General features: G+C 37.0%; 3 protein-coding genes across 4 annotated transcripts; 2 read left to right on the top strand and 1 right to left on the bottom strand.

The window, feature by feature from the left end:
- The first annotated feature begins 3,617 nt into the window (after positions 1-3,617).
- Positions 3,618-47,149, top strand: LOC121427422 (urease subunit alpha-like). Of its 2 annotated transcripts, XM_041623810.1 has the most exons (22): positions 3,619-3,735; positions 4,848-5,006; positions 6,574-6,640; positions 7,186-7,382; positions 10,459-10,671; positions 14,298-14,377; positions 15,906-16,011; positions 21,545-21,631; positions 22,023-22,130; positions 22,406-22,531; positions 24,536-24,752; positions 27,083-27,187; positions 29,457-29,532; positions 31,783-31,930; positions 33,708-33,886; positions 35,798-35,912; positions 37,374-37,463; positions 38,007-38,105; positions 41,855-41,954; positions 42,729-42,897; positions 44,696-44,754; positions 46,953-47,149. In XM_041623810.1, exons 2-22 carry the CDS (start codon positions 4,881-4,883, stop codon positions 47,066-47,068), a joined length of 2,583 nt encoding a protein of 860 aa, XP_041479744.1. In that variant the 5' UTR covers positions 3,619-3,735; positions 4,848-4,880; the 3' UTR covers positions 47,069-47,149. The 2 variants fall into 2 exon arrangements, with proteins under 2 accessions (XP_041479746.1, XP_041479744.1); XM_041623812.1 differs by lacking the exons at positions 41,855-41,954; positions 44,696-44,754; positions 46,953-47,149 and having other exon boundaries at positions 3,618-3,735; positions 42,729-42,867.
- A 15,301-nt stretch (positions 47,150-62,450) lies between these two features.
- LOC121428047 lies at positions 62,451-66,024 on the top strand. Its single transcript, XM_041624620.1, has 2 exons — positions 62,451-63,130; positions 65,805-66,024. The coding sequence occupies exons 1-2, from the start codon at positions 62,693-62,695 to the stop codon at positions 66,006-66,008; spliced, it is 642 nt and encodes a 213-aa protein (XP_041480554.1). The 5' UTR covers positions 62,451-62,692; the 3' UTR covers positions 66,009-66,024.
- A 7,182-nt stretch (positions 66,025-73,206) lies between these two features.
- LOC121427881 lies at positions 73,207-123,621 on the bottom strand. Its single transcript, XM_041624454.1, has 6 exons — positions 123,430-123,621; positions 111,124-111,274; positions 96,244-96,813; positions 95,457-95,595; positions 86,709-86,799; positions 73,207-74,706 (listed from the first exon to the last, which is right to left on the bottom strand). Exons 2-6 carry the CDS (start codon positions 111,191-111,193, stop codon positions 74,647-74,649), a joined length of 930 nt encoding a protein of 309 aa, XP_041480388.1. The 5' UTR covers positions 111,194-111,274; positions 123,430-123,621; the 3' UTR covers positions 73,207-74,646.
- Between the last annotated feature and the right edge of the window lie 20,558 nt (positions 123,622-144,179).

Raw genomic sequence — 144,179 nt, 5'->3', positions numbered from 1 at the left:
TGATTTAAAGGACAAGTCATGCACCCCAACAAAAAGCTGCTTTGAACATGTTGAATAGTAATGAGAAAATCAGACAAGCATAACAGCTGAAAATTTCATCAAAATCCAATCTAAAACTAAAAGAAGAAAGTAATGACATTTTAAAATTTTGCTTAATTTAAAAAAAAACAGTTGTGGTTATATGCAAATCCTTGTCGGTATGCAAATGAGGGGACCGATGACATCACTCACTCACTATTTATTTTGTATTTTATTATGTGAAATATGAAATATTTTTATGAAAAAAAAAAAATCACCCCCCCCTGAACATGTGGGATTACATTGTTTTAACATTTTGTAGTTCAAACAAGAGGGTCCTATTTTTTAAATTCGTAAAAATTGAAATGTTGTATAATTCAAACAGTAAAAATACAAAAGAAATAGTGAGTGACATCATCGACTCTCTGATTTTCATATCACTGAATTGTCCATATAACTAAGGGCCTTTTCATAAAGCTGTTCATAAGTTAAGGGCGATTTTAAAGGACAAATCCACCCCAACAAAAACTTGATTTGAATACAAAGAGAAAAATTCAACAATCATAACACTAAAAATTTCATCAAAATCGGATATAAAATAAGAAAGTTATGACATTTTAAAGTTTCGCTTATTTTTAACAAAATAGTTATATGAACGAGCCAGTTACATCCAAATGAGAGAGTCGATGATGTCACTCACTCACTATTTCTTTTGTTTTTTATTGTTTGAAATATGAAATATTTTGATTTTCTCGTCATTGTCATGTGAAATGAAGTTTCATTCCTCCCTGAACACATGGAATTCCATTATTCTAACATTTTGTGCTTCAGGCAAGGAGGTCCTAATCATCAAATTCGTAAAAATTGAAATATTGTGAAAAAGTTTAAGTAGGCATATGAGCTAGCGCTCTGCGCTAGCATTTTTGATTGGTAGGTCCAGTATACCTGTATATTAATTCTATTACACACTACTTAAAATCCCCTTTTTATGGGATTTCATAAAACATGTAAAAACTTAGAGTCGGCTTGCGATTTGCGTTTGCATGAATTGTTAAAAATATTATCCGTGCATCCTATTCATAATACAATGTGCTTTAAAATGTCCAGTTTTCAGGCCGCAATATCAACAAGTTTCACGCTCTTATATTAGATACGGAATAAAATAACACTTTTATGAATTCCAAATATCTAAATTGTCTGTTTTTCAGAATAGAATATCGACAAGTTTCTATGATTTTGATGTGATGAACAGTGTATATTTCAGGGGCCGTGGAATGGTTTTCAAAGTGGGGGGCTGATGACGAAAAAAAAATCACAATCATATGGTCATTTTTACAATTATGTACACGGCTTTGGAACTGGGTCCCCCCCCCCCTTGCTTCCGCGGCCTCTGTATTTCATGTGCAATGGCGATGTCTGAATCTCATCTCAAGAAATATGTATACAATTTATCTTTATTTGATATTAGCCATAAAACAAAACATCAACACATTCACAATAGGCTTAATGAAGACAGAAAACATTTAAGTCGAAAGAATAGAATTACATGTATAAAGAAAATGTGAAGCTAAATGTTAATGGCAGGGCAAACAAGACTTAATTTATTAAGATGTGAGAAGGAAGGAAAAGAAGAGAAAGAGACAAGGGGACAGGGAAAGAAATAAAAGAAAACAGACGAAAGAAAGGGAGGGGAAGAAATTAAGAGAGGAGAACAAGTCATCGCTTACATAGTTTCTTATCTTAGAAAACGGTTCTGTACATTAATCAATCGGTTCCATTATAATGTAGAAATGATAATACATCATTTAAAAACAGGATATTGAAGGAAGGGAAGAAGAATGAGAGAGCAAGTGAAAAAAAAACCGAAAATAAAAATAAGAAAGAATGAAAGAGTAAAAGAGAGAGAAAGAGAAAAAATGGAAAGAGAAAGGAAGGAAAGAGTGAATGAAAGAAAGAAAGAAGGAAAAAGAAAAAAAGTAAGGGGGTCACAGGAAAAGAAGAAGAGAAAAAAAAGAAAGAAAACAGAAGAGAAGAAAGAAAGAGGAAAAGAAAAAATCAGAAAGAATCAAAGGGAAAAAAGGAAAACGAAAAAGAAGAAAGGAAAAGAAAGAAAGGGCAATGTTTATTTTTATGTTACATGATGGGGGTGATCTTCTACATATTCATATTCTGTATACACGTTCCTCTCTGCATGGACTGTAATAGAAGATATTTTCAAGGAGATATCACCTCTAACTCCTTGATATTTCAAAGGATAACACATATGTATCTACCCATGTATGTATAGCCATGGACCTATATACATGTAGCAAGCCCAGAATGTGAAAGAGAATGGCCCTATTTGTATACATTCCACAAGATAAGAAATGGTCATAACAGCTGGATCCTAATCCCTCTCTTGCCCCTACTTCCACAAATCTGCTGTCAATCATGGTATCTAGTGGCAACGGAGGGTTTCAGCAAGCTCCACCTCACATCCACGTTTCGTGGATGTGGCTCAAAGAAGTTGTAGACCCACTTCTGCAGCCTCTGTAGACCTAGTCTGCTATGCAGACTCGTTGAATCAGCTAAGGTACACACACTGCAGATGTGGGTCTACATTTGTAGACTACATTCTACCCGGAGATAACGCCGGACATCTTGAAGAGTATCGATTGAATTTTTTGATTGAGCGATTTTCCTAGCTGATCCAAACAGTATCTTCTATGGATGACAATGCGCGGGGGCGGCCCCATCGAGCGAACATTGTCCAAGATTTCTGGATGACCACAATGTTCAGCTCTTGGATCCATGGCCCACTTGTTCACCAGACATGAACCCGATTGAACACTCGGTGGGATCAGCTAGGAAAATTGGTCAATAAAAGAATTCAACCAAAGATGTCCGGCGTTATCTCCGGGAAGAATGGGACAACATCACCGCAGAGCACCGCAGAGCAAGTCGCCGACCTGTGATAGGCATGCGACGTCGATGTGCTGCACTCATTCAGAGCCAGTGTGGACAAACGAGATATTGAATTTTCTTTTGCTTATGCCAAGATACTGAAATTTGATTGTTTCATCGATAAACTTTGCTTTAAAATTCTAGTGGAATAGTGATGCATCTAAGGTGTATAACTTTCTCTTCTCTTTTAGAGTGGTATTTGACTTTAAGTTTGCTTTTATCGTTTGATGGATATATATGCCACATAAACTTTCACAACTGAAAGAATGACTGAACGTTTTCTTGCAATTTTCTTTTACTGACATTGGTATTGTTTAATGCCTGTAACCAGCCATGCACTGACTGATGCATTTCTTGCAATTTTCTTTTACTGACATTAATTGCTATTGTGTAAAGCATTTAATCACCCATGCATGACTGTTCACATGAAAATTTCATGTCATACTGGAAGAGGAATATTGTCTGGTCATGTTGACATACAATAATTTGCCTTTAATCAAATATTTATATGGAATATTTTAACTTTTATAAGTGTTCAAGAACTTTTTTGCTGAGTGTATATGGTTTAACACAAAGGTTTAACAGTATAGTACATGTGGTTGTGCTTTTACAGACATCATGCATATGCATAGCGCATGTAGCTAGCTTTGTCGGATAAGCCACGCCCACAAAATCTGTTTACAGAACTCCATTTTGAAGACATACTCTATTCCTGGACCTGGACCACTTCGCTGTCTTTTAAGGTTTTATATTACTGGTCTCGAGAATTTTTAGGTGAGTTAGTACTAAGTGAGTAATGAAGGCCTGTCGATGGACTAGCTAAGCTAGATATACCGTACCTCAAGCGATGTTCGTGCAGGCTCCACTCCACTTTACTGCTACTAGTGCTAGTGCTACGCCTACGGTACCGCTACGGCGCTGGGCGCTACCTTGCGACCCCGCGCTCCGGCGACCACTGGGCACAGACACAGTGTTCAGGCTGACGCAGTAAGGCGCTACCCTACGCTCCACCTACCAATATTATATACCCAGTTGTTGTGTGTCCGGACAGGTTGTGTCAATGTGTGTCCGGACGATTAATTTTAGAGAGTCATTTGGAAAAAATTAAAAGCGAAGTTTCATCAGTTTTTAGTACAAAATGGAAAGAAATATTATGGAGAACAAAATGGAAGATAGATACAACTACTATTGAATTCATATTTTTAGTGTAGGCCTAGATCTAAATTCTAATCCAAAGACAAAAAGAAGGCTTCAAAAATATAAAGTGTCAGGACACCCGACCCCCCATCCTACATGTAAAACCAAAAGCTTCTGTCTCTGTTATGTTGGTTGTTCCGCTGAACTAATTGGCTCCACTCACCATTCTCACCACATAATAAGTTAAAATAAAAAAAAAAACATGGAAGTGAAGTTGCTTGACAGCCGAGCGAAGTAAGTCACTGTTTTCCCCTCTTATTTCTAAAGTTTATTTTTCAATGTTTTGGTGCATTTCAGCCAAAACGGAATAATCTGTATTTTGTTACAGTTCTTTTTATATAATTTTATGAAATAAAGACAAAAATCGATGAGCTCCATCGACTGATCAAGGGGATTTTGCATTGTTAATCCCCTAAATGGTGGCTGCATGATAGTGAGCCGGCCAACTTGACCGAAAGTCTGCGAAAACGAGGGTCTGCAAGACTGAGGGTTCGAGAGATCGAGGGTTCGCAAGACCGAGGGCCTGCGTAACCGAAGGCCTGAGAGACCAAGTTTTTTCCCTTCATCGGTTGCTGCGGTCGAGTGGTTTAAGACGTCTCGTTCATGTCGTTGTATGCATAAATAGCTCGATAGCCGTAATTTCTGAAAGGCTAACTCATTGATTTTTTTCTCCGCATTTCTATCCTTAGATTGACATCGAGTGGGCTTTGGTATAATCCAGGATGCGGCTGAGTCCAAGAGAGCAGGAGAGTCTCTTGGTTCATCAAGCAGGCGCCCTCGCTCAGAAAAGACTTGCACGAGGCGTGAAGCTCAATCACCCAGAAGCTATAGCTCTCATTGCATCTCAGGTAGGAACTAAATTCATAATTTCTTATTAAAGGAAACCGTAACCTAAGAAGAGAAGCAATCTTATTGGAAAGAGTAAAATGGGAGGAGCCATCTAAAACTTGTTTTAGATTTTAGATTTTTAAAATCAGTTATAGAATAAGCGAGTTTGGAAGTTTGAAAAATATTTTTGAACTTTCTATGGGGATCCTCAAATTGGCAAATATGCTTCAAAATGGCTGATTTTTGGTACAACTCTCTATTTGCTTTGTACACAAATTTTCAGATTTTCCTCGTCTTTCACATTGCATTTTGCCTCCTTCGGAGCACAACATATGTCATGGGAATGGCGTACCTAGGATTTTCCATGGGGGGGGGTTAAAACCGTCCGCCAAAAAATTTGACAAGTAAAAAAAAGGTCTTCAATCACAAATAAAGGATATTGTACCAGAAAAAAAAAGTGACAAGCAAAAAAAAAGGTCTTCAAGCTCGTCAGGGGGCAAAAAATGTATTTCAATCATGTCGTGGGGGGGGGGCAGGGATACGTCCTTTGCATGGGTTGTGACTCGTCAGGGTGGCAGACTGCCCCCCCCCTTAGGTACGCTAGTAGTTGACACCACATATCCCGGTCAGAAGGAGATAATGTGAAATATGTAAAATAAATGGGAAAATTTGTGTACAAAACAAATGGAGAGTTTTCTAATAAATAAGCCATTTTGAAGCTGGTTTGCCAATTTGAGGATCCCCATAGAAAGTACAACAAGACTTTTTTAAACGTCAACCTGCCTATTTATTAACCGATTTTGATGAAATATGTTTTAAATTGTTCCTCTCATTTTATTCTTTCCAATGAGATTGCTTCTCTTAAGTTTTGGGTTTATTGAAGTCAAGAATGAAAAAAATTAGACCCCGTTCTATTCTTTGTTGAACTGGTTTCCCATGAACCTGTTTTGGAAACCAGTTTAGAAGGTGGCTTTGCTAGTGTTCTCGTCATGAACTGGTTTCCAGGTCCACCTCATTTCAAGTGCTCTTGTTGCTATGAGAACACTCAGTGGGGTCACATGTTTTGGGCAAGATTTGAAACCAGAGTTTAGGCATAATCACAATCCTATACATCATATGTTCTAAGTAGCGCTCCAACCACACACTATTCTATCATACTTCCAGGCAAATAAAAGAAAAAAACGACATACTGTAGCAAGGTGGATTTCCAAGCTGTTTGGGAATACCATTTCAGATCTATTGCACTTCAAGCGTTCCCATTACACTTTAAACTGGTTTCCACTAAACTGGTTATAAGAAATAGATTAGAACAGGGTCTGATTGTCTGTTTAAATGTTTAAACATCAATGGTTAGAAAATCATTCTCCACTGGAAATTAATGAAATAAATTACACAAGCACATCAAAATATAAGTACATTTTATTCAACAATGATATTACTAGAATTGGCAGTCTCTAAACTCAGTTTTTGTTATTAATATATAGGAATGCCTTGAGCACCTAACATGGTGGCTATGTGCAATATTACTACCCTATTATTAATACATATACATGCATGTCAGATTACATTTCTTTCTCATACATGTAGATGCAGGAGTATGTAAGAGATGGAAACCCAGTTTCTGAATTGATGAACATTGGAAGACAGTTATTAGGTAGGTGAATTCTGTGAATTTGCTACTTGAGATGGTTTTAAACTTATCATATTGTATGTTAGATCTTATGTAAATTAATGAATTCAATCATTGTATTATAGCCCTTAAAATGAGAAAATCACTTTGAGAGTTCAGTGTAATAGCTTTAGGATCTACTCTATCGAACCAGACACTGAACTAACCCCATTTGTTGATGTTTTATTCAATAGGGAGAGGAATAGGCCTATCTTTAAATTGTTTTTATTCTCCAGCCCCATGTTTTTGTAGCAATAGTTCTTCACTCAACATATACAAAATGCTTGAAAATTATCAAAAGCTCATTTGCTCAAACTACTTAAAATTCTAGAACCAGTTACTTGAATTGATAGTTTCATTACATTGAGATGTGGAAATGTGAATGATTTTTGTTTTCAATGTGTGCCTCAGGCGTTGCCTTGAGTTTCTGATATGATCCCTTTGTGATGATCCTTAATGTACAGGTTTTCATCAGGTGTTGCCTGTAGTATCTGAGATGATAGCTTAGTAATGATCGTTATCCTATATAGGTCTGCGTCAGGTTTTGCCTGGAGTTTCTGAGATGATCCCTGAAGTTCAGATCGAAGCCACCTTCCCTGACGGCACCAAGCTGGTAACCATCCACCAACCTATCGCCAGAGAGAATGGGGACCTGAAACTCGCCCTCTACGGTAGTTTCTTGCCAGTTCCCGAACTGTCCGTCTTTGATCAGCCTCAACTCTCACAGGTAAACTTACCAGAGCCCGATTTCATAAAAATTCATGTTCAAGTGTTCTCAGGTGTCAAATGAATAGGTAAATGTACAATATAACAAAAAAAAAGAATAAAAAAGATAAAGAGGGATTGAGGCAAAATGGCAATAAATCTGTATACAAATCGGCATCTTGATTACACATGATGATGTAGAAAATTTAAGAAATAGGGCACCAAAAGAGAAGCGGAGCTTGTAAAAAAACATTAGTACTGTACCTTTGTGATCGAATACAATTTGTGAATTAAAAGTTGTATAATGACCAATTTACAATGCCTTAGAAAAGAAAACTGTTACCATAGCAAGTTTGCCACAACAGTATGAAGCTACCAAAATCATTCAATATAAACAGCTGCTAGTAAAGTTGATATAAAAATTGTGAATTGTTATAACAATAATAATATTCAGCTTATTTATAGCGCATAACACATACACGTAGCAACACATGTCCCTATGCACTTGGATGAAATTAAGGAAAGAAATTAGAAAGTACCAGTAAGTAAAGAGTGTTGGGCACTGAATTCATTACAAGTTAAACAGATACTTTTTTAGGGAAGTCTTAAACTTATCTAAATCATGTATATTTCTCATATAATTAGGAAGTGAATTCCGTAAGACGGAAGAGGCATGTGCAAATGAGCACTCACCATAATGTTTTGGTAACAATGGGAGGAATAGCAAACAGAAGCTTTGTGCTTGATCTTAGAGTACTAGTAGTCTGATGTAAAGTTAATAGTTTGGGTAAATATGATGGAGCTATCTCATGGAAGCATTCATATGCTTTCTTTTTGAAACATGACCCTGTTTTCAGGGTCATGACTTGATATTGCACATTATCAATGTCATACTGAAAGGCATCCAGCTTCTGCAACCAGCTAAACTCCCCTTTTTGTCTCGCCCACCAGAGGTGAAGGCAAGACTTAGGGATCCAAATGTCGTCCGTCCGTCACAAATCTAATGACACATAACTCCCCATCCGTTTGTAGCTTTTCGACCAAACTTGGATGGTAGATGGACTTGGGGGACCTGCATGGTATGCTGTAGTCTGAGGTCACATCGTAAGGTCAAAGGTCATTTTCAGGTCAACGTTAAAGTTTACATGCAAGACTCTCTTATGACACCTAACTCCGCAACCGTAAGTCACCTTTCAACCAAATCTGGATGGTAGATGAAACTTGGGGGACCTGCATGTTATGCTGCAGTCGGAGGTCACATGGTAGTGTCAAAGATCATTTTCAGGTCAACGTTAAAAGTTTACATGCCAGACTCTTTTACATCATGACACCAGGTAAGGTGACATAACCGACCGAAGTCACTTTTCAACCATACCTGGATGGTAGATGGACTTGGGGGACTTGCATGTTATGCTATAGTTGGAGGTCACAGGGTAAGGTAAAAGGTCATTTTCAGGTCAACATTAAAGTTTACATGCAAGACTCTTATTGTCGTAGTTCGGAATACATGTAGGTCACTCCAAGGAGTACAAGGGGCACAACGGATTCATGTTCACTTGTCTTTTATTTGTCTAGCACAAAGACAAAAATAAAAAAACCCTGCAAGATATAAAGCAAGGCCATCGTAAGTATACAATCAAATAATGGCATTAATACATAATGATTCATCTTATTCTTAATTACTAAGTATATTATGAAGACACCAGATGATGCCAATTACACTATGACAAAGTTAAGTGTCTATCTTTTTAGCAAATATCCTACAAAATAAGCATACTGTTGAAGTGTATATTATGGATAATGCTATAAAAACAGCATTACAAAAATAGAAATGCATTTCTGAATTCAAAATTATATTAAATGCGTCAAATTATAATTCAAGTTATGGATGCTTAATTCCTTGCAGTTAGCCTGCCTAACCATCCTTATCCTCGAATGTTTGTAACACTAACCAAACCTGAAGAATGGCAGACAAAGAGACCATTGTCATTATCCTCTCAATCAAAAATGACATACAAATCCCCTCAAATTGTAAAGCCTCACTAACTACACTCTTCAATGACATCTCAAAATACCTCAATCAAAAGGACAGCATCCATAAGTCAAATCGGTTTCCGCACAAGAATTCATTTAAAGTTTTTGAAATGTACTCTATATTTATCTCAATTCTGATTTCAATTTAAATCAATAAAATCAATACAGTACAAACATAATATTGTACACCATGCACATAATTAGAATGTAGATCTTAGACCACGCCCAAATATAATGCAACAGCTTACCCAGGATCAACACCCACTCGTCACGTGATCGTAAACCAACACTCCAACACACTGGCTGGATTCAATTCCAGTGTAGAAATTACTTGTACTGCTGTTAAACAAAGAACAAATCCAAAATTACTAACTTGTCTTACATACTTATTTTACTTTTTTTTCATGCTAGCATTCCATTAAAATAATTTTCTCTGTATCAAGATAAAGACTTCTATCAGTTTCAACTTGATAAAATCCAACAGTTAACATTAGAGACTGAAAATAAGACAACTAACCATTCCAGTTATTTATCGATAATTGAAATTACTATAACAATTGTCCTATAATTATATCAATCCTCATGACAAGTGTTATTACATCCCAGTCATTTCACAATGAAGTTTTGCTACAATTCTGTTGCGTGCCCTCGCAAATCATGATATTTATGGTGATTTTCATAAGTGGGCGAGACACAAAATTGCTTTTGCCTTGTTGATTAATTCCATTGTTTGGAGCAATGACCCCTCACCCCCAATAGGGTTTACAGTGTATATCTCATCGCAGCACTCGCATATCCTTTGGCAAGTCTTTTGTATACATTTGCCACCATCCATCCAAGTGTAGTGAATATGTAAGCAATGGAAAGGCTTTTATACATGTAGGTTTATTGCCTGGTCAGGGGGAGACATGCTAAATCTGGAGTAATAGTATGCAGCTCTTTCAAAAACTGAAATAAGTGCTTTATAAATGTTGCAAAGAGTTATTATTATTATTATTAACAACCATGCTTGTCTGCCCTGCCCTATGACAATTTTAAATGATGATCCCCCAATTATCCTGTAGAATGGTCCAGCCGATGCACCCCTAGACATCCACCCTGGGGAATACTTTGGAGCATCGGACGAACCTATCGCCCTCAACACCGATAGACCAACCAAGAAACTGAAAGTCACCTCCACCTGCGATCGACCCATTCAGATTGGCAGCCATTATCATTTCATCGAAGCAAACAAGTATTTGACCTTCGACCGTTGGGCTTCCCTGGGTATGCGATTGGTAAGTGCATGTATTACAGTTTTTATATAACAGGTTCAGGGACGTAGCCAGGAGTGAGTGCGTGCGGAAGTCACGTTTATGCTTCAATTCTAGGTAACATCGCATTCGTGCATATTTGCGTGCAGCACTCTGCATTTTGGGTGCATTGTTTTACCCATAGCTTGTTAAATTTGAGATGCAATCTAAAATATATGATGTTCCAAAGCAAAGGCTAATAGCAAGGACAGTAATATGCTTTATTTAGGCACACATACTAGATACTCCTGTAATGTCCTGATAGTAAGCAAATGTGGACTCTCCATCTATGTGATCCTCAAATACCTGGAGGGATTGGAACAACAATTTTTACTATGAATTCATACTGGTGACCCATATTATAAAACAAAAAATGCACACTTCTTAAAAGACAAGTCCACCTCAACAAAAATAATAAAAAAACAAGAGAAATAGTGAGTGACATCATCAACTCTCTCATTTGGATGTAACTGGCTCATTCATATAACTATTTTGTTAAAAATAAGCAAAACTTTGAAATGTCATAACTTTCTCATTTTACATCCGATTTTGATGAATTTTTTTTAGCTAGCATTGTGCTTGTCTGATTTTTCTCTATTGATTCAAATGAACATTTTTTCTTAGATGGACTTGACCTTTATTTTGTAATAGAGACAATGCAGGCATCTTGCATGTAGATGCCTTGTTTCTGAAATGCAGGTTAAGTGTGTCATCAAGTCACTTCCTTCGAAATCTTGTAGCTTGGATCCCCTCCCAACTTAGCTAGTGAAGTCATGCCTCAACGAACTCCTGCCTGTTATCACGAACCTTTCCTAATCATCTGGTGTTGTTCCTGAGTCTTTTAAAACAGCCTGTGTTTTGCCACTTTTGAAAAAACCCAGCGTGGAAACTAATGATCTTAAGAACCACAGACCTATTGCTAATTTGCCATTTCTTAGTAAAGTTCTTGAAAGAATTGTTGCTGCTCAGCTCCGAACTCACCTCAATGAAAAGGGGCTGTTTCCACCAAATCAGTCAGCTTTTCGCCATTTTCATTCTGAAACGGCCCTGTTAAAGGTTCAGAATGATCTTCTGCTTGCTGTGGATAAAGGACAAGAGGCTGTTCTTATCCTTTTGGATTACTCAGCTGCGTTTGACACGCTGGACCATGGTGTTCTTCTTCAACGTTTGGAACATGATTACGGCTTCAGCGGAACTGTTCTTCTTTGGTTGGAATCCTACCTGCCGGACGAAGCCATAAGGTTGTCGTGAATGGTTCATTTTCTAAACCCTTTTCTCTGCCCTATGGTGTCCCGCAAGGCTCCGTTATCGGACCTCTCTTGTATATCCTGTATACTGGTCCTTTAGGAAGGATTATCAACTCTCATACAGGTATCCAGTATACTACCTATGCTGATGATACTCAGATACGTATGTCTCACCATGAAGCCAGCTGATCGAGGAGTTGCTGTTCAAAGACTGTCTGCCTGCATTGCTGATATCAAGCGTTGGTCATCCGACAACAAGGTTCAGCTCAATGAACTAAAAACTGAGATGCTGCATGTTTTCTCTAGGTTTTGGAGCTCAGGTCATTTGCCTTGTTTAGATTTTCTCGCTGGAAATATTAGTGGTTCAGATACTGTAAGGGACCTTGGATTTATTTTTGATAACAACCTGACCCTTTAAAATTATATCAGAAATGTTTGCCGTTGTGCATCATGGGGGGTTTGTAAGATAGGGAAGTTAAGGAAGTATCTCGATAAATCATCTACTGAACGTATAGTACATGCCTTTGTATCATCCCATTTAGATTACCGGTATTGTAATGCTTTACTTGCTGGTTTACCTCAATCTAGTATAGCCCCCCTTCAAAGAATTCAAAATACTGCAGCTAGATTGCTAACCCTCACAAAGAAATTTGAACATATCACCCCTATTTTCTACTCCCTCCATTGGCTTCAGGTTCATAATAGAATTATTTTCAAGCTCCTCGTCTATAAAATCATTCGTGGTCTCGCCCCATCCTACCTTCAAATCTTATCTCTCTCTGTCCCTCACCCTCTGCAACTCAACGTCTCCAATCGTCTACTGCTTACCTTTGACTATCTCTAGGACCCCGTTTGGCGATCGTGCTTTTTCTGCTCTTGCCCCTAAACTCTGGAACAATCTCCCCATCTCAATCCGTAATGCATCCACTGTCGAATCTTTCAAAACACTCCTCAAATCTTACCTCATCAAGCAGTCCTCTTAATTCCATATCCTGTTCTCTCTCACTGTATTTTGCTACTTCTTTCTTCTCTTTCCAATGCGCTTAGAAACTGTTGTATTAAGCGCTATATAAATGTTAATTATTATTATTATTAGATATTCACAATATTTTGCAAAAGCACTTGGTGTATCAAGCGCATCATGATAGGCACATTCACCCTTAAATGCTGTTAATAAAATTTTCCTCTGAAACAGTTTTCCTCTTGGACAAAGTATAATACCTTTGGAAAATATTACTCCTTCGGGGGAAATAGAATATTATATTCAACATCTGAGTAGGCAATATCCGTATAATATTCAGTCGGTCTTCCTGTATGATGGTCTAATACCACTTGGGAAAAACCCATTTGGTCTAAACCATGTATCAATTTGATTCAATTGTCATTCAGTCTTCACTTCTTTGCTCTGATACCAAACTAGTCTAATCATAGTCAAATGCCTAGAATTTCCATTCAGACTACTAACTATTCGTGTTTTGTCATATAAATTGATTCATAAACAGTTTATCTAACCATACAGATAAAGGTTTTAGACCAAGTAGATATTAGACGAAATGGGTGTAGCCAAACTGGACATTAAACAAACTGATGATTGAACCGAATGTGAATTAGACCAATGGTAGAGTTTTTAAAAATGATTAAGGCCACTGCACACCCTATGACCTGACTGGTCTATGACTGGCTTGCAAGTGAGTAAGGGGAGAAGAATTGCAAGGTACATGTACATGTAGTCATTTAAGCTTTGACACCGCACACCTTGCGATTTGACTACCATGCTATCTGCGACTTTTGCCATAGCAACTGAGAAAATGATGCTTACTACAGCGTATGCGTGTTGTATATCATATACTTGTCATGCAACTCTGCTGTTTGATTGGCTGGAAGTTGGATTGAGCTTGCGATCCAGTCATACGGATTCGACATGTCAAATCCTTACGATTTTCCTTGCTACTTGTCTCTGACCGGTCTGCGACGCTCAAGCTGACAAGAGCTGTGACGTCACATCTCCCCTCACTTAGTCGCAAGCCAGTCAAAGACCAGTCGGGTGGTAAGGTGTGCAGTGGCCTTTAGGATGATACCATATGGGGCTTGTTTCATAAAGGGCCTTGTTGTGGTAACTTTCCATTGCAGTAACTACCGTTGGATCATGGCTCAGGAGCCAATCAGAATCAAGCTTTACATGGTACATTACCATTACATAATGATTGTGAAACAGCTCCTGAACATTCACCACACATACATTTAAATTACTGTATGTCTGCTTATGACATTCCCCTTTTGTAATATAACTTGATGTTTATTGTACATATATTTGTAAAATTGTATGATGTTTTCCCTTTACATCTCCTCTTTTGTCTTTTTTAGAATATTCCGTCAGGTACAGCAGTACGCTTCAGCCCCGGAGAGACGCGAGAGGTCAATCTTGTTAATATTGCTGGAAAGAGGTTAGTCTAGACATTGATGTACCTTGTGCATAGAGATTGACAAATAGAGAAAAGGGAATGATAGCAGGAAGGAATGCCTGCAAACAAAATGGCATCGGTTTTTGTAGATAATGAATTGAAATAAATCTTGTGGAGGGCACTGAGATCAAAGGTCAATGAACTTTGGCCATAATGGGGTTAGCTGTTGAATTACCATCATAACTTTAAAAGTTTATGGATGTGACTTGTGAGACTTGGACATAAGAGTAATCAAGTATCACTGAACATCCTGTGCGAGTTTTAGGTCACATGATCAAGGTCAAAGGTCATGTAAGGTCAATGAACTTTGGCCATATTGGGGGTATTTGTTGAATTACCATCATATCTCTGTAAGTGTATAGGTCAAGTTCATAAAACGTGGAAGTAAGAGTAACCAAGTGTCACTGAACATCTTGTGCGAGTTATAGTAGTTTTCAAAGTCCGCACTGCTGCTATATTGAATCGCGTGATGCAGGTGAGACCGCCAGAGGCATTCCACTTGTTTGTATAAGTTTTGCCCTTAACTCAATTTATATAACTAGTAGAATGCTAATTTTTGGTGAACATATAGATTGTTACATTTATAACAAAAATCTGCAAAAAAATTGCCGAAAAAGAGTTTCCTATATATCTAATTGTTTTTTAAAGTCTTATGTATTTCTTTGTTTTTTCAAACCTTTGTTTTTTATTAATTTTTTCAATAAACTTTGTCAGGGGCCCTTTTGCAATCATAAATAACAAAATAAATCCATCTAAACCAACAAAGTAAAAATGATCATACATTTATGATGTTGGGTTGAAAAACACAATTTGAATTGACTTACACGTAATCACATTTTTAAGCAATTTTGGACCAACATGCGCTTACAAAATATTGCGAAATTTCGGAACCGCGTACCCGGGTGTCACAAATTTGGTCTCGAATTCGTCGAATTTAATAAGGGTTAAATGTCCAATAACATGCTGTATTAAAGGCATCAGCACATTAGTCAAATCTTGCTAAGAGGATGCGATCTATTGCATGTTTATCAATAAGATTGCACGTTATACGCGTCTGCACAAATGCTACTTTAAGGCACACTTAACTCTCTGTGAATCACCGACCTGGTGGGTGTTTCATAAAGCTGTTCGTAAGTTAAGATCGACTTTACGAACGACTGGTGATCCTTTCTTAGGCGCGTAACCATTGCCATGAATATACCATTTACCACAATAAAGGATCACCAGTCGTTCTTAAAGTCGCTCTTAACTTACGAACAGCTTTATGAAACGGCGCCCAGGTGGGTGTTTCATAAAGCTGTTCGTAAGTTAAGATCGACTTTACGAACGACTGGTGATCCTTTCTTGTGGTAAATGGTATATTCATGGCAATGGTTTAGCGCATAAGAAGGGATTACCAGTCGTTCTTAAAGTTGCTCTTAACTTACGATTAGCTTTATGAAACTGCCGCCAGAAGTCTTTGATCAATCGTATCATGCTATTCTTTATGCTACCATAATTGTGTTTGTAGAGTGATCCGAGGTGGCAATGGATTGGTAGACGGACCTGTCTCAGGAGCCTCAGAGACCGTGCTGAGAGATAAGATCGTCCAGCAATCCTTTGGGAACCAGTCACAAGTAAGATGTAATAGGTGAAACTGTAGGTGTTTCAGGTCTGTGTCAAGTTGATCCATCACCCAAATTGTCAGAAAAACTCCCCAAAATACGCGTACATGTATGCAATGCACCTGTATTGCATACTGTATTGACTTCACTGGTTGCTAGCAGTTGAGTGAATAGCATTCAAGACTGTGTTGCTTGCGAGTATACCTCGCTGCTAACCCATGGAGCTTCGGCCTGTGCCGGATTACCGACGGGCCGGAGCTCCGTGGGTTACTGCGCTGCAAGTGCATACGTGTGCAAACGTAAGATCCAGCTCAACGATCGTCGGATTAATGGCCAAAGGATATAGTTTTCCGTGAAATTTTGAAGCCAAAATTACAAATTTAGTGTGTGGAAACTGGATACCGTCGCCAATGCGTCGTTTGGATTGTGAATGTGAGTTGTGACTGTGATTCCGATCGTTATACAGACAGTGCATGAGTGCAGTGGGCAGTGACTGAGTACCGGTACCGAGCCCAGTCGCGGCCCGCCCGCTTCCCGGGTCGGAGCTCCCTGGGTTAGTGAGTACCGTACCGGTGCATTTGCAATTGCATAATAAGTTCATGTGTAAGTTACCGGTACATATGCATTTAGAGTCAAAATTATTTAGAAATACAAGGAGTATTCTGAGAAATATCCAGTTATTATTGTAATGGAAATACATGTTTTTGAAGTAAAAAAATATGGTACAATTTCATGAAATGAATCCTGTTGATTTTCCTGTTTCATATTTCATTACTTTGGGACAAAATTAAGATATTTTTCTTCTTTGTGGACAGGTAAAAGGCACTTCAAAAGTGAAGGAAAGCCCCCCATTTCATGTTCTAAAATTCCAAAAATTTCTTACCGTGGCAGGGGGGTACCCCCACACCTTTCCCGCGCAAAATGTCACACGCTCGCCTCGTTACTCTGCGTGAAAAATGGATTCCTCTTTTTTTTCTTCTAAAGTTGGCAAGTATGCTTACGATTGGTCTGTGACCTTATTTCAGAATAAAATGTAGTAGAATGTGATGCTAATATCGAGACTTGGAATATCTTACTGTGCAATGTTCGAAATCATCGGACGAATACGTATGTTCTAATCTCTGACTATGCTGTCATCCTTAGAATAAAAGCAAGTTTAAGATCTAGTCGTAATGACGTCATAGTAGTGGTACGATTGGCTATGATTTGAAACTAATTTGGTCATCACTCCAAAATAAAGGCTTGCAATCTTTCAAAATGGTTATATTAGTATTCTTTCAATTAAAGTAGAAATATATTGAAAATCGTAAAAATGGAGAATTATATATCACAATAAAGGAGAAAATAAGGAGAACACGATGGTGTACATCATTTACCATGGAGACCGATGAAACTCAGTTAATTGATAGTTTAAAGTTCTCTCTCTGAATGCTTCAAACACGCAGAATTACGTCCGCGAAATTGGGGATTTTTTATGACGTCACTGTCTGTACGAGAGGCGTGATTGGCTCTCCCACGTGAAGCTCCACTTGCATGCAAAACCTGTTGCAAGGGTACATTTTCTCCATATTGTCACTGAATACTTCGATCCCGAAATGAAAGAAAACCCAGAATTTTATCTAGATTTGGATTTTCAAATTGATGATTTTGAGATGAAGAGAATGATGATGAAGTGAACAACACAGTGACGTAGTTGGAGGTAAATTGGGGGAATTACGCCGATGATGAAAATTCAACTTGCAACACGATCACAAGTGAAGTCATGGATACATGCCGATTCGCTACCAATTCATGCTGCTGGAAGTGCTAGCTACACCGCGCAGGCCAAATTGAATTCATGCTGAACATGAATAACCACATCCAGACAGAGTCTATCATAAGAAGGAAAATAATGATATAACTGTACTTACAAACAAGTGAATAATCCGAACCTGAAGGCAAATCAACTCAACGAATAGTAGCAGACGATATGGCATATGCACTGACGATAAACTTCATGTGGCTGGGATAGATTGTCACTCGTTCTGTTAGATGTAACATTTATCTCATTAATTTGACAAAATTACGAAACTCGGGGAATTATTTATCTATATAAAAATATAGTAACATCTCTTATCATTTTTTGAATTACGATAAAACCTGTTTTGAAGGAAAACGTTGAGGTAAATTAAAATTAGATGTAAAAGATCATCCCATCATGCGTAGCATTATGTGATCGTAAACAAACCATCACAACAACACATGCCGTATTGTTTGCTCGCCTTGGCTGAGACTGAGAGAATAGATCTATGCACGTGTTGCACAGCTCTCAGTCAGCTAGCAAGGAATACGTGCATGTTTGAGATGGTTTGTTTGCAATGACATACAAGCTACGCATGTTGGGGGATGATCTTTTACATGTAATTTTAGTTTACCTCAACGTTTTCCTTCAAAACAGGTTTTATCGTAATACAAAAAATAATAAGAGATGTACTATATTTTTATATATATAAATAATTCCCCGAGTTTCATAATTTTGTCAAATTAATGAGTTACAAATTACATCTAACAGAACGAGTGACAATCTATCCCAGCCACATGAAGTTCATCGTCGGTGCATATCGTCTGCTGCTATTCGTTGAGTTGCCTTCAGGTTCGGATTATTCACTTGTTTGTATAAGTACAGTTATATCATTATTTTCCTTCTTATGATAGACTCTGTCTGGATGTGGTTACTCATTTTCATGGATTTAATTTGGTGTAGCTAGCACTTGTAGCAGCAGCTGCATGAGTTGGTAGCGAATCGGCATGTACATGACTTGTGATCGTCAGGCAAGTTGAATTTTCATCATCATCATCGGCATAGTTCCCCCAATTTACCTCCAACTACGTCACTGTGTTGTTCACTTCATCATCATTCTCTTCATCTTTAAAATCATCAATTTGAAAATCCAAATCTAGATAAAATTCTGGGTTTTCTTTCATTTCGTGATAGAAGTATTCAGTGACAGTGTGGAGAAAACGTACCCACGCAACAGGTTTTGCATGCAAGTAGAGCTTCACGTGGGAGAGCCAATCACGCCTCTCGTACAGACAGTGACGTCATCAAATTCCAGTCAATTCAGAGACCGATGCGAGGCATATTTCGGAGGGGCATTTTAGCGTTTTTTAATCGGCGATTTTCACATTTTTGTATTATTTTCGGTATTTTTGAATGACCCACTGATGATCCCTTTCCATTGATATATAATGAGACCACATTCATAATCTATATATTTCTCCTTTAAGTTCAACCTCAAATAAAATGATACGTTCCATTCACATTTTTCAGAAAATGAGCAAAATGTGATTTGTTACAAAACCGGATAGCGAACAGTTGAAGGTGTGCGATGGCCTTAATTGTCATTGCGTCTACTCACCATTTCATCTAATAACCAATTGGTCCAATAGCCATTTCGTCTATATTCCATTTGGTATAGTTGGAATCCCGGGGGGCCACTTACATTGACGAGTGGATACCATGCGCGACCAAAAAAACACGTAAAAAGGATGTCTTTTTCACGATAGGGCACGTTACGTACGTAACGTGATAAGGGTGTCAAAAACACAAAAATAATGAAAAAAAGGGTATCTATTTCGTTAGGAAAATTACGTGTTTAGGGTTGAATTTGCGGGGATGATAAAACAAAATTAAAGTGTTTTGTAAAGGATGTCCTTTTTGCCCCAACACTTCGTGTTTAGAGTCCGTTTTGCGCGAGGTGTAGATGTGGGGTCGTACTAAACCAAATAAGTTAAAGCCGACGACCGAAGGAACCGGAACAATAAAACATTCCTGTACTTGTTTAGGGGTTCATTTCAGGGAATATTTGCCAAGAGTATCGCTTTGTCTTCAATACTTGTTAAGGGTAGGGTTTCACACACCAATACTTGTTAAGGGGTGCATTTTCAGAATATGGAAATTAAGTGTTTAGGGTGCTTTTCGAGACCCCATGGTCGCGCATGGTATCCACTCGTGAATGGAAGTGCCCCCCCACCCCCCGAGTAGGAATAAGTGTTAATTGGGTGAAATGAATGAAAATAAAATGGATATCAGACCAACTGGTTATAAGACGAAATGGTCATCAACAAACTGATGATTGTACATACATGTAGTGATGATTGGACCAAATGGTTGTTAGACGAAGTTTTGATGAATGGAATGGCATTAGACTTAATGAAGTCACATGTAGACCATGTGGGTAGGGGACGAGTTGGCAGTAGATGTATTGGCAGTTTACCTGTGGAATGTGCTTTCATGAAGCGTTCAGTCATACTTCAATTAGTCCCCATTCCCCAATAAATGATCCTTCTTTGCCTCTGAACAGGTAACGAAAAGGCATTGTTTATTACTTAGTCGTTCAGGCATCCCACTCAGCTTTTTTTCTTGTGTAATCCTCCAATTCCATCATTCACATCGCAACTAGAAATGGGGGAATGTATGTTGCTTTAATAGTTGAATTAATGACAGAAGATGTGGCACAAAGTTTTGATAAGGAGTTCACCTGAATTTATTTTAGATGGAAACATATAGAGTGATGAGTATTCATAGATACAGAAAAATGATGAGGGGCATGGTAGTGGTTTTTTTTACCTGATTGCTTTGAGAGGATGAATGCTTGTAAGAAAGCAACCGGAGGATCGAGAGCTTAGGTCCTCTCCCAGGGACCTGGTAATGAGGATTTGAATGCCTTACCAACGGGCACTAGCGCACCAATTGGGAATCAAACCCAGGTCACCGGAATATGAAACCCCAGCTCTACTGTCTGAGCTATCGCACCACCTGTCGGCAGCTAAAGGCCACCGCACACCTTACGACTGTTCGTGATCCGATTTTGGAACAAATCACATTTTCCTAATTTTCTGAAAATGTGAATGGAACATATCATTTTATCTGATTTTAAATTTGATTGAAATAATACCCATTTTATAAGATTGTAAGCCTTTATTTAGGAGTAAAGGCGAAATTAGTTTCAAATCATGGCCAATCGTACGACTGCTATGACGTCATTACGACTAGATATTCAATTTGCTTTTATTTTAAGAAGGATGATAGCATAGTCACAGATTAGAACATGGGATTCGTACAATTATTTTGAACATTACACAGTAAAAAGATATTCCAAGTCTCAATATTACCATCAAATTCTACTACGTTTTATTCCAAAATTGAGTCACTGAACAATCGCAAGGTGTGCGGTCGCCTTAATACATTAGAACATTTTCACCCTCATGACAGATTGAGCATATTTGAAGGATAAATAATGGAACTTTTAACAATTGAATGCAACATATATGTAGACTGTGGAAAACTTCATTTCAGGTTTACATTGAAGTTGTACATTATTATAAAAACATTTGGTAGTTATCATTTTCAGGTGTAATGGATTGTTAAAAGCTTTGCTTCTCCTGTCGTGACAGCAGAATCCAGTTAAGGTGAATGATTTCTGAGCCTTTCATTCATGGTGGGGTGTACAATTTTTCTTACGAAGCAATAACTGTAATTTCTGTGTACATGGTATGCTTACAGGCGGTTGCAGAGACTGTCTCAAACTTCAGATGCTTGATGCCAAGGATGAACTACATTCATACGTATGGACCAACAGTTGGAGACAAGGTTAGTCTTGCTCAAACTTCTCCCAGTACAAAATCCTATCTGATACGTATATATATATATATATATTTATCCTTCTAGTTAATGATCTTTGAAATCGAGTATGGAAAGCCAAAATGGTCAAAATTTTGTTTACACTGTTTGTTTCGTATGTTTTCTGTATTCTTTTTTCATGCTTGAATGGTGATGACAACTACCATTCCCAGACAGTTATGAATGAATTGGGCATTAGATGTCCAGACGAATTGACACTCAACCGGCAGAGATCTGTGCCACATTTCATTATCCATAGTTACTGCATCCTTAGACAGGAGTTTAAACTAAAGCCAAGTTTAGAAAACTGTGTTTTATAGTGCTACTAAATACATTTCTGTAATTATTCTGATTTATGCAGGTGAGGCTCGGAGATACATCGCTTGTGATTGAAGTGGAACAAGATTTGATTTCTGTGATTAACGGCCAGTTGAAGTATGGAGATGAATGCAAGTTTGGTGGTGGCAAGGTGAGATATCAAATGAATTTGAAGTGAAATGCATATTCATGATCACAAAGAAAACTATTTGTCTGAACTGGGCCTTTTTCATGAAGACTTTCAACTGCGGTAACTGTTGTTATGGTAACTATAATGTAAACCTCAATTATGATTGGTTCCTACTCCTGGTTACCATGGTAGTTGCCATAATTGCCATATTGATTAAAAAAAGCCTTGCCTGTTTTGCTCGTTTAATTCAAGTTGTAATATGTCATGCATATTCCTCCTTGGTTTATTTGTTTAAGGTCTTGCGTGAAGGAATGGGTCAAGCCGCTCATCTTGCATCCAAGGAAACCTTAGATACAGTCATCACAAACGCCCTCATTGTTGATGCAGTGACAGGTATCGTCAAGGCAGACGTTGGCATTAAGGTAGGATGGATTGCTTGGAGATATCTTTGCTTGGCAAGTTTATTGCATACCTGTCATGTTAAAGACTATGTACCCAGATTAAGCTCATCTGGGGGGTGTTTCACAAAGATTTAAGTATGACTTAGGTCGCACTTAAATATCGACGCGTACATGATATGCAATGCGCAATCTTATTGATCAATACGCAGTAGTGCGCGTCCTCTTGGCATGATCTGACCAATGCTGTCATGCCTTTTATACTGCGCGCAACTAGACATTTAAGTGCGACTCTAAGTCATACTTAAATCTTTGTGAAACACCCCCCTGGTCCGAAGGGCCAGATGAGCTTATGCCCTGGTGTGGTGTCCGTGGTCCGTTTTTTGTCATCTGTCCACAATTTAACAATGCTTCGTCTTTGTCCTTTCAAGTCTGATTTCAATTGTGTTTGCTTTAGATGATATCTCTACATTGTAGGTGGGGGATTCAAAACTTCTACACAGAATTTTGAAACTCATTGAATATGCTAATTTTTGCGCATTTTTCAAAATTCACCAAAAATGTTTCTCCTTTATTTGTTGACCGATTTGATAAGTTTGCTTCCTTCTGGTAGAGCTACATGAGGATCACCAAACTTCCACACAGAATATTGACATTTTGACTAGAAATTTACTTATGCAAAACTTATATCACAAAAAAATGATTTTTCTCCTTCATTTGTTGATCAATTTCAATTTTGTTTGCTTTGTATGACAGCTCTAAGTGGGGATACAAAATTGCTACACAGAATTTGAAACTCTTTAAATATGCTAATTATGCATATTTTTCAAAACTCACAAAAAATGCTTATTTGTTGATTGATTTTGATTTTTTTTTATCTGAGTGCTACATGAGGTTCACCAAGTTTCTTAACAGAATATTAAAATTTTGACTAGAAAATTATTCATGCTAATTTATACAAAATTCATTCATAAATCACAAAAAATGATTTTTATCTGTCATTTCTTCATCAATTTCAATTCTGTTTCCTCAATTTATGTCACCAATAAAATTCACTATAGTGTCAACTGAGCTGAAATAAAAAAAAATTAAATTTTGTTGCAAGATGCCGGATGAGTTCCCAATCATTGATGTGCTAGTTATGAAAGTCTGTCTTTACTGCACGTAATTTAAGAAACTCTGAATTGTTCATATTTTTCCGCCTTTGTCTACCCATTTATCTCTTTTTTCCACCTTTGTTTACCCTTTTGTTCCACGATTGGTTTTGGGGGTTGGCAGATTTATATGATATTGCACATTAATAGCTGAATAACCCCCTCCCCTATCTCTGCCCTTACCCTCCCAGCCTGTACAAAATAACCAGGGGCCGATTGTATGAAAAGTTCTTTCCAGGACCGTCATTCTTGTCACCCAACTCTTATGATGCGCTGTATGTGGGATATTTCTGAAATATCTGATAAGCAATTAAAATTTGTTAGCAGCTTGAAAATCTATTTTCATACAATTTCATGAGATATCACATAATTTTATAAACAATGATTTTGTTTACTTTAACGGACAGATACAATATGTTTGCAGGTAATTTATTGAAAATGCACTTCCAATGGCGCATCATAATAAATGGTCGACACAAAAAATGGTTCTTGCAAAGACCCTTTTGTGCAATCGGCCCCCGGGCTATATACATGTAGAAGTATTGAATAGAAATGCATGCACTCGTTCAGAAATCAGTGTAAGATAAGGAATGTTCAACTCTTTGCACCCTGAATTAACTTTTGGGGAATAATAATGAAGATTTTTTCCATGTTATTTTCTTTGAATCAAGATTTCCATTTTAACTTTTGATACTGATGATTATTATATGTATGTTTTCCAAGAATCTAAACCATTTATTATCTTCTCTAATATGTAGTTATGGGAGCAAAGTAATTATTACGATTGTTAAATTTAGTTGTATGAATGTGCAAAAAATGAACGAAAATTGCAACATCAGCGTGCAAAGGGTTAATTGTTTCCTGTTTATTGCAGGATGGGATGATAGTTGGGATCGGGAAGGCAGGAAACCCTGATGTGATGGATGGAGTGACTGAAGGAATGGCAGTTGGCGTGGAAACGGAAGCCATTGCTGGAGAAGGAAAGATCCTGACAGCTGGAGGGTTGGACGCTCATATTCATTTCGTCTGCCCTCAACTGGCCAGGGAAGCTATCGCTTCTGGGTTGACCACCATGTTCGGAGGTGGGACAGGTAAGGGAGGAAGATGAGAAGGAAGGAGAGGAGGAAGGAGAGGAGAAGGGAAAGAGGGAGGGGAAGGGGAGGAGGGGGTTGGAGAGGAAAGGGGAAGTAAGAAAGAGAGGAACAGATGGAGATGGAGGAGGGAGAGGATGAGAAGGAAGAGGAGAGGGATAAAAAGATGAAAGAGGAAGAAGAAGAGGAGAAGGAGGGAGGGAGGGGAGAAAGAAGAGGAAAAGTGGAGGAGGGAGAGAAAGATAGGGGAACAAGAAGAGAATGAGGAGGATTAGGGTGATGAGGTTGGGCAAATGAGAGGGAGGATGATGAGGAAGAGGGAGTGGTTAATGAGGAGGAAAACAAAGAGAAGATTAAGGATGAAATATGAATTATTATAGAAGATTAGGACAAAGAAGGAGGAAAATACATGTAAAGTGAAGATTAATCATAAAGTATGAACTATTATAGAAGGTGAGAAGGACAAATAAGGAGGAAAATAAAGCGAAGATTGAGGATGAAATATGAATTATTATAGAAGGTGAGAAGGACAAAGAAGGAGGGAAATAAAGTGAAGATTGAGGATGAAATATGAATTATTATAGAAGGTGAGAAGGACAAAGAAGGAGGAAAATAAAGTGAAGATTGAGGATGAAATATGAATTATTATGGAAGGTGAGAAGGACAAAGAAGGAGGGAAATAAAGTGAAGATTAAGGATGAAATATGAATTATTATAGAAGGTGAGAAGGACAAAGAAGGAGGGAAATAAAGTGAAGATTAAGGATGAAATATGAATTATTATGGAAGGTGAGAAGGACAAAGAAGGAGGAAAATAAAGAGAAGATTGAGGATGAAATATGAATTATTATGGAAGGTGAGAAGGACAAATAAGGAGGAAAATAAAGTGAAGATTGAGGATGAAATATGAATTATTATAGAAGGTGAGAAGGACAAAGAAGGAGGAAAATAAAGGGAAGAGGAAGGATAAAATATAAATTATTATAGAAGGTGAGAAGGTGGAAAATAAAGTGAAGATTAAGGATAAAACGTGACTTATTATAGAAGGTGAGAAGGACAAAGAAGGAGGGAAATAAAGTGAAGATTAAGGATAAAGTATGAATTATTATAGAAGGTGAGAAGGACAAAGAAGGAGGGAAATAAAGGGAAGATTAAGGATGAAATATGAATTATTATAGAAGGTGAGAAGGACAAAGAAGGAGGGAAATAAAGGGAAGATTAAGGATGAAATATGAATTAAATATAGAAGGTGAGAAGGACAAAGAAGGAGGAAAATAAAGTGAAGATTAAGGATAAAATATGAATTATTATAGAAGGTGAGAAGGACAAAGCAGGAGGAAAATAAAGGGAAGATTAAGGATGAAATATGAATTATTATAGAAGGTGAGAAGGACAAAGAAGGAGGGAAATAAAGGGAAGATTAAGGATGAAATATGAATTATTATAGAAGGTGAGAAGGACAAAGAAGGAGGGAAATAAAGGGAAGATTAAGGATGAAATATGAATTATTATGGAAGGTGAGAAGGACAAAGAAGGAGGGAAATAAAGGGAAGATTAAGGATGAAATATGAATTAAATATAGAAGGTGAGAAGGACAAAGAAGGAGGAAAATAAAGTGAAGATTAAGGATAAAATATGAATTATTATAGAAGGTGAGAAGGACAAAGCAGGAGGAAAATAAAGGGAAGATTAAGGATGAAATATGAATTATTATAGAAGGTGAGAAGGACAAAGCAGGAGGAAAATAAAGGGAAGATTAAGGATGAAATATGAATTATTATAGAAGGTGAGAAGGACAAAGAAGGAGGGAAATAAAGGGAAGATTAAGGATGAAATATGAATTATTATAGAAGGTGAGAAGGACAAAGAAGGAGGGAAATAAAGGGAAGATTAAGGATGAAATATGAATTAAATATAGAAGGTGAGAAGGACAAAGAAGGAGGAAAATAAAGTGAAGATTAAGGATAAAATATGAATTATTATAGAAGGTGAGCAGGACAAATAAGGAGGAAAATAAAGTGAAGATTAAGGATGAAATATGAATTATTATAGAAGGTGAGAAGGACAAAGAAGGAGGAAAATAAAGAGAAGAGGAAGGACAAAAAGATGAAGTATTATAGGAGGACAGATGGAAATTTGGTCACAAGTGGTTGGGGGGAATATTTTGATAAAATACAGTTATATCTCATTCATTAGCAGGTGTACATGCATGTACTCGGTATGATTCGATAGAAGTAGGAAAGGTTTGTAGTCGAGAATCATGTTAAGTTCCTTCTTTACTGCCATTCGAAGTATTTATGTACAAGTGTGTGATTATTTTGTTTGTTTCAGGACCAGCCACCGGTACCTGTGCCACCACCTGCACCCCTGGACCAAATCACATCAAAAATATGATCCAGAGCACCGATGCTTTCCCTCTCAATTTTGGCTTCACCGGTATGATGATTTGAATTCTCTTCCAAGTATAGAATGATAGCGCCCATCTCATAGACACATGGCTCTACGCAAAAAAAATTTTCTGGGGGGGGCAGCACGCATGAACTTTATAAAAAAAATCGAAAGCAAGAAAGCGAAGCTACCAAGCGTGTCATAAGGGTGCTTTTGCTTTTTTTTAAAGTAATATCAAATGATTTCTTGCATACTCTTGGTGAATTTCATAAATATTTTCTGTTAAAAATGTAAGTGTTCTAATTTTCTGGGGGGGAGGGGGGGACTGCTCCCCTGCTGCATACGGCCATGCACATACAAGGAAGATACATGTACATGTATTTCTGGGTTCTTACAGGTGCTTGAAAACTTGGGAAGTCCTGGAACTTCAGAGTTTGTATATTCATTTTCTAGGTCTGAAAGTCTCTTGAACTCCCCCAAAAGTCTGGAATGTCAAACTTTGCTCCCAAAGGTGTACCCCTGATTTGAACCAAAATCATGTTGGGGGGGGGGTGTCATGATAATTTCTTGTTTTTATAAGGAGCCCTGGAAGAGACCTGGGCCTAGTCTTACAAAGAGTCTGACAATAATAATAATAAAAATAATATGAATAATTATAATAATAATAATAATAAAAATATAATAATAATTAACATTTATATAGCGCTTAATACAACAGTTTCTAAGCGCATTGGAAAGAGAAAAAAAGAAGTAGCAAAATACAGTGAGAGAGAACAGGATATGGAATTAAGAGGACTGCTTAATGAGGTAAGATTTGAGGAGTGTTTTGAAAGATTCAACAGTGGATGCATTACGGATGGAGATGGGGAGATTGTTCCAGAAATTAGGGGCAAGAGCAGAAAAAGCACGATCTCCATAACGGGAAAAGTGCGGGGTCCTAGAGATAGTCGAAGGTGAGCAGTAGAAGAAGATCAAAGACGTTGAGTTGCAGAGGATGAGGGACAGAGAGAGATAAGATTTTGAAGGTAGGATGGGGCGAGACCATGGATGATTTTATAGACAAGGAGAAGGAGCTTGAAAATAATTCTATTATGAACTTGAAGCCAATGGAGGGAGTAGAGAATAGGGGTAATATGTTCAAATTTCTTTGTGAGGGTTACCAATCTAGCTGCAGTATTTTGAATTCTTTGAAGGGGGGGGGGCTTTACTAGACTGAGGTAAACCAGCAAGTAAAGCATTACAAAGTTTCACGATTTATTGGATCAATCGTACCTCTATGGAAATCCATCAGTGTTATATTTTTTCTACATAAAATGTTCAAAATGTCCTTTCTAAGCAAAGGCAAACACACCAGTTGTCTAGAAAACAATTTATGTAATTTACATGTATGTAGAAAACATTTTGAACATTCATGCATTTTAGATGTTGACGTTGCTGGCTGTCCATAGTTGTGATTGATCAGATCAGTCGCAACTCTTTGTAAGACAGGCCCCTGGAATTCTATTTTGCTCAATTAATTTTGGTGTAGTGGATGGGTTTCCACACTACAGAGTGAATCACGATATAAAGGGTTACAGACTCCTTTGGATCTTAACAAGAAGCTGCTATAAACTTGTCAGTTTCGATTTGCTACATGTGTGGCTGCCTCCGATTTCATTTTGGCAGCTTCCCGCCCCCTACGTTCTGCGCTTATTAGCGTTCAGTCTTTTTACCACTGATTCTTTCAATAATAAAAGATAATTCCTTATTTGATCATTATTGCGATTGATAATCGAACGAATTGTATCATAAATTCTTGTGTGTAATAGTATTCTATATTTTCCAACACTTTCTGTGGTCTAATGTGCCCTTTAAATAGTTCTGAAACATATTTTCTTTATTATAGTTTATGATATCAATGCACGCTAAGTGTCATGATGACCCAAAATAACTATGTTCTTGAATTTGTCATTTAGCTGTTATTTGACGGAGAAGGAAACCTTCTTTCACGACTCTCCTTTGGAATTTGTTTTACATGTAGCTTAACTACCGAAAGTTATTTACATGTATGTTCAGCCAACGAGATTCACGGCACTGTTTGGAATGAATAAACTTCAGTTTCGAATTTTAATCATTTACAGATTGCCAATTGCACCTTTGCTGGAATACATGTATTTCATACTATGTTTTGAATACATGTATGTATAAAAATTACTGTACTTTAGAAATACGAGACACTTTTCCCCAAAAGTCATGTTTCAAAATACTCTTATTCAATTCTTATGTTATCCATAAATATTTTGGGAAAGGGTGTTTCTTTTATCATCACTGTCTACAGGGAAAGGGAATACCTCCAATTCTGATCAAGAAACTTGCAGAGAGCTTGAAGAACAGATCGAAGCAGGAGCTATCGGGTAAGTGCCAGAAAAAATATGGGGGCGGGTGACTAAGGCTTGCAACACTGTCAACACACATGGGAAATACAGAAAAGGGCACAAAAAATTATCCATGGCGAGTGAGAGGGTCTTTGAGGCCATTCATACATGTAGGCTTGGTCCCGTTTTACTGCATAAAAACTTGTTTTAATAACAAATGCATAACTTCTATAAGAATGATTTCAGTAACTTTGCTATTATAAAACTTCCTATGATACAGGTGCCTGATGGCCTTGGATTAACCCTTATTTAACTGACAAAGTTCGCCGCTCGCTGACTTTCAACTTCCAAGTCTTGCACGCGTTTTGTGACTGGGTACAAGGTTTCAAAATTACGCAATATTTTGTATTAGCATGTCATTCCCAAAATTGTTAGAAACCGTGATTAAGTGTACAAAGTAAATGCAAATTGTGTTTTTCTACAAAAATCATAAATGTATGATCATTTTTACTTTTGTCGGTTAAGATGGATTTATTTTATATTATTTATGATTGCAAAAGATCCCTGACAAAGTTCATCGAAAAAAAACAATAAAAAACAAAGGTTTGAAAAGACAAAGAATAAAAAACAAAGGTTTGAAGAGACAAAGAAATACATTAGAATTAAAAAGTGATTAATTAGTTTCTATAGTTTTAGTATTGTCTAAGCACGCTATTAAGTCACACTCTCATTGATTCACGTGTGCACTCTCGTTCTTGCCCCCCCCCCATCTCTCTCTTTCTGACCCTTTCTCTCCACATAATCTGTGTGTGTGTTTGCCTCCCTCTCTGTCTGTCTCTCCCCCACTTATCTTTGCCCCCCCCTCTCTCTCTCGCTCCCCTTTCAGTACTTTATTCCTTCTCTCTCCCCTCTGTTCTTCGTCATGTCTTTGTTTTCTTCTTAGTTTTTAGTATCGTCCCATATTTCTGTCATCTTTTTATCATTTCTTGCTATTACTCACCATCTTATTATTTCCATTATTTTATAAAAACCTAATGTATTTACACCTGCGAATTAGTCCCATTTTTCAAATGTTTAATGTACTTTTGTAGGGGAATCACGCTCTCCAAGCAATGCTTTTTAGTGGATCCCCTCATTTCCATATCAGATTCTGTTAAAACTATTTTACATGTACAAATATTTTGGAACTTGTAATTGATTTGTAATCATTGTTATCATATTTCATTTTCATTTGTTTATATTTATAATGTATGTTTGATTTGTATTTGCTTCTCTTTTTGTAATACGTTTCTACTTCTATCCCCCTGCTCTCTCACTTATCTTTTTTTTGTATTCAAGAAATACATATATCTTCATGTAAATTGATTTTCATAATGCAATTCAAATTTTATTTTCTGTAATTGTTATTTTTTTGTACTTTGTATTGATATTGTAAATTGACCATTTCAGCCCTGCTATTGGTCAATATATGTGGATATACCAATTAATAAAATAAACAAATAATGTTGATAATCAAAATGGAAAATAAAACTTGAACTTGAACTTGAAAATATATATGTTGGTTTGAAATATCCCAGTTAAGATAGCGTTAATATTAGCACCTCTTAGATAGAAGTATATTTATCCGTCAATCAATTTCTGTGACTAGCCCTCTATGGGCTGTGCTAGTCTGTAGGCAAAAGCCCTTTGGTTTTCGCAAATTACAGAGCCTAAAGTAGTGATACTAGATTCACTATGTAAAGTGGCTGGCTGACACAGTCAAATCCGAGTCTGTGCTTGCAAAGTAGGGCTGTGGCGTTACTGCACGTTATTACACTAGGGGCGCGCAACACAAAGCTTAGCAATGATCCTAGAACATTTTTCTGCGATTGATTTCTTGACTGCAGTGTACAATCAATCGTTAAAATTGAACGTACAATTAATCGCGAACCTTTGTGTTACGGTACCCAGATTTTCTTTGACTTTAGACAAAAAGCATCAAAGTCTTAAAAAGTCCTTTTCAACAGCTCCTAAGGCACCTTGACTTACCACCAGCCATATTTTTCACGCCTTAATCGAAGAAGCAAATTTTCATCACTCATCCTTGTGTTTATTACAGAAAAATTAAAGGAGAAAGGGATAGCTAAGGCTAAGGAATCATGCTCTTTGAGCACTGATATTTTCGTGCTTCATTCCCCTTTGTTGTCTGTGAGAATTAGAGATGAATCAATGCTTCCAGGATTTCTGTGTGAAAGTCACAGCCCTGACTTTTGGTAAGCATTTATGCTATATTTCTTCCTTGTTTTACAGGATGAAGTTGCATGAGGATTGGGGATCGACGCCTGAAGCAATCCGTACTTGCCTGCGTGTTGCCGAGAGACACGACGTGCAGGTTATGATTCACACGGACACACTGAATGAATCTTGCTGCGTGGAAGACACCATAGCTGCATTTCAGGTAGGTTTACATTGACATACTGAATGAATCTTGCTCTGTGGAAGATACCATAGCTGCATTTCAGGTAGGTTCACATTGACATACTGAATGAATCTTGCTCTGTGGAAGATACCATAGCTGCATTTCAGGTAGGTTCACATGGACATACTGAATGAATCTTGCTCTGTGGAAGATACCATAGCTGCATTTCAGGTAGGTTCACATTGACACACTGAATGAATCTTGCTCTGTGTAAGATTCCATAGCTGCATTTCAGGTATGTTCACATTGACATACCTAATGAATCTTGCTCTGTGGAAGATACCATACCTGCATTTCAGGTAGGTTCACATTGACACACTGAATGAATCTTGCTCTGTGGAAGATACAATACATGCATTTCAGCTACATGTATGTTCACATTGACACACTGAATGAATCTTGCTCTGTGGAAGATACCATACCTGCATTTCAGGGATGTCCACCACAGGTGGACTAGGTGTTGTGGCGTTGTGGCATGCGCCTGTAATTCAAGCTGTGGGGAAGTTACAAATTGATGCAGAGGTTCGAGGTTCGAGCCCTGATCACGTCTTTCGGATGGTGACGTTAAAGGTCGGTCCCAGACGTAAATAATCATACCTGATTGATACACTTCTGTCAAAAACTCAAAATACACACACCACAAGGAAAAAAAATGATTCTTCAGAATTGCAATGTTGATTGGTGGTGATTTTTTACCTGATTGCTATTAAAGAAAGCATGAATGCTTGTAAGCAAGCAACCAGAGGACCGATGGCTTAAGGTCCTCTCCGAAGGACCAGGTACTGAGGATTAATGCCTTACCAAAGGGCACCAGCGCACCAAATGGGAATCGAATTCGGGTCACCGGAATACGAATCCCCCGCTCTACCGACTAAGCTATCGCGCCTCCCGCTAATGTCATCCCATTGAGATCATACAACAGGCTTGTGCAATCATTTTTGGAATTCATATAAAGCACAAGTTTTGATCAAGTCATTCTTTGTAACAATACATGTATTGTGATATTGTGAACAATACTGTAGAATGTTGACATAATTTGAGCATTCCTCATTTTTGCTTTGAATGATTGTCATGTTTAAAGCCTTTTTGTTTGTAGATAAAATTAAGGTATACTTATTGTTTGTTTCGGATTGCAAAATAAACGTAATGTGAACCTTTTTGTAAAAATTGTATGGTGACATAGACATGTAATATAATAGTAGCAAAGGCGGCGGAATGTCAGGGTCATGCAATGAAAGTGGAGGGGCACCTACATGTATTGTTTGGCAGACAAAAGTTGCCCCTCCACTTTCTTTGTCCAAGCCTGACTTTCCGCAGCCTCCGAACAGAAGATTAATAAAGGGATGCTTCCATAACTGGAATATTCCATTATGGTTTATTGGCTCAGTTGGTATTATACAACCTCCTAGAATGTTCTGTAATCTGATTAGTCCAAAGCGTATCACATGATATTCAGCGAATTGCACTATTGCATCCAAATCGCACTATCCTGCACTCTGACGTCATACCAATATTTGTATACTATTCCCTTTTGTGTTCAGCATTTCAAGGGATATATGTAATATTAATAAACAGTTCTTGTATAACGCATATCACATGAATAACGTCTCTATGCGCTTCACAGCAGCTGGCAGGCCCATGGTCAAGGGTGAAAAAATGAATTTTTTGTAGTATTTCTATTTCATAATTCCATGGATTTTTTATTTTCACATGGTAGTGAATCTTGCCAATATCACTCTCCCCATCCCCCATGCAGGGTCGGACCATTCACACATACCATTCAGAGGGTGCTGGAGGAGGCCACGCCCCTGATATCATGAAGGTGGTGGGCGTGTCCAACGTGCTGCCGTCATCCACCAATCCGACCCGTCCGTTCACGGTGAACACCATCGACGAGCATCTCGACATGCTGATGGTCTGCCACCATCTGGACAAGTAAGTTCAGTTAACACTTTCTAGAGGAATGTTGCATTTAACGGTATTGTTTAACTTTGTGAGCAGCCAATTTAAAAAATTCTCAAACCAAGATGAAACATGTGTACAAGTGCATGTATTAGATCTAATAAACCCTGAAAACAACCATTATTGAGAATGAAAAGCTAAAACTACAAGGAAAACCCCCATTTTGTAAATAGGTGTCTTATAGACGCCTAAACAGTACACATAAGTGTATGGGATGATATTAAGATGGTGTTTCCGGTCACTTTATATTTCAATTTTTGAAGAACTAAATAATCATTTTTGAACGAAATTTTTTCTGGGCTTCATTTTTGTAACATATCACAGACACAGGTGACAAGTGGTACCTTCTAGCTCAGATTTTTTGAAAGTCAAACCAATGTTTACCCATCACTTTAAGTCAATTTTGTTGGTGGTTTTCACAAGTGAATTTGCTCTGCACCAATCAGATACAAGGATTTAACCAGCTGATAACAAACAGTTAAAATTTCTGACTATTTGTTTCATGAAATTTTGCGGGATATAGAAATAATGACTTTTATGAGAATGTTGTTGTTTTTTAGCTCATCCGGCCCGAGGGGCCAAATGAACTTATGCCGTGGCATGACGTTTGTCGTGTGTCATCTGTCCACAATTTCAAAATGCTTCTTCTTCGCCATTTCAAGTCCGATTTCAGGTCTGTTCACTTGGTTGGGGATTCAAAACTTCTACACTGAATTTTGAAATTCATTAAATATGCTAATTTATGCACATTTTTCAAAATTCACAAAAATGTTTCTTCTTTATTTGTTGACCGATTCTGAATTTATTGCTTCCATCTGGTAGAGCTTCATGAGGTTCACCAAACTTCTACACAGAATTTTTGAAATTTTGACCAGAACAATTTTTTTGCTAATTTATGCCAAATTAATTTATGTATATTTTTCAAAATTCACATAAAATGCTTTTTCTTTATTTGTTGACAGATTTTGATTTTTTTTCTTCCATCTGGTAGACCTTCATGAGGTTCACCAAACTTCTACACAGAATTTTGAAATTCTCAGAAAATTATTTATGCTAATTTATGTGAAATTTATTCATAAATCAGAGAAAATGCCTTTTTTTCTTTATTTGTGGACAGCTTTTGATTTTTATATCTTCCATCTGGTAGAGCTGCATGAGGTTCACCAAACTTGTACACAAAATTCAGAAATTTTGTCTAGAAAATTATTTGTGCTTATTTAGGCAAAATTTATTCATGAATCACAAAAAAATGTTTTCTGTTCTTCATTTGTTGAGCAATTCCAATTTTTGTTTGCTTTCTATGAAAGCTCGAGGTGGTGATATAAAATTTCAACACAGAATTTTGAAACTCATTAAATATACTAATTTGTTAATAATAGCCAATTTTTATAAAGCGCTTTTTTCTCAGAATGGCCCAAAGTGTGTTACAGCATATTACCCAGGTCATTGGATTTATTTCTATCAAGCATGAAAAGTGCACAATATCCACTCCTGGGGAGCATTCCTTGCATTCATGCTATGGCACATTATGCATTTTTTCCCTTCATTTTATGTTTGGTGTTATACTCGTGTAAAAACTGACCTAACACCAACGCCAAAAGGTCAACACTGAACTTGAAATCACCCATTCAGTCGAACACCTGCGCTTGTCAGCCAATTAAACCATGGATTAATGTCAGGGAGGGAGGGGGGTAACATGTAAAGATATCATTTTATATTTATATTCAATTGTACCTTTTTTGTACATGGTTTTCTTATTGTATTTTTTGTATCTTATATGGGCCAGATATGACAACTTGTCAGACAAGATATATTGATGAAATCACCCCCCCCCATGGGTAGGTAGATATTGCAGTGTTTGTTTATCTCTTATGTTCTTCACAGAAACTTGAAGGAGGATGTTGCCTTTGCTGAATCTCGTATCCGAGCCGAAACTATTGCTGCTGAAGATATCCTCCACGATCTGGGAGCTATTAGCATGGTGTCCTCCGATTCTCAGGTAAAAATATGGTCTGATCTAGTATTTTCTCAAATTAAGGTTTTGGCCATACGTGTTCACAGGCATGTTACATGTACGTGTAGGTCAAATCATGAAGAGAAATTAGCATCGTGGATAAATGATTCACAACAATTGAAAGAAAAATAGATAAAATTATTGAATCTTGGGTATTTATTTTGTGGTCATCAACTCATCTTCCAATAATCAGACCTGCCAATCAGTACGTTTTAGGCGTACTTAGTACGTTTTTAGCAACCAAAATATGGCGTTAGTTTTTCTTTAAAAAATATGTTTTTTGTTAAATTTTTTTATTTTTTTTTCTTACAAAATATCTCTTTGTCTCTATTTCATAAAATGTACACAAATATGATTAGTAGATCAATGTAATTTCAGGTAACTTGTTTTTTTCAATCATTTTTCTAAAACCAGGGTGAAGATATACACATGTTTCAATGTGTTTTTTTTTTCATCTGCAAGAGCAGTGCGCATTTTAGCTTGGATGCAGCTTGAGCGCCGCGATGAGCAAGTGCGCCAAGAATTTTACTATGAAATACACTTTTTTGGGGAAAAATACAGTTTTTTTATCACAGATTACAGTTTTTCGTTCCCAAAGGTTGACAGGCCTGAATAATGAGCATGTTTTTATGACATTAAATGCATTGATTTGACTTTGAAAGTAATCTTAGCTACAAGGTCCCACTTGTCACCTTTGCTTGTGATATGCTACAAAAATAAAACCAAGAAAAAATAATATCAGTTTAAATTACCGTTTAGTTCTTGAAAAAAGTGAACTATAAAGTGACTGGAAACACAATTTTCATTTCATCCCATACACCAACATGTGTTATGTAAATCTACCTAGGAGATTTGATAAATGATGATTTTTCAGTCAACGATATCTTGAACACACCTTCGTGAATTTGATTTTCTTTCCTGCCTGGGCGTTTTTTCATCCATACAAATAGTACTAAATACAAGATGAATGAAAAATTCAGATTTTTTTTCAAATACCCGTACGACCTTTGTAGTATTGGACTATGTCTTTAAAGGTAAATGCTAGTTTTGGTAACGATATAAAAATGAGTTCGTACAAAATCCAATGAAATGACCACCAATGTATAAATAAAGAATATGTGCCGAAGGATTCTGGAAGAAATTGTGTTATTGCTGAGAAATTAGCAAATAAGCACAGGATTCGGGTCAAGCGTCGGACATTCAAAGCAATAATAATACACTGTCCCACGTGCGCTTATCTGTGTTGGTGATCTTCAGTGTGAATATTTTTCAGCGAAGATTTCAAGATTTCACAAAGTTCAGTTTATATGACTGTACCAGATCTAGATCATCGATTATATACTGACAATTAAGCCTGGTTTTATAGACTTTCTCATGAAATCAGTCTTTACTGCAACTACTGGCATTTCTCTTTACATGTAAGTTCTCTATTTTTTGTAATTTCAGGCAATGGGTCGTGTTGGCGAGGTGATTACCCGGACTTGGCAGACAGCAGACAAGATGAAGATATTCAGAGGGAGACTTGGAGGTGAAACGGTAAGATAGAATGATGATTTTTTTGAAAATGTTTACATAATTTCAATTTGTAAAAGTTCTTTCATGAGTTATTGTTAGCTGTTCTAAGAAGATTTATTGAGGATTCAACCGGTGTAGGAGGTACATATATTTCCACCGATAAGAGCATTAATACATTTTTAGAAATTGAACAAAACAATGGAGGTTGCTACCGTAGCAACTCAGAAAGCACAGCTTGCGATGAGTGCACCGCACCGTGACATAGACAATAAATACATAATACTTAAAAAAAAATCTTATCTAAACAGAGTACAATACAAAACAATTCAGGGGAAAACAAAGGGGGGGGACAAAAAAGGGTAACTTTATATGAAATATGAGTATACATGTATCAATTGAAACAGTAAATAAATAATCAAACTAATCATCAAGATAATTGCTGAGTGGCTTAAGTAACTATACACTACTTTCCAGTATATTTTATAAAGTAACACCAACTTTCTCATAGAGTGCAGTCACTGTGTCGCTTCTTATACTATATTTCTTGTTCTGTTTTTTTGCCAGGGAGATAATGATAATTTGAGGGTCAAGCGTTACATTGCCAAGTACACGGTCAATCCAGCCATAGCCCATGGAATGGGACACCTCATTGGTTCTGTCCAGGTAATATAATATGTCATTACATGTAACTCTTAAGCCTGCTTTGTTCGACTATAGCAACAGACAGCTGGCTGTGAACCTTGACTCAAGTCGCATTTCATGTACAATACACACAGAGCGTGTACTACACACATATACAGAATTGTGGTGTGTGCATTGCATTCTTCATTGTACACTAAAACCTTTTCTCTACAAAATCTTTACTATCAAAGGTAATTGTGAATTGAATTAGCATAGTCCTTGCAAAACTCTGGTTAAAGAGAAATTCCAGTAGTTGCAGTAAACACTGATTTCATGAGAAAGTCTGTAAAACAATTCATTAATTGTCAGTATATCATCGAGGATCTAGATCTGGTACAGTTACATTAACTGAACTTTGTGAATCTTGAAATCTACACTGAAAAATGTTCACACCGAAGATCCCCAACACAGATAAGCGCAGGTGGGACAATGCAGGCCTGCCAACTTCTCCGGGTTTTCCGGAGTTTCTCCGTTTTTCAGAATTTATAGCGGCCCAAAAGCGGAGAACTCCGTTTTCTTTGTATTTCAGATGATTATCTTTTTTCTTTGGGAAATGACGCACTTTCCGTCTGCATCTGCCTACGGCTCTCTTTCTCTCTCTCTGAGTCCTCTCAATGTTACATTTACGTACGTACGCACGGTAGTATATACCGTGCGTAACGTTAATTAAACGCATGCACTACGCGCGCGTACGTGGAGTTCAGAGTTCAATGGATAAGAACGCGTGATGGGCCTGTGCTCCGTGTGTGCATATACGAAGCGCAACAAGCCACGGCCAGCGCGCAATTTATCCGACAGCGATCGTGTGTATTGACATTGGACAGTTCGCCCGCGATCGCGAGGATTCATAGCGCGTGTAGTGCGAATGTAACTCTATGCATTTGTACGGTACGATGCAGCGCAGCGCTTGCGTGCCTCCGCTACTATACTACTACCGTTCTGGAATACCGTGTGGGAAATGGATTGTTTCGCCAGCTGAGGGTTTAGAAACGGTAACATTTTAAACTAATATCTTCTCATGATATTTTTATATGTGCTTTGTGCTTAGTGAGCTAAATGCTTTGGATTTTACAAGTCTGCCGTTTCAGGGCCGATTCTTGCAAACTTTTAGACCCCTGCTGTATTTTTTTTTAGTCTGTGAACTGTCATGACTGTGTGAATGATCCATGATGCCAAAAGCAAAAGGGCACACTCAAAAGTTTCGCGACGTTTACAAAGATATGGACAAACTTGAACAAGAATTTAATCTTTATCAAATAGATCAAGATGTTGATGAAATTGTTGCAAGTTCAAATACAGACAGAATCGATGAGAAATGGCACAAGATAGGAGCTATTAAGGATATCACAAGGCACACAGAGAAGTACTCCCTCCTATGCAAAACAATGAAAGCAGTTCTGCTAATTTTTCATAGCAACAGTGACTGTGAAAGAGTATTTTCCATCGTGGTAAAGAACAAAACTAAGCAGAGAGCAAGCCTGAGCACAAGAACATTAAGTTCTCTGATGGTACATGAATTGGCTATGGAGAGTAGAAAGAAACTATGCCATACTTACTCAAGAGAGGTAATACATGGTGCCAAAAAAGCCACTTATGAAAGGCTCCAGAGAAAGGACAAGGCATAAAAAGCTCAAGAAGGGCTCCAGAAGGCTTGTTTTTAAGGTGAAATTTCCTAAATGTCCTCCAGCTTCAAGGGGGCTCCGCCCCCTTGCACCCCCGCCGGGGCCTTGCCCCTGGACCCAACAAGGGGCCCTAAGGCGGGCCCCTTGACCCCCGCCGTTGGGAGTTCGGCTTTCCGCGCGATTCGTGGACTCCTTTTTTCCATTTTCAAATGTTGGCAGGTCTGGACAATGTATAATTATTGCTTAGACTCCTGTGCTTATTTGCTGATTTCTCAGCAATAAGACAATTTCTTCCAGAATCCTTTGGCACATGCGTTTTATTTATACAAACAGACACTTTGGTGGTCATTTCATTGGATTCTGTACGAACTCATTTTGATGTCTTTACCAAAACTGGCATTTACCTTTAAGGTAATGTGGTACAGGATGGAGTACGTCCATGGCAGGCAAAGAGTTGATGACTTTTAAGTCCTCTGTCAACAAACTGCCTTAATCAACTCTTTCTGCAGGGAGTGACTTTAATTTCTACAAAGTTCAATTCTCACAAGGTTTGATATTACAACATGTAGTGAGATAATAAAATTTGGACAGATAGGTTTATCTTATTGTACCTTTTTTTAATAATCTAAGGAATCTGGGATTTAATTCAGGGGGCATCACATTTGGGGAATGCTATGGAAAAGGCGCTTCTCTTGTTAAAGGTCAAGTCCATCTCAGAAAAATGTTGATTTGAATCATTAGAGGAAAATCAGACAAGCACAAAGCTGAAAATTTCATCAAAATTGGATGTAAAATAAAAAAGTTATGACATTTCAAAGTTTCGCTTATTGTTAACAAAATAGTTATATCAACGAGCCAGTTACATCCAAATGAAAGAGTCAATGATGTCACTCACTCACTATTTCTTTTGTTTTTTATTGTTTGAATTATACAATATTTCAATTTTTACAAACTTGATGATTAGGACCTCCTTGCCTGAAGACAAAATGTTGAAATAATGAAATTCCACATGTTCAGGGAGGAATTAAACTTCATTTGACATGACAATGACGAGAAAATCAAAATATTTCATATTTGATATAATAAAATACAAAAGAAATAGTGAGTGAGTGATGTCATCAGTTCCCTGATTTGCATATTGACCGAGATGTGCATGTAACTGTTTTGTGAATTGAAGTGAAACTTTAAAATGTCGTAACTTTCTTATTTTACATCCGATTCCGATGAAATTTTCCGTGTTATGCTTGTTGGATTTTTCTCTTTATTCAAATCAAGTTTTTGTTGGGGTGGACTTGTCCTTGAAGTAGTTTGACTAGTGCATTCTGTTGCTCTTCAATATTACTACTACTCTTGCAATTAAGTGATGCCAGCATAACTGATTAGGTAATAGGCTGCCATTCTGGAAATCGGATACTTGGTTTTCAAACAATTTGTCATCATTCATTTATGAGCTGTAGGTTGCTCCTGAATTTGGGAGACAGTCTACCAATATGATGATATCAAAGATACAGATATTTTGCCAGTGTTCAACAAGAATTTGCTGTTAAATAGCGGTGGATGTGGGTTGCGTTTTTGGCTAACGTTGGATACAATTTGTCGATCTGAATATGGGGTTTTAATCTGTAGCATTTTCTGCACAAGTGGGACAAAATAGAGTAGATCAATGATCAATTGATGCACAAGAGATTACTGACTGATGAAAGTTCAAGTTTAGGTGAGGTACATGTAGAAAACAAGAATAATACCAGATGGGACTGGGCTGAAATTTTCTCCTATATAGATCAGGAACTTGCTGATAAAAAATATCTTTTCTGTCACCATTGACAATCCAGGCAATGATCAGAAGTGTTGAACAAGCTTACATTTATTGCGTTGTCATCATCAAAAGTTTGTTGTGAGTTCAATGCAATGCCAAAAAAGATGATAAATCAGAGCAAAAGAGCAGTATGAACAGTAATCAAGAACTTAATCAAGTAAAAAATAGAGAAATCAAGAAAAAATGAAGTGAAACTGACCCATATTTTCTCAGATATCCTTGAAAATTGTGGTAGGTCTTGCCAAACACTTTACTGTACTTCAGCCTCCTATTCTATCTTTCGCTTTGCAAAGGTTGGTAAAATGGCAGACCTGGTGCTGTGGAATCCAGCATTCTTTGGAGCTAAACCTGATCTCATCATCAAAGGAGGTCAAATTGCCTGGGCACAGATGGGTAAGTCCATCCAAGAATGAGCTTTTTTGATAAGAATAAGGAGAGGGAATATGAATAGGATGGGAATAGGAGTATGAATGGGAACAGAAATAGGTAGAAGAATGGGAATACTAAACAGGAATAGGAATGTGAATATGAAAAGGAATAAGAATTAAAATGTGATCGTGATAGGATGCAGAATGTTAGTCAGCATCATCAATCATCGTCATTATCATCATCACCACCATAATCATCACCATCATCATCACCACCACCATCATCATCATCATCATCACCACTATAATCATCATCATCATCATCATCATCATCATCATCACCACCATAATCATCATCATCACCATCTTCATCATCATCACCATCATCATCATCATCATCATCACCATCATCATCATCATCATCATCACCATCATCACCACGATGATCATCATCATCATCACCATCATTATCATCATCATCACCACCATATTCATCATCATCATTGTCGTCTTCACTACTATCATCATCATCACCAACACCACCATTATCGTTATGAATGTTGTTATTATTTTTATGTCATAGGATGTGCAGGTCATTTTAGCTTGTCAAGCATTGTTTACCTCAATGGCATCTCCCTGGAATAGTCCCTAGGGAGTGGAGGATGTGCATGCATTGTGTGTGGAAATGACTGATTGAATCCAATGTCTGGGGCTAAAATGAATCTGTAAGCGGTTAGATTCATGTAATGTATGTCATAAGCGCATTGTAGATAACCAGATTATTATTTTTATTATTCAGGTATGCCTAATGCCTCAATTCCTACCCCCGAACCTGTGAAAACAAGAAAGATGTTTGGTGCCTATGGGAAGTCAATTGGCGAGACGTCGGTGATCTTTGTGTCAAAGGCAGCGGGTGCGGAGATTCAACAGAAATACGGTCTAAACAAGAAAGCCGTACCCGTCACAAGGTTGGTTTTTCTTTTTGTAATATACAGGGTGTTTCTTAAAAAGATAACCAAAATTAATAGGTCAGGAATATGGATGATAAGTGGTATAATCTTGTGATTTCTATGCTATAATACAAAGTAATTTCTCAGCTTTAATTTGCTACTTTGCTCACATTGCCCTTGTCACAGATCACAGACGTAGTGTCCTCCAAAGGGAAGGGTACAAAACTTATTCCAAGTTTTGGGTTAGTAAATTACAAGCAATCTTTTCTGTAAGTTTTTAGTTTCATTGTTTATGTGTTTTTTGAACACTAAGCTTAAAAAGAAATGCTATTCTGAGTGCAATATATGGCTGAAAGAGACAAGTATCTCTTGTAAACCCATGTAGGAAAGCCAAAGACCATGCAATATGGCATGATATTGCTCAGCAAGTTTTTGTACATAAACCTATTGGGAATTCAGCAAATTATGGCGCATCATGCAATGCGCTCTGAAATTACACAGGCAAATCATGAGGAACAAAATGCATGTATTCAATGCTCTGTTTAAATATTGTATATAGATAATGATGCAGTATATCACATCAAAAGTAATGATTATAGATTTTCCTTTTTGGCAAATATTTTTATCCAAATTTGCTGGAATTGAGTTACACTCCAAATATCAGCTTCTGAAATCTGCAACACCTCTTGTACCTTGTAAGTTTGATTTTGCTTACTACTGTTGGGAGCAAATTCACATCTGAACACCATTATTACTTTAATTTATACATTTTTGTCTCGCCTGCATAGCAGAGTGAGACTATAGGCGCCGCTTTTCCAATGGCGGCGCCGTCAACATAAAATTTTAACCTGAGGTTAAGTTTTTGAAAAGACATAACTTAGAAAGTATATGGACCTAGTTCATGAAACTTGATCATAAGGGTAATCAAGTTTTACTGAACATCATGCCTTGGTTTTGTTTACATGACCGAGGTCAAAGGTCATTTAGAGTCAATGATCTTAGACTATGTTAGGGGAATCAATAGTGAAATCTTAACCTACATTGTAAGGTGAAGGATTTGAAATGTTCTCACAACTAACAAAGTATATGTACCCAACTCATTAAACTTACACATTAGAGTAATGAAGTATTACTGAAAACAATGCTGGTAGTTTCAAGTCACACGACCAAGGTCAAAGGTCATTTAGGGTCAATGAACTTTAGGCATGTTAGGGTTATTTATTGAATTTCTTTGTAACTTTGAATATTTATGGAGCTATCTCATAAAACTTTGACATATAAGTAGTCAAGTATCACTGAACATCCTGTGGGAGTTCCAGGTCACATGACCAAAGTCAAAGGTCATTTATGGTCAATGAATTTTGGCCATGTTGGGGGTATTTGTTGAATTACCATGGTAACTTTAAAAATTGATGGATCTAGTTCATAAAACTTGTACATAAGAGTAATCAAGTATCGCTGATAATCATGTGCTAGTTTTAGGTCACATCACCAAGGTTAAAGGTCATTTAGGGTCAATGAATTTGAGCCATGTTGTAGGTATTGTTGAGTTGCCATCATAACTTTGAAAGTTTATGGATATATTTAATAATGAAATGTAGACATAGGGGTAATCCAGTATCATAGCTAATCTTGCACAAGTTGTAGGACATTTGATCAAGGTCAAATGCCATTTAATGTAGGGTCAATGCACGTAGTAGCATATTATATGAATGGTGTTTTTTGTGAATAATTATTTCATAGTCATTATTAAAGTCAGCATTGCTGCTATATTGAATCGCTCCACTTGTTACTTCTTTTTACTAATTTCTTTTAGCTGTCGCTCCGTCAAGAAAGAGGACATGATCTTGAATGACTTCTTACCAGATATCAAAAGTAAGTATTACAGACTTCTTGCTAAAATTATAATATAATGATATATTGCATTCATGAGGAGCGAATATCTAGTTGTATTCAATGGCACAATATTTATTACCCCGGCTCTAGCTCCAACTGCTAATTGCACTTGGTGCATTCGAGGAATTAATCCTGCCGGGTACCCATTCACCTCACCTGGGTTGAGTGAAGCACAGTGTGGACAAATTTGTTGCTGAAGGAAACCATGCCTTGGCTGTGATTTGAATTCGTATCCCTCTCATTGACAGACGAGAATCACAACTACTAGACCACGATGCCCCACATAATGCCATTAATTGATCAAATTCTTAGCCAGCAGTTGAAAGGACTACATGCAGTTCAAAAATACATTCTTTAGAATGTACGAGATAAATGATCAAAATAATACATCACATTATCACGATAGCATGAAATGGAATTCCGAAATGTTGCAGTAATGTTTACACAATAATTGTAAGAACTTCAAAGTTCATAATTATAACCAATGATCCTACTTGAATATAGTTCCTGTGCTCCATGCCGTTTCATAAAGCTGTTCATAAGTTTAGAGTTCTTCTTAGTTCTTTATGAATGACTGGTAAGACGATTTATGAGCGCTAAACCAGCGTTAATTTATTATACATGTACCATCTTCACAAGAAAGGATCACCAGTTGTTCTTAAAGTCGCTCTTAACTTACAAACAACTTTATGAAACAATGCCCAAGTATATTGGAACCCAATTTGTGGAATTTTCTCCTGAGCAGGCATGATACATGTAGCTCAGTCTGGAGAGTGGTGGTCATGCAATCCCCAGACCAGGATTTGATTCACAGTCACTTGCTATTGCCCTCTGATAATGCCAATAGCTTCATTACCAGGGGGGGGGTGTTTCACAAAGATTTAAGTATGACTTAAGTCGCACTTAAATACCAACTCGTACATGATATGCAACGCGCGATCTTATTGATAGATACGCATTTCTGCGCGTCCTCATGACACGATCTGACCAATGTAGTCAAGCCTTTCATCTAAGTCATACCTAAAACTATGTGAAACACCCCCTGGTCCCTTGGAGAGGACAACAAACTATAGGGGAAGGCGGGGTAAGTTGTGACAGTTTTTGCTTTTTGCATGTTAGAATTGATATGATAAATAATCTTGTCGAAATAAGTACCTTGCCTTGAAATTTAATTCTTCTGAAATATTTTCCACCTATATATAACTTTCTATCCCCACACTGAAAGTCATCGTGACCTTTGAAAAAAACGATGTCAAATGGCTCAACTTGCCCCATATATGGGGTAAGTTTGAGCCACCTTCTGGGGTAAGTTGAGCCACAAAAACTATGTACAAAATGTATGAGGGGAGAACCAGCATGTCAATTTTTTGTTTAAAGTCTTTTCACTTGCTAATTCTCTATAAATACTAACATCATTTAAAAGGAAAAGAGCAGTCATGTAAATTTGCTCCTTTCAGCCAGCATTTCAATCGATTTTTATGGTTTGTTTGTTTTTAAGATACATTACCATAGGAATTACCATGGCTCAACTTGCCCCATGCTGTTTGGCTCAACTTACCCCAGTCCGAACTTAGTGCGATAATTTTGTATCCACACATTTATTATGCATCCATCATATAAAAGACTGACAAGAATGAAGATCCATACCTGGACTAATAATGTTGTTATCATGTCTTTATTATATTTAAAGACGTATGTGTTTATGAAGCACTTATCTATTTCACACTCTTTTATACTTTTTTGGCTGAAATTCATATTTTTCCCTCTAAAAAACTACTTTTTGTTTCAAAGTTGAAAACAATATGGTGGGGTTAGGGGTAATGCTATGGGTCATCAATACATGACACCACCACAATGTCTGACTCATTCATTATTGGCCTGGGGCTGGTGGCTCAACTTGCCCCTATGCTCAACTTACCCCGCCTTCCCCTATGTCCTCAGGTTGCTTACTAGGATGCACTCCCGCCTCTGATGCAAAACCACCACAATTTGTCAAAACTAATGCTTGCTTCAAAAATGCAAAGTGCCTTTACGACTGGATTCCTGCTTAAACACACAGCATAGACTTTTGTCAAGGCACAGTACCTACCTTGTAAAAGGGACTTTCTGATAAAACATCCGACATATCTTTTCATGAAGATCTCCCTTAACGTCCACCATTTGTTGTCATTTCACAGTTGATGCAGAGTCGTACAAGGTGACAGTTAAAGATGAAGGGAAGGATAAAGAAGAACACTTGACCTGTCCTCCGGCCAAAAGGATCGCTCTCGCTCAGCGTTACTTCCTCTTCTAAGTTCCATGAGCTCCAGACGGTTTAAAATCACTCAATTTCTATATTTTTGTCTCACCTGCGAAGCAAAGTGAGACTAAAGGGCCACTTTTCCGGCGGCGGCGGCGTCAACATCAAATCTTAACCTGAGGTTAAGTTTTTGAAATGACATCATAACTTAAAAAGTATATGGACCTAGTTAATAAAACTTGGCCATAAGGTTAATCAAGTATTACTGAACATCCTATTAGAGTTTCATGTCACATGACCAAGGTCAAAGGTCATTTAGGGTCAATGAACTTAGACCATGTTGGAGGAATCAACATCGAAATCTTAACCTGAGGTTAAGTTTTTGAAATGTCATCATAACTTAGAAAATATATGGACCTAGTTCATGAAACTTGGACATAAGGTTAATCAAGTATCACTGAACATCCTGCATGAGTTTCACGTCACATGACCAAGGTCAAAGGTAATAGGGTCAATGAACTTTGGCCGAATTGGGGATATCTGTTGAATTCCCATCATAACTTTAAAAGTTTATGGATCTGATTCATGAAACTTGGACATAATAGTAATCAAGCATCACTGAACATTTTGTGCAAGTTTCAGGTCTCATGATTAAGGTCAAAGGTCATTTAGGGTCAATGAACTTTGGCCGAATCGGGGTATCTGTTGAATTACCATCATAACTTTGAAAGTTTATTGGTCTAGTTCATTAAACTTGGACATTAGAGTAATCAAGTATCACTGAACATCCTGTGCGCGTTTCAGGTCACATGTCCAAGGTCAAAGGTCAATGAACTTTGGCCAAATTGGGTGTATCTGTTGAATTACCATCATAACTTTGAAAGTTTATGGATCTGATTCATGAAACTTGTACATAAGATTATTCAAGTATCACTGAACATCCTGTTCCAGTTTCAGGTCACATGATCAAGGTCAGAGGTCATGTAAGGTCAATGAACTTTGGCCATGTTGGTTTTTTTGTTGAATAACCATCATATCTCTGTAAGTTTATTGGTCTAGTTCATAAAAAGGGGACATAAGAGTAACCATGTATCACTGAACATCTTGTGCGAGTTAGAGTAGTATTCAAAGTCAGCACTGCTGCTATATTGAACCGCGTGATGCAGGTGAGATGGCCAGAGGCATTCCACTTGATACATATATACATGTATATGTAATGTACAAAGTGAGGCTTCATTCATTATCTGATCTCCTTTTCTTAAGTTGCTATGGTAGCAGCTCTTTCTGGAATGTCAACTTTCAATGGAAGAGCCAATCAGGAAACAGAATTTTCATTGTTGTCATGGTAGCTGAAATTCCAGCAGGATATCGTATCAACTTTTTATGAAATGGGTCTTTTTGTCTCACCTGCGTAGCAGAGTGAGACTATAGGCACCGCTTTTCCGGTGGCGGCGGCGGCGTCAACATCAAATCTTAACCTGAGGTTAAGTTTTTGAAATGACATCATAACTTAGAAAGTATATGGACCTAGTTCATGAAACTTGGCCATAAGGTTAATCAAGTATCACTGAACATCCTGCATGAGTTTCACGTCACATGACCAAGGTCAAAGGTCATTTAGGGTCAATGAACTTTGGCCGAATTGGGGGTATCTGTTGAATTCCCATCATAACTTTGAAAGTTTATGGATCTGATTCATGAAACTTAGACATAATAGTAATCAAGCATCACTGAACATTTTGTGCAAGTTTCAGGTCTCATGATTAAGGTCAAAGGTCATTTAGGGTCAATGAACTTTGGCCGAATCGGGGGTATCTGTTGAATTACCATCATAACTTTGAAAGTTTATTGGTCTAGTTCATTAAACTTGGACATTAGAGTAATCAAGTATCACTGAACATCCTGTGCACATTTCAGGTCACATGACCAAGGTCAAAGGTCAATGAACTTTGGCCGAATTAGGTGTATCTGTTGAATTACCATCATAACTTTGAAAGTTTATGGATCTGATTCATGAAACTTGTATAAGAGTAATCAAGTATCACTGAACATCCTGTGCGAGTTTCAGGTCACAGGATCAAGGTCAAAGGTCATGTAAGGTCAATGAACTTTGGCCATGTTGGGGTTTTCTGTTGAATAACCATCATATCTCTGTAAGTTTATTGGTCTAGTTCATAAAAAGTGGACATAAGAGTAACCATGTATCACTGAACATCTTGTGCGAGTTAGAGTAGTTTTCAAAGTCAGCACTGCTGCTATATTGAACTGCGCGATGCAGGTGAGACGGCCAGAGGCATTCCACTTGTTTATGGAAATGAAATCCTTTCTTTTTTTTTGTTATGATAAATATTTTCTTCAATATCTGAACTTTATCAGTGGCCAAGTCCACCCTAACATCAAGATTACTTGAATGAAATAGAATTAGAAATTAAGTGATTAATCGGAATCTTTTATGGTGAGAGAATTGACAAAGTTTTTTTTTAATATTTTTCCAGCAAATGTGTAGTTAGTTTGCATTAAAAAAATGCATGTATAAGTATTGACAGATGAAATATGGTGGCTTGGCATTCTTGACTATAAATTCATAATTGTTGAAAATTACTATTTTTCTTGATGAGATAATTTTACATAGTTTGGATGTAAAGCTTTTGATGCTTTTTCAACTCGGATGTTTGTTCATGTCAAATTATGGTAGGTATTTGTAAAAAGGAAATATCGAATTGAATCGATTTGCATTTTACTGCTTTTTCTTATTGTTGCTGCTTATCAGAAATGCTGCGAGGAATTTTCATCTTGTCTACGCTTCCGCTGCAAGTCATCAACTCTAATCTGGGCTTTGTCTTACACATAGTTATGATTAATCTGGTCAACCTCAAATATATGGAAATCCATCTATGTCATATTTCTTCCTAACAGAAATTTGCACAATGTCTTTTGCAAACAACGAGAAACACACTGAATTGTCAAGAAAACAATGAACGTATGAATATGCAGCGTGTAAAAAAATATTTTTAACAAACATGCATTTTAGATGTTGACTTTGCTGGCCATCCATAGTTGTGGTTGATCGCATCAATCGCTACTCTTTGTATTGTAAGATGGGGTCTAGAATGCAAAATCATGCTGAGCATGCTGAAATATCAAAGAAATATTTGTGTAATCGTTATTTCATTTACATGTACTAGATTTGTTTTTGTTGTTGAAAAATCATTGATTATGAATTTCAAAAATTATTATATATCAAAGCTGCATTCTCATTTCCAATCAGTTCTCCATTTCTTTAGTTTGCCTAACTTAAACAGTCTGAAATCGTGTATGTATATCATTTTCTTAATTATATTAGAAACTATGTATTATTATTATGCTGCACTTTTTTGTAGAGGACATAGAAATATCTCATAAATAACATGCTGCATTTGTTGTAGAGCACTGTAAACAAGTAAAATTGTTTTTGTCATTAATTATATTATGATGATTATTATTATTGTTATTATATTATAATGATAATGAATATGCTGCATTTATTGTAGAGCGCATAGAAACATGATATGAAAATAAGGTATTCGTCACTTTGTAAGACAACTATGATTTTTCTCATGATTGTTATATTATTATTGTTATTATATAGTAATGATAAAGAATATGCTATATTTAATGTAGAGGGCATGAAATGTGATAACAAGGTATTTGGCACTATTTAAGCAAGGATAATATTATCATGATTGTGATTTATATTATTATAATAAGTATTATTATATTATTAGCTCATCCGGCCTGAAGGGCAAGATAAGCTTATGCCGTGGCATGTCGTCTGTTGTCTGTCCAAAATTTCAAAATGCTACTTCTTCACCATTTCAAGTCCGATTTCAATTCTGTTTGCTTTATATGATAGCACTAGGTGGGGGGTTCAAAACTCATAGAATTTTAAAATTTATGAAATATGCTAATTTATGCGCAGTTTTCGAAATTCACAAAAAAGCTTCTTCCTCTTTATTTGTTGACCAATTTTTTGTTTCCATCTGGTAGAGCTTCATGAGGTTCACCAAACTGCTACACAGATATTTGAAATTTTGACCAAGACAATTTTTATGCTAATTTATGCAAACTTAAAAATTTACATAAAATGCTTCTTCTTTATTTGTTGACCGATTTTGATTTTTTTTCTTCCATCTGGTAGAGCTTTATGAGGTTCACCAATCCTTTACACAGAATTTCGAAATTTTCAGTAAAAAATTATTTATGCTAATTTATGCGAAATTTATTCATAAATCACAGAAAATGCCTTTTCTTCTTTATTTGTGGACAGATTTTGATTTTTTATCTTCCATCTGGTAGAGCTGCATGAGGTTCACCAAACTTGTACACAAAATTTTAAAATTTTGTCTGGAAAATTATTCATGCGCAATTTATGCAAAATTTGTTCTTAAATCGCAAAAAAAAAATGTTTTTTCTTTATTTATTGATCAATTTCAATTTTGTTTGCTTAATATGAAAGCTCAAGGTGGTGATACAAAATTTCAACACAGTTTTGAAAATCATTAAATATGCTAATTTAATCATATATTTTCAAAACTCACAAAAAATTACTTATTTAATTGTTGATTGATTTTGATTATTTTTCTTCCATGTGAGAGCTAAATGAGGTTCACCAAGGTTCTACACAGAGTTAAGAAATTTTGACTAGAAAGTTATTTATGCTTAATTTATATGAAATTTATTCATAGATCACAAAAAATGCTTCTATGTCATTTCTTCATCAATTTCAATTCTATATCCTCAATTTATGACACCAATATAATTTACTACAGTGTCAACTGGGCTGAAATTAAAATTGTGTTAAATTTTGTTGCGAGATGCCGGATGAGCTCCACATCATTGATGTGCTATTTACTATTAATAATATTGTTATTATGAAGTAACCTGAAATAACTTGAAAAAAAAAATTCCTCGCCACCTGGGATTGATCCTATAGCCCCGTCTCACGTGACTAGTGCATTACCAACTGAGCTATATCAAGTCTCCCTCTCACATTTTAATTTGCCCATGTCTTACCCTCATCTTAGTGGGTTTTTTCCGTACCAACCAATCGGGCTGCGTTACAACATGATTTCTAATGTGAAAGTTCCAAGAACTGAAATCAATAGTCAATAATTAGAGAGCGTTGTTGGCTCAGTCAGTTGGTAAAGCATCTGCCCGTCAAACTAAAGATGGTGGGTTCGAGTCCACCCCGGGCGGATGACTGAAGCCAGTGTGTTTTGTGTAAATGTCTCTCCCATGTTTCATAGATCCAGGCTATGTTTCAATGGAAAGCACTCCATCCCTCAGATAGGATGTTAAATGGAGGCCCCATTTACGGGAGAGTCACCACCTTTGCACGTTAAGAACCCACTCCATTATTCGTAAAAGAGTAGGGGGAAACCCTGACGTAGTGGTCCACCTGCACTCCCACCAATCAGTTATATCTGGAGGAGAGACCTGCGGGTCACAGTGATTCAGTTTTAGTTTTAGTACAACAGGATTATAAATATCGTTATTCAGACAATGCGAGCACCAGGAACAATGAAGACATAGACCCAGAGCAAATTATGTTCATAAAGTTATTCAGTTCGTTTTTGGCCTCCCAGGCACAGGTGACACCAAACAAATAATAATAGTAATTGTACTATTAGGACGGTTCCATGTTTATGTTAAATATGTATTTGAACACCCCTTGCAAGGGGGTATATATGAAGTTATAAATATTGTATATCATGTCAAGATATGAAAAACTATTTATAAAACCTTAAAATGTTAGTAAATTGTAATTTTGACAAGTTAAGATCCAATCCATGTCATTTTTTCATAATGTACTTGAACACCCCTATAAGGGACGTGAGCAGAGCTATCGTATGTATATATATCATGTTGAAAAGCTGCATCTGAAATCACTGATAATGCTTCCCAAAATGGTCTGAATCTGTAAACTGTCATGCATTTAATACCATAATACCATCTTATATAACTCGTAAGATGGTTTTATTTTATGTCATTCTAAATGCTGGTATGTGTCAGAAAAGTGAAATGCAAAATAGTGTTTCATTTTTGTTTGTTTTTATTAGTATCATTATTAATGTTTAGGATTATTGCCAGCTTTTGCATGCCTATAAGTTTAAGGTACATGTATTACAAAGGCTGATTTAGTTGGAGTGTTTTTTTTTGTTGTCTCTTTTGCATAGCAGAGTGAAACCGTAGGCACTCCTTTTCCGATGGCGGCGGCATTAACAACAAATCTTAAGAGAAGGTTAAAGATAAATTCCAGTTTTGTAACGATCTCAAAATGACTTTTTACAGAATCTAATATGATGACCACCCAAGTGTCCGTTTGTATGAATAAAAAATATGTGCCAAAGGATTCTGGAAGAAATTTTGTAATTGCTGAGAAATAGCAAAATAAGCGCGGATTCGGTCACTTCCGTCGGGTCTTTATTTCAGCAATAATAATACACTATCCCACGTGTGCCTATCTGTGTTAGTGATCTTCAGTGTGAACATTTTCAGCATAGATTTCAAAAAGTTTAGTTTATGTAACTGTACCAGATCTAGATCCTCGATGATGTACTGACAATTAAGCCTTGTTTTACAGACTTTCTCATGAAATCAGTGTTTACTGCAACTACTGGCATTTCTCTTAAAGTTTTTGTCTCACCTGCATACCAGAGTGAGACTATACATATAGGCGCCGCTTTTCCGATGGCGGCTGCGTCAAAAATCAAATCTTAACCGAAGAATAGGTTTTTGAAATGACAGCATAACTTAAAAAGTATATGGACCTAATTCATTTAACTTGGCCATAAGGGTAGTCAGATATTACTGAACATCCTGCTTGAGTTTCAGGTCACATGACCCAGGTCAAAAGTCATTTAGGGTCAATAAACCTTGGCCAATTTTGGGGGTATTTGTTGAATTACCATAACTTTGTAAATTTAAGGATCTGATATAAATATTGACATAAGAGTAATCAAGTATCACTGAACATCCTTCGTGCATTTCAGGTCACATGACCAAGGTCAAAGGTCATTTTAGGTCAATGAACTTTGCTCTTGTTGGAGGTAATTATAACATTGCTGTGGAAGCGCCGTGGTGTCGCGGTTCTGACTCTCGCCTTGTAATCAGAGGGTCGTGTGTTCAAATCCCACCATGACCTAGCGTCCTTTGGCAAGGCATCAATCCACACATTGCCACTCTCACCCAGGTGCTATTTGGGATACCGGTAGGAAACAACCGTCATTGTGTTTGGTTTAGCAAGTGTGCGCCTAAAAGGCTGCTTGAAATGCTATGAATCCAGTGATCGGGTAATAATAATTATGAAGCGCTGTGAACAGTCGTTGATTGATAAAGCACTATATAAATGCCAATTATTATTATTATGATTATTGTGGACATAGGGTCAATCAAGTATCACTGACAAGTCTTAGGTCACATGATCAAGATCAATTAACGTAGTATTGTATCATAAGAATGGGATTTTGTGAATAAGTGATTTTATATTAGTTTTCAAAGTCAGCACTGCTGCTATATTGAATCGTGTAATTCTGGTTAGACTGCCAGAGGCGCTCCACTTTATATTTAATCTGATTATATTTTGCCAATTTTATTATAACACCAGTTGATTGCCAAAGTGAAATAACTTTGAATGTGCTAATGATATGAATTATTATAATTGAATTGGACATCTCATTGTTTTTTTGTAATAAAAGCATACCATACATATATTTTGATAACATGTACTCAAAGAAGTGATTTGTTGTTATCGGCTATCGTGCGGGGAGCCCTTGGGTGTCAAGAGAGCTGCATTATGTATCTGCTGGCTGGCAGGCTGGCAGATGAAAGTTACATGTAGGATTTACACGCATGTTGGTCAGGCATTCGTTGCACATGCTTGAGCTATATAATGATTTCTCCTTATGCGAGCTGCACATCTTGATTTTGGAGAGTTTGAAAGTTTATTGAAACTTGACGAGACCCTGGGGTATATTCAGTATTCAATGAAAAAAATCCAATCTATATTTATACATACATAAGACACACAAGTTAAAATAGTAATAATGATATGTAATAAAAGTAGTGATGAATTATGATAAAATGATGATGATGATGGTGGTGGAGATGATGATGATGGTGGAGGGAGATGATGATGATGTTGATGGTGGACATGATGATGATGGTGGAGATGATGATGATGATGGTGGAGATGATGATGATGATGATGGTGGAGATGATGATGATGATGGTGGAGATGATGATGATGATGGTGGAGATGATGATGATGATGGTGGAGATGATGATGATGATGGTGGAGATGATGATGATGATGATGGTCTAGATGATGATGATGGTGGAGATGATGATGATGGTGGTGAAGATCATGATGATGATGATGGTGGTGGAGATGATGATGATGGTGGAGATGATGATGATGATGATGGTGGAGATCATAATGATGATGGTGGTGGAGATGATGATGATGGTGGAGATGATGATGATGATGATGATGATGGTGGAGATGATGATGATGATGGTGGAGATGATGATGATAATGATGATGATGATGGTGGAGATGATGATGATGGTGGAGATGATGATGATGATGATGGTGGAGATGGTGATGATGGTGGAGATGATGATGATAATGATGATGATGATGGTGGAGATGATGATGATGGTGGAGATGGTGATGATTATGAGGATGATAGGGATGTTGATGATTAAGATGACAGTGATAGTGATAATTATTTTGAAGATGATGTTATGATGATGATGATAATAGTGATGATGCTGAACATGAAGGTGAGGATGATGGTGACGATTGGGCCTATGCTTATGAAGTTGGTGTTAGTGATGAGGATGATGACTACCGGGAAATGATGAAGAAGATGGTGATGATGAGGATGGTGAGGATGATGATGATGAGGATGATGATGGATGGAAATGATAATATGGCGGTGATGATGATAATGGCGGTGTTAATGATGATGAGGAAGATGAGGATCGTTATCATGATGATGATTACACACATCATCTCATACTCCCAACTTACCACCTTTCTGCTATGAGGCACATTTTTATTTATTTTTTAAACTTGAAGGTGGATTAACCACATGACATATAGGCCCGTATTCTGAAGTCAGGCACAACTATAAGATCAAGGTCTAGCTCTGTGATGAAATTATGGGAATCCAAGAGTGCCAACAATTTTTTTCAAGTTATATGTTTCTTATGTTTACTCTTTCCTGATTTAACGATGGTGAAGACAATCATCTATTTATACTTCCTAGACAAACAATATGAGTGCTTTGAGAGCCAAATGAGTTTAATCACTTCGGCCCGTATTCTGAAGCTAGGTTTAACTAAGACCATGGTCTAACTCTTTGCTAATATCATGGGAAGCCAAAGGTGTCAAAATTATAATAATTCAATTGAATTTATTAAGTTGTATGTTTCTCATTTTTACTGTGCTCATTCCTGATTCAATGACGGTGAAGACAATCATCTATTAACACTTCCTAGACAATAATGAATGCTTTGACAGCCAAATGAGCTGAAATATGATATCTCTACCGTTAGCGATTTATGTAACAATTTGCTCTCCATACTTAAAGCACAACTTTAAACCTGAGTTTAAGTCAAACCCGAGTTCAGAAAAAGGGCCACAGAATCACAATTAATGGATGTGAGTTTCATCACTGGTGATGGTGAAAGGCGGGGGTTATACATTTTACCATGTGATATATTTTAAACTAGCCAATCCAGGAGGGGGGGGGGGCACTTCGACGAATGGATACCATGCACGACCATGCGCTCTCGAGAAGCACCCTATATTCCATATTCTGAAAATGCACCCCTTAACAATTATTGCAAACATAATGATACTCTTGGCAAGTATTCCCTGAATTGACTTCCTAAACAATTAGTACAGCGATACTTTTATTGTTATGTCAGGACGTCGGGTTTTTTTTTTACCTTTACCTACATCATTGGGCAGTCCCACCTCCCTCATCTCGCACAAATCGTCGCTAATATATAAACACGTACTCTTGTGGCAAAATTACATCCTTCATAAAACATTTTAGTCTTATTTTTCACTCACTCGCAAATTTGACCCTAAACACGTAGCTTCCCGAGCTATAATACATAGATACACGTTTTTCATTATTTGACACCCTCTACGTACGTAGCGTGCCCTATCTTGAAAAAGACATCCTTTTTACGTGTTTTTTGGTCGCGCATGGTATCCAATCGTCAAAGTAAGCCCCCCCCCCCCCCGGATACCCACCGCCCATGCACATGTAGTCTTACAGAACAAAAAAGTGACTACATTTTAACGAAATTCAGCTTAAATCTGCTGATAACATAAATCTATTTGCCGGTGTATTGTTCAACATATCGCCAATATCTGCTTGAACGTTTTTTTCCTCCTTTTTATTAATTTTGGTTTTGGATTTCCCCCCTCTATCATGATATGTGGCTAATACTTTCTATTTTACTAACCCTGCAGCCTACTGACACAGTTCTCACAAAGAACTAATTTAATTAAATAACTAAATGTACCATAGTAATTAAATGTACCATTATTAGTATTATTATCCTTTATTCGTCGTTTATGGGGGTAGGGGGATTAAGTGGAGCTAATGGTCTGGGTTTAAGTCGTGTGTATGTTTTTTATTTAATTAATATAACTTCCTCATTAATCAGTTTGATTGAAGAGTGTGGTAAACGAGGGAGGAAAAAAGAATCTTTTATAACTTGAGTTTTATATACAGATTATAAGTGTATTTCCGTATTTCAGCTAATAGAGTTTTCTGCTGTTGTTGTCTGCATTAATCCCTTCGTGATTATAATTTGTTAAAGAAATGTGAGCAGATTGATTCTAAGTTTACATTTGAAATTCATATATATTCCTTTATTACCATGTTAAAAGGTTTATGCGTGAACTTGAAACAATTATGTTAATGATTTATATTTATTTCTACATGTGTTATGAGGAAGAAATAAAATATGATTTAAAACAAAAAATATCCAAACAAATCATCATGTCAATATCTAGTTCCTTATTTGTATAATTTTGTATTTTTGTCCAATTTTGTTCAACCTATCACCAATATCTGCTTGAATGTTTTTTTTTATTCATCTTTTCCTCCAACAATTATTAATTTTGGTTTTGGATTTCCCCCTGTATCATAGTGTGACTAATACTTTCTATCTTTACTAACCCTGGCGCCTTCTGACACAGTTCTCACAAAGGAAGTTGGTTAATTAAATAATTAAATGTACCATATCAAAACAAATCATCATGTCAATATCGAATTCCTTATTTGTATAATTTATTTGCACAAATATTCACCATCCTCTCGCTGAAAATTTTCCAAACAATAACGATTGCTCAATGGGCACAACTCAGGGGGCAGCCCCTGCAGAACTATGACAATAAAATACAAGACCCTACAAATGTCGGTATAGCTAGGATTTGACGTTATGATCAGCCACAATGGATAAATCTATGGCAATCACAATTGGTGATTAGTAACGTCACGTTTCGGATGTTATTACATTTATCACGTCCACTAGTGGATGTTCAAAACTAAAAGTCCCAATTGCCGATGAAAATTCCCACCCCCCACACACAAACACATGACCTGCTCTACCAACGCAGTACGTTCAAGAACCTCAAAAAAAGGGGGGCGTAATCTACGGTATATAGTTATTCAAATTTGCAAAACTCCACGAGAAAAGACACCCTTCGTGGCACGAACATCATGTCACTCTGATACCCTAACCGTGGATTCCGGGAAATCTGTTATCCTTATACACAGCAAAAACTGTGGTGTTAACCGATGTACATAGAGGACCACCCCAGTTATTTTACACCGGTGTTAAATTGGTGGTGTTAGTTTTACGCCTATTGGTGTTTTACAACACCTTTTTGTTGTTACATTTACACTCTTTGGTGTTACGTTTAAGCTGTAGGGTGTAATTTTAACACCTCAGGGTGTGGTCCTCTATTAACACCAATTGGTGTAAGTTTTAACACGGCAGTTTTTACAGTGTAGCTAGGATTTGACGTTATGGTTAGCCGCAATGGATAAATCTATAGAAATCACAAGTGGTGATTAGTAACGTCACGTTTGGGATGTTATTACATTTATCACGTCCACTAGTGGATGTGCAAAACTAAAAGTCCCAATTGCCGATGAAAATTCCCATCGCCTCCCCCCAACACACGCACATACACATGACCTGCTCTACCAACGCAAGTTCAAGAACCTCAAAAAAGGGGGCGTAATTCAACTTTGCAAAACGCCACGAGAAAAGACACCCTTCGTGGCACGTACATCATGTCACTCTGATACCCTAACCGTGGATTCCGGGAAATCTATTATCCTTATAATAGGGGCAGTGATCATGGTGATAGAGAATTGGACTGAAATGATATCTACCGACTGTTCTCATCCCCCCCCCCCCCCCCCGGAGGGGGGCACTTCCATTGACGAGTGGATACCATACGCGACCATGGGGCTCGAAAAGCACCCTAAACACGTATTTTCATATTTTGAAAATGTACCTCTTAACAGATATTGGCGTGTGATGAAACCCTACCCCTAATTAAGTATTGGAAACAAAGCGATTCTCTTGGCAAGTATTTCCTGAATTGAACCCCTAAACAAGTACAGCAACATTTTATGTCACGGACGTCGGTCGTCCCGCGGTTTTACCTTTACCTACATCGTTGGGTTTAGTACTAGAGCCCACCTCGAGTCCCACACCTAGCGCAAATCGTACTCAAAACACGTAGTGTTGACTCTTGGGGTAAAAAGTACACCCTTTGTAAAACAATTTAGTCTTATTTTATTTGTAAGATATTCAGGGGCGGATCCAGCCTTTGTCAATAGGGGGCGGCCCGGATTTTTCAGCCATATTTTCCCTGATCGGTCGCTCGAAGAAGTTAGTAATTTTTTTTGAAGGGGTAGTCCTAATATAGTCACTTCTTAGCTTTATTCTTATGAATAAACATTAACATATAATGTCATTATATCATTATTTTTACAATGCGAGCGCGAAGCGCATGATAGATTTTTTTATACCATCGCAAATTTGACCCTAAGCACGTAGCTTCCTAGCAAAATAGATACCTTTTTTCATTATTTTAGTGTTTTGACACCCTTATTACGTTAGGCACGTAGTGTACCCTCTATCTTGAAAAAGACACAATTTTTACGTGTTTTTTTTGTCGCGCATGGCATCCGCTCGTCAATGTAAGTGCCCCCCGGTCCTCATCTTAAATATGTTCCTTTTAATACCGAACCCAACAGATCGAGGCTCAATAAAGGTAGAGCTCTTGACCATTCATGAAAAGAAAAATAACTTCACCATTCTCAACAGATTGTTTTTGGTCTGTATCCTCACAATTTTTGTTAGATTTGGAGATGATACATGGATGGATGAACACCGGTCTGGAAATAAATGATTGCATTGCTCGACCTCGTACGTGCAAACAAGTTTCACTGATGCACATAACCCACAGACAAATAATAAACGTAATAGCAAATATCAATACATATTTTTTCAATTACAGGCCAGGAATATCGACCGATTTGAATATGTTGAATGCATTATGGAGATTTTAGTCTTTGTATATTTCACATTCTTGGCCTGCAATTGAAACGACTTAAATTGAATCAGGATCCAAAGTCTTGCGACATGTAATGCTTGAAAAGTGCGGTATCTGACAGCACCAGGCAAAGAATGAGAGTGTGAAGCGCTAGTTGATATTTTATTTGTAAGATATTCAGGGGCGGATCCAGCCTTTGTCAATAGGGGGCGGCCCGGATTTTTCAGCCATATTTTCCCTGATCGGTCGCTCGAAGAAGTTAGTAATTTTTTTTTGAAGGGGTAGTCCTAATATAGTCACTTCTTAGCTTTATTCTTATGAATAAACATTAACATATAATGTCATTATATCATTATTTTTACAATGCGAGCGCGAAGCGCATGATAGATATTTTGGAAATCTTGTGTTTTTATTCCTAAAAAATTGAACATTCTGGACAATATTTGTTATCCTGAAAAAACATGAACATATAATGTCATTATATCATTATTTTTACGATGCGAGCGCGAAGCGCATGATAGATTTTTTTGAAATCTTGTGTTTTTCTTCCTAAAAATTTGAACATTCTGGACAATATTTGTTATCCTGAAAAAGATGTGTATGCAAATGAATAACTACTACGAACGTGAAGCGCGAGCAGAAATGACCTGATGGAAAAGGTACATGTTAGAGACTGCTTGCAGTTAGCCATGAAGACGTTACATATTTCAAAAATCAAATAATACGATCGCGAAGCGCGAGCTGATTTTTCATATACATTTTTACCTAACGAATGGAAATTCTAAGCACTTCTTGTAACTCAAACAGAATAAGTATATAACTAGACTATTGATGCGAGAGCGAAAATGCGCGATTTAGACCTACTAAACGAGACACTCTATTTTTGTAAATCATGAAAAGGACAAGTAGGGATCTTCCTTACATTAAAATAATGCAAGCGCAGAGCTCGAGCAAAAATTTTTTGTATACGCTTTGAACTCATTATTGAAAATATACCTGTTAAGGATTGATTGCTATTGCACCAAGTCATGAAGACGTTACATATTTCAACAATCAAATAATGCAAGCGCGAACCGCGAGCTAAAAGAATTTCACATTTCTACATAAAGAATGTGAATATTTTAATCATTTTTTGTAATCGTGAACAGGATAGGTATATAACTAAACAATTTATTGATGCGAAGCGAGAGCGAAAAAATTGAGATTTAGACCTAAAAACGTTCTGTAAATCATGAAAAGGATGAGTAATTGGAAATCTTCCTACATTTATTTTGCGAGCGCAAAGCGCGAGCAGGATTTCTTAATATACGTTTTAATCTAATGAAAAAAATGATCTGTAAACGGCTGCTTGCAGTTAGCCCTGAAGACGTTACATATTTCAATTATCGAATAATGCGAGCGCGATCTGAAAATTTTGACATTTCTACCTGAAGAATGTAAATTCTAAGCACATTTTGTAAGCGTGAAAAAGTATGTATTGATGCGAGCACGAAACGCGAGCGGAAAAATTCGAGATTTACACTATTAAAAATTCACGTTTTGTAAATCATGAAAAGGATAAGTAATTGGAAACCTTTCTACATTGAATATATTTTTTAATAACTATTATTAATATCGCTTTAGTTATTTGAGTTCGGGGATTTTTCGACACCATATTGCAACAGACTATTGGGTTATTGTAAAAAAAAACAAAGAAACAAACAAAAAACACACACACAAAAAAAAAACGCGTAACAGTCGCGGTGGATGGCAATCGTTTTGCATGAGTGATTGCATTGTTACGTTATTGCATATTTTGCAAACAGACTGATTTCTGATGCACATGACCCAAATTAAGGCAAACAAACCAGCGGATCATGCGAGTATATTAAAAAAACCTTTCAAATATAAAATAGGAATATCGAGCCATGCGTCCACATTAAAGCTTGACTTCTGACTGTTTGATGTTAGCTCATCTTGGATATACCTGCACGTAGTAGGTTTTCATACGCTGAACCTCTATCTTCCAAAATATTGCATTTGACCGACTCAAAATGGGCCAGGTGTCAAAGCTGTGCTTCGTCTTGATGGTCGTGTCCATGGTCAGCAGTTTCGCGGGGAAAGGATCCGGTACAGCCCTGCCTGTTCCCGGCCAAACATGTTCATCGCAAGGCATTGAGTTGACAAAACAACAGGCTCTGCAAGTCAAGAAAGCGCGGGAATCGGGAACGATTGAAAAAATGGCCCGAATGAGTAGAGCCGAATTGTATAGTCTCACTGAGCCGATAATCACAGACTTTACCGAAGATCAAAAGGAAGCTCTGAAGTGCAGGTATGGAAAGATAGATGAGGAGAAGAGCTTGCAAGTGAGCTTGCTTCCTGCACCGTCAGTAACAAAAGATAGCACTTTGTTGATCTGCCCAGTATATAATATTCACAACGTTCTTGTTTTTGCGGTGAATGCTGACAACGGAATCATTCAAATCTTCCCGGTAGGTCCAATTTATTCCTTTTTAAATACATATATACATACATATATTTGAATATTTTCCCACTTTAGTTTAAGATTAAGCATGGGTTACATTAAAACCGAATTCTCCCGAATATATTTTGACCGATTGGATTCTGCGGATTCGGAGCCCGATATTCGTATCTGATTTTGGGAGCTCCCCGAATCAGAGTACACGTATTCGGGAGGATTCGGGAGCATTCTGTTCCCCTTCCCCGAAAGCAAGAAAAATCGGGAATGATTCGGCTCGTTTTGAAATGTTCAAAACCAACCGAAAATCCTCCAAAATACTCCAGAATGTGGCTACGACAATAATTTGTTCATTATTCGGGCCACTTCAGGAATTTATTCAAATGGAATTCGGTTGGATTCTTGGAGGTATTTGCGTTATTCCTGGTGGTCAGTTTTTGGCGATTCTGCTCTGATTCGGGACCTATTCGTCTCTGATTCGAAAAGCTGCTTCTGTTCTGGGCTCTCTTTTACAGAGAATTACGATTGATCCGATCAGTCGTAACTCTATGGAAATCCATAAGTTTCATAACTTTTTCTACAGGAAATTTGTAAAATGTGCATTGTATACAAAGGAGAACACACCAAACTGTCAAGAAATCAATGAATTTATGGATATACATTCATATCTAGATTTTTTTGGAACAAACATGCGTGTTTATATGTTGACTTTGCTGGCTTTCCATAGTTGCGATTGATCGGATCTATCGCAGATCTTTGTAAGATGGACCCCTGGTGTAACCCTAGCTTTACGAACATGTAAAGCCAGGGTCACATCAAAATTTAATCCTCTCAAATAAATTCGGACTGATTCTCCCCAAATATGGCCTGATTCGGATTGATTTGGTGGATTCGGAACCTATTCGTCTCTGATTCGGGAGCTCCTTGAATCAATTCGGGAGGATTCGGGAATATTTTATTCTCCCTCCCTAAATGCAAGAAAATTCGGGCGGGATTCGGGAACATTTGTCGAGGAATTCTGGTTGTCTTGAAATATTCCAAACCACTGAGCGCTGAACATAACCCTCCAAAATACTCTCGAATAAGGCCACGACAGCTCATTCCGGCCACATTCCGGATGTATTCGGATGGAGTTCGGTTGGATTACGGAAAGCATTCGGGCAATTCTGAAAGGTCAATTCTTGGCAATTGTGCTCCGATTCGGGACCTATTCCGGACCGATTCGCCTCTGATTTGGTCCGAAATTATTCGGGAGAATTCAATTTCGGTGTAAAAAAAAATCCCTCGCACTTGACCGAATGTAGGCGGACGAAGGGTGACGAATGGGAAAATGAACGAAATGCACGCGAATTCAACGAATTCAAATACAAATTTTCATCAAATCAAATCATGCGATCAGTAACTATTGCCAAATTTTATAAACGAACTGTAATCGAAGGATGAATATGACATGCAAAGGATATCGATTTTTTGGTTCACGTCTTTGAGAAAATTACTGCCGAAGGCGAGCGAAGGGTACGCAATGAGACGAAGGACCAGTGGGATTAGTAACGAAGACGAGGGAATAGATAAGGCAATCTTGTTCGTTGTGTCATCGTGTTTCTTCTTTACGGGTTCTTTCGAGATCGGTCCACTTTGACAAAGGCGCGAAGACTGCGCGACAAAAAAAAACATGAACGATTTCCGCAGACTAAATAAAAGATGCTAATTCAAACAGATGACCAACGATATTTCAATTCGTCGGAAAATTTCAAACATGTTCAAAATTTCCGCGCGAATTTGAATAATCACAGGTGTTAGTTCAGAAGATGTACGGACCCAAATACGAAAGGTAAATATGATTTACTATCAGTTACCATTGAAAACGAAAAAAAATGCCTTTCGCCAGCCATCGCAAAGCATATTTCAGGCAATTCGGTTAGGTGTGAGGGGGCCTTCACCCTTGATGCCGGATTCGTCACTTCGGCTCCAAATTTCTTAGACCGATGCAATGACTTTATATACTTTAATTTCTTCATTGGTGGGATGGCGATCTTAACTAAGTGGCAAGCTCAAGTTAAGCTTGCCACTTAGTTAGGATCGCCATCCCCCTCACACCTAACCGAATTGCCAATATAAATGTCATTAAAACAGAAGTGTAACCCCCCCCTCTTTGAAAGTGAAGACCTTTTTTTATTTATTTTATTTCTTTCTTATTTTGCTTTGAACATTTTTAGTGCACGAAATGTTCTCATTTTGGGGGCTCATTTATTTATTTTTTTCTTGGCGGGGGGGGGGGAGGGGGGCTCATACACAGCGCAGCACATTTTGGCAAATCGCCATTGACAGCGTTCACCGACAGCCAAAGCTCTGCACAGCGATTCGAAGGCCGCCGATTGGTTCAACACTCCGAGATAATTTATGCAGTTCCAGAGCATTTTTGGGCAATTGTTGAGACAACAGTAGAGCAGTTCCGGAAATTGCCATTTTAACATCAAAGTTTAGTTCCAGAGCCCCCAATTTTCGTTTTCGGTGCATGCAGCACATTATATATTTTAGGCCTATGTATCATTTAATAATTCGAATATGCCCACCACCCCCCCCCCCCCCCTTCCCGGCGATTTTACTGTGTAACACTACTGTATCATCCCGACGTGAAGTTCGGCCTGCATAACTAAAAAATAAACATTCGATTTATTTTATTCCAGGGGCAGAATGTGATACAGCAACCCTGTAGAGCGACGATGTCCCCTCATGGCGATATGTCAGACGGCTCTCCGATACACTGCCAGGGCGAGTTCAGAGTAGTCCCCGTGGTTGCTTTTCTCCTTAGTGACGATGAAGTGGAAGGATTCGACATCGAGCTCGCGATTGTCGAGTCTTGCAAAAGTGTCTTGGGAACCGAACCATAAATATGACTTTGTAAAAAAAAATTTTCGGTCTGGGTGTCGGCCTATTTCTACGCTTCAATCCATTTTGATTAGTAAGATTTTATTCCCTATGTATATTGGTGCAGAAAAAGATAATTAATTTGTAACAGGGTCTCGGAACGGTCATTACATAGGAAAGACTCAGTAAACCCACTTATTTCTTTTTTATTATTATTAATTTCCAAAATAAAAAATGCATTCAAATTCTTGTTTTTTAATTAGTACCACACGCAAACCAAGAAAAATGTCTGTAACACGTCATTTTTTTCTAAGTAGAATCCATTCTCTGTTGTTTTAACGAATATCGACTTTCATTTTCTATTTTTTTCCCTCGATGACGAACATATGATATTTTCAGAAAATATTTCTTTCCATCTACACCAGTCATCGAGATGGAGTAAACATATAATCTAGGCGTACTTGTCTGCCTAATATACACTAACAACAATATCCTACATTTTCTTAGTAAAGACTATTAAAACGTATTTTTTGTAAGCCTCGATTACACAAGACACGAAGGTCCAGTATATTAAATGTTCCTATACATTTCCATGATTTTTAACGATAATTTGAAGAATTTTACGCTTTTGTGTCTGGCAAAATCAAAATTTTACTTACGGAAATAGAACTTTAAAGATACATGTAGGCCTATCCTTTCAAAACCCAACTTCTTATGAATCTATTAGCTATTATAGGGCAAACATATAAAAAGTTTGTCCTGCGTCCTTGAACAGGAATCCTGATGTGCGTTTCAATCTCGGCTTTTAGACTGAAATGAATTTGAATTGTCTTGATATAACGGCTTTCCCGCGTTTCCCTTTCTGTCAGGGATGATATTTTGACAGAAGATTTCCTGAATTTTGACAAGGTGCATCATATATACATATATATATATGTATATATATATACATATATATATATGTATGTATATACATGCAACTGTAGTTTCAATTCGATATGGCATGTTCTATCATTCTATCATGCATATACTGTCTTGTGCACTGTTTATCGCACTAGTAATTCTTATCATATTATATGTTGTAATATCGCTCCCCTTATCTCCCTTCCACTCCGCCCCCACTGTCTCTTCCTCTATCACCCTTCCCTCTCTCCCTTTGTTGATTATTATTTTTACATCACTATAATTATTGGGGAGGGTCACAAACACGCTCTATTAATTTTCGCGAAATGGTTAGATAAAACAATATATATTTACACACAAAATAGCTCTATTTGCTTTGGCAAGTGTAGACTATTTGTAGAATGATTTTGTAACTACTAGATTTTTTGTGTTTTGAAAGTGGAAATGTATAAATTCAATTTGTGTGTTTCCCTCCACAACCCACAGGAGGTAAATATGTTGATTAAGCTACGCACCGGCGGCAGACCGTGAGCAGATCAAATGAAAAACAAATCTTCCTCTAAAACGAGGTTGCCTTGCCAATATATCCTTATCTGCTTTTGAGTCAAATTTATTGATTCTCAAAATTAGGACGACGACGATAATTATGATGACTATTAATTATTATCAATATTGTCGTTATCATCATATCATAATTACCATTCCCATAATTATCATTTGATCTTTGTTTGGTATCATTATTATATGAATTTTACTTTTCCACAAAAATGGTAATCATGTATAAACACTATTTCAATTACTAATTATTCTTTCTAGGAATGACGAAAGAATAAAGTTTGCAAGTGTGTCATAATATTTTGGAGACCATGTAGAACACTGAAACATCACTCAGGAATCGTAAAGAATCTCGGAGGTCTCAAAGGTATTGTTTAACTTTGTGAGCAGCCGATTTAAAAAATTCTCAAACCAAGATGAAACATGTGTACAAGTGCATGTATTAGAACTAATAAACCCTGAAAACAACCATTATTGAGAATGAAAAGCTAAAACTACAAGGCAAACTCCGATTTTGTAAATAGGCGTCTTGTAGACGCCTAAATAGTACACATAAGTGTACGGAATGAAATTAAGATGGTGTTTCCGGTCACTTTATATTTCAATTTTTGAAGCACTAAATAATTATTTTCGAACGCAATTCTTTTCTGGGCATCATTTTTGTAACATATCACAGACACAGGTGACAAGTGTGACCTTCTAGCTGAGATTTTTAAAAAGTCAAACCAATGTTATCCAGTAACTTTAAAAGTTGCAGTGTTATTCAGTGGTTTTTATGTTTACCTTTCAATGTCACGCCATGTGATCACAGTGTGTTGACAGTGTGGGCTATGAGAAACTAAACACCTCAAAAAATTTGGAAATCTGACTTTGGCCATTAATTAATCCCAACTCCCAATTTTACATACTGCATATTTTATATCATTCAAAAGATCATTTAATTCTCTTTAAAATGATGCCATGCTTGTTATGATCATGCCATCGAGGAAGGAGCAGGACTCAAAAGTGTTGGATAGGGTCTGAATAGAAAAGCTGCAAAACGAGCAAAATAGGTTTGGAAATCTGAGTTTGGCCATTGATTTCTCCATACTCCCAGGTTTGCACAATGCATATTTGATATCATTCAAAAGATCATTTAATTCTCTTTAAAATGATGCCATGTTTGTTTTGACCATACCATCACGAAAAGAGCAATATAATAGATATGTCAATAGAGATCAAAATCCATTTAAATTAAGCCCCTGCTTCTTCATTTTTTAATGTTTTGTTGTGGTTTATGAATTGATGGTTCTGTGAGATAACATGATTTGTGTCGTGGTTTGAAATACCCCTGCATGTTTGTTTCTTTGATTGTTTGTTACGTGTTTGCTTGTGCAGAGGTGTGTTTGATTGCATGAAAACAGAAGAAAAAAGAACAGTGACTTTCAATATTGTGTCATTTTGCAACTTTTGAATTTTGACCTTGCCCCACATTTCAAGGCATTGCACCTCCGTATGAACCATAATTATAATCATTTAGGTTCATTTTAAAGAGAATTACATTGACCATTGATATTAACTACACATCGATATTTACTAGAACCGAGGAGGGATTATCGATCGAAGTCAGTTTTCCAAACTTTTTTGAGGAGTTTATTATTCACACTGCTAAAAATGATCAATTCAACAGTATGAAGATATTTTCACACTGTGGACACATTGACGGTGTGATTGTGTTCACACCGTCGACTGTGTGAATATGTGATTCACACAGTTCTAATCCTCTAAATTCAACAGTGTGAAGGTTATTTCACATTGAGTTCCACACTGTGAACACACTGTGGAGCCCTGTATTATTTCCAGTAGGGTTCGAATTTGGTTTGATAATCAAATCATTGAATGTAGGTACATGTGACATTCTCGGAAATATATGAGTAGAAATGATCAGCATCAAATTGGTATAAAAAAGAAAAGAAAAACTATTTGATATAGCCACATGGTCATTTCTTAGGCTTACAGTCCTTTTCATATTGTGTTAAGATTTTTTATGGAGTATTTCTGCCCTACACTATACATTTTTTCAAAGCGTAACACAATACGAGTTTCCAAATGATGAACCGATTTAATTTTTAAACAAATATGCTTTTCTACTCGCTTATCAGTTTGTGCTCTTTGTATAAACATATTATCCACAAACGGCTTTTTCACACTTTTCTGCTATCAAACATGAATATTGCTTATACCTCGGTCACATTTGCTCTACGGCGGCCGTACGGCGAGTCGAAAACTTCTTTTTGTTTATAAAGGACATTGTGCCAATCTCCTAAAAAAAGTTATGACACTGATGGATTTCCATAGAGTTATGAGTGATGGGATCAATCGTAACTCTTTGTAAGACGGGGCCCGGTGGGACCTAAAGGGATACTCCTGGCTAAAAACAAACCAGACAATCAGAAAACTAAAAATTCGATTAAAAACGCACAACGAATAACAAAGTCATGGTATGTATAAATCCGGTGAAACAGTTCTAGGCATATTTTCATGAATGTTCAATGAGCAAACTGATGATATCAAATCCCCACTTGTTCTTGTTTTCATTTTAGTAAATTAGATGAGGTTTATTCAATTTTTTAGTACAAAGAATTGAAAGAATTGGATTGACAACTGACTTAATGCGTTAGATATTCATTGCTGCACCTTATTGTATTATAAAGTAGACACATTGTTCACACATGTATGAAAAAAAATGAAACAATAGTGATTTTATGTAACATAAGAAAAAAGAAAGTGGAGATGTGACATCATCAGCTCACATTATGAATGCTCATGATGATGTGCATATAACTATTTTCATAAAATATTGTTAAATTTTGAAATTTAACAACTTCGCCATTTGCTATCAGATTTTGATCAAATTTTCAGCATTTTTCCTATGTGAATTTTACTTTATTTAGATAGATATACATATTTTCAGCCTGGAACATCCCTTTAAACCCCCACTTCCATGATATAAAACCATGTATGTGCCACATTCCCAGCCTAATTCCTGGTTATTTTCGGGTACTTTTACTAGGCCGACAACAGACCTGATTCCAACGATAATCTGAGCAAGGGATTTATTAGTGACCCACCCTCTTCCCCTTCCTTCCCTCACTCTCGCCTTCTTGCATTCTTTCTGTCTCTCTCCCTCTCTCTCTTCCTCATTTATGTTGTTCTTTTTGTTGGTGACTGACGCTCACTTTACCATTTTACCGTTCATGTGATGACCGAGCTAGGATACTTTACGAATCGGGAGATATCATCAATTAAGTTGACACTTTACCAAGGTTTGTTTTGGATGAAATTAAGTTTTATTAATCAGAACATACTCTCACAAAAACAAGCAATGGCAACCTTTCTATCAGTATAAAGGAGAAAATGGTCCCATAGCACCCCCAAAAAATTGCTATCCTATATTTTTGTTTTCAAATTATCAAAAGTTTTTTTTTATTTCAAGAGTAACAAAATACCCACTTGAGGAAATCGAATCGAATGTTTTCTTAAAATTCATATTTCTAAAAACATTTGCTTTCTAAAATTGTCATTTTCGTTGTTTATTGTAACAAAATCTAGGTGGAAATGTATTCCTACTTTTTGTGTCTTATATAAGGAATTACAAGGGACTGTTTCATACAGTATGCTTAAACATTAGATAATGAAAGACATTTAGACACAAGGGGGGTGTTTCACAAAGATTTAAGTATGACTTAGGTCGCACTTAAATGTCGACGCGTACATGATATGCAACGCGCAATCTTATTGATCAATACGCAGTAGTGCGCGTCCTCTTGGCATGATCTGACCAATGCTGTCATGCCTTTTATACTGCGCGCAACAAGACATTTAAGTGCGACTCTAAGTCATACTTAAATCTTTGTGAAACACCCCCAAGGAGGCTTTTCATTGTGAAAATGTTGTCAGTGATTTTCACCAACAGATGTTACAAGCTACTGAAATCCTTGCATCTGATTGGATAAGAACAAAGAAGGTCGGTTAAGATCAAATTGACAGAATTCTTCCTTTGAATGTTCCCCGGTTATCAACCTGAATAAATCTTACAATGCTTGTCTTACATCAGTTGTTTTGAAATCACTTCCAGTACGAATTAAGTTGCCCTGATAATACCCGATCGGATCGTATGTGAGAAATCGTGATAAAAACCGTCTGCCAGGATTTTAATCGAACTTTCATGTTAATCTTCCTTTCATGACGTCATGTATCACACAAACAATCAATTCAAATTTGAATACATACACAACATAACAATTTTGTTAAATGTGATTAGGTAAAAATTGCACAAATTGGGTCACACGGGAACATGCTTGTTTGTTGCGAGGCAAAACGAACCTTTTTTACACGTCGAAATTGTCCAAAATGTACTATTGGTTTACCAAGTGAAATAGAAAAGCTTGTTGATTTAATCCAAATATTGTGCGAGCCCCCCCTCCCCGTAGAGTGCACCTTTAGCCTGCAGATCGATACTAAAAAATACTGGATGAAGTGATATGATATTCTTGCCAAAATGAATACAATATGAAAGCATTGATTTAAAGGTATAGTGTATGATTGGTTCATCTCAGACAAGGGCAGTGAATCAATCAATCGTGACGAGATAAAAATACGTCTTGATGTGGACGAGGTACATCGTGGTAACCAGTTGTCTTACGATGTATCAAACCAGTTGTCTCACGATGTATCAAACGATGTCTCATACGTCTTGTTTCACAAGGAACTTATCGTTTGCCTATATGTAGATAATAACAAGCACCCTTTCAATAAGATATATCGTTTAAAATTTGAGTAGATTAAAGGGGCCGCGGAACGATTTTCATAGCATGTGCATGAAGGAGGGGGGGGGGGATTGAACATATTATAGTAAATTACAATCTTAATAGTTATCTGTTTTGTACACGTGAAGCCTTACAGCCCCCCCCCCCCATCCCGAAATGCACAGTTCCATGGCGCGGCGACTCCTGCTTTTTCATAGTGTATACACCGATATGCCTATACGTAGAAAGGAAAACAAAGAAATTCAATAGAGGTCTTTGACGTGTGAATGCATCAAATTTGCTATCTACAATGCGCCATTAGAATCCTACCCACCTTGATCAAAATGAATTAAAATGGATACAAGCAGAAAATTTGTATGTATAGAATGATAGAAAATGACACATAGATACAAGTACAATATAAGAAGAATATTCCGGTATAAAGATAATATGTACAAACTCATATCATATCATCTAGAAGTGCAATGATATATATTTTTAGATTTGATTATCACAACGCGAGAATTGTTTCACAAAAAGTAGACCAACACTCTTTACAAAATAAGCATAACAAAATTACCGCGTCGGATTGGTCGGATTAGCCCGGGTCTGTGTCACACTTCGTTCATGGTAAATAATTACCCGGAATAAGGTTTGATGTAAGTAACAAAAAAGGGTCATATCCAACCTGAGCATATCCGACAAATTAATTGTCAGATCCGACCATTTTTCATTCTTGTTTGCTGAGACGCACTGGTCCCTTCGATAATTGTCGACAAGTCTTTACATTAAAATGTACGATCCCCTGAGTGCTATACACTGTAAAAACTGTGGTGTTAAAACTGACACCAATTGGTGTTAATAGAAGACCACACCCTGAGGTGTTAAAATAACACCCTAGAGATTGAACATAACACCAAAGAGTGTAAATGTAGCAACCATAAGTGTTGTAATAACACCTATAGGTGTAAAACAACACCATCAATTTAACACCGGTGAAAAATAACTGGTGTGGTCATCTATGTACACCGGTGAACACCACAGTTTTTGATGTGTACGTAATCCATTCTAATTCTAGACTATAGACAAAATTAACCCGTCCTAAAAAAAACACCCAAAATAGCCCTAATATTTTTTTTTAAACAGCCCCGTATATTCCTAATGATTTCAAAGTCCAGCAATATATCGCATGATCGAAAAGAGGGGAAAAATCACCCGCTGAGAAGAGAAATTTCCTCAATCATCTTCAAAATTTGCGTATGATTTAATCTTATACGAGATAGAATAGACAACTTGTCTTAACTAGGCCTGTATATACCACCGATGTCAAATAATACCTAGATCTCACTGCCAGGACTCGCGTCACGATAGAAACCGTGGAGTAATCGTATCAATCTTATTAGATCGTATCATATCGTATTGCACCAGTCGTGGCGATCGTACTGATCTAATACCTCGTTTCCATTGTCGAGCGATCATTTACGATTTTATTTTTAGACTCATACACAATCTTTCTACGATCAGTACGATTGCCTCTTCTGATCTGATACGATCTGATAAGATCACTACGATTACCCTACGATTAAGTACGCCGTTTGAGTCGTGGCGCAAATCGTGGCAGTGGGGACTAGGTATTAGAAAAACATTTGAATTGTTCATTATCTTCGCGATTAGCAGCTACGAAAAGTCAATCGTGGATTTCGTGACGGATCACACAGCAGTGGGAACGAGGTAATTAGCTATAATAGAGCAACCTCGTTCCCAGAAGCAGACATTTTGGACGACAAAACCTTTGCATCAAACACTGATAAATCACTTTTTAGGGTCTGATGCACATGGAGGTTTCCCATTGTTACGCCATCCATTATGACGTCATCTGAGATGTATAGCCTAGTTATTACACTAGCTCCAAGCATGATTGAAATAAGTTGGGCTGATTTTGCCCATAGTTCAAGTGTAAAGAATTTGCTCTGATGATGATAAGTAGGTTCTATTAAAGCAGAAAAATAGAAAATTATGGCGAAGGTTTCGCGATAATCCAAATAATATATTGTGCGACGTCATGATTATGCGAGCATCCGCCTCATAAGTCTTTGTAATGCGAGTTCCACCATTGATATTCTTTAATGATTTATTATGTTTAATTCTAAGAGAAACCAAACAAATCATATAATGATAAATTTACTGAATAGACAGTTAAAAGAACATACCTATTTTTTGAGAAAATTACACTTAATGAAATTCGGGAGTTGCTCGCATGTGACTTCACAAACCCCCAAACCATTAAATAAAACCTTCAAATACATTTGGATCCTGAGGTATTACAATTTGTTCGCACTATTGTTAAGTGAAGTGTGGGTTCTTGATCCTCCAATAAGTTGATGGAATAGGCGCTATGTTCAGTCCTATGGTATCGCTAAAAGGATAACGAGTATCCGTCATCAGTATTTCTTTTCCCGGTTATCCTTTGGATCATCTATAAACAGAAGAGAAAAATGCAATTATTAGAATCTTTCGACAATTTCTTGTCCCCTTACCATTGTTTTTATGGTTATTCTGTTACAAAATAATGTTAATTGATTGATTTAAAACAAAAATCAATGCGGACAGAATTGAAACCCATGACCCTCTGATGAAAGACAAGAGACCAAACAACAAGACCACAACGCTTAGTAAACTAAAGTGAAATAGCACACAAGAAAAAATAAGAAACAAGTCCACTTCATTCATACCCGCTTCTTAAAAATCGTATTCCCTTTGTCTAATCAAAAGTAAATGTATATCTTCCCAAATTGCGCCAAAATGTGAGCAAAAGTAAGTAATTTCCGCTCCACGGCGCACGGCGGACCCAAGAACGTAGAAAATGTATTGTCAATAGCCCTTCATGACAACAAAAAAGTTTTTGTCGAAAGTTGGTAAATCATGGTAGCAGTTTCGTACCGGAATCTAGATAAACGAGTTTTTGGGGCATTTTTTCGTCCGGCAGCACCAAAACCTAAGACGACACTGCTGTATGGCGTTCACCATTTTTTTACAAAGACCTCCAAGCTGCTCTTTGTCATTTTGACGGATATTTTCAATATGTTAACTATGTTCTTGAATCTGCTGTGTGTCACTGTGCGAATACTTCCAAATAACATTATTGAGTTCTCCACTATTTAAGCCCACGCTTGTTAAGGCCCTAAACCGCAAATTGCACCTAAACCGCAAATCGCCGCCTAAGCTTGTAGAAAAAAAGTATTTTTGAAACGAAGGACCTTGGATGAGTGGTTTCACTCCCCTGGTAACATTTAGTATTAAAGTTTGAAATTTTTTGAAAATAAGCTACTATTACTACTACTACTACCACTACTACTACTACTACTCCTACTCCTATACTACTACTACTACTACTACTACTACTCCTACTCCTACTACTACTCCTACTACTACTCCTACTACTACTACTACTACTAAAACTACTACTACTACTACTATTACTGCTACTACTACTACTCTTACTGCTACTACTACTTCTACTACTGCTACTCCTACTACTACTACTACTACTACTACTCCTACTCCTACTACTACTACTACTCCTCCTACTACTACTACTACTACTACTACTACTACTACTACTACTACTACTAAAACTTCTACTACTACTACTCTTACTGCTACTACTACTTCTACTACTGCTACTCCTACTACTACTACTACTACTACTACTACTACTACTAAAACTACTACTACTACTACTCTTACTGCTACTACTACTTCTACTACTGCTACTCCTACTACTACTACTCCTACTCCTACTACTACTTCTACTATACTGCTACTCCTACTACTACTACTACTACTACTAAAACTACTACTACTCCTACTATACTACTACTAAAACTACTACTACTACTACTACTACTACTCCTACTCCTACTCCTACTACTACTCCTACTACTACTACTACTACTACTAAAACTACTACTACTACTACTCCTACTACTACTCCTCCTCTTACTACTACTACTACTACTCTTACTGCTACTACTACTTCTACTACTGCTACTCCTACTACTACTACTACTACTACTACTACTACTACTACTAAAACTACTACTACTACTACTCTTACTGCTACTACTACTTCTACTACTGCTACTCCTACTACTACTACTCCTACTCCTACTACTACTTCTACTATACTGCTACTCCTACTACTACTACTACTACTACTAAAACTACTACTACTCCTACTATACTACTACTAAAACTACTACTACTACTACTACTACTACTACTACTACTCCTACTCCTACTCCTACTACTACTACTACTACTACTACTACTACTACTAAAACTACTACTACTACTACTCCTACTACTACTACTACTCATACTACTACTACTACTACTCTTACTGCTACTACTACTTCTACTACTGCTACTCCTACTACTACTACTACTACTACTACTACTACTACTACTACTACTACTCCTACTCCTACTACTACTCCTACTACTACTACTACTACTAAAACTACTACTACTACTACTCTTACTGCTACTACTACTTCTACTACTGCTACTGCTACTACTACTACTACTACTACTACTAAAACTACTACTACTACTACTCTTACTGCTACTACTACTTCTACTACTGCTACTCCTACTACTACTACTACTACTCCTACTCCTACTACTACTTCTACTATACTGCTACTCCTACTACTACTACTACTACTACTACTACTCCTACTCCTACTACTACTCCTACTATACTACTACTAAAACTACTACTACTACTACTACTACTACTACTACTACTACTACTACTACTACTCCTACTCCTACTCCTACTACTACTCCTACTACTACTACTACTAAAACTACTACTACTACTACTCCTACTACTACTACTACTCTTACTACTACTACTACTCTTACTGCTACTACTACTTCTACTACTGCTACTCCTACTACTACTACTACTACTACTACTACTACTACTCCTACTCCTACTACTACTACTACTACTACTACTAAAACTACTACTACTACTACTCTTACTGCTACTACTACTACTACTACTACTACTACTACTCTTACTGCTACTACTACTTCTACTACTGCTACTCCTACTACTACTACTACTACTACTACTACTACTACTACTACTACTACTATTTCGTACTGATTATGACTATAATAATATGAGTACATGGCTTCATTACTCTCGTAACATTTTGTATTAAAGTTTTAAAAAGATTATAATAAATATTTAAAAAATTATTTATAGCGATTCTTTCTTTATTTTCCGCCTTTCATTTCTTCCCTTTTCCTTTTCCTTTGCTTAAACCTACAGGCGTTAGATTATACTAGGGGAGAATTAGGGATACACAAAACAAAAACACAAAAAAAAACACAAAAAAAACGGCACTATGTACAGCCCAAGTTGCCAAACTCCCACCATAACCAAGAGTCCAAAACCAACAAACAAGAAGAACAATAATGATAGCCTTTTAGGGCCCCATGGGAGACCAACTTTATGTTGAATGAGCACCCTGGTAAAATATTTAAATAAATAAACAAATAAATAAATACGTGTATCAACAACAGACGACTGTTAAGGCCCTAAACCGCAAATTGCACCTAAACCGCAAATTGCCGCCTAAGCATGTAGAATATTAACAAGGACCGTGTGCGCGTAAGAGGCGTGAACACAGAGGGCGGCAAACATAAATCGCAGAAGGATAGAGGTTGAAGAGTGAGGAATTAGAACTAGGGCGCTGATCTCATTTTTATGAGAAATGTTGTTGTTGATCCCTTTGTTGATACACGTATTTATTTATTTGTTTATTTATTTAAATATTTTACCAGGGTGCTCATTCAACATAAAGTTGGTCTCCCATGGGGCCCTAAAAGGCTATCATTATTGTTCTTGTTTGTTGGTTTTGGACTCTTGGTTATGGTGGGAGTTGGGCAACTTGGGCTGTACATAGTGCCGTTTTTTTTGTGGTTTTTTTTTGGTGTTTTTTTTTGTGTATCCCTAATTCTCCCCTAGTATAATCTAACGCCTGTAGGTTTAAGCAAAGGAAAAGGAAAAGGAAAAGGGAAGAAATGAAAGGCGGAAAATAAAGAAAGAATCGCTATAAATATTTTTTCAAATATTTATTATAATCTTTTTAAAACTTTAATACAAAATGTTACGAGGGTAATGAAGCCATGTACTCATATTATTATAGTCATAATCAGTACAAAATAGTAGTAGTAGTAGTAGGAGGAGTAGCAGTAGTAGTAGTAGTAGTAGTAGTAGTAGTAGTTTTAGTAGTAGTATAGTAGGAGTAGTAGTAGGAGTAGGAGTAGTAGTAGTAGGAGTAGTAGTAGTAGTAGTAGTAGTAGTAGTAGTAGTAGTAGGAGTAGCAGTATAGTAGGAGTAGTAGTAGGAGTAGGAGTAGTAGTAGTAGTAGGAGTAGTAGTAGTAGTAGTAGTAGTAGTAGTAGTAGTAGTAGTAGGAGTAGCAGTATAGTAGAAGTAGTAGTAGCAGTAAGAGTAGTAGTAGTTTTAGTAGTAGTAGTAGTAGCAGTAGGAGTAGTAGTAGTAGTAGTAGTAGTAGTAGTAGTAGTAGTAGGAGTAGCAGTAGTAGAAGTAGTAGTAGCAGTAAGAGTAGTAGTAGTAGTAGTTTTGGTAGTAGTAGTAGTAGTAGGAGTAGTAGTAGGAGTAGGAGTAGTAGTAGTAGTAGTAGTAGGAGTAGCAGTAGTAGAAGTAGTAGTAGCAGTAAGAGTAGTAGTAGTAGCAGTAAGAGTAGTAGTAGTAATTTTAGTAGTAGTAGTAGTAGGAGTAGTAGTAGGAGTAGGAGTAGTAGTAGTAGTAGTAGTAGTAGTAGTAGGAGTAGTAGTAGGAGTAGGAGTAGTAGTAGTAGTAGTAGTTTTAGTAGTAGTAGTAGTAGGAGTAGTAGTAGGAGTAGGAGTAGTAGTAGTAGTAGTAGTAGTAGTAGTATAGTAGGAGTAGTAGTAGGAGTAGGAGTAGTAGTAGTAGGAGTAGTAGTAGTAGTAGTAGTAGTAGTAGGAGTAGCAGTATAGTAGAAGTAGTAGTAGCAGTAAGAGTAGTAGTAGTTTTAGTAGTAGTAGTAGTAGTAGTAGCAGTAAGAGTAGTAGTAGTAGTAGTAGTAGTAGGAGTAGCAGTATAGTAGAAGTAGTAGTAGCAGTAAGAGTAGTAGTAGTTTTAGTAGTAGTAGTAGTAGTAGTAGTAGCAGTAAGAGTAGTAGTAGTAGTAGTAGTAGTAGTAGTAGTAGTAGTAGGAGTAGTAGTAGGAGTAGGAGTAGTAGTAGTAGTAGTAGTAGGAGTAGCAGTAGTAGAAGTAGTAGTAGCAGTAAGAGTAGTAGTAGTAGTAGTTTTAGTAGTAGTAGTAGTAGTAGTAGTAGTAGTAGTAGTAGTAGTAGTAGGAGTAGGAGTAGGAGTAGTAGTAAGAGTAGGAGTAGTAGTAGTAGTAGTAGTAGGAGTAGCAGTAGTAGAAGTAGTAGTAGCAGTAAGAGTAGTAGAAGTAGCAGTAAGAGTAGTAGTAGTAGTAGTTTTAGTAGTAGAAGTAGTAGGAGTAGTAGTAGGAGTAGGAGTAGTAGTAGTAGGAGTAGGAGTAGTAGTAGTAGTAGTGGTAGTAGTAGTAGTAGTAGTAATAGTAACTTATTTTCCAAAAATTTTCAAACTTTAATACTAAATGTTACCAGGGGAGTGAATCCAAGGTCCTTCGTTTCAAAAATACTTTTTTTCTACAAGCTTAGGCGGCGATTTGCGGTTTAGGTGCAATTTGCGGTTTAGGGCCTTAAGCACACGCTTGAAAACCGCGGACTTGGTAATCAAATACCACGTGGTTGACGGGACCCACTCAAAGATGGCGTGGAGGTCGATAAAGAACTCTCGGTCGGATAAACATCTCCACAGCAGTTGACTTGGTTAAGAGACAGGACAAATTCAAACAAAACATCTCATTGACGAGTATCTAGATTTTGTTAGCTCCTTAACTTTATATGTCTTTATGTATACTGCCAAAAATTATCATGTATAGGCCTATATGTGAATGTGATTTTATGTTCAGCTCAGTCCCCCTTTTCTCGTCACATGATTACGTATTAACAGCAGCTGAATTCTGTATCTATACACTGTAAAAACCGTGGTGTTAAAACTGACACCAATTGGTGTTAATAGAGGACCACACCCTGAGGTGTTAAAATAACACAGCCGAGAGGTTGAACATAACACCAAAGAGTGTAAATGTAACAACCTTAGATGTTGTAATAACACCTATAGGTGTAAAACTAACACCACCAATCTAACACCGGTGTAAAATAACTGGTGTGGTCCTCTATGTACACCAGTTAACACCACAGTTTTTGCTGTGTAAAAACAATATATATATATATATATATGTATATATATATATATATATATATATATATGTATATATATATATATGTATATATATATATATATATATATATATATATATATATATATATATATATATATATATATATAAATATATATATATTGTAAAGAAATGGATGAAGAGAACAATGTTAGGCGTAGCTTAAATCATGGTTCCCCAGAGCTATCTACTCTTTGGAAAAATTGATGATGCCAAAAAAAATATCTCTGCCGGGAATCGAACCCTACCACTGTTCTCTTCATTAATTATTTTCTTTACAATATTCAAATAAAATTGTTGCCAAAGCTGTTGTACATGTATAACTTCATATATATATATTGTAAAGGTCACCTTCCCCTATTTAAACAACCTAGCACACCCGGTCAGGGCTCATATCTATAGAAGGTGTCAATAGTGATTTCTGCGTTTTATCCTGTGAGCAATCAAAACTGGCTGAAAAAAAATCGATGTTCATGTTTCGTGATTATATTTACTCTTTGAATTTTAAAAAGTTTTAAATGCTGATCGCAGGTATGTTTCATAAAACAACAATATGCTCTGAACCAATTCGATTTCGGTAGCTTTTAACAATATCCACTGATTAAAGATCCCTGACTATAAAATCATGAAATGCTTCCCCGAAGTACACACGTATAAATCAGCAGCTAGTTTTAAGTGCCACATCGACAGATCTTAAGTGGGGTTATCTTCCCGATGCACGCAATTAACGGGGAGCGCGAAAAGCAATTAAATTTTGATTTACGGTCGAGAGGTAGGTGTTTACAGTCAGACTTCGAACACAAGTAGTCGAACTGTCAAGCTCTAATTGGAAATGAAAAGACAAAACATCTCCCTAATCAGAGTCTATCGTCTTTACAACTAGCGTACCAGGGGGGGGGGGGCGCCCTTTGGGGCCATGGACCTCCAAAAGTTTCAAGAACAATGAAAACGGAGAAAAGGAAAGGAAAGTATAGGAAAACTTGTGAAATGTTATATTTAATCTGAATATTATTTGAAAAAGGATCACAAAAATGAAATGGTTGTTTAAAAACCGTTTAACGAATTTTCTTTTTAACGAAATTTTGTCCCATACGCCATGAGTACGCCGGCTTTCAGGATTTAGATTTCGGTATTATTTTTCATTATAGGGGTAGGGTAAATAGACAGAGTTGGCCTAATGACTTGGCAAAAAAAGTTTCCATTATTTCAAAATTAATCTTGATGAATCATTGCTTAAAGTCTTTGTTCGACCCATATTAGGAGTATAAAATAAATTCAAACATTTGTTTAAACCCATAGATTTACTGATATATCAGCATTAATTTGAAGAGAGTGAGATTAATATGTGTAATTATTAAGAGATAGGATTTCCAAGATTTTATTTTCAACTGCATGTACATGCGATAAAGTTACCCCAGCGTTTAGGAGAGTTGGGAACAATCAATGATTCTCGTCTCTCTGGATTGAGAAACAAAATATGAAATGTAATGAAACCGGTGAGTCAACATCCAAGAACGATCGATGACTGTAGTTTGTAGGGTAATTATTCAAGCCATGGGATCACACTTCTATCATTATTTTTGGTCTTTCTTTCTCGTTGATGGAGATTTCATTTCAAGATTTTTCGTAATGTGTAGCCAGTTCAATATGTAACAATAATTATTTATTGATTTTTCTAAGTAGAAGTACTTAAATGAATAGAAGTAGAAGTACATGTATTGGCAGTGGCAGGAGAGACAGGAGCAGCTGCAGCAGCAGTAGAAGTAGCAGTAGTGGTGGTAGTAGTAGTAGTAGCAGTAGTAGTAGTAGTAGTAGTAGTAGTAGTAGTAGTAGTAGTAGTAGAAGTAGTAGTAGTAGTAGAAGTAGTAGTAGAAGTAGTAATAGAAGTAGTAGTAGTAGTAGTAGTAGTAGTAGTAGTAGTAGTAGTAGTAGTAGTAGTAATAATAGTAGTAGTAATATAAGTAGTAGTAGTGGTAATAGTAGTAGCAGTTGTAGTAGTAGTAGTTGTTGTTGTTCTAGTAGTAGTTGTTTTAGTAGTAGTTGTAGTAGTAGTTGTTTTAGTAGTAAATGTAGTAGTAGTAGTAGTAGTAGAAGTTGTTGTAGTAGTAGTGGTAGTAAAAGAAGGAGAAGAAGAAGAAGTAGTAGCAGTAGTAGTAGTAGTAGTAGTATAGTAGTAGAGTATAATAGTAATAGTAGTAGTTGTAGTAGTAGTATAGTAGTAGAGTAGTAATAGTAATAGTAGTAGTTGTAGTAGTAGTAGTAGTAGTAGTAGTAGTAGTAGTAGTAGTAGTAGTAGTAGTAGTAGTAGTAGTAGCAGCAGCAGCAGCAGTAAAGTAGTAATAGTAGAATGAATAAGAGTAAGACGGTAGTAGCATAAGAATAGAGGTGAAAATTCAGTACGAGAAAAAAAAGTAGTGGCGTTTTTTACTACCACTATAAAAATGCTTATCAAAATGTTACCAGTGCACAAATACCATTCCACAGACTTTATGGGTGATCAAGGCAAAAGCGGTTGAAACATGTAGAAGTATTCCCTGTGTCCTAAATAAGTGTTAGGCTACAAGAAATCTCCTTGGTGATGTGTCCAATTTGGTTTTCGACAAGGGTTTCAAGGGAACCATCTGAAATCCAATTTTGATTACGGGGGAGATCCCGAATGAGTAACACCACCTGCACGGGTCAACTTGAATTAGTCTCCCCGAAGAGAAAATTCATCGTGATCGCGAGGGGATTTTAAAGACAAAATGAGGACATGGAAAGACATCTTTTGATTTGATGTGGGCTTCAAATCACCCATTGTCATGTCAATATGTATTTACGAAATCGCTGAAATGAGCTATGATTCCATAGATGTCATGACATTTGCACATAATTGCTCTGTCTGGCGAATGAATTGTCTGGACTTATCACATATATTTTTTCTGACAATATTTCCAAAATAGAAAGTGAAGAAGGCACAGGAAAGACGGGTCAAAATAATGGAATCCTATACGGATAGGGACATTATAACTATTATTATAAATTCTTATAAATCCAAATGAAACATAGTAATACGTTAGGAAAAATTTAGCCATCTTCTGCAATTTAGATTGATCAGACATTTGTTCTTATGACAATGATTTGAACAGATTGTATACTTCCACGACTGCACCTGTAGCCAAGCTTATCATTTTTATTTTAACTGATTTATTACTCAAGCACATGGTAGAAAAAGCTCACTCTATTTGCGGTTATTGATGTATTTTTTAACGAATATTACATGCTAATGTTCGTTGCTACCTATAAGAAAATCATCTCTACCTTATACACTGTTAAAAAAACCCGTGATTTTCCAAAAAAGAGCATACTTTTTAAAAAGCAATAAAAGAATTATTCTGTAAATTCATAAAACATGAATTTTTTCTGCAATTTAACAGAAAAGGTCTATTTAAAAAGGGGAAAAGGGTGTTTTATTTAAGGAAGTTTGTGTAAGATTCCATACATCAAATACCGATTTCCTGTAATATTACGCAATCTGGTTAGATTACAGGTGTTCTCGAGACTCTGCTGCAGGAACTTCGTATGTTTTCAGGATAAATTGTCTAACAGTCATGACAGTGCAGCTGTGTTACAATTCGCATCATTAATCATTTCCAAGCGCCTACATCTTCTTTGATCAAATGCTTAGGGCTGCAACAACATTCACTGATATGTATCATAATATTATTTCATAATTTCCTGGGTATCATTCGAAAAAAGTTAACAATTAAACAAGCAGTGAATTTTGTTTCTTGAACAAAGATAAGTAAAACAAAGACCCTCTTTAATTTTAGTGAGTTGGCAATCATATTCTGGCTTATCTAAATTATGAAGGGCTGACCTAGAAACGATTTACCGAAGCTGATGACTTTGAAAAAGAAAATGAATGGGCAAGTCAACCCTGGGTGTATTATTAAATGCCAAGTCCACCCCAGAATAATGTTGACTTCAAGGAATATAGAACAATCAAACGAACATAACGCTGAAAATGTCATCAAAATCGGATGTTAAATAAGAAAGTTTCGAAAGATTGTAAAGTCTAGGTTATTTTGCACATAACAGTGATATGCACAAATCAGTGACATGCAAACGAAACAGTCGATGATGTCCTTTTTTTTATTTTTTGAAGTATACAATACTTCAATTTTTGTATACAGATTTGACAATGAGGACCAACTTGACTGGACCATATAGTTTCAAACATTGCGAATTCAACATGTTTAGAGAGAAACCAATTGTTGTTTCACTTGACAATGAGGAGAAAATTGGAATACTAATATTTCATATAATAAAAAACAAAATAGTGAGTGGATGACATCATTAGTCTCTTCATTGGTATCCCAACCATAATGTGCATTAGGACTATTTTGTAAAATCAAGCGGAACTTTAAAACGTCATAACTTTCTTATTTCACATCCGATTTTTATGAAATTTTCATTGTTATGCTTGTTGGATTTTTTTCTTTCTATTCAAATCAACTTTTTGTTGGAATGGGCTTTTCCTTTAACAACTCACTGCCCTTTCGAGGACCTCATTCTCCCTCTAATCAGAACCTAACGGACTCTCATTTTATTTTCTACCGCCCGCCATTGATTTCCACCTAATTAGGTGGGCGGCGAAAACGTGTAGAGCAACAGTCGTCTGCTCACGCGCTATCCACAGGTAGGGGCAGCGGACGCATGGAAATCTGCGGAGCCGCGAGTTAATTAAGCGCACCATCTTATCAAGAATTGCCGGAGCCACCAATAATAATTAAGGTCGTGTGTTTGATTTCCTGAAATAGGTCTAATCTTTTGTGTGGAGTGAAGAACACTCAGCAACATAATGAATTTGCTCTTACCATGTCTCTTGCTAATAAACCCACCTTTTATAATAGCTTGAATAATACATTACAGGTGGACCTACATACCGAATTTTTAATAGTAGCCTTAAAAATATTCAGCAAAAACTGACTTGCGCAAGTAAGGTATGAAAGAAAATGTGTTATTGAAATTTGACGTTAATTACCTTTTTAATCTGCACAATACAGTTAAGTTATAGGCCGAACATAACATGTACTACATTACCACTAATAACTATAATAATAAATATACTGAGGCTCTAAAGTGCCATCGATTTGTCAAGATGACGAGACACGTTAGCTTACCAAGACGACATAATGAAAGAGCCGTTTATCGACAGAGCGAGATACGTTATCTTGCCAAGTCGACTTACGAAAATGTTGTAATGCAACATGACGCGAGACGTTATCTTGCCAGGTCGACTCATTAAACGTAAATTGCGAGATTCGTTTTCAATTGGACGTGGTGCGAGCACGATGTGGATATAAATTTAAAGGTCAAGTCCACCTCATAAAAATGTTGATTTTAATCAATAGAGAAAAATCAGACAAGCACAATGCTGAAAATTTCATAAAAATCGAATGTAAAATAAGAAAGTTATGACATTTCAAAGTTTCGCTTATTTTTAACAAAATAGTTATATGAACGAGCCAGTTACATCCAAATGAGAGAGTTGATGATGTCACTCACTCACAATTTCTGTTGTTTTTTATTGTTTGAATTATACAATATTTCAATTTTTACGAATTTGACGATTACGACCTCCTTGCCTGAAGCACAAAATGTTAAAATAATGGAATTCCACGTGTTCAGGGAAGAATGAAACTTCATTACACATGACAAAGACGAGAAAATCAAAATATTTCATGTTTCATATAATAAAATACAAAAGAAATAGTGAGTGAGTGATGTCATCAGTTCCCACATTTGCATACTGACCGAGATGTGCACATAACTGTTTTGTAAAAATAAAACCAAAGTTTAAAATGTCATAACTTTCTCAATTTACATCCAATTTTGATGACATTTTCAGCGTTGTGCTTGTTGAATTTTTCTTTTTTTATTAAAATCAAGTTTTTGTTGGGGTGGATTGTCCTTTAAATCTCGCCATCTTCTGTTTATATGTCAACACGGCGAGATCACTAATTGCGCCATTGGGAATCAAGAGTAAGAAGAATGGAAGAAAGTGCTATTAAACTCAGGATAACCTACTTTGTCTAGAGCGCTCTGTTCTTTCTTGTCCTCTAATGAAGTTTCTTCAATGAATCTTGTATAAGGCGGCAATGACTGGTGCCAATCTCTTCTGCAAAATGAAAAAAGGGTAAATTAACGGAATATGTAGCAACAGCATGACTCATTCTTGAAATATGTCCCTGCTGCTGGAAAAATAATAGTACCACAATATGTTCACACTGTGTCCACAGTGTATCACTATTGTGTTCATACTGTATTGATAGTGTGTTCTAAATGTGTTCAGAGTGTATTAAGCTGTATTCAAAGCGTGCTTACAGTGAGTTTTAGTGTATTGACAGTGTATTCTCAGTGTGTTGACATTGTGCTTTCAGTGTGTTGACAGTGTGTTCTCATTGGGTTCATAGTATGTTTTCGATTTGTGTGTTTGCAGTGTGTTCAAAGTGTATATAAAGTGTTCACAAGGTGTGTTCACATTGTGTTAATAGTGTATTCTCAGTGTGTTGACAGCGTGTTCTCAGTGTGTTCACAGTGTGCCCAAAGTGTGCTCACATTGTGGTGTACAGTACACAATATATTTAAAGAGGGAAATACGTGAAGATGTCATTCATATTGTCGCAATCTTTAATTGTAGCAATAACATTAATTTTACATTGTTAACATTATTACGCAATATGGACACAGTTTAAGTTTTAAACAGTGCGATCATCATAGTAAACTCTGTAAATAATACGATTCTCAGTATTAAGTTGGACCATTTAAACGGCGTCAACATGAATTCTTAGGTTCGTATTCTGAAGTCAGGTCTAAAGTTGTGTATTAAGTATGGATAACCAATAGTGTCACAAATATTATAACAATATGATTTTAATGTATCTGCTCATTTTTTTCTCAAATTATTCTTAACTGCTTCGGGAGGATAAATAAGGACAACAATTTTGACATATTTGGCTTCCAATAATTTTAGCACAGAGTTAGACCATGGTCTAAGTTAAACCTGACTTCAGAATACGGGTCATATTATTTCCACAATGTAAACACACTGCGAATACACTGTGAACCAATTGTGTAACACTATGTTCTTTTCGACAGAGATATCAGTATCTTCCTCTTGGCAGAGAAAACTTAGAAGTACACTGTAAAAACTGCGGTGTTAAAACTGACACCAATTGGTGTTAATAGAGGACCACACCCTGAGGTGTTAAAATTACACCCTAGAGATTAAACATAACACCACAGAGTGTAAATGTAAAAACAAATGGTGTTGTAATAACACATATAGGTGTAAAACTAATTTAACACCGGTGTAAAATAACTGGTAAGGTCTTCTATGTACACCGGTTAACACCACAGTTTTTGCTGTGTAACTGCTTGTTTGGTGGCGATTTATCTGCTGGAATGAACAACGCAATATAGCTTATAATCAAATTTGGTGACCCGTATTCCCTTGGAAGTTTTCAGAGTTATCCAGAAACATGATTCCTACACGATTCGGTATATCTAAGGAAGATATTAAACTATTGGCGTAATAACCACTGACCAAGGCGACTCGTTGCGTGTCGTCATGAACACAGACTGCATTATGTTGTTCACGCAGTTCTAAGCATAATAGAAATTGCCAGGTAGAAATAGTTCAAATATACATGATTGTTGAAATTGAATATGGCTAACTGCGGACAAGTAAGAGTGTCCTAACTACTGAATACATCCAGCTGGAAATATTTTAAGATATTACATTGGGTTCTTGACTTCTCGATTTACCAGAAGCAGCAAAGCCTAAAGAATATACACGAACACACACACAAACCTGATGAATCAAACATTTTCAGGCCTTTTGCAGAAAAATTGGGTTTAAACGCAACGGTAAAAAAAAATCAAGTGCAAGTCCTTTATAGTGCATTGTATTGGTTGAAAATATAGTTGTAATTGAATTTGGATCTATATTCGATCGCAACCGTTTTTGCAATGGATCCCGCACCTCTAAAAGAACCCCTTCCATGTCGACCTAGAAAACGGGCCCGTTGATACCATATTATACGTTAACTTCCGGTGAAAACTACCCAGAATAAGGTCCGATGTATTTATGTCCGAGTCAGATTTGTCAATTTACGTATCCTCTCGGAATCTTTAAAACCGGGATTATTGCATGAACAGACAAGGTTTTGAGTAAGACTTATTTTTTCCGTGTTCGTAGTTCATGTAATATACATCGTTTACTCCAGCATTGTGTCATTCTCTTTAATAATACGAAATTGATTTTATTTACGTGGTGAACATCATGAGATGCATTATTTCATTCCCCTTTCACACTTAAAGAAATATTTATCATATTTTCTTAATAAATTGGAATTTATTGACTTCATGCTGTGTAATATGTGGGGACCGATCAACTATGACGTCACAAATTGAAAACTTTAACAAATCAAATTTCCTTTATTCTTTGAAAGAAATCAAACCCTCACAAATATTTTTTTCAATGTTTTTTCTGCTTTTTAAAACCGAAACTAATCCTTGCAGTAAACTTCCCATTTAGGAACACGTTCTATTTGTGAGTAAAGCCAGTGTTACACCGAATTCTCCCGAATAAATTTGGTGGATTCGAATGTTCCCGATTCCTTCCTGAATTTTCTCGCAATCGCAGCGGGAGAACACAATACTCCCGAATCCACCCGAATACATGTATTCGGATGGATTCGCAGCTGATTCGGTTCCGGTGTAACCCTATCTTTAAGTCGCGCGTGACTTTATGAACATCTTTACGAAATTTCCACCTGAACAACAATCTTTATTGTTACTTTTTTGCAGCCTTCATCACCCGTAAGATATACGACGTGCTTACATTGCCATTTCGTGTCTCTTAGTCGATGCATGCAAGGCTATAAAATATCTGTATTCATTATTTATTATCCATCGCCTACAGAACATCGTGTTTTCCATCGTCATTCGACGAGGACCATTGATTACGAGATTGAAAATGGCTTCAGGTTTCTTTTCTAGAATGCAGGGACTTCGAATCACAATTCAAGCAATGGAAAATTTATGCCCATATTTCTCAAATCATTTCCATGAGGATGATTATCAAAAATGCAACGAAGATTAAATGTGTTAACATTTTCTTTTCTAATAAATAAACGTCATGTATATTTGTTGAACTGCAGGCCAACGAGAAAACTTGATGATACTCAGGTTCTATACCAGCTCTATCGTTCATGCCACCTTGTTTTAATCTTGTGAAATACCTTGCCAATTTTCAAAAGTTTATCAAACAACACCATGCTATGAGCTTGTTGAATTTTCCCTAAATTCGTATCGAGTCCCTGTTTCTGACAAAAATGCAGTCTCCAGCTGTCTACACGGCTTGTTAAATATAAAGCAATTAACCTAACCCCAGCTGACCGAAATGAAAACATAAACCTAGAGAAACTATGGATTGTTCTTAACGAAATACCTTTGGGAAGATAGCGTTCCTTGTTTCCCTGTCCTCTTTTCCCCCTTCCGAATACATGTCGTATTTATATCGCTAGTGACACGTGGGGAAAAAAGGTGGTCGCGAAACCCAAAACCAACCACCGATCATGTTATCGATTTATTCATGTGCAATCGATCGTTCGAGATGTGTATCTCGTAAGTGTAGACGTGGAATTGGACACCGCCGAGCTAGGGGGCACACTAAGTTCGCTAGAATTTAGCTATCTTGCGTTCGTTTTTTGAGCCTTCGCTGCCTCGCATCTAGCTCCAAATTGCCTCACTTCGTTTAACACTATCTTCATGAAGTAGCTTTTTTCCCCTCACTTTATCAATGTATCTCGACAGCATCATTAATATTCCCACCTGTGTCCCAGCACTTTATCCCCATACATAAATCGATTTGATTATTACAAAGTCAATGAAGTTCTTCTCAGTACAGGGGTTGTGCAGCAGATGCTTGGAGCGACCCAAGTACTAAATAAAGGAAATAAAGAATACAGAAAAAACGCAAAAGAGAAAAGAAAGTACCCCCACCCCCCAAAAAAAGAGAGATAGGTATCGGTCGTGCAAATTCATATTGCTCCCTGTAGTAAATATCAGTAATAGGCCGTCTTGTCCCCACCGATTAAAATAACCTGACACCACTCCAGATCTTTTATGCTTTGTATGTATCTAAGTCCAGTATTTTAAGCATCAGTCGCATATAGACACGGGAACTCACGGATCAACACGACAATGCCGGCAAGATCCGGGGGAGGTCGGGGATCGTTTTGGCCCGGATTAAGCGTCGACGAGCGTTGATAACAGCACACACGGCATCTTTACAAGGATCTACACGGACCATGCCGACAGAGCACGTCGTCTACACGGACCAACACGTCAACTACCCGGACCAACACGTCAGCTACCCGGACCAACACGTCAGCTACCCGGACCAACACGTCAGCTACACGGACCAACACGTCAGCTACACGGATTATCCCTGATTGCTTGTCTACCCGGCAGTCCACGGATGACGCCGGATGTTTTTGACTGTAAAAAAACTGCCGTGTTGGCCTCTCGGACGTTCAAGGACCTACCCGGACCACCACAGACCTCCAAGGATGCCCAAGGCGCCAACATAGATCTCTCCCTGACCACCACGGATCCGATCCGGGATGGTCCGGGGTCAATATGTGACTGGGGCTCTAGTTTGGCCAATTTGGGTGTCCGTCAGGAAGAGCCAGAAGACTTGGTTAAAGTCCTTTATTGCTGCGTATAGGGTATGCAGCTATTGATAATAGCGAGTAAAAAAAGCTGAAAACCATATATTGCATACCACAACCTCAGTTATTTCACTAATTGAGGCGCAGGCCCCGCTGAAAATATAAAAATGGTATCATTATGATTAGAAAGTCCCATTCAGTTTGGACTTTTTGGAGGAGCAGTTGGGCCAAATAGCATTACACAGTTCGGCTAGGGGTTAAAAAGAATTCTACAAAACGGACAGAAAATGAATATGATAAGAAATTATGAAATCACTTTATTTTTGAAATTGTTAGATGTTATTTTATTCTTGAATTATAATATGCTGAGTTATGTGTGGAACAATACAAAATAAATGTGGAGCGTTGTGGCCCAGTAGATAAGTCTTCTGACTTTGAAACGGAGGGTCGTGAGTTCGAATCCAAGCCATGGCTTAATTTCCTTCAGCAAGAAATTCATCCACATTGTGCTGCACTCAACCCAGATGGGTTGAATGGGTACCCGCGGTAGGAAGAAATTCCTTGAATGCTTGGGCGCCTAGGCGGCCAAGCTAAAGCCGGGGTAATAATAATAGCAGGGCCCACTGGGAAAACAGTTTTCAGAACTGAAGAGGCTTCCCTGTGTAAAAATACCTATTATTATTATTAATTATTATTATTATTGTTATAATTATTACTATTATTGTTATTATTATTATTATTATTGGAGGTAGCATGAAATTATTCAATATTCTGGACAAGTACTGTAAACCTACTACATGTACGATGTCCTATTCACATTTTCCACCCGGTTCACCCACCTGTGGTCTCCCAGATTCATACAGTATTCCTCGTCAGTAGCTTAGATTTTATCATATCGATTGAAGTCCAAGGCCGATTTCAATCTCAAACATTTGCCTATGGGGCTCCTTCTTCTTGAATGAAATTGGACCGACCTGTATGATATTACAATAATAAGCTCTCCATATTTGGTCGTTATCCACGGTCACAATATTACTCTCCATCTTGTTTTGCCCCTCGCCGCCTCCCCCACTCTTTTTATCTTTCTTTCTTTCTTTCTTTTTTCTTTCTTTCTTTCTTTCTTTCTTTCATTCTTTCCTTCTTCCTGACTCTCCGTCTTTCTGATTTTTTATTTCTTTCTCCTTTCTTTCATTTTATTCTTTCTTTCTTTCTTTCATTTTATTCTTTCTTTCTTTCTTTCTTCCTTCCTTCCTTCCTTCCTTCCTGACTTACTCTCCTTCTCTCTGATTTAGTATGTATATATGGACATGATCTTTTCTATTAATACTCTCGTGATATATATTTTCTTAATTTGCCCCTATCCCGATCATTTTCCAGCTGAATTTCTTTAATTTCGTACTGAACATCTGTAATAATAATAATAATAATCCGCTTTTATAGGGCTTAATACATCGAAACGACATGTCTATAAGCCTTACAGATTATATTATTACCCCAGTCATCGAATTCAATCAGTCATTCCCGCACACAATGTGTGCACATCCTCCCCTCCCTGGGGAGTATTCCAGTCAGTCGCCGATGATGCAGACACAGTACTGGACAAGCAACAATGACTTTCACATCCCATTCCTACCGGGTACCCATTTAGCACCTGGGTCGAGAGTGGCGAAGTGTGGATTAACGCCTTGCCAAAGGACGCCACACCGCGGTGGGATTCGAAGACACGACCCTCTGTTTACAAGGCGAGAGCCAGAACCACTACACCACGGCTCCTCCATTCATGTAACTACGTTTAGGTCAGAACCAATGGCGGATCCAGGAGAGGGGCACATCCGGCCTTTATTTTCTTCATTTTTAATATTTTTTTCTGCTTGCTTGTCATTAAAAAAATCATCCTGGATACGCCCCTAATTTTTTCTTAAACGATTTTTTTTATTCTGCACTGTTAGAAAATTTATCCTTAAAATAAAAAAAAAGTTCCTGCAGCAGAGTCTCGAGAACACCTGTCATCTTACCAGATTTCGTAATCTTACAGGATACTGGTATTTGGTGTATGTAACCTTACAACTTTCCTTAAAGAAAACACCCTTTGCCCCTTTTTTTAAGCAGACCTGTTCCTGCTTTATGAATTTACTGAAATTCTGTTATTGCTTTCTGCAAAATCTTCTCTTTTTCTGTAAAATCAGGGGGTTGTTTTTACAGTGTGAAGCCTCCTCCCCCCTCTTTACCTATCTCTGTCTTTCTCCATCTGTCTCCCAACCAGTCTTTCAGGTTTCTTTCCTTCTTTCTCCGTCTTCATCTCCGCTTCTCCCATCCTTGATCTTTGTACCCTCTAAACCTGTCTTACGGCCTCCTCCCTTTTTTTGAGGGATTGGTACTTGACCTGTCTTTCAGTTTTTCGTTCCCTCTTTTTCCCCCTCTCTTTTCCTATCTCTCTCAATCTGTCTCCCAACCAGTCTTTCAGGATTCTTTCCTTCTTTCTCCCTCTTCATCTCCGCGGCTCCCCTTCTCTCTCGCTTCATCCTCACACCCTCTGAATCTGTCGTACCCTCCTCTATTTAAGGGGTTGGTACTTCAACATTATCATCCATTCGATTAGCATTGATGTTCTGATGAAGATCTACCGAGGGGAGTTTGGGTATTTTTCCCGACTTAAAAGGTTGCTATCGATTTTGCATTTACCAGATGCCTGCAGTGATAAGGGGCTATAAGAGACTACGACTAACTGTTGTTGTTTTTGTTCCTATATTTTACTTGATACAGATTCAGTGCTGCTGCAATACGCCACTTCCGCTTTTCTCAAATGCCGCAGTCACACAAGAGAAACCGACTCCAAACCGACCGATGGTATGTCATTGGTAATAACGTAATAGCTTTGATTAGTATGGAGTTGATTTCACCTGTGAGACTTGGGCAATAAGTCACTGCATGTGCTCCGTTGTTATAATAACCAATGCACGATTCCTATAGCAAGTTTACTATCAGCCAGTCAAATCAAATGATTTCAGTAGCTTAACGCTGTCATTGCATCTGTTTTCGTAACAAGTCGTATCAAACGTATAAAGCTCTTTAATCATGTATGCGAAAAAATGAAAATGTCTTGAATTTTAGCTCGGTCATTCAAAACCGACTCGAGCTTGAAAAAAAGTTCAATAATTTGACGTTTTCCCCCGACTACAAATTCATATTCTTTCTCTTATGCAGCTTCATTTCTTTGGAACAATCTCCCCCTACAAATTCGCAATGCTAATAGTGTTAATACATTTAAAGTTATGCTTAAAACTCATCTTTTTAAATCTTAATATCATATGTTTATTGGCCCATTTGATGGTATTTCTTTATTCATGATCTTGTGAGAAAGTTGTAAATTGTAATATTAGTTTTGAAACATTTTGTTGTGCAAAGTATTTCTATTTCTATTTCCTTTATACTTCATTTTACTCTCTCTTAACCCCTTAGAGGCAATTTTGCGATTTTGCGGTATATAAAAATTGTTTATTATTATCATTTTTATATTTTTAAAAGAATTTGTATCCATATACCAGGTATACCCAGTTGTTGTATGTCCGGACGATTAATTTTAGAAAGTTATTTGGAAAAAATTACAAGCGAAGTTTCATCAATTTTCAGTACAAAATGTTACAAACTATTATTGCGAACAAAATAGAAGATGATTACAACTATTGAATTCATATTTTTAGTGTAATCCAAAGACAAAAATGAAGGCTTCTAAAATATAAAGTGTCCGGACACCCGACCCCCATCCTAATCCTTGACGGAATATAATGAAATGATTTCACAATTGAAGATTTGAGTTTCAACAAGACTTTCTTAGTATCGATGGAAAAAATAAATCTATTCATCTGGACTTACTTGTTGAAGCAGAGGACAGTTTCACGTCCGATCCGGGACGCTTCTTCAGCTCTTCTGAAGAAGCGTTTTTTTAGCGTTGTAGATAATCAGTACTTTCTTAGTACACTTCTAAACTTCTAAATGCAATGCGATCTTGAACTGGAGTCAGGTAGAGATGTAAAATACTAAACATTCACACCATCAAAACTTCAAACGATCTTAGACCAAAGGATGAGAATCTTACTTTTTAGCGTTGTAGATAATCAGTACGGTGATATAAACCAGGAGGACTGCTACGAAGGCTACCGTTATCCATAGAGCAGCGTGGTTGATGTTAGCCTCAGTCACAAGCCCTTCGTTTCGTTTACGATGAACCGGTGCTTCTTGAAATTTGAAGAAAAAAAAATCATATATAACGTTATGATTTGACACCATCTCGGCTAGTTATTCTAAACCCTTTATATTGTTTTGCATTTCCATCGGCATATTTTTCTCCATCAACGGAGGCCTATAATGCAACCTGTGAAACTTGTTTTCGTTGCTTTTACAGTGCTTTCTTAAGCCCAATCAAGTTTTTAAATATACCAACATATGGTATACAACGTTGAAGAAAAGGATAATGTAAAACTGATATATTTTGGACAAATTCATTATTGAGGTCAGGTAGTTTCAGTTTATATCAAGTTACATCCAACCTACTGAACTATTAATGACCTTGCAGGATGAATACAAGGGGACCGTTTCATCAACATTTTTGTCTGACAAGTTGTCAGATCTGACATCTTTCCTTGATTCTGATTGGCTGAGAGGCACTGTTAGTATAGTAACTGTCGGATAAAATGGGACTTGTCGGATAAAACATCCGACACGTCCTTTCATGAAACGCTCCCCTGAATATTCTGTTTCTGTTTCTGTTAACAGAAACAGAAACATTAACGCAAACTTAAACATTGCATTACCAAAATTGCTTTAGTGGTAACAAATATTTTATCAAATATTTAATTCTGCAAAATTAGGATTGAACTTATTACCGGGGATTTCGTCATCTTCATCACTGCTTCCATTTTCAAAGTCTGTTGATTTAGAATCCTCTGAGGAAGCTGTAGTTTTACGTCCCTCCTTGCGTGGAGCTTTTTTAGAAGACGCCGGATATCCGTCCGATTCAGTGGAATCGTAATGCGTATCCGTATATTCGATCACCGTTACCTCTTCTGTGGCTGACGTCGTATGAAACACATCGCTTTGTCTGTGCCTCAACTCTGTCAGAGGGAACGCTGAAGAAGTCTCGAAAGTTCTTTCTAAATTTAACGTGGTTTTAACAGATGGGGCGCCCTCTTCATAAGGTACAGTTCTCCTATCCTCTGCATAATCTGTTTCTTGTGTATGTGTCAATAGCACAGTGTGAATTAAAGGCGCGTTGGAGCTCACCGGGGCCGAGTCACTTGATGAGCCTGTCGTTTGTTCATGTAATGACAAAGTTTCACTCCGAATATAGTCATTTGGAGCCACTGTGGTGACGTCATAATGAATGTCTCTTCTTGTGACAACATCAGGCGAATACGTTGTAGGCACGTTGGGCGTTCCAATGTCTGTTGCTGCAGCTATACAGTGTAACATGAAATTGGGGAAAAATGTTAGAAAGAGAAAGAGAATGGCAAGGCACTTTATCTTTTGATCAAAATAAATCTACATGTAATTGTTGACAATAAGGTGACAGATAAAGAGTTAAATCAATTTTTCAATTAAACAAATGTAACCTTGGCTTGGTTTAATTTAGACAACACCTTTATTGAGTGGAATTTGCAAAATAATCAATTCAAATCATCATAATTCTGTAGTAAATGTGTCCAGCAAATTATTTTCTTTTCAATGAAATCAAAGGAGAAAATAATTTGGTATAAATTTCATATTTCTCCTTGAAGAAGACAGTCCTCGAAAAGTAACACACGTGTTATAACATTGATCTAAAAGTCCATTGGTCCAGGTTAATTTGATATATACATGTATATATATATATATCGTTTTTTCAATTGGCCATTGATTAAATCCAAAGGAGAAAAAATGTATTTACGATTGTCAACCACATTGGGAGGCAATCCGCCAATTTTTTTGCAATTTTGATATTTAAGGTGCCGTGTCTCCCATAGGACAGTACGATATACTTTACATTTTGACTGTAAAAATAAAATCGTAGGCGCAATAATTTCAACATCATAAAACCAAAAGCCTATCTGCGTTTATGATAACTAGTGTTTTGCATGGTTTGGATCTTTATTTTCATGTATTAGCAGAAGATTAAGATGATCACAGAGACTTCATTTTATGAAAAACTAGAAATAAAAACCTATAAAAAAAACTACCCGTCTATGATGAAGCTTTAGCCTCTCCAACGGCCCGTTTGCATGAAAATGTTGCCATCAAACGCGACTCGATTTTCAACAAAAGAAGCGGGGGAATTACTGATAGGCGTTTGATTTCTAATAGTTGCAATGAATCGCAACTGTTCTTGCAACGGGCCCCACAGATCCACAATTTCATTTGCTGCGTGAGGGGACCGTGTCAATACATCAACGGGAAGAAATTTGCGGCTTCCAATTTCGCCCGTCGATCTCTTGCGGAAGCGGGGGAAGCACGATCAGGAAAACTAGGTGAACCTTAGGAATATATTGAGAGAGTGGTATTGACCAACAGGTGAGATCCGATCATTCAGCCTCAATAGGGTTGCCTACTTGAAATATGAAAAATAAATATAGAATTTCATCTTATAATCTGTAACCCGCGAATACTGCCATATTTTTCTCAAGCAGATTGGGCCGGCACATTGAAACCTGTATGGTCTACACGGTTAACATGGACATTGTAAACATAGAAATAAAGAAAGAGTTTCTTTCCTAAAGTCTCTGTTACCTGCCTTGGATTCCTTAATTCTGACCAAACCTTACACAGCGTCCAAAGCACCTATAATAGACTACATACACACACACACACACACACCCTCACATGATCCAACTTACCCACACTTTCTCACCCAACCTGATACATAGTCAACAAAACGGCTACACAGACATGTATAAAAAGTCACACACACCAACTCAACAACATACACATTTTCACACCATCCAACGAGACACTATCTTTCTCAACCCAATACAAATTCGACAGGCAAAAACCACATTCCACATCATTCAAAGAATGGCTGCACTCATTCACGCTCACACAAAGAAACATACACTCACTCCATCCAACCAACACACACCCACCCACACACACACCCACCCTGTCACACCATTCAACCAAACACCCACATCGAAACTCTCCCACCCAACCTGATACATATTACACAGACGAGTTCACATCAGATTTCTTCACAAAATCAGCTACACACATACAGAACCTTCACTCACTCACTCAACGAAAACACACCCTCACACCGTCCAACTCACCCACACTCACCCAGCCTTTTTATATTCAACAGTACATTCTACATACATCGTTAGGAAAATGAAAACACCCACACGCTCACACATAAAAACATACGCACTCACACCACAAAATAAGACACCCACACTCTTGGTTAATCCCACCAATACACTCACACTCACCTGTTCCCATCCTTTTCATATTCAACAGTAAATTTCACATCATACTGTACTTCGTTAGGAAAACGGCTACAAATATCCATATTAAAAAGCACACCCAACAAAGCACACTCTTTTACACACCCACCCAACGTTCTTCTATTTAAAGTCATATTCATATCACACATCGTCACGAATAACGGTTATGTACACCAGTCGCAACACACACGCACACCCTCAAACCATCCGTAATAGGTCCATGATCCAACTAACATAACCCACTCACAATTCCAGTCTAGTCTGCATGCACAGACCCTTATTGGAACTTTGATCAACAAGTGTGCCTCCACGCAAAGACTAGCACATACAAAACTCGCTCCTGAGCGAGAGGGCCTTCAGTACACAAGGCAGAGTAGGCTGCACATTCAGACCCTTATTTCGAGTAAAGGGTTTGCCCAGCAGACTAATTCCAGTCCCCATTTTAAACTCTAATGATACAAGATATAAATGCACTTGTCTATGCCTTGCGCAGATTTGACATGTCACAAATAGTAATTGATCTCTTTTTCCAGTAGATAATTGTGATAGGTTTTAGAATGTTCATTATTCTGTTGCTTTCGCTTTTCACGAGGCAGTAAATCGGTCAATACGGTGACCAATGGGTCATTATCTGCTTTACACATTCAGCATCTGCCATATAAAGATCAACTCTTCGAAATCAAATGTCAAAATGAACTCCAAAAGCCCCGGGATCGGATAATATGTCATGTAAATTAGAGAATAATAAGTGACAGTAATGGTCGATCACGAACTTGGTTTCAACTGAGCAATGTCAGTTATGAGTCTTTCTAGATTACGAACTTTGATTAAACTGTTCAATGCCAGATATGATGCATCTTTATCTTTTCGCTTTCTTCCACACTTCTAAAAGGGATTAAGACACTTTATTGTTTGAAGCTGAGGGGTTCGATATTCTATATATTTCAGGCATCAACAATAGAGGATATAATATATCTCTTAAGGTTCTATAGATACTTAAAATGTTATTATTTATAATTTATGCAATTACACGTATCTCAAGATAAAAAATGTTGTTGAAAACAAAATAAAATATGAGAAAGTTTGTTAAAAACAATATTAATTGTCACTCTATCATAATACTCCTACCGTTACAAACTGAACTTTGCGAAATCATGAAATCTAAGCTGGCAAACGATTATGCCTATGGCTCACCAATTGCACAATGTCTTCCATGTTCCTTTGGCAAATAATTTCTAATTATTATTCACAGACACGTGGGTAGTCATTTGATTGGAATTTATCTATATATACGAACTCATTTTGAATTTGTTACCACAACTGGTATTTATCTTTATCTCTAACAGAGTAACACAGCGTCTTCACACGGTGTCCAAATATCAAAGTATGTGAAGAGTGATTCACAAAGAGAACGTGCTGAAATCTAACAGTGTAAACTAATTCTGTGGACATTGGGTGATTTCAAGTTCAGTGTTGACCTTTTGGTGTTGGTGTTGGGTCAATTTTTACACGATTATAACGCCAAACATAAAATGAAGATGGTCCTGAAAAGTCACTCACTAGTTGTTGAGATGTCAATAATGTGATCTGGATCAGTTTTACAAACTCTGAATAAGTTTTGAAGCTAGGGGAAGCAATCAAAATTTCAACACTAACACCAACACCAAGGCCAGCACCGAACTTGAAATCACCCAATGGACATTCGTACAGAGTGTACAGTGCGCACATAACGTGGAATATGTGAATAATTGGTGCTGTTCACACGTTCAAATTTTACAATGTCAAGATGATTTCGCATTTGGTTTCTCACTGTGAACACACCGTGAACGTACTATGAACACAATATTGTTTACACTATGAACACAATTTGAGTACACTTTGAACACATTGAGAATACAATGTGAACACATTTTGGGGCCCTGTATTTTTTTGTCATGCTCACCTGCCCTTTCATGGTAAACCGTTGTTATCGCAGTCCCAGTAATGATATCTCCTAGGTTCAAATGCAGTTTGAACGTCTACCTAGACTTTTATTAATTGGTTCCCCCTTGTTCTTAAAGGTCAAGTCCACTTCAAATTAAAGCTTAATCAATAGAGAAATATCAGACAAGCATAATGCTGAAAGTTCCATCAATGTCGGATGTGAAATAAGAAATTTATGACGTTTTGAAGTTTAAACGAAATAGTTACATGCACAATTTCCCTCACTCACCTCACTATCTCGTTTGCTTTTCTGGTTTAAGTTGCACATATCTCATAGTTGACAATAAGGATCAACTTGACTGAACCATAAAATGTTAGACAATGGTAATTCCACATGTTCATGGCGCTGTCACACCTTGGCGTTTTAGACAGCGTATGCCCGACGTATGAGGAATTTGGCGAATACGCTGGCGTACGTCGAATACGTTACGGGTAAGTTTTGCATACGTTAATAGTACGCTAAAACACGCTGGTATACGTCGTCATACGGCGAGGTCGTCGAAAAATTTTGTGCAAGCACAAAATTTTTCGACGTATGCCAGCGTATGGCTCATACGTCCCGCATACGCGGGCCATAAGTTGTAGGCAAGTTACGCGATCGTTGATACACGTTGACACACGTTACTCATAAGTTACTCATAAGTCGGTGTACGTCGAGGTAATGTCCAGCGTACCCTAAAACTTACTTCTAACCTATGAGTAACGTGCTTTGAACGTATGTGTAACATAACTCCAACGTATATTGACGTATGAAGACGTGCTCCGGACGACCACAAAACCTACTGAACGTGTTTATAACTTAAGCTACCGTATAATGGCGTATTGACAACGTTTATAGGAATTGGTATATAAAGGTGGGGTTCACAGGAGTTTTCTTCAGCATGGCGGTGGTGTTGATACGGTGATGTATCGTGCGGTTATGATTTGAATAGTCGAGCGGCTGCCTTTTTATAAGCTACGACACGTGTTCGTCAGCGATACGCTGCCGCGCGCTATGCGTAAGTTAGGCTATCGTAGGGCATAAGTTGTGTACGCCAGCAATACGCTAAGCATTCGTTGGAATACGTTACTGATAAGTTAACGAAGCGTTCGATATAAGTTACTAATACGTTATGTATACGTCCAATTCGTTATGAATACGCTAAGTATACGCCCAGAGTTGAAAAAAAAAAAAGTTCAGCGTATGCCGACGTTTTAGAGAAATTTTGATACGTCGGGCATACGCTGTCTAAAACGCCAAGGTGTGACACCACCATCAGGGAGAAATGAAACTTTGTTTCACAGGACAATCAACTTTTTGTTAGGGTTGACTTGTCCTCTAATGACATGTTTCCAGCACTTTTAGTCAATTTGATCTAGAGCGTAAATGGTATGATATAGTGTACTATGTGTAGCGTTTCTAGATGCCCTTTTTAAATCATTTTTTTTCTCCCAAAATGATTATATGGTTTAATACTAGATTGGAATGAAATATACAAAATCAGCAGGGACATAGAATTTTAATCAACGCATTGCATTAGGAAATTTTACTTCTAACCATCGACATTTTTGTTGGATTTATTAAACATCACATATTCGTAATTAACTCGTTCATTTCACTTCTCAATAAATTGAAAAAGAAATCAAAATATTCACGCAAGCTTTTAGGTAATTGTTATTCTACCCCCTCTTTTAGTAGGTTTTCTTTCTTCCTTCCTTTCTTTTCTTTTTCCTTTTCTTTTCTTTTCTTTATTGCGCCATGAGCATCTTTTTATGATGGATACCGGCGCATTACAAATGTTCATATTATTATTATTATTAAAGAGATAATGTTACCGCAACGCAATAGACCGTTCTCAGATGATGCCACAGAGGAGAAGGGAACGATCAAGTTACCATGGTTAATACCGATATTCCTATACTTTTAAATTCTTTTCCGATAGTATTAATAATACAATGATTTTGCCCATAATAACCCTTATATTTCATTTGTTGTAGTATACAACTCAACTATTCCTCTTTAACATTACTTTTATTTGTAATTATCTTAACCCTTTGATATCTTATAGTTAGACATACATTTGTAACTGATTGCCGTTTTTTCACTCGATTTTCTATTGTGCCAGAATTATTTCATTGTTAATTGTTTTTCTGCTTCTGTAACATTTCTGCTTCTGGGAACAATCTTTTAAGGTTTTCAGATCATACTTGGAAACTGCGCCAGTGTCAACAAACCCTTGCAAATGTAGGACGAAGCAGCTGGTGAAGATAGCAATATCTCCGAAAGAAGAGCAGGATTTATTTATCGCAATCCACCGGGATGACACAAGGTTTCATCCCTAAAGAGTGCATTATTATTTGAAAGCTCTCGCTCTTGATATAGAAGTGCCAGGGACATTAGGTGCAGTGGATCCAATATTACAGTCATACACAGGAGGACGATTGCAGTTCGACCGATAAAGTTTAATTGGACGACATAATTCAATAGTTTTGATCGGTGCCTCGGTTTTGTTAGTCTGATTGTGTTGTAATGCAGATTCATGGCGTATATCTAGCAGGTGTCAATTCTAGCCGTCAAAGCATGCATCTTTTTCAACTTTCGGTCGATTTAGGTATAATTTCTAAATTTCGTCATTATGATTGCGATTTAGTTTATCATTTGAGCGGAATCCGTCTAGATTCATTCTAATCTGCACGTGGGCATGAGTGAGGGCTTTGAAGAAACAGGAAATTTCCATGGAAAATGAGGCATAGTAATACAAATGAAATATATTTTATGATTATAATATTTCTTGCAACTATGTTATTTATCTAATTAGTAGACCAGCCAAAACGATTTTTGTACTTTGGACGGCAAAATGTTAATGCTTGCTAAAGCTTGGCATCCCAGCTAATAGTCTTGCAAAAATACCCAGGAATAGCGTACGGCCGGATGCCAAGCGAGAGTGTCATTTTTAGCGTAAAATCTGAAAGAATGTCGAAAATCACGCATTTTGATATTTTGACGGATTATCATCATATTTTTGTCTATCTTTGATATGGAATTATTTTTATTCAGAGTTTCAAACTATTAGTCTCATAAATATGCATTTCAAATGTGAATATTACACACACACATATGGCACAGTGAAACATAAAATCGCGATTTTCTCAAAATAAAGGTTTGTGAAAACTATCAATAGTTTAAAGTTCTTTACGCAACTTAAATTCTTCGATTTTAATTCGTTTATCCATGGAATGTATAGTAAATGTCCTAATGCCACAAATATGAAAAGAATTTTCTAGTAAGATGGAAGATATCTCATTTTATGTTATCCGAAAGGAGACAATGTGCATCTTACCAGGTACATTTTGAAAGAAAAATTGAAAATACCGTACATTATGTACATAATTACATGTATAAGTACGCACTAAAGCGAGTTTTTAATTGGATAGCACACTTTGTCAGTTCCTTGCATCCCAGCTAAAAATATTTCGGAAATACTGAGAAATAACGTTCGGGCGGATGCCAAGTACACTTTTGCGTGAAAGTATCAAAGTATCGATGTTGCCAATTTTCTTTTCTGATCCTCTTATAGCATACGAATATTCGTTATCATTATGTGCAGTGAGCTGAACAGACAAATTAGAAGTGCTCTGTGTTGCGGAATTAAAAGACATAAGTAATTTTCATCCATGTTGTCCTTTCATACGCTGAATTCAAAATTCAGGGCGATAAATATAAAAATATCCCTTTTCTGAAAGCGATATTGCAGTTTACACATTTCACTCTCGAGCGTGCTCGGGCATATGTCAATAGTTATTCACCGATATCACTATCATGAAGAGTGCAATGAAATTCTATCCAAAGTTTGATCTACAGATTCCGCGTAGGCGTCAGAACGTCACTTCTTCGTATGAAAAACTGTCCGCCATTCGAAGATCCATTTCCTTTTTTGTTTGTTCAAGGGAAAAATCACTCCATCTTAGTGGAGGTGTTGCCGAGCAGTATGATAAAACCCCTGGACTTTGAACAACGATGTCCGATGTTCAAATCCTGCCGAAACACACGCATCCTTTGAAAGTGCATTTATCCAAATCTGCCATTCTCAACACAGGTGAAGTAAATGGGTACCAGGTGGGGGAAATGATCCTAGAATGCTCGCTTACTCGATCACAGAAGCTTGACATATACCTGCATATCATTGTGAGTATTATTATTAGGGAATTATTAGATAAATTCAAAACAGCAGTGTCGTCCTGTACTTTGGACAAACTTTCGACAAAAACCTCTTTCTGGTTTGACTTGCATTTTCAAAAAAAATTGTTGCGTTGTAGAAGGGGTCTGGTAATTGCGAAAATACGCTAAATATTATTGACATTGTGCGCCGATAAGCTTAATATGATTGTTCAATTTTTAGAAGTAATCAACCGGTCTTTCATGGTCCTACATTTGTATTTAAGTCCTTTTCGCTGCCCCTCAATCATGATCGATCATTTCTGATATAAAATCAAAACAGATTTAAAAATACATAATCATATATGCTCAATAATATTTCATTACGGAAAATAATTTTCAACAATATTTTGGTTTATATCTTTTTATTCAGGACATGGTAACAAGTTAATATCTGGTTAATTCACCCAAAGACATTAGCTTTTAAAATATACATGAGGAAACTGATATTTTTTCATAGCACAGTATGACACCAGGTAAGAACGGATCGAGTCAGCTTTCAATTACCGTCATACTCTATTAATTATCGAGGATGGAAGTCATTATATAAAAGAGTTATTTGGGACTCCGTTGTTCTGAAACAACAGCGCAATTCCATTAGCAAACCTTTTTTTCCGAATCACACGAGGGCATTTTATTCTATATTGCCCTAATGGTGTTTATTCTTTATTGGTGCCCTATATGATGAAACATCGAAGGAAAATATTGACACGCGCCCGATCTCTTAGTTGTGCAAATATACGTAATGCATGTATTACTTCCATTAGGATAGGTTAAACGATTGGAGATATAATATGATGATTATCATGTCCATTATCCTAATTACAAAATTGGGGCATAGCTAATGGTCACGATAGCATCGGGGAACCTACCGACTATAGAATAGTATTTTCTATTTTTTTTTCAATAGTTTACACAAAATATTCCTCGTCCGTGGATCCGCGACGGTGCGAGTGATGTTTTGTAATTAGGCATATTAATCGTTTCTTCTCAGTTTAAATGGCTTGTTAAAAGTTGAGCTTTTTAGCTTTTTTTTTTTCTTTTTTAGGTGATAATACTTGACCTGGTTATTTACAGAAGAAACAGTTTCCACAATAGCTTATCGTATTATATCATAATATTGTATTAAATCATATTAGTTAGCCAAGAAACCTAACATGAATTTATTTTTACCAATCTAATTCAAAAGTATTTCAAGTTTTACAAATGCAAGAAAATGATAGTCATACAATGGCAATGGCAGAAACCTGATCTGATGAAAGCACAAAATGTTCACTATGCTTGCCATGTAATGTGAAATGTAATCATTAGTCCTAAACGCAGAGAGCAAGTGATAAATCAAAATAATCATTTGATTCACCAGTGCGCCTAGGTTCAAAATACTCTTCTATCAGATTCTACGCCAGCAATCCACTACCATGCTTTTATCTCCAAAACGAGTATAAATGACAGAATGCTTGAATCTGGGAGGTAACTTTTGGTAAGGACAAAATATACTAATACCATGTTTATTGAATGAATGAAAAAGTACTTTTCATTTGACGTAGCATTCAAATAAAAACAAAGCTGCACCTTGTGCTAGGATGCTGGTTGACCTCGATAAGTACTATTTTCTCTCCGCCGTCAGGCTTGATAAGGATTACCCATAATCCATCAGCAGCATCATATCACTGTTTATAGGAAATACATAAAAATATGTGACATACAATTTTGATCTACTGTGATATTTCCTCCTTCTTTGCGGACGTCATAAATCAGTCGTAGTTGAGAAAATGAGAATCTGTGCTGGAGAGAGCAAAAGTAAACCAAGAATCCTGGTTTCGAATTGGGGAATTTCCTTAATATTTGGAGATATTGGAGATGTTTGAACTAGATTTGAATCTGTCACCCAGGCATCCCAGGTTTAATAAAGCAAGGTTCCATTGAGAAAGATAATACCTATTAAAGATCAGACTCACTGATCCAAGATGGCTGTCTCTTCGGCCAAGTGTTATTGCACTTTCCCCTGTCTGCATAACCATGCTACTTTCCCCTTCTGCTCGACGGTTAAATATTATTCACCTTTAGTATAGTTTACCGACGGACACCAGTGTGTTTGGACTGATAATGTCGTTCCAAGCGATTAACTTTTTGTTCATTAGTATCGAGGTTACACTCCAAAATGATGTTAAATAAATCGAGGTCAGCTGTGCAGGGACCAGCCGAGTGTTGGATTTATTTTAAATCGTGAGGATTAACTTTCAAATCTCAAAGGATTCAAATTCAAATCTTTTAGATTCATAATTGAATCTTCAAGGTTAAAAACTAAATCCAATATTCGGCTGGTCATTTGTCACAGCCGATCAAGATATATGTTGATTTACTTGATTTTAGATGTATGAAAACGAGACCCTAGGGTATAAGTTAAAAACTCTTCAAAAGCAACAATATATATATATACATACATACACACACACACACAAATATATATATAGATATATATATATATATATATATATATTTATATATATCTCCTTTGTCTCTCTTTCCTGTTGCGAGGATAAACTGTTTGGGACTTAATTATGTTTTTTATTCAAATGCAATTTACTTCATAGATGAAATGAAATAATAATTACGACTGGAGTTATAATTAAGGCTTTGTTAGTTTCATTGTATGAACTATCAGAGTTTGCTTACTTTCATTAAAAATGGAGGGATGTGAAGGAAGATATAAATTGAAGTTCTTCTAACCATTTCAACTGCACGTATGCGAAATAATTCATAACTATTTTTTGTGATCCACACTATCATCCGACTCTGCTATCAATAGTACGACTTCATTGATTTTTTTATATACCTAATTGATACATATGTGCCGACTGTCAAGGTAACATCCTATCATATCTTTTACTTTCCTATACGAAAAATAAACTGTTTAAAAACCAAAACAGCACCATCACCAGTATCATATACTGCTACCATTACCATCGTCATCGCCGCCGTCACCATTTCTCTTGCCGTTACCATTATAGCCATCGCTATACATGTATACCGCCACCACCACTAACACCAATAACATTACGTTGACCAATATCATCTCCAGCAATACAGTAGGCATACCACCTGACTAATAGCATGCCTATTGACAACAAAATCTTCATCATGTACATTACCATCATAGGCACAATCCACCATCAACCTATTTGCAAACACAGTCTCTTCTACCACACCTAAAGATCACCGTCACCACCATTTCCACCATCATCGGCATAATTTTCCTGGACGCTCCCGCTATCAACAATTTTTCATCGTAGTTATTCTGTATCTTAACGACCACGACATTTGCTCCTGCGACAATTCCGCCGGGCCTAATTTCGTCTAAGATATGGGGTTAGGGTTAGGGCTGCAATAAGGTTTGGTGTTAGGCTTAGGGTAAAGTATAGGGTAGGGTGTAGTGTTAAAGCACACGGTTGAAGTTCGTCATTCGATTAGTGTGAGGAATTTAGAGTGGTGTAAATATCATAGAACCCTTTACCACGATTCTCTTTTCGCTAAATATATCGTAGTTTTGCATGAACCTTTCCTGGGGAAACTTAGGTTGCAGTCACAACCACAAAACATCCTCCTAACAGACTGATGGCATGCCATTGAAAATAATGAAATAGTTTTGAGCGGTCTGGAGCCGGTTCCGTTGGTGTGACTTTATCTCTCTCGAGGTCGTGGTCTTCGCCAGTAAGAAATGTTTGTCTTTCATAATGTGGCCGCGGCTCATCTTTACTCCATTTCATCTTCGACCTTCCCCACTCTCTCACTCACAAGAATGACCACCGCACCTAATATTGCTGAGATCATTCCGTGTTTATATGAAGATTGATGGATGTTTGGATGAAGAGTTGATATCACTCGCTCCCACGAACTCCTTCTCAATCAATTTTCCCGAAGATTCTGACCTATATCGCCAAGGTGCTTCTTGTAACATGGCCAATTGCCAGACTGTTTTCTTTGAAATGAAAAGGAGGTTCGAATTGTTTTCTTACCTCACATGAGAGTGCAATATGGGATGGCAAGAGGGAAGGAGCTCGAGAAAGAGAGAGAGAGGGGGAGGGGGGGGGGTGGGAGTGGGGGTGAAACAAATAGTGCTTAAGTCGGAAGAAAATTATCCGGAGATGTAAATTTCTTCCGACCTTCACACCTGTGCTCTTACAGCTTCCCCTCCCTGCATCGTGACCCATTTAAAATTACATATTCCTTTCTATCGATTACTTGCTGAACCCTTCAACTTCCAACAGTTCCTCTCTGCTCTTCTTTCATTCTTTCTCACTCTCACTCATTCACTCACTCCCCCTCCTTCCCCCTCTCTTTCTCTCTCACCCACACACTCACTCACTCATCCACACACAGACGAACCCCCTAAAAAGGTGCATGATTAGTGAGCATGTGTGTGTGTGTGTGTGTGTGTGTGTGGGTGTGCATTCATTCTTCACGATTTCAATAGTTTGTCTCACTTTATTTACCTCCATAACACACACACGTATTGCTCAAACTTTCTCCATCCATTCACTGTCATCATCCATCTACCATTTAGTGTGAACCAAAATCCATCTGTTTGTTTAATAAAATGGGAAGAGATTTTCCTTGAATGAAAATGAGAATTTGTTGTGATTGATCTCCGTGACACTCATTGTCGACGTCACAACATCAAACGCTTCCGATATGACTGTCATAAATGACAAATAGCGTCACGCTATGAATGTGAATTTAAAAACGGATCTCACGGCTCATATCCTTCTTCATCAATGCTTGTGGGGAAAAAAAGTAGGAGTGTGTGCTATGAAAACCCCACACACATACGCGCCCGCACACACACCCTCACACACAAAACTTTCCACACTTTAAGGTCTTTACGATCCGCACGCTACACACATAGACGGAAATCATAAACAATGCGCAGATAAATACTCATTCATTTGCATACCTATCCCTCCTCCGACCGACACACCTAAACACCTTCCAACGAACACATGGCACCCTTCTTACAAAAAAAAAATCACTTAAAAGTTCAAAATGGTTTCAACTACTTAAAAGGGGAAGTTCACCTTGAAGAAACTTTTTTGTGAAGATAGCAGGAAAGAAAATAATAAAAATATTGGTGAAGGTTTGAGGAAAATCCATTAAGCATTGAAAAAGATATTAGATTTTAAGTTTTGCATTTGTGACGTCACAAACGAGCAGCTGTCCCGTTTGTTCTGTAATATGAAATGCATGGATTTCATTTTTTAATGGTTTCTGGTGAATTATTTTTGTTTTCTTTTAATGAACGGCGTGGAATGATTCGTCTATAGATAAATAAAAGGTACAGTAAAAAATGTTTTTCATTTTTAAGATAAAATGATATTTCATTTATCTTTTACCCGATTCGTTATATAGAAATGCTGTTCGCATATGACGTCACAAATCAAATAAATAAATTCTAATAACTCTTTATTCTTTGATAGATTTTTCTCAAACCTTCTGCAATATTTTGATTTTTTTTTCGTGTGCTATTTTTACAATAATCTTTGTGCCAGGGTGAACTTCCCCAACAAGGTTGGCAGATTTAAAGAGAAATTCCAGTAGTTGCAGTAAACACTGATTTCATGAGAAAGTCTGTAAAACAAGGCTTAATTGTCAGTATATCATCGAGGATCTAGATCTGGTACAGTTACATAAACTGAACTTTGTGAAATCTTGAAATCTACGCTGAAAAATGTTCAGACTGAAGATCCCCAACACAGATAGGCGCACGTGGGACAGTGAATAATTATTGCTTTGAATGTCGGGCCCGACGCTCGACCCGAATCCTGTGCTTATGCTGATTTCCCAGCAATTACACAATTTCTTCCAGAATCCTTTGGCACATACGTTTTATTCATACAAACAGACACTTTGGTGGTCATTTCATTGGATTCTGTACGAACTCATTTTGATATCGTTACCGAAACTAGCATTTACCTTTAAACACATTTGTATCAACGCATCTATGTTACAGTCACACCAACGAAACCGACTCCAAACCGACCGATCATTGGGAACAACGTAATGGCTCTGATCGGTCTTGGGTCGGTTAAGGCGAATTATGTGACTGTGCCATAACTTACCTATTAATAAAAACCAGGTTGTAGACAACAATGTCGTAATGTAGAGAAGAAGATGAACGGCAATTTCCATCTTTGTTGTTACCAGGCCTTCAGCCAGGGTGAGCGAGGCGGGAAATGGCTGATTTGCATATGTGAAGTAGACCCACTGGCTCTATAAACATAAAAAAAAAGTATAAGAGAAGGTTATGCCAAATGGCTTTTCCACCAAATTCGTCTATTGCAACCTTGCTCAAATCCTAAAACAGTGCAAATGAAATTAAAATATAAAAGTTTGCTCTTATAATGGAACTAAAATAAACTCTAAAAGAGAGTAGAAGAGAATGGCTGTACCTAAAGGCGTTGGCAACAAGTTTGTCTCGAGCTACCTTGCTCAAATCCTGAAACGGTGTAAATTAAATTAAAATATATGAATATGATCTTATTATGAAACTGAAATAAATCAAAGTGGAAGAAAGGGAAAAAGAAGATCGAGAAAACGGAGAAAAAATAATAACAACATCACCAACAGTAGCCGCATTAAAAAGAAGAACATCAGAATTTCGAAATTTCCGAAGAAGTAAATGTGAGATGCATGTAAAAAGAAGAAGGAGGATGAGGAGGAGAAGAGGAGTACGAAGAAGTAGAAAAAGGAGAAGAAACACAAAATGAAGAGAACGAAAAGTGCCCTATTCGAGGTGAATGACGATTTAGAATGTCAAGTGAAAAGTAAAGGTTCCACCGAAAGCGAACCGGACACAAAACACAAGACATGGTGCCCGGTGTTAGGTAGCAAAGTGTTCTAGACTTACAGTAATACAAACCATGGTAGTCGACCAAGCTGAAATTTTTATTTCGCAGCCCGCCAAGATTTTATTGATTTCCTCATATGAACTACATGAATATGGGTAGAGTCACATTTAAGAACTTAAAAATCCACCGTGATTACTGTCCATAATCTTAGTATTCATTTGGTTTCAAAAGCATTCACTAGCAGGCAATTTTGTGTCTAGCTAGTTTACAAAAAGGCCTACGAGGAATATATGCGAGGGAAGTTCACGATGATTGTGATTTAGATATATTTGCGTATACGATATAAGATTATTCATTATGAGTTATTGTATACATGTAGATGAATTCAGGATTATTAGGGGTGCTCTATAGGAAGGAAAGGAGCGGAGGCGACAACATGGACTATTTTTTTTTTTTTAAAAAAAGGGGCAATGCTATACGATCCATCTTGGATTTTTTTCCTCCTATCTCTCTTTATCAATCCCTATTTTCGCTGCTTCAAATTCGCGGGCGCGCTTGCCTTCTGTCCCAACTGTAGCGCAACCTCAGCTTTGCTACTGGCGTCAGCGAAAGTCCAAATCTTAAAAGGTTTACTATACAAAAAAATAATCATGTAACCAGGGCGACTAATCTCCCTCAATCTTAGACTGAATTTTATTTGCAACCATTCTATTACACGTACTCATGGCATGGCAATGCGTTCTTCACCCTTCCACAGGAGGAAATTTAAAATCCTTATGGGAACACGAGGAAATAGATTCATGGAATAGCACTTTAAGGTTTATAGGATTACAGACAGACGATTGACTATCATTTCTCTTTTCGATTGCTGGAATACGATAGTTAATGGATAAAAATATGAAATTATCATCCCTATTAACATCCCTATTTTTTTATTGTTCGAAATGAATTCTGGAATTGAAATGCTCCAAATTCTTTTGCCCGATTGATCTCGGGGGGGGGGGGGGGGGGAGTAGTCAAATGTATGGCTGTACACATACAGTGCGTCCCAGAATAAACGAAACCGAGATTTAGTGATGATTTATCATAACTTAATCATAAATAAAATAGACAATGGCCTACCAACGTAAAGCTTAGAATCTCCTCTCTCATCTGATACCACTTAGAATATTCCTCATTCACGCATGAGTGAGCAAAAACAATTCAAAGAAAGGATCCCAAAACTCATTTGGCGTGGGGTATCTAAATTTTTTTTTTAAAGTCACATGACTAAAAAGTTCAATATCTGCTCTTTTATTTGATACCTTAATCACGAAAAATGGTTAAGAAGTAAAACAGTTATGATCCCTCGAAAAAATGCTTGTATTTCCATAATTTCATTAAATAAACGTGTTTTCACCAGTTTCCCACAGAAGCTATCGCACGGTAACAAAAGAGTTAATGCATGGCTGATCGTCAACAAAACGGAGCGTCGAGTGAGTTAAAACGCTAGCCTGTAAAACCTCTTCATTTTATGAAATTATTGAAATTCAAGCCTTATTTCAAATAACCAGAACTTTGTTATTCCTCGACCATTTTCTGTAATTGAGGTATCAAATTAAAGAGCAGATATTGAACTTTTTAAAAATGTGGTTTTCTTTTTAAAAACCAGATACGGCCCGCCAAGTGACTTTTTGGAATCCCCTTTTCAAATTGTTTTTGCTCACTCATGCGTGAATGAAAAATAATTTAAGTAATTTCAGATGAAAGAGGAGATTCTAAGCTTTAAAATGGTAGGTCATTTGTCTATTGTATTTGTGATTACGTTATAATAAATCATCGATAAATCTTGATTTCGTTTTTTGTGGGACGCACTCAATAGCGTCTTTTAGTCTGACGCGGCCGGGGATTGAACTCCCGACCTTCCATTTCAGAGAAAGGCGCTCTACCATCTGTCCCAAGCGAACACGCCGGTTGATGATTGTCCATGTAAAAATTAAGTTACTTTGCAAAGCTGCTTTTGTCAGATAATTATGTTGTGGAATGGACGGACATGACATGATGACGCGAATCTGTAACGTGGTTCAAATTCGGTTCATGTTTTCAACGCAGTACCTCTTAATTCACGAACTTAACTCACCATCACACTGACAACCTAATTAAATTAGAATTCATACGTAGTATGAACTTGACAGTGGATTACAGAGCAGAGATTATTAAAGAGGGGTGGCTTTAAGTGAAAATACCAACGTTCTAAATTGGATGTGCCGAGCTGACACACTTAAGACGATACTGCACCGTCCCGAGTTTGCTCAATCTCGAGATTTTAGTCCGATTTGCGATTAATCTCGAGATTCAAGAAACCCCGTCGCCACCATTGCAAGAAGAGTGATTCCTGCTCGAGCGAGGCATCGATGCATTATGGTCTGACGTCATGAATGAATAATCTCGAGTGCGTCTGCACCTACGTATTAGCGCGATAATTCGTAAAATAGCGCGCTATTTTGCAAATAATCCCAAGTTAACCTTGATTGCAATCTCGAGATTAATCCTACGAACTAGCGCGATAATTGCGTCTCCATTGCAAATAATCTCGAGATTGTTCAGATCGGGATAATTTGCCGGATCAGAAATAGCGCGCTAATTTGAAAACTCGGGATGGTGCAGACGGCCCTTTAGAATCTGAAGTGTCTAAGTATATACGCAAGCCATATAATATCAGAAATTAACCGCTATACGTCTAAAAGGAGAGATGCACTGTGTAAAAAAAAAAGCAAAGACAATAATTTCGATTCCCAAGATTCTATTACCGCTTCCAAATTCATGGAAAGCACATTGTTCTACGTACTCAGTTATCAAAGATACATTGGATATATTTCAAACCCCTCAATGTCCAATCTGCAGGAATTTGTTCATTCTAAACGCATGATAATTGCATAATGCAAGAACCCCTTTACTTGTAGGTGAGATGATGCTAATGTACCACGACTGACTTCCTGGATTGAAACGAGTCTCCTAGGGCTATTAGACTTGACAATATCATGCATAAATGGCTACATACATATGGTCAAACAAGCATATTGGAAGAGAATCAATCTGCCAATGGCTATTTTGCCCAAAGTCGAAGGACAGTATCGAATGCCTAATGAGCAAGGTAGAGGGCTGTCAGAGGCAACTTTAGTTTCATTTTCGTTTAGGGTTTAGAGCATTAGTTTAGTCAATCTTGTTAAAATGAACTAAATTATTTGAGGGATGTGTGGCGAGTTGTGGAATCCGTGTCTTATTACTGAACATTTGAAAAATATGGGGGGGGGGTATTTTAAAGAGATGAGTTTACTTATACATTTTTTGGGGAATATGGGATCCAACCCCCTTGCCAGTACGGCAGTAGTTTGATCTATTTTCAGCTGTAGTAAATGAAAAAAAAAGTTGCATAATAAGCACAGAAATGATATTCTGGTCATATACGATAGATGGAAAAGTGGGTATAGAGTTGGGGCGAAAAGGGTACATGAAACGGGTCCAATGGTAAATCAACTTTCTTGGAGCGACTTGGGCCTTACCAGAAATGTTCGAAAGCCGTGTCAATATTGTGTAATAAGTAATAAAAACAGAGATGCTGATGACGACGACGGCGAAGACGATGATGATAACGATGATGATGATAAGAAAATGTAATCAACAAGAAAATGTTTGACATGGACACAATCTATTTAACACACTTTGGACAATTTATCTCTTATTAATGAGATATCAATCGGCCCTATAAAATAGAAATACATGCAACAAATGTGAAATTGGAAATAAATTAAATATATACACAAATGCGTTCATAAGATCCAACAAGTGGCTTAATATGTATACAGGAAACAAGAAAATGCTCCCCCCTTAAAACAATAATTAAAGACCCGAATCGTTTGATTTTTTTTGGTCAATCTGATTCAATGGCTTCCAATTGAAATACAGTCGACAATATCTGCCTCTGTGTTTTCCATATCTTTCCTCATAACTACTATATCAATCATTTTTTTTTATTTTGCCAAAGACATTTCCCTGCAGGGATGCAATACGATTAAGGCTATGGTTATGGGGACGTGTTGGAAAGCGAGATAATCTTTTGTTTAATGGACCTCATCCAGCTTCCGCCTCATTGTTTTCCTGGGAAACCCATCTCTGAGTATCATTTCTCCATTATTACTCAAATGGGAATCATTGCCCTTACCTTGTTTTCAGTCGGCACGAGCTTACGGGGGGAGGGGGGCGGAGGGGGCGGGGTAGCGGGGGATGAATAATTACCCAAAACTCTCGTGATGTTCGCTGGAATTTTATTCACCGCCAATGTCGTGACTTTTAGCTAATCTTCATCACCATCATCATCATCATCATCATCATCATCATCATCTTCATCATCATCATCATCATTATCATCCTCATCATCATCCATATCATCATCTTTATTATCAATGGCAACGGCAATATTAAGAGTAGTAGTTAACAAGAAGACCATAGACGATAGAGAAGATGTGGCAGATGAAATCTTGAAAATTTACATTTGCTTTCACATCCCTAGGTTTTCAGCATAATTGATGAGCATCACACTTTTTAAAGATCAGTACTAGTTTTCTTAGGAAATACGTATTTTTTTTATTGCCGATCGATGCATATAGCAAAACACAGGCTAATACAAGTGTTCAGTTTTAGTCATTATTCTTCTTAACACTCCTGGGGCCTGTTGCAGAAAGAGTTGCGTTTAAACGCAAGTAAAAAAATCAGTAGCAAGTCCCAAATGAGCGCTGTTGATTGGTTGAAAATCAAGCTGCGATGATTTCTAGAGTTGCGATTGATTGCAAGTGATTCTGCAACGGGCCCAAGGGCTCCGTTGCATGAAAGTTATACCATAATGGTAACTTTCCAATCAATAATAATAATAATAATAATAATAATAATAATGATAATAATCATGATAATAATAATATAATTGGCATTTATATAGCGCTTTATCAATATAATGTACGACTGCTAAAAGCGCCTCACAATCATTATTACCCGGTCACTGGATTCATAGCATTTTAAGCAGCCAGTTAGGCGCATACTTGCTAAACCAACCACAATAACGGTTGTTTCCTACTGGTACCCAATTAGCACCTGGTGAGAGTGGCAAAGTGTGAATTGACGCCTTGCCAAAGGACGCTAGGCCAAGGGGGATTCGAACACACGACCCTCTGATTTCAAGTGAGAGTCAGAACCGCTACACCACAGCTCTTCCGCCAATGTTAACTTGCATAGAATCCTTGAGTTTGATTGGCTGTTGATGAGCGTTACAATCGGATGGCAAAGTTACCATTATAGTGACTTTTATGCAACTGGGCCCTGAGGTAATTACCACAATCATCATCATTATCGTTATCATCGTCGTCGTCGTTGTTGTCTTTATCATCATAATCATCACCTTCGTAGTCGTTCTTCATCATCATCATCCCCATCATCATCCTCGTCATCATTGTTATCAACATCATCAACAAAATAATAGTATCATCATCACCCACACCATCATCTCAACATCACCATCATCATCATCACCATCATCACCATCATCATCATCATCATCATCACCATCATCACCATCATCATCATCACCATCACCACCATCATTATCATCATCATCATCATCATTATCATCAACAACATCACCATCATCAACAAGATCACCACCATCATCACTTTCAGCATCACCCCCACCAACAAAATTGATTGATAGTTAAAAGGGGGTGTGGTCGAATAAAGCTCTACAATCTCCATCTCCAGATCGTTCCTCTTGATGACAAAGGGCCTTAAGACTTAAAGGGTAAATGAAGCGAAAACTCATCCATTATTCATCTGCTCGTTAGGGGCGCTACATTACACCCAATATAACATTAGACTCAATTACACATCGGGCTTAAGGGGAATGTTTCATGGGTACTTTTGATGGGTACTTATATGTAAGGATGGTAATTATTATGTTCAACTTCGGGATCTCAAAGACTATTTTTTGACTTTCTTTTGAAGACTGCACCCATCTTATTATAACTGCAACCTTGGTTTGAACGTTATTATTTCAGACTTAATGATTGTGATGAATTTATCTGAAAAAAATATGATTCTGCCAAGATGATTACACGAAAGATGTCTCACGTTTCATTTTCAGATATGTGTTAGACTTTTGAACACAATATTTCCCGAATCAGTCTTTAAACTACTTAATTACTGGCATGTTCTGAGTATGATGTTACTCTAGATAAAATGAATCCAATATTTCAGAAGAAGGAAAAGTCAAACGAATTGTTCTAAATGTCATGTTTATTTTACAAGAGAAAACTTCTCCACGTTTATGAGTCATAAAATAGCACGTCACTTTAAGATCATTTCGCAATACGTGCTAGTTCTACAAATATTATTACATATCAAATGAAAAAATATAAATAAAGCAAATCTTAACCTAGAAATTATATTACAATACAAATTCAAGTCACCAGCAACATGAGCAACACGAGCATAAAGCTTCAAACGAATCTTTTATTAGACGTAGCTTATTTTCGGAAGTTTCTGTGTATGCTAAGATAAAAAGCTCTGAGGTGGAGGAGAAGATATTAAATATAAATACATATATAAATATATAGATTATATCTTTCACTTCATGAAGTATTCTGTGTATTGCACTCATGAACATTAATTATTTGTGTAATAGTTTTGAACGGGCTGTAATCGGTTTCGTTGGTCTGTCTGCGGTATGCTTCAAAACTATTCCTTTGATATTCTATAATTCTCAATTGAGCTCACCTACGAATTTCTGTGATATGTTATACGTTAAGTGGGTGAGTTTATTACCTATCTTTGTAACGTATCCATGGTTACTGTTGTATCCATTAGAAAGATTCCATTTTCACTCTTTCCTGCATAAGCAGGTCAGTTGTTATGCCTACTCATAAGTTTAGAAAATATAAAGGTAATAATTTCATATTGTCTCATCTATCTCTATATCTGAAATGGGAATATCATACAATGTCAGTGATGAAGATGATAATGATGATGAAGATGGTGATGATGATGATGAAAAACCAGGCATGGTGGCGCAATGGTAGAGCGTCCGCCTCATGAACGGGAGGTCGTGGGTTCGATCCTCGGCCGAGTCATACCAAAGTCTTATAAAAATGGGACCTTCTGCTTTCTTGCAAGGCGCTCAGCATTTAGATTGGATAAGGGTAAAAATACATAATGATATGCAGGACCCGCTGGTAGAGCGGCTACCCTGGGTAAAGAAAACGCTATTGAATAATAGTAATGATAATAATAATAACAACAACATAAAGACTATTGTGTAAGTCATTGATAGTGCATTTTCTTCAAGAACTTTCGAAATGAAGTAAACTGCTATCACTCACTGACAACGTGTAATGGATCTCCTAACGGATAAAAATAGAGATTTCAGTTGGATTCAACAAACAACCAAGGAAAAAAAACATAAAAGTCTGACAGGGTGTAGAAATAGAAATGGAGAGAGGGAGAGAGAGAGTGAGAGAGATTGGGAAGAGAGGAAACACATCCTTCACAGTCACATACACACTCCCTTAAAAGCTAGTTGACAATAGAAGTTTGACAAATTATGAACAAACCGAACAACTCTTTGGCTGAAGAGCGTGTGCCTTCGCACGAATCTTTTGGGGCAAAGAACAGTTCAGTTGGCCCATTACCTCAATGTGTTTTGATATATATGTATATATATATATAAATGCTTGGAGTGAAATAATTTGCAAGATATTGTATAAGAATCAGTTGCATTAGCAATTGAAGCATGTCAAAGCACTTTGCAGAAAGTTAATGTGGCTAATTTGAAAAATAAAATATTGAAAAATGAATGAGTATAACAGCAATGATCACCATAACCAGATTAGGAAATTTTATTTCGTTTCGATTGAAATGGCATAGAATGGGCGGTAAACTGACCACTCGTCCACTCATCACATTGTCTGCTTTCATTTAGTCTAATGCCATTCCATCCATGAACATTTCGTCTAACAACCGTTTGGTATTTGTCTAATTATCACTTCGTCTAGCCACCATTTTGTCTCACAACCAGTTGGTCTAATATCTATTTAATTTTCATTCAATTTGGGCAATCAACACTTGGTCCCATTAGACCAAATGGTATATGGACTAAATGGCTATTGGACCAAATGGTTATTAGACAACATGGTGGGTGGACGTATTGGCAATTATACCATGTGGATATTGGACGAACTGATAGTAGACCAAATTATAGCACACGAGTTCGCAATCGGACAAATTGGTATTAGACGAATTGGAAATAATTCGAATGGGGTTCACCAGATTCCAGACCGTTACCGTAATAGATAAGCAACGGCCCCTTTTCCTTACGTGAGGCCATACAAAAATTCGCAAAACACCCGTAAAAGGGTGCGTTATGAGGAGATATGTACCTTTCACCCCTCAAACAGTATTTCCCTGGACCCGCCCAGGAATGCTTCTTAAAAATGGCATGTTATGAAAGTTTTTAGATTATGAAATATCGATCCGCTGGAGATCAATTTTCTGGTCGATACAAAATGCCGCCAAAACAGTACGTGCTACACATTTATACAACAACGAATTATGAGCTATATGATATTGCTCCTTAACCGCTGCCCGATCTCTGGCAAAATATTAATCAATTTCCAACCATCATGGACCATTTAGATATGCTTATACTGGATGAAGCTGCGGTAGGGTTTAGGAGCATTGGCGGTTTGTAACAGAACCTAGTCAGAGTAGTGATAATTGTTTTCAAGATTATTCTACCTCGATCAACTTTCTAAGGATTACATAATAAGGAAAGAATTTCAATTTAAATTGATAATAAATGAAGGAAAGAAAATTAAGTGGAAAAAGAAAGAGACCATGACAGTATTTAAGATTAACAATAATCAGAAGAAGTGAGAAATGGTTGAAAAATAACATAGTAACAAATAAGCAGTTGCTTTGCAACCAAAATCATTAAAACCGTAATCTTGAAACATCAAGATTATTACTATTTCACGTTGATACTTCTCATTTTGTTTCGACTGTTTTTCCAATTTTCTTCCCATTGCTTTCGATAATAGAGGGAAGGCTTGCGGTTTATCAAATTTCATATAACTGTGTTTATTATTTGAAATTTCGAGTAGTTGTTTAATACAATTTAAGCAACCATGCTTAATTAATTGAAGAACACATAGCAAAAGTAAAAATCAATTTATGACTTAAAACAAAACGATAAAACAACTCCTGCAGCGTTCACATTTCTAGGAAACCGCTTTGTACATAAAAAAAATATTAACAGCGTTTTTAATATGGCATATTTTTATGTAGGCATATAATCAGAAATTAGACAACTCGACCTCCTTTCCTTCTGAGAAGAATTGATTAAAGTAGCAAACATTGAAGAAACGAGGCAGGACTTTTTCGATTTCCGCATCACATGCTCTGTTAAATATCTGTGTCTCGTGTTTTTATTAGTACCAAAATGCACATTCAACAGAATTCATGTAGTACTTGTATATCTAGACTATATCCACACACCATGTCTATTCCATATGTATTTAGAACAATTTTTCAACGAATTTTACAAACATCGAAATGATTTCGATTGTATGCACTTACCATGGTGACCATAGTGAGCCGAAACCTTTAAGAGATAAGAACAAGGCGCACGAGGCATTTTTTCTACAAAACAGCGAAGGAGCGAGAAGAGTTTACAAAAAGATTTGAGACTGTTTTCATTTTTTAGGAAAAAAAAATCAAAATTTGTGAATTGAAAAAATATTAAAAAACACAATTCTTTCTCTTTTTCATTCGTTTTCCAAATCTATTTTTCCGTTTCCTCCTTGGGAGTGAAATTTGTTTGGATCTCAAGGCCCCCGATCTTTTGCTCAATGATTGGATGCGTTAATGTGTGCTGTCTAGTTTTTATGTCACCTATTAACAATGATGGCATATTAATTTTTAACAACCTATGTCCTTGGTTCTCTATATTGAGACTTGGAACAGCACTTGTACATTAAAGAGAAATAAACGAACGACAAAGCACAATCTTCAAATGCTTGCAATTGCACATGAAGATCATACATGATATATCATACGGAGCACGATGAAACTATTTCTGTTAAGCATCAAACTCAGCTGTATATTGAGCTCGTATTTCTAGAAACAAGGCATTTTAAGAGCCGTTGCCTGGTAACAATACCACTCTAGAAACAGGTAATTTGACTTAATGCAGTGAGGTCATGATATCTCCTAACACGTTTGTATGATCTTCGCATACTTATGATGGACACTAAAATATAGGTGTATACCTTCAAACTCGCTAGAATATGACAAGAGATTCGAATTATAATCGATGAATTCGTAGTCTTATCCATCAACATCATGACACTGATTTCATGTTATTGTTTGACAGAAATTATTACTCTTTTAATAGAATAGGCATTATGATGGTTGCGTTGATTTTGTTTGAGTGAAAAGCTAAGTTACTAGTAAAGACATAGTACCTCTCCATCCTGTCTCTTCGGCTTTTTAAGATTAAAGATAAATGCATAATTAATCATAATTGTGCAAAATATTGAATAGCAACAGGAGAGTACGGAGATTGGCATGAATATCAAAAAACATGAATATGTAAGGAAAAATAAAACGCACGTATTTTTCATTGAAATGATGTAATAGGTGAATAAAAAGAGGGTAAAATATGGATAGGGGAGAATGTATTTAATGCCATTAATATCATGATTTACTTTATGATGTTATCTCCTTTATTCAGGCACACGAATAGACAACGTAGCCTGCCTGATCATTTGTACACTAATACGACATTTGCTACTACGATTATTTAGCGGGGATTTCATATCTACGGTAGAAAGCGTTTTTAGTGCAAAAGAATGAATCTATTGATTTATTGAATATACAGAGAAAAGATACGTATTGAGCACTAAATACACTGGTTTTAAAACATATTAATGCACTTTGCTCATTATGTCTGCTTCTCTATTTAAGGTCTGTCTTAGGCCCTAAAATATTTCTGTTGAATTATCTTTTTTCGGGACAAGTATAAATAAAGAGTGGCTCTCTCGATGGAAGTGAAATTGTCACATTTTAACATCCGTCCAAATTAACAATCTGATACTATATTTTCCACATCTTACTAACACACTAACAACTTGTGTATATCTACTTCCAACCGAAAAGAAGTATTCTTTACCAATAAGTAATTTTTTGATATCTGTGTGATGTTCGAAATCAACGTGATCGGTGAATGTTTGCAAAATGCAGAGACGTTTTTTCGTTATAAACATTAAATTCTAATTCACAATACACTAATACCTCACTGAATAAAACCAAATAATAATTTTATTTTATGAAAATATGGTTCAGACTAATCACATCAGCATATTTTTTTCTGGAAATTTAAAGCGATTCATTTAAAAATGCTTAACTCCTTTAAGTATTTATTAAGAAAAAAATAGCGAAATAACAAATATGTTTCATCCAAGCTTATATCTATAAGACATCATAGGGAATTCAGCTAACCTGTTACCCGGAAAAGGCTTTCCTTCGTGTAGAACCGGGTACGTCTAACAATTTACACCGTATAATCCAATATAAGAGCAAAATCCTCACACTCCATTCCACCGCGACACGACAAGGATCTCCAATAAACGTCTCTTTCCTACTCTTCTGGATTTTCCCGCCAAAATGAGCCCGGAGCAGTCTGCATCGTGAGCGGTGCGTCATTATCGTCTGCTCATCGACTGCGTATGTGCGTGCGTGTGGTGAGGGCAACATGCGTGTGCGCTAGTCCGACCTTCGCTATTCAATATCGGGATTATAATAGTCATGAGCGATTGCAATCTAATTGTCGTGGAAACGGAGTGCGTTGGGATAAAACCAGGGCATCTATCTAACATACATGTACTTCCTCCTTTGCCGAGTTGCTGGAGTGTGTAAGCACATGTTGGAATCCAGCGTGCGCTATAATAAGTTTAAAAATAAAGAATATTCTATGAGGATAGTTATTTTTTCCTCTCTTTTGCTTGCCTTTGTGTTTTACGAGATCCCATCAGACAAATTCAATTTCAAAGAATTATTTCTGGTATTTAAGAAACTTAAATTGTTTTTCACCCACTTAAATAAAGAGTTAGGGCCTACCGTTGCGTGTATAGTGTAGATCACACACATTTTTAGAAATATGATTATGATTTTAGTAAACGTTAGAAAAGCAAAGCGCCAAAGTAAATTCCATTACTAAGTTCTGTTGGTTTGATTTTCCACACGGTAACATTTGACCAACCAGCGTTGATTTGTTATGATAAAACTTTAAATGTAATTTTGTGAATTTGTAAGACCTGCTCTGAATAAGGGGGGGGGGATAGAAACAAAGAAAGCGAAAAAGTTCAAATGTCGAAATGTTTTCTGATTTCCCGTTAAAATCTGTCACAAAATCATATTTTCGTTTTATAACGTTATTTTCGGCTCGATTACTTTGGTCGCTTTCAACTGTTTAGAACTTTCTCCGTATGTAATTGCTCCCCCCTTTTTTTATTCATTTTCCCCTCTCTACGTCTCTTTTTTTTTCTCTCTCTCTCTCCATTTCATATGACATCATAATAGCAATAATCATGTCGTCTGAGTATTGACTCTCCTAATTATCCATGTGTACACTGCCGGCTCACAGCAGACGAAAGCTTGTATTACACGAAGATTACCGCAAGATTGCGTGTCAGACTTACCAATCTGCATCACATGTGTCGAGGCTATTTGCCGTCCAATATCAAGAATCTAGCCATCTAATCTCCGCTTATTTATCTCTCATTATGCGTGAAGGCTAGATGAGTTGGGCAACATTCAATGGCATGTACATGTACAGTGATAGTCACAGGTCTATATTTTGTTCGAAGTGGGAATTGAACGCTTGAAAATCTAGCTTTGCTCGCGTAATCTAGGCGAAACTTGTAGGCATGCTAATGGTTTCATAACCTTAAATTTACTTCTGTTTCGAACCCCAGCGGCATAACTAGTTTCTAAACTGTTAGTCCTTCTCAAATCCCAAGTGGGCTTGTAGTGATGGCGAAGCTACAAGCCATCGGGCGAGGAATGGGAGTTTATTAGGGGGTCGAAGTTGCCTGCAACATGGGACTAACTGCAAGTTTCTCTGACTTGTATAGAGTGACTCTATACAGGACACGTTCCATACGTGACGACTTTCAAAAAATAATTCAGGAAAGTCACTGGAAAGCTTAATTTTCTTAATAACAAAAAACACGAAAGCAACCACCTTTCTTTTTCTTTTTCTGTTGATTTCCTCCAGTCCTGGAGAAATGCAAGATCCAGTGGATACGCAGAAAGAGTGGTTTGATAAATATGTATAGAGTCAAAAGAGCAAGACTCAGAACGACGTTGGAATAAAGTGTGTCATAAGGCAATGAAATATAGGGCCCATGGTGCCGTAATCAAGCCAACAATTTTGAGGAGGCGAAACATGACGTAACGGGCAAAGCCTATAAAGTGTTGCAACTGAGCCAAGTTTGGACATTTTCATGAAAAAGGTTCAATTCTCTGATAGATTTTGACATGTATGCAGAAAATAATATAAGTCCCGAAAATGATAACTTCCCGGAAAACTTATGGGAATTTCTCACTTTTTCCTGGAATTATCCAGGAAAATAGCAAAACTTCCTGGAATTTCCTGGATTCCAGGAAGAGTGGAAGCACTTGGTAAATCTAATCTAGGATGTAATTCCTAACAACAATCTCTTTTGTTCAAGTTAATCAGTATGGCTGTTTGTTATTTCCCGAAAATAGCCTGTAAGTAAAATTACCTTCTCACCAAGGCAACCCATCCAAACTAAGCGATCGTAATAGCTCTGAACGTTTTGGCGTCGATATACAGGTTGTGACTGCAGCATTGTTATAGTTGTTTGTTGCTTGCTTGGTCTTGCTTGTCACTTACAACTAACCTTGATAGTGATTTAGTCAGGATCGAAACCTAGGACAAGAATTATGGTTAAATTTGTTCCCGATACAACCTTAATGCCACGGTCATACTTACTCACCCGACCTCAACTCGACCGATGGTATATCATTGGAAGTGACATTATAGGTTTGATCGGTCTGGAGTCGGTTTCGTTGGTATGACTATAGCATAAACAAAAGTTGCTTTGATCGATCGCTAATCGCAAACGCACTCCCAAAACTGAAGGAAACACCGAGGTGCACACGAACCAATACAACAAAATAATATCAAATTAGCAACATGTCCACATGATATTTGAAATTATGAGTAATTTGAAATCTATGCAGGGCGTGCAGCAGCACTCCAAAGAATGAAATTTAGAAGAAGGGGGGGGGGGGGGATAGGTCGTTCGATATTACGTACGCTTTGTGCGAAAGCAGATGGGTGAAAGTAGGTTAATGTAATCATCCCACTCAGCTTTGCCACATTTTCAGAATCAATGCCAATTACAATTGAAAGTTTAACATGAATATCACATGAATTGAACATATGAGCGTTCATTTCCATTAAACGAATATCCCATCAAGTGTTTCTGAAAGAAATGAATATGGCACTTCCAATTCAGCATGATCGCCATCGTGCAACGCGTTCTCCTGATCAGAAGATTACTGAACAATATCAAATGCCTCCTTCGAGAAAAAAAGTGCATGGAACAGATAATGTAAGGGGAGGGACAGGGCAACACCCCTCCCCCCTCTTCAAAGAAAAATTGAGCCAGTCATCACGAAAACCTCACCCAACCCCCTTCCTATACAGGAAGAGCGAAAACCAAGCATGGAAGTGAAAACTATCTAACTGGAAAACAGCATTATGATACAGAAACTCATGTACAAAATGATCGAGGCCCCTGGCAATGGTGTTTGATATCAAACTGGATATTGATAAAAAAGAAAAGCGAGACTAGGCAAATGAGTGACAAAACAAAGGTATGGTATACTGAAAGGACAACATAGAAAAGGAATGGATGATGATATTTTAAAAATTGACAAGTTTCATTAATATTAACAATGTTAAAATTAATAATGTTTGAACCTTTCAGACACCATTTTTGCGCTAATCTCGGGTCTCATATGGAACTTTCTAAATGTTTTGTTCCCTAATCATACTTTTCTGTTTGGGACATTTTCACTGAAAAAAGAGCTGAAATTTGCTCTCAATATATGCAAATCAATCTCATTCAGGATGGTCAGATCTCACTCAGAAACGATATACATCGGACCTCAGTCCGGGTGATTTTGATAAGGCCATGTCTGTATTTCGTTTTAATACATGAAGATGCATGTAACGTTACACAAAGGATAGATTACTAAACCAATGCACAAAAAATCTAAGTGCACACTTTTACCAAAACCGACTACGACACCAAACAGATCCGGTTCCGAGTCCGATCTGATCTGGGATTATTTTAGAGTGCAATAAAGGCATAAAAAATCTACAGAACGTAAAAGACATGCACAGTAAAAATTTACAGATCGCACCTTCAACTAATTGGGGAGATTGTCTGAGAATACTACACGGCAATTATAAATCAGGTATAGGATAATCAATACCAGGGCGAAAAATTGTGGCTGAATTTATAGATCTACTTTTGGCAACTTTAGACGAAACGGCTCGGGAAACAAGAAGATGTCTTTGCCAAACCGAATCTCTCATCTTTCTCTATCTGTGTTAGGATTCTGTGGTTTCGCGGGAGGGAAGATCGCGACAGGTATATTGATAGAAGAGAAATTGAAAAGATGGATTGGGGCCCGGGGCGGCGGTTAAATTGAGATGCTGAATACCACAAAGGACAAGTTAGATAAGCAGGAGACAGATAAGTTGACAGACAAGGTTTCCACTGAGGGAAAAAGCGGGGCAAAAAAGATTGTAAGGTTATAGCATTTGTCATGTATAAAAAAACGATATATGAATAGCAAAGGTATGTTAACGGGGAAGGACTTTCTAAGTTTAAACGACATAATCGCATTCAGGGATCGTAATCAAAGTTAATAGTAAACGAATGGTTACAAAGTAAAGTGTTTGGAAAATATAACCATTTTTACGAAGCAGACAGTGTACTTCGAAACAAAAGAGGCCGGTCGATATACCCAACTTAAACAATTGATATGGAAAACATCACTAATCATTATAATGTGTTATCTTCTACTTAGTTTGGAAATCAAAATTAAAAAGGGAAATCTTGAATGGGCATGATATGGGTGTGTGGGGGTGCATGCTAGGGTGCTTTTTTCTGTGTATGCTTTTGATGTCTCTATGTGTGAGGGCGGAGGGGCGTGTTAAATGTGTTTGCGGTTATGACATCATTATGCATCACGGATATAACGTAGAGGCGAGTTGGTTATGAAAGATAGGCAATGGAAGAAATGTACATGGGGGCAAAAATGTTGCTGGGACTTCCTGAAACAAAGGATGATCTAGGATATAAAGCATCTAGTCAATTATCGCTGCATGCCATCCTGCGCCACCTCCTAGCATCGTCGAGAGGAAGGAAGAAAGACATTATGAGAGACGACACTAAATGATAGTAGTCATGTGATATGGCAGCCACCTAGGGGCCACTGGGAACGGTTTTACTCTCACGTGGTAGTCCTTCACACTACGGGGAATTTTTGTGGTGATCTCACGGAGACAGTACAATTAAGATGTAGTCAGATTTTAGTTCTGTCGAAATTACAATTTTGATATCTTAACTTTAGTCAGTGGTAAAAATCACAAAAATATATATATCTATAAAATTACACCGAGTAGTCAGTGGCGTAAAGGGCCGAAAATTTGAGAAGCAACGTGGCTTTGGCCATTCAATTACCTTTCTCAGCCAAACAGAAATCAGTCTTTGTCTGGTATTCTTCTAGGATGATTATTAAGGAAAGTGAGCACTTAATTGAGCTACCTTCACAAAGAATTCAAGCCTTGCAGTTGGGACAGCTGATTCACCGTTCAACATCAGTTAGACTCTAATAAAATTTCAGATTAAGGATTCATTCATTTCTCCTTGGTAAAATACAGACTGAATAGAAATATAGAATGTACCTTCATTAGACAGTAGGGAGGTCGGTCTCTATATGAAATGTGGTAAAGATCAAATGAAAAAAAGAAAGGATGACCTTGGGCTAGCAATTACCCTCTTTGTTCCGTGATTCCCTTGATCTTGAGAAGATTTTGAAGGGCATCATTCGTCGGCATTATTGGATGACGCTCCACTATATTATAAATGTCAACCTTGATCATGATTGCGCTCTGTTGCGGCAGGGAAAATGTTATATAGCTGAACGAAGTTAAAAATATCTATGTGAATCAGAAAACCGGCACCACAACCAAAGTTTGAAAACGAAAAAAAAAAACCCTTGTGAACCGTTAGAGATGTGGCTATATGGACTTTATGCATTGGTACCATCGTGCCACCATCTTAGAGGCCGAAGACGTTGCCTTGCATGGGCTCGTGATATGCAGCTGTTGCATCTCTGACACAGGGTTTCCTATAAGATTATGACGTCACATGCCTGAGGTTCATTAGTTCCCGATCCTATGATTTTCACTCTAGTCCAAGGGCTAGGGAGGAGAACACGTTATGCCGCAGGCACATTAACACAACCTACTCGAGACCAAGCAAATACATTACGTAATTTCCAATAACACCATCAGCCGATTTGTAGTCAGTTTCGTAGATGTGACTGCAACATTACCAACCACCATTGGTCTTACTTAACAATCAGTCTTGTGGTGTCCAAATCTTTGTAAATCAAGTGGTATCTATGAATCTGAAGTAGGATGCGCTCACATACATGATATCAAAATATTCCACACCATCAAAGAGGATTGGTCAAAGTAACGATATCTTTAGGTGATTAAGTGTCCGACAGACAAAAATGGTCAAAGTTAACCGAGTAATTGGTTAGCTTCTAAAACTTTACAAGAAGTTTATTAAAGTAGTTTAAAGGTTTATGCAATTGTACTTGCTGGTGTGAAAGAAGGGAGAAATGATCCATGGAGAAGAATCTATACTTCATCAACCCACGGGGACGTTATCCTACAGGGCCTGCACGAAGTAGGAGCAGACCAATTTATTGTCAACAGGTTGATAACCAAATTGAATTTTCAGGTCTATGCGACCTGCAGGCCTTTTCTGGTGCAGTTGAACCCTGTATATTTGTGTCGCACCGCTTCCCCCTTCACATCTTTCAAGTATTTACATTAACCCCTCTCTCTCTTGTTTGACCTCTATATCTGACCACCCCGTTCCCCTCCAAACTATCAGCACTGTTTCACCAGAAAATGACGATCCACTCTTCAACCAGGAACGTCTGTTTCATTTCTTGTCTGGATCTTTAAAGCTCCACTCACTCTCTCCCTCCCTCTCTCTCCCTCTTACCCCTTCTTCCCCTCCCCTTTCCCTCTCTCTTTCTTTTTCTCTTACGCTATATTGTTTTAATGTCAGGAAATTCTAAGAATTTCAATTGACACATAATTTCATCAAGAATTGAAAAAGAACCCTCATAGTGATCACTACAATTGGAATCACATATTTGATATTGCTAGACATCAGACAGGGGCATTGGGCATGAGTTGATTTTCGATGTGATTCCTGAAACAACCCCCCCCCCAAAAAAAAAAACTGTTTGGACACTTTGACGGCTGCTTACCCTACATTATCGAGATGGTCCGGATGTCTGGTCAGTTTAACAAAGTTTTATTCTGCATCATATATTTGAAAAGAAAACAAATACCATAGCTGATAAAGATCTGGGAAAGCCACAGACGTACGAGACAGTAAACATTGAATAAAAAACGGAAACTGTGCCAAGACAACTAGATCCTATTCATGGTGGTCGAATTCCATCGGAGCACTTCCCTCAAAGCGAAGGTTTGGTTCTGCAAACAAAGTCCATAAATATTTATTCAATCCAGGGATGCAAGATTGTACGAAATAGGGCATTGAGGCAACACATTTGAGGGGTGTATGGAAAAAGTTCTAAGGAGCTGCGAGCGAGAAATTTTGTTCACCTTTTAACTACAGCATCTAAATTTTGATATATTATCAGAAAATAGTATCATATTTTACCATTTTCTCTCTCCCTTTCCCCATTTCTACCATTTCTTCGTAGTGGCGAAAAGTTTTAGGGGCCCATGCCCCCTGCCCCCATCTGTACCTTTTTTATAAGAGTTCTACAAGTGTAAATATCTATAAATGGTAGGATCATCACAAGATGGAGCGATCCCCCCCCCCGCCTCCTGGAACTACATTTTGTTAAGAAACCATTAAAAAAAAAACTTTTGGCCTATGTGTGATAAATAGAAAAGTGCACCAACATGGTTATCTAATAACCATTTAGCCCGTCCAACATTGAGTCTAACTTCCATTAATGTTGTAGACATTTCGCCTATTAAAAAGTCATCTTGGTCTGAATATGAATAGCTTAACATATTTCAAATGAAATCTGATTTCATTCTTTTTTTGACATATCGCAAATTATCAGTAGACGAAGTGGAAATGGGACCAATCTAGCCAATAGACTAAATGGGATTTAGGCCATGGAGGTATTAGACCAGCCAATTTCTTTCAGTGGACTAATTTAGATGTAGACCAAATGCTTGCAGACTAACTAAATAACAACCGATATTTTACTCATCACATGAATACTATCTACTGAAGATGTGAACCTATTGGAAGATACAAAAGAAGGTATGAATAGATCTTGGAAAAGATGATAATGTTAACTATTTTTTTATTTATTCCGCATGATGAAACTGAAATATGACTTGTCAATTGGAACTGAGGATATCTTCTAAATCATATTAACTTGCTATCGTAGGTAGATGTGGACATACTTTGTAAATAGTGAGGGAAATGGAACGTCTGTCTCCTGTCAGTGTCCTGGCCGAAATTAACGCTTTTTAACGAATCCCATCCACGAAATACTTATGAAATGAATAGTGAGTTTGTAATAAGTTATATTTACAAGTGAAGATATTCCACATGTAGATGTGTGTACATACTTTTTCTACAGAAGGAAATGCACTGATGTGTCTTTTAAAAAAAAATTCTGGACCAGAATTTAAGCTATTGTTAAGGGGAAAGTCGTAGATTTAATTAATCGTAGTAAATCTTATTCCCTTTGTTAAGATAATCCGCTATCTTTAGTCGATGTAAACATAGTTTTTCGAGGAGGAATTGCAGGGAGAGGTGCTGATCCGAGATCACTGATAGTTTTCACACCGACGAACATGATCACGTCTGGTCACGTCTTTCGGATGGTGACGTTAAAGGTCGATCCCAGACGTAAATAATCATATCTGATTGATACACGTCTGACAAAACTCAAATACACACACACACAAAGACTTACAAAAAATTGACATTCTGCTTTCTATAATGAGAGGAGTTCATCCTTCGAAAATTGGAGAATATAATAACAACATGCTTTGTTGTGGAAGGTCTGCTGGTAGAACTGTTTTATACTTTGAATCTGAGGCTTTCCTAAGAAATGTAGATTTGATGTCCTTGACGAGGGGAATGGAATAATATTTCGCCAAATTTTTCATTTTGCTATTCCACTGGACATGGAAGAAAGTTAAGTGATTCTATTTAATCAAAGTAAGAATAAACGAAAGACAGTGTTGAGTTCGAATCAGGCCGAAGAAGTTTGCTGAAATTTTAAACGCGACTTGTAGTAAATTGAAAGTAATATGCCCGCTAAAGACCTCATCAATGTTTCCAACCATGATGTTTATCAAATAATTCAACAATTAGAATAAATCTAGAATGTACTCATATTTGAATGTTTATTTTCTTTTTCAACCACATGGATTTAAAAAGAAAATTCCAGGGGTCACAATTAACACTTTTCTTTTCCCGGCCGGCATTCGTGTTGGATCATTCATGCATTTAGAATTAATTTTCGTCGTATGGTTTTCACTGTAACATTATTTATACAATACTCATTTGCAGAATATGAGACAATACTACTGATAATACTACTGAAAAAATAAGCTTCTAAGTATTTTGTTTTCGCGCCGCGATACTTTGTAATAAATACAGAGCGCCCCGCTTCGAATTTCCCATCATGCAACGTGTTTTGACGTAAGCGTGTCATCGAAACTTTGTTTGATTTTCATTTGCTTCTCGCCACCACCGTCGGGAAAATAATGCTGCGATCAATCAAATGCTAGATGCCGAAGGCACGAAAAAAACATTTTGATTGAATAGACAAATAACACATTTTTTTCTGATATCCTGGCTTTGGTCATTAGCGTCTTGCTATTGAATGCAAAGGGACGATAAGTAATGGTAGGAAGGGATAAGAGTGCCCAAATTATACGGGGTTAATGCCTGTCAAAGCTAAATCAAAATATTTAGCGTAATGACATGTTGCATTATTTATTAGTATATCTAAGTTGCAGTGAGTTCGACGTAATGTACCTGACCCAGCTTATGTGATTGCATGTTATATACCTGGCAGGAATATTTCTTTCTTGAAGTGCATGTTCCCCGGTAAGGAATGGCCGGGCTAGAGCCAGGATGTAATCATGGTAATGATAAAGATTAGCGCCTAGAGCACCTTGGGGAGTTGGAACGTGCTTTCGATGAGTTGCGTTATCCATATGTTATTATCATCATTGAAAATAAATACAGTGGGACGAACTAGTAGATAAGGTGTTAGTAAAGTACAAGAGTAAAAAATCCTCATTATTAAAAAGAACAACAAATTTTGATCTCCATCAAGTCTGATTAAGGTAACATGGTTTTTAAAGGAAAATCAACATTTCGAATATTATAAATCATGTAGGGGGCTTTCAGTCAATTTGTATCTTTTTTCGTTCCACATTCAGCTCGTGAGAATCTTACACCATCTTGAATATGTCGAAGGCATTCTCTGGTTTCGAATTCTACCCCGTTGGCACTTGGAAGATATTAGCATACTTCTACACGAGAAGTGGCGGACCGTGACCCTGAGGAGAAAAAGCATTGGAGGGGCACAGCATTGTTCGCAAACAATACAGTGCCCCTCCAATGCTTTGTCTCCTCCGGGTCACGGTCCGCCACTGTACACGAGAATTGATGTTTCCCTTATTCCCCCCTTCCATTCACCCATCCCACCCCTCCATCTCCAACCCACCGAGGAATTCACGCAAAATGTAAAAGATTTGTTTGAACATGCTTGATACCTTACTGCCTTAAGAGCACATGATTTATCGATACGTGTCTTACTCTCAAGATACCAGTACCTCTACATGCAAAAAGGAGTAAAATTGCAGAAATATAAACAAAGATTTCAAAGCAATTTGAGTGAAGAAAGGTGCTCCTTTATCAATAATGATAATAATAATAATAATTTTCAATGATAACATGTGACAAAAAAATGACAGAGAGTAATAGGGGACAGTACTTTGGCAGAGCAAACAGGGGGCGTTCATGAAAGTCCCATTTTATCCGACAGTTAACAATAATAATAGTAATAATAATATTCCGCATTTATATAGCGCTTAATGCATCGGATCGACGTCTCTAAGCGCTTTACAGACATATATTTTTACCCCGGTCATCGGATCCTTGCATGCCCGCATACAATGTATGCACCTTCTCCACTCCCTGGGGAGCATTCCAACAAGAGTTCCAAGACTCAATTGCTAGGCATACTACATATAGGCTTTCACATCCTACCGGGTACCCATTTAACACCTGGGTCGAGAGTGGCAAAGTGTGGATTAACGTCTTGCCAAAGGAAGCTAGGCCATGGTGGGATTCGAACACACGACCCTCTGATTACAAGGCGAGAGTCAGAACCGCTACACCACGACGGTTCCACAATAGTAACAGTACCTCTCAGCCAATCAACATCAGAGAAAGATGTCAGATCTGAAAACTTGTCAGATGAAAATGTTGATGAAACACTCCCCTGGACAATGAGAAGGAAATACCAATGAAGTGATACAGTCAATAGACAGAATATAAGAGACACCCTGTACTAGACCCCCAAAATTACATTTAAAAGAGAGTATATTATATACCCCAAAAAGGGTTCGGTTTTGTTTTTGTTCTTACTAAAGAAGCAATTTTATTTTCCACTGTTGTTTTAGAGAATTAAGGGTGCACAATGATTTATTTTTGTGTCATATCCATCAAATTTAAACACAGAGTAGCAAAGAGATGTAAGGGAGAGAGAAAGAAGGGAGCAATGACGTACCTCATGTGGTAGCAACAGGGCCCCGGGAACGATTTTGATTTTTTTACCGGGGATGCTGATGTCAATTTGACAATCAAATAAAAAAAGGTTTCTTTCAAAAATGAAGGTCATTTTTGTCGTGGGAAATTTGACAAGCAAAAAAGGGGGGTTCTGTAAAAAAAATGTTGGCCATTTTGTTAACATTTCTCCATTTTGTCATACCGTGCAGAAATCATGGGGATGGGGCCTATGGAAAATGATACACGCAGCACCCCCTCCCCCCGCCCAGGAAAACATCTTGAACACAACGTTTCTCGAGGCCATGGGTGGCAGGGGCAAAGACTGCTAAATGAAAGCATTTCGAGTATATTTTTGTAAGCAAAAATGGAGTCCGACCAATTTCTAGCTGACAGAAAATTATTCCCATGTACACCACCGGTTGGAGGGGGGGGGGTCGGGTTGGGTGGCCGAGGGTATGTTGGAAAACTTAGAGAGAGTCGGTCTTCCTCTGCAATCTTGCTAGCCATCTCTTCAACATGTTAACACGTCTAATCTCTCAAGCCGTGTATCGCATTTCCAAAAGTACTTCAAGAATTCCGACAGCTGTGTCCCATCTTCTCACCGAATCAGAAGAAAAATCGATGTAAAACGTATTATGGAGAACGAAACCTGATACGGCTGTGCCCCAAGGATAAGAACATGTCATATAATTTATGTAGCTTATATTACATAGATGCGACCCCCTTCGGCCATAAGTTTTCAACTGTCTGATAGGTTTCTTATACATCTTATAAAAACATCAACAAACACCGAAGTAAAGCATGGTAAGAGTGCTTGAAAAAATGCTGCTCTCATGCGCAATGCCCCTCTCGAAAATACAGCAACACTCTAGTAAAGCATATTAAGAATCCTCGTAAATTGTCGCTCCCATATGCAATAGTCCTCTTACAAAAAACAACAACAAACACCCAAGCAAAGCATTGTAAGAATGCTCGTAGATTATTGGGATACGCAACAGTCATCTTAAGCAAATAAGAACAACAGACGCCCAAGTAAAGCATAGTAAGACTGCTTGCAATTGTTGTTCCGATGCGCAATACTATCCTTTTAAAAAATACAACAAAAGCATGGTAAAAAATGCCTGTAAATTGCTTATCAGATGCGCAGTACTATCTTACAAAAAAGAACAACAGCAAAGATGTAAGTTAAAGGGAAAACATGGTAAAGAATGCAAGTAAATCGTTGTTCTGATAGGCAATAGTCATTTTACACAATAGTCATTTTACAAAATTTCCTTATTCATTGCTCGAAATAAATTTTAAAATAGAAATACTCCGAAAATTCTTTTTGCCCAAGTGATCGTGGGACACTGTGCAGCGCCAGATCAAGGGGGCTCTTTCCCCTTTAATGATTGTTGAACGCATAACAAGGTAACGTAGCCTTTAAAGTGCCATCGACTTGACGAGTTGGCGAGATACTTTATCTTGCCATGTCGACATAATAACTTTATTATGTCGACAAGGCGAGATATTTGGACTCTCGCCGGGCCTTGGACACTTCATATCTTGCCATGTCGACATAAAATGTTTTATAAGTCAACTTGGCAAGCCGTATCTCGCCATTTCGACATATAACTTTTTATAAATCGAATTGGCGAGATAACGTACCTCGCCATGTCGACATATGAAGTTTTATAAGTCGACTTAGTGAGATAACGTATCTTGCCATGTCGACATGGCAGGATAAAGTATCTCGCCAAGTGGTCAATTCGATGGCTCCGTACAAGGTAGCAGCGACTCTCGAATTTTAATAACATCTTTTGGTTTGACGCGACCGAGGCCTGAACCCCCGACTTCCTGATTGTGAGACGAACGCTCTTCCAACTGAGCCAACGCAATCGGGAGAAATAGAATAACAAATGGTGAGACGTATAACTCTCAGACTGAAGTTTCCTTTTATTGAATGAATGGAATGAATTACTGAAAAGGGGGAGCATTATATAAGATCGCTTATAAGTAAATTACAGTTTATGAACATCAGCAGATATTCAATTAATACCCAAACATAAGTGCATATATCTATGAGGACCGATAAAGTTGTTTAGGTAAAATGAATAAGGAATAATAGGCCCTACGTGTATGAAGAATATTTATTTCCTTTAAATCAGTTGGAACGATCAAAGTCTTTGTATTTTGTCAGTGAAGAATGTACATAACACTTCCCGATTATTCAGAAGCTTTGCTATTTGTATTTTTCATGTGGATGCACTATCGTTTCTCAAATCGAGTATTCCTGTATGGGATTTAAACTTCAATTTGTATGGTAATCAAAAGACTTAACGGAATCTCTGATTTGAGATCCTTTGCATAAACATGATAAGCATGACTGTTTTTTCCTCAATTATTGTAAACTGGCTGTTTCTTATCAAGCCAACGTGTTTTCTTCAAATTTCATTATGTTGTTTGTTTAGGATTGTTTGAGTAATAACAAAAGCCATCAATAAACACATCAACCCCCCCCTGATTTTACAGAAAAACACGACTCTGCAGAAAGCAATAACAGAATCATTCTGTAAATTAATAAAACAGCAACCTTTTCTGCAATTTAAAAGAACAGGTCTGTTTAAGAAGGGGAAAATGGTATTTTATTTAAGGAAATTTATATAAGGTTCCATACACCAAATACCAATTTTATTTCATTATTCCATTTAGCGATTAATCGCCAACCTTTGTGTTAAGGCGCCCTGGGGCCCGTAACACAAAGCTTAGCAATGATTGTAGAACATTTTTCTATGATTGATTCCATGGACTACAATGTACAATCAATCATGAAAATCAAGCGTACGATCAATCGTTAACCTTTGTGTTTCGGGACCCTGGAGTCATTTTCGTTGGTGTGACTAATTCACTGGAATGAACGCATACCATACCCCCTTGTCTGTTGACATTACTCTACCCCTTTTTTCTATAATTAAGGTCTTTCTAATAAACTATCCATCTTAATCTGATGTAATGAGTGTTTCGTGTTTCAAACACCAAGGCTCTGATAATGATGAGACTATATGATCGTTCACCCTCTTCACCTAATGCCAGAGGTAACTGATAAAAATCTCAGGTAATGAACAAATAATAGAGTACGATGGACTTTTTCTTTTTTTCCCCTGTTTTTATTCATTTGTTAATTCACTAATCTAATCATTTATTTATTCATTTTTTATTTTTTTATTAATTTATTTGATTTATTCATTCATTTTGTTTTACTGTTTCTTTTTCTTATTTGTTAATTTATCTATTTGGTTATGTTTATTTAATAATTAATTTATTTATGTAGTTAGTAAGTTAGTAAATGAGTTGATTTTATTTATTTATTCATTATTTGTTGTTTATCTTTATATGTATTCATTTATCATTTATTTATTCATACATTCATTTATTACGTTATATATATTCATTTGTTATCTATCCATTTCTTTATTTGTTTATTAATTTATTTGTTTATTTGGTTTTATTTATCCATTTGTTTGATTTTCATTCATTTATGTAATTAATTAAATATATTTAAATACTAATTCAGGGTAGCATATATCACCAAATTGGTGTTCTTTTATGAGGCCCTGCTTACATATAAAAACAACAACGAATAGTAGTATTACTGAACAATGTGCACAGGCACATACGCATACACATTTGCATAACAAAAAATTGTATTCTTGTTAATTATCTTCATTCGATAATCATTCTATATCTAAACCATATTCGTTAATTGAATTTTAATGTCAGACTCACGTGCTATCGAAGTTAGCTTCAACAAAATATGGGTTTCGGATGACTTAATCTAATAAAGGTAAAGGCTAACGAATGCCTGAATAATTCTAAACATTAATTTTCCCGCTCATTTAAGTACAATTTTTGCTATGGGTTGGCCTCATACAAGGTCTCTTCCTTTTTGGCCATTTCCTTCCTCACTTTCTTTAAATTTGATATTCATTGTATTTACATTGTCTATTTTTTTAAATGTACATGTATTTTTATCTTGATCTCTTGAGGAGAAAAATATGAAACTTGAATAGAATAATGAATAGCCCGTTAAGTTCCACAACAAACAGACAAATAACTGCTATATACAAGAGCGGTGACAAAATGTGAATTTTGATCAAGTACTCTTAATCTATTTTTCACATGTTAGAAAGTTTCTCAAGCAGTAACATAATACTTTCCATACTCTTACTCGCTGGCTCAAAACGTTTGAGTTTAATCGATGCTGTCATGTCCTCTTGCCGATATATTCCCAAAACGGCTTACCATTTCTGCATCATTTATGATTTACCCGTGTTTTCATTTCCCATAATCCCATGGCTCATTCATAATGCATGATGGGAAGTCACGCTTGGGCTGAAGTAAGGCTCAAGGAAAACTTTACGTTGAAAAAATATGAAATAGTTTTACTCTCAAAGCCAGAGGGAGACGATTATACCATACAAAAGAGCGTAAGAGAAAATAACTAAAAGAAACACATTTTTTAATTATATAAAAACTGGTGAACTTTTTTGTGAAAAAGGAATAAAAAAGGACAGAAATGCATCTGTGATGGCCATCGATATCAGGCATAGAGAGGGCAAAAATTGCATGAAAACATTTGATAATAAATCTGAGAAAGAAGAAATAAAGAAAGAAACAAACGGGGGAATACAAAAGAAAACATTAACAAAAAAGCAAAAGATAGGTAAAAAAGGGAGAAATATGGGAGAAAGAAATATGGCCAATCAAAAAATATACGTACAAAGATCAGGAACACAGCTCTGAGAAATTCATGATATAACGATTTACTTGAGGCATGTAACACCAATATTACTATCTCTTTCCCCTTGACATAACCAATCAATCATGTCGTCTTGAGCGACTCATTGATCAGAGAGAATCTCCAATCCAAACACCATCAGAGTAAGCCTTATTTTAACAGAGAGAAAAGATCAACTTAAAAGTGCTTTCTCAATCCCTATAAGCCACAACAGGTGAATAGCCGAGGAGAAGGATTTGAAAATTGTGCATTTAAAATGGAAAATTTGCTTCTTTCGAATAGATAGTATTGGCTGATAATGCCAAACAGAGGAGAGTTCACAATCTGATGGTGATAACAGCAATTTCCGATCAAGTTCTTTATTTCACACCACCAGACTTCAAATTGCCATCGTTTCACTCCTTTTAACAATCATTGCTGTCTATCAATGACGAGTTTGCGTTGTAGATCGGCACTAAAGACACGCTTAAATGTAAATATCCAGGTTCTTGAAGATTTATATTCAAACCATTAGCTTTTCGTTTAACATGGGTAGCAATAAGACAAACGTGAAAATGAATACTGGGGGATGATGATGAGACAATATTTATGTAGCTGGTAACCAGTTCTTAGATAATTGTCATTGTACAATCTACCTCCTTGTGAAATCCTCCAGTTTGGGGGAAAATGTATGCATATGCCACCTATGTAAGTTTCCAACAGCAGCATCCCCTTTGAAAAAAAAATTTCATTGCTATTGATAACATGAGGGGAAAATAGACGAGGCGAAATAGGGAGAAGAAGAAGAAAAAGAATATGATGATGATGATGATGGCAAAAGAAAGCACAAATTAATCTATCTATCTATCAAAAAGCATTCCGTATAAGAATATTAAAGTAACCTTACATAACCTCAATTTTTCATTTGTACTTTAAATTAGCCCGTTTTCGTGCCCGAGGGACCTCCGCTTCCTTCCTTCCAGCTCAACTCGTCTGGGATAAATGAATGATCCATAAAAAAGTACGTTGACACCGTAGCTAAAAAAGAGGCGCCAAACACGGTGAAGAAATTGTACACGCTTTACCGTCTGATTAAGTCGTCGCAAAATAAAGAGAGCGGTGTTGCGTTTCCAATGTGTAAAGCTTGTATTCTCTCGGAGGGCTTAAAGATAGAGTTAAAGGTCGCTTCTCATAGTTTTTGGTTAGATGCTTGTTTGAATCTACGATTGTTCTGTCGACTTGTTGGCAAGTTAGGTTCATTGGTAGGCTGACTCGCTGGTTAACTGGTTTCCTGGTTTGTTCAATAGTTGTTTGTATATTTGGTTGGTTGGTAGGTAGGTTAGTAGGTAAGACAGTAAGTAGGTACACTGTTAAAAAAAAACTGATTTTACAGTAAAAAGAGAAAATTTTGCAGAAAGCAATAACAGAATCATTCTGTTAATTCATAAAACATGATTTTTTCTGCTTACAGAACAGCTCTGTTTAAAAAGGGGAAAACGGTGTTTCTTAAAGGAAATTTTGTAATGTTCCATACACCAAATACCTATTTTTTTGTAAGATTACGCAATCTGGTAAGATTACAGGTGTTCTCGAGACTCTGCTGCAGGAACTTCTTTTATTTTAAGGATAAATTTTCTAACAGTGTAGGTAGGACGTTAAGTAGGTAGGTAGGTAGGTTGGTAGGTTGGTTGGTTGACTGGTTTGCTTGGTGGATAGTAAATGTTTGGATATTCCGATGGTTAGGTGGCAGGTTGGTTGGTTCTTTTCTTCACTTGATTTGTTGGTTGCTTAGTTGAATGATTGGTTGGCTCTTTGCTTGCTTGGATTTTAAGTTCGTTGGTAGGTAGGTTGGTCGGCTGGTTCCGTTGGTTAAGTTAGCTGATTGGCTTGCTGGTTGATTAGTTGGTTAATTTGACTGGTTATTGACTAGTTGGTTGTGTGGTTGATAGGTTTGGTGGTCGGTTGTGTGGTTGGTTGGTTGATAGTTTGGGTGGATGGTTGGTTCACTAGCCATTATTGCTTGTTTGGTTATTGCTTGGTTCACTTTTTGTGGTTCACCTGGTTAGTTGGTTCCCTTTGTTGTTTTGCAGCTCGGTTAGATGGTTGGCATTTTGGTTGAGAGTTTGGAGTGTCGATCGGTTAGTTGGTAGGCAACTTGATCTATTAATTTATTGGCTTGCAAGCTGGTCGGTCACTTTTAATGGATGATTACAAAGATTTATTGAATTTGGATCGGTTGATTTGGTGGGTAATTTGATCGATTGCGCTTTATGCTTGTTCACAAAGCAACGATGCTACGTGCTTTAACACTTAACTACATAAGATACCGTATTGCCCTTATACAGCATGCGGAAACGAGGCCTAAAGAAATTATCATTTGACAGTTATGTATTTTTTTTTCAAACTTGTTAATAACCGTTTCGTTGGTATAGTTTAATCTTTGTAAAAACTGTGTTATTGAAAAGTAATGTTAAATCAGTGGACTGAAGATGCTGATAAAACACTAGGCTGTATTTATACTAATATTTCAAATGAGAAATAAATTAAACACTGTTCTAATGACTATTCTACCTAGTATATGGGATAGTGTTCTTTTTTTACACACCTATAATTCCGAGGGATTTTTTTCTTCGAATAAAATCGTCAGATCTCGATCTTCGCTTTAAAACGTGAATGAAGGGGGAAGTGAGAGCGAAGATTAACGGCACCGTATAATGTCGTCGATATTCTTTTCATAGGAACCTACTTCTTGGAGAGTCGAAGTACAATTGAATTGAATGACCCAGATCCTCTTGCATTCCACATAATATGAAATTAAATTACTCCTAGGTTTGCTTTAGATAATAATGATTTACGCTAAAAAAAGTTAAACATCACGTAATGTAGTTTGATGAAAATAGTTAATTTTTTATTGTAATTTTTTGTAATATCACAGTAGGATTTATATCTTGTTCATTTAGACAATGGTTATTATTGAGTAAATAGAGACTCCCCTCTGCACAGGACCTCCGTTAACATCCTATCCAATAGACGTATGTATTTAAATGTTCATTACCTATTCGTTTTCTGCCAATTTTTCCAATTGCCAACTCGTCTATCATTTGGTCTGCTATCAGTTCGTCCACTATCCACATGGTCCAATTGCCAACTCGCCTACTCATCATTTCGTCTAATAAACAGTTGGTCCAAAAGCCAATTAGTCCATATACAATTTTGGCCTAATTTGACTAAGTGTTAATTGTGCAAAAAAATGAAAATGGAATGGATATTAGACCAACTGGTTATAAGACGAAATAGTCATTGGACGAAATGATTTGTCGAAGTGGTGATTGGATCAAATGGTTATTAGACCAAAATGATTGTAGACGAATTGTTGATGGACCAAATGGCATTAGACAAAATGAAAGTAGACCAAGTGGTAAGTGGACGAGTTCGCAGTAGACGACTAGGTAATTTACCTGTTTTACATCGTATCACATCATTGTCTTTAAGATTTTGCATCTTCCTGTTCATCATTAACTACAACAAATTCATGAGCACAGTGATCACGATCAACAACATGACAAAAAGTAAAATATGCATGCATTATGGACTTCTTCTGTGAACCTACACAGCAAAAACTGTGGTGTTAACCGGTGAAGAGGACCACACCAGTTATTTTACACTGGTGTTAAATTGGTGGTGTTAGTTTTACACCTATAGGTGTTATTACAACACCTATCAGTGGCGTACCGTGGGTCACGGCATTGGGGGGGCACCAGCAAAACTTTCGGGTCACTTAGGGAGCGCGCAAAGCGCGCTCAGTTGTCAGGTATACTGACCTAATAGATATATTTTAAGGAAATGCAGTGCCATTAAATGGATATGTATCTCACTGATTAAATAATGCGAGCGCAAAGCGCGAGCTGAAAATTTTTGATATTGGGGGCTAAAAATTTACATTATAAGCAAATTGTTTTGTAATCATGATACTAAACTGTCTCGCTAAACAAACAATGCGAGCGCGAAGCGCGAGCTAAAATTTTTGTATATACTGACCCTAAACAAGGAAATTTTAAGTATTATATTTTAGAATCCATTAAGAGTATAAATATCTCACCATAGTCATCTAATGCTAGTGCCATCCTTTGCTGATTTTGTTAGAATTACATCTAAACACAGTCATGAAGCACCTTTTGTAGTCATGTAATCATGATTATCATACGCATCTTACTAATCAAATACTGCAAGCGCAAAAGCGCGAGCTGAAAATTTAGGAAATATAGACCTAAAGAGGGGCATTCTAAGGGTTGTTTGTAGGAATTCTCTAAGACTCTACGTATTTCACTAAT

This window comes from Lytechinus variegatus, chromosome 14 (assembly GCF_018143015.1).
Source record: "Lytechinus variegatus isolate NC3 chromosome 14, Lvar_3.0, whole genome shotgun sequence".
Classification (NCBI taxonomy): Eukaryota; Metazoa; Echinodermata; class Echinoidea; order Temnopleuroida; family Toxopneustidae; genus Lytechinus; species Lytechinus variegatus.
The sequence above is the reverse complement of the archived record's forward strand: the minus strand, read 5'-3'. Positions and strand labels throughout refer to the sequence as shown.

Excerpts from the sequence above, each read along its gene's own strand:
- LOC121427422 (XM_041623810.1), top strand. The coding sequence starts at position 4,881 with ATGCGGCTGAGTCCAAGAGAGCAGGAGAGTCTCTTGGTTCATCAAGCA. Across the intron at positions 14,378-15,905 it reads GTTAATATTGCTGGAAAGAG|AGTGATCCGAGGTGGCAATG; the intron begins GTTAGTCTAGAC and ends TTGTGTTTGTAG. Across the intron at positions 35,913-37,373 it reads TGGTGTCCTCCGATTCTCAG|GCAATGGGTCGTGTTGGCGA; the intron begins GTAAAAATATGG and ends TTGTAATTTCAG.
- LOC121428047 (XM_041624620.1), top strand. The coding sequence starts at position 62,693 with ATGGGCCAGGTGTCAAAGCTGTGCTTCGTCTTGATGGTCGTGTCCATG. Across the intron at positions 63,131-65,804 it reads GAATCATTCAAATCTTCCCG|GGGCAGAATGTGATACAGCA; the intron begins GTAGGTCCAATT and ends ATTTTATTCCAG.
- LOC121427881 (XM_041624454.1), bottom strand. The coding sequence starts at position 111,193 with ATGGAAATTGCCGTTCATCTTCTTCTCTACATTACGACATTGTTGTCT. Across the intron at positions 86,800-95,456 it reads ATTATCTACAACGCTAAAAA|AAGAGATTGGCACCAGTCAT; the intron begins GTAAGATTCTCA and ends TTCATTTTGCAG. Across the intron at positions 74,707-86,708 it reads AACAGAGCGCTCTAGACAAA|ATGATCCAAAGGATAACCGG; the intron begins GTAGGTTATCCT and ends TTCTGTTTATAG.